The 138,675-nt window shown below is 37.3% G+C and overlaps 4 protein-coding genes across 11 annotated transcripts; 3 read left to right on the top strand and 1 right to left on the bottom strand.

Moving 5' to 3' along the window:
* Nucleotides 1-28,809: 28,809 nt before the first annotated feature.
* On the top strand, nucleotides 28,810-51,263 carry LOC127635984 (arfaptin-2-like). 4 transcript variants are annotated; one of them, XM_052116316.1, is made up of 10 exons: nucleotides 28,810-29,048; nucleotides 34,991-35,101; nucleotides 37,380-37,412; nucleotides 41,822-41,930; nucleotides 42,667-42,729; nucleotides 44,387-44,502; nucleotides 44,691-44,912; nucleotides 45,230-45,387; nucleotides 48,183-48,357; nucleotides 48,695-51,262. In XM_052116316.1, the coding sequence occupies exons 2-10, from the start codon at nucleotides 35,003-35,005 to the stop codon at nucleotides 48,848-48,850; spliced, it is 1,131 nt and encodes a 376-aa protein (XP_051972276.1). In that variant the 5' UTR covers nucleotides 28,810-29,048; nucleotides 34,991-35,002; the 3' UTR covers nucleotides 48,851-51,262. The 4 variants fall into 4 exon arrangements, with proteins under 4 accessions (XP_051972276.1, XP_051972277.1, XP_051972278.1 ...); XM_052116317.1 differs by lacking the exon at nucleotides 37,380-37,412 and having other exon boundaries at nucleotides 48,695-51,263; XM_052116318.1 differs by lacking the exon at nucleotides 42,667-42,729 and having other exon boundaries at nucleotides 48,695-51,227.
* Nucleotides 51,264-52,517: 1,254 nt separating this feature from the next.
* Nucleotides 52,518-63,171, top strand: LOC127636179 (FH2 domain-containing protein 1-like). The gene is made up of 13 exons (XM_052116602.1): nucleotides 52,518-52,630; nucleotides 54,181-54,683; nucleotides 56,958-57,019; nucleotides 57,869-57,968; nucleotides 58,064-58,149; nucleotides 58,596-58,696; nucleotides 58,886-58,956; nucleotides 59,055-59,162; nucleotides 59,250-59,320; nucleotides 59,421-59,538; nucleotides 60,028-60,192; nucleotides 61,760-62,669; nucleotides 62,727-63,171. The coding sequence occupies exons 2-13, from the start codon at nucleotides 54,204-54,206 to the stop codon at nucleotides 62,966-62,968; spliced, it is 2,514 nt and encodes an 837-aa protein (XP_051972562.1). The 5' UTR covers nucleotides 52,518-52,630; nucleotides 54,181-54,203; the 3' UTR covers nucleotides 62,969-63,171.
* A 1,722-nt stretch (nucleotides 63,172-64,893) lies between these two features.
* Nucleotides 64,894-111,453, top strand: LOC127635913 (tripartite motif-containing protein 3-like). 5 transcript variants are annotated; one of them, XM_052116207.1, is made up of 14 exons: nucleotides 64,894-64,923; nucleotides 65,755-65,825; nucleotides 91,281-91,462; nucleotides 93,367-93,607; nucleotides 95,579-95,730; nucleotides 97,327-97,507; nucleotides 98,724-99,456; nucleotides 100,688-100,791; nucleotides 100,999-101,166; nucleotides 102,180-102,348; nucleotides 105,002-105,061; nucleotides 105,460-105,530; nucleotides 106,542-106,682; nucleotides 106,826-111,453. In XM_052116207.1, exons 3-14 carry the CDS (start codon nucleotides 91,317-91,319, stop codon nucleotides 106,976-106,978), a joined length of 2,319 nt encoding a protein of 772 aa, XP_051972167.1. In that variant the 5' UTR covers nucleotides 64,894-64,923; nucleotides 65,755-65,825; nucleotides 91,281-91,316; the 3' UTR covers nucleotides 106,979-111,453. The 5 variants fall into 5 exon arrangements, with proteins under 5 accessions (XP_051972167.1, XP_051972166.1, XP_051972165.1 ...); XM_052116206.1 differs by lacking the exons at nucleotides 64,894-64,923; nucleotides 65,755-65,825 and adding an exon at nucleotides 85,140-85,295; XM_052116205.1 differs by lacking the exons at nucleotides 64,894-64,923; nucleotides 65,755-65,825 and adding an exon at nucleotides 85,140-85,307.
* Nucleotides 111,454-116,279: 4,826 nt separating this feature from the next.
* On the bottom strand, nucleotides 116,280-129,022 carry LOC127635992 (nuclear factor 7, ovary-like). Its single transcript, XM_052116336.1, has 8 exons — nucleotides 128,806-129,022; nucleotides 126,925-127,142; nucleotides 126,599-126,644; nucleotides 125,266-125,361; nucleotides 124,898-125,122; nucleotides 122,893-122,915; nucleotides 122,668-122,783; nucleotides 116,280-118,289 (listed from the first exon to the last, which is right to left on the bottom strand). The coding sequence occupies exons 1-8, from the start codon at nucleotides 128,989-128,991 to the stop codon at nucleotides 117,760-117,762; spliced, it is 1,440 nt and encodes a 479-aa protein (XP_051972296.1). The 5' UTR covers nucleotides 128,992-129,022; the 3' UTR covers nucleotides 116,280-117,759.
* Between the last annotated feature and the right edge of the window lie 9,653 nt (nucleotides 129,023-138,675).

The raw sequence follows: 138,675 nt of genomic DNA, 5'->3' as shown, positions 1-138,675 counted from the left end.
AAATCTGTAGTTTTCAAGTTATGGCTATCATTTGGATCAAACTGGATGAAACTGCACTCAGTTGCAATTGCATGCACTCAAGCATGGTATCGACAATTTTATATTGATTTTTTCAGATGTGTCCTTTGACCGATGACGTGTTGGAAGCTATATATAGCCCAGCTCACATCACGTGTCTTTGTCATTCTCACCTGAAAGAGATCTCAACTCAAGCCTGCACAGGTTTTTTTGGCTGACAACAGCTCCACATAATAGCCGTCTTGAAAACATTGCATTATATTGTGTTATATCACATTGCATAACATCGTAGAATATTTTTGGAAATGGTAGCAGCATGTAGCAACAAGCTCCATGGGGCTTCAGCAGTGTTGTAATTTGACGCAGACAAGAACCCATCGGTTAACCAGGAAGCTCTTCCTTGCAAGGTCAGACCCTGGCTTTCAGTCCGCCTCACCATCATCTGGAGCCCTAGCTCAGGCATGCAGTGGCAATCGCCCAGCAGTTAAACACAGAAGGGACTCCAATGAAAAAACTGGGATATGCATGCATTTTCCATCCATGGGTACACTTAACAAAGGTAGTGAAGTTAAGTCCAGAATGTCAGTTCTATATGTGAAGCTAAGGAACATTTAGAATTTGTTGATGTGTTTAATAGACAATGTCTTGGAGATATACATTCTGTTAATTAATTTTTATTATACAAAAAAAATAAATAAATAATAATAATATATATATATATATATATATATATATATATATATATATATATATATATATATATATATATATATATATATATTCATGTTGGCAAATCAGTAGCAAAATTGTTACTATGTGGTTACTGTGGATATGCAGTTGTATTCATGGACATTTGTCAATTAATGAACTGTTGCAATGAAGCCGGTTACCTTCATCCATAAGAACTGCACATGGGTGCTTGCTTTGGTGTTGCCACCCATCATGGTCTGCATGCCACCCCCTTGCCACCCTGTAAAAAAAATTCTAGATCTGCCCCTGGCAAGAAGGATGGATGATTCAGACCCATCCTCTACCTCAGTCGCCTAAACAGGCACCTCAAGTGACTACCCTTTCACATGCTGATAGTCAGTGTGCTACGTGCTGTCGAGCTCGTCGCTTTGTTCACCTCTATATACAATATCTAAAAGATGCCTACTTTCACATCCTCATAGCACCTCATCACAGGCATTCGGTTCATGCCAGCAACACACAGTGACTCTTGGAGCATGAGGCAGACTTGGGGCAGAGGGTCAATCTGGGGAAGAGTTGTCTTGTTCCTCAGCAGGTTGTGCGTTTTCTGGGGATGTACCTGGACTCCAGGTCAATGAGGGCTAGTCTTACATTGGAAAGGATGCTGACTATATGGAACGCAGTAGCAAAGATCCAAGTCCGAGCACAGTGTTCAGATGGGACTTCATCAACCTTTTACGTGTGGCTGAGTTACTTACTTACTGCAGCCATGACAGAAATTTATCTGGGTCTTCTTCACTTACGGCCATTCCAGCATGGGCTAATAGCAAGACATTTGTCAGCAACCAGTTCACAGCCAGTTGTCTGCTTCATTAGCACTCTGGTGACAGGAGCAGTTTCTCCAGCACAGTGCTGATAGTCAATGTGCTACGTGCTGTCGAGACTGTCGCTTTGTTCACCTCTATATACAGTATCTAAAAGATGCCTACTTTCACATCCTCATAGCACCTCATCACAGGCATTCGGTTCACATTCCAAGACAATACATTTCAGTACTGTGATCTACCATTCAGGCTGTCCCTTGCCCCAAGAAAATTCACAAGGTGCATCCAAATAGCGCTGGATCCACTGCAGCTGGAGGGCGTCCAGCCAACTGGACAATTGGCTGCTGTGTGCCATTTCACTTTAGCAGGCTGCCAGCAACAAACATTGACTCTTGGAGCATGAGGCAGACTTGGGGCAGAGGGTCAATCTGGGGAAGAGTTGTCTTGTTCCTCAGCAGGTTGTGCGTTTTCTTGGGATGGACCTGGACTCCAGGTCAATGAGGGCTATTCTCACATTGGAAAGGATGTTGACTATATGGAACGCAGTAGCAAAGATCCAAGTCTGACACGTTGTACCTTACATCAACCTTTTACGTGTGGCTGGGTTACTTACTTACTGCAACCATGACAGTAATTTATCTGGGCCTTCTTCACCTATGGCCATTCCAGCATGGGCTAATAGCAAGACATTTGTCAGCAACCAGTTCATAGCCAGTTGTCTGCTTCATTAGCACTCTGGTGACAGGAGCAGTTTCTCCAGCACAGTGTTCAGATGGGACCAACTCCTGCATGCATAGACGTGATAAACACAGATGCCTCCCTCATGGGCTGGGGAGGCGTATGGCAACATCAAGGCATTCACGGCAGATGGAGTCTACAGCTAAGAAGTTGTTACATCAAACTTCTGGAGCTGTGGGCAGTGTTCCTTACACTGAAGCACTTCAAACAGGAATTGTCAGGGAAACACATATTGGTACGATAACACCTAAGTGGTGTTCTTCATCAATCACCAAGGGGTAACAAGATATCTGCCCTGCTTACAGATAACATGGTCTTAACTGCTGTGCACAGACAGACACCTTCTATCAATCAAAACAGCACACATTCCTTTTCACAGTGTGGCAGATTCACTTTCCCGCTGCAGTCTAAGACTAAGAGATTGTTCAAACATCACATTGTTCAATATGTTTTGCAGCCCTGGAATAACAGGGAGCACTAGGTCATGATTCCCTGACCCACGAGAGGCCAGATCTCCTGCTTTATGCTTTTCCTCCCCTTCCACTTCTCTTTCATTCTAAGGCATGTGCAGGAGAGGGGTCATCACCTGATCCTAATAGCCCCCACTGGCCAATAATACCTTGGTTCATTCTTATGTCTCACCACACCAACTAACATTTGAGAAGGACCTGTGGTCTCAGATGGACAGAGCACTATGGCACCCATTCCCAGTGAGGCTGAAACTGTACATCTTGCCCCTGGGGTTGAACAGAATCTCACACAATGTTCATCAGGAGTCTTAAATGACAGAGTCCCTTCAACACTACATATGCTAATAAATGGAAACTGTTTGCTTTATGGTGTGCAGACCAGTCTTGTGATCCATTTCAATGTCCTATCAGTTCAGTGTTGGAATTTCTGCAGCATTTACTGATCACTGGGCATTCCCCAGCAACGTTATGAGTGTTCATTGCAGCTATAGCAGCCAATTGAGACCCTGTGGGCAATGTCTCAACAGGTGTCAACAGACTGGTAGTGGCATTTCTTAAGTGTGCTGCACACCTTAATCCACCTGTACCCATGACACGCACTCAGTGGGACCTGCATGTAGTGCTCAATAGCCTGTGTTCAGCACCTTATGAACCTCTTGAGCAAACTGATATTAAAAGTCTCTCACTGAAGACCACATTTCTATAGGCCATAACATCAACTAGAAGGGTCAGTGAATTGCATGCCCTCTCTATAAGCTCACAATGCCTCCGATGGGGGGCTGAGGACAACCAGGTTACTCTTTGGCCAAATCCGGCCTTCCTACCAAAGGTGATGTCAGCACAGCTTACCAACCCCTCCATTCATCTGGCTGCATTTCGCCCTGAGTATGATCATACTGCCCAGTGCACAGTACGTCTTGGCACTCCACTGATCGGTTACTCATTTTTCCAAGCAACGCCTGGCTCGTTGAGTGGCAGATGTCATTTCCGATGCACACTGTTCAACAGGCCATCTAGTCCCAACATCAGTGAGGTGTGATACAACTCATACAGTTGCCACTTCATGGGCAGCACTTTGTGGTGTGTCTCTTGCTGAAATATGTGCAGCAGCTAGATGGACATCACCCTGCACATTTAAAAGATTGTACAGACTAAATGTGGAACATATTCTTCCAGTTTTCTCTGCTGTGCTCCCGGCTAATGTTTAGATTGCAGAGTGTCCTCGTGACATTGTCGTATATGTCTTCCACTATGTTTACACCATCTCTGGTGGTCTGGAACAATAAAATAGAATGTTGGTTACTGGTGTAACCATGGTTCTACAAATAGTGAAAGACCGGCAGAGTTTCTGGTCACTCTGACTAATGAGAATAACCATAGAGACAGAGCATGACCTTGTGCTTCCGAGCTTCTGACACATCATTGGTCACATTTGACAAAATTAATACTTGATTAATTTGATTCTTGATACCACTTACAATGTAAGACATATATAAATATATATATTATATATATATATTTATAAACAATATGCATTTCAACATGATTTTAGTGTGATAAAATCACTGACTGACCTTTTGTTTAAAGTTAAACACACATTTTCAACGTTGTTGCCATACCAACATTATGATCTACAACTAGTAATCCTGCAAAATGACAATTTAAACAAATTTACAGCTCAAATAATGTAAACAAGAGGAATTCATGTAAGTGCTTTTATAAACTGCTAATCTTCATTTGGAAGTTTCTTAAAAAAGGGCCCCCTTTCACTTCAATTGTAAGTGCCTCAGTGTGACCTTGATTTTTGGTTCTTCTTTTTTAAAAAAATGAGGGACGATTCTAAAAAAATTTTTGTTGTAATCAAAATTATGCCACAAATGTTGTCGATTGAGCTTAACTTGTATTGATCCCAGAATATTCCTATAAACTCATGGTGGTTTGATCAATTCAACTTGCAATCGACTGAAATTTCTAAACTCTTGAATATCCCAAGTATGCCCTGAACTGCATGCATCCCAGGTCAAGTTATAACATTCAGACAAGACACTATAGGGTAATAGGGTAGTTCAAACTGGTTGAACTCTGAGGCTTAATTCAGTCAAAGAGCTTCTGCTACTACAGTCAATAACCTATACAAAGAATGACAGTGGGCTTTAAAATTATGTTTCTGATGATGTATGTTGGCTGAGTGTGGGAGCAGACAAAAATGATCGGGACAAAAATTTTCACATCTGCGTATGAGCCCGAGTGTGTGCATTTGAATATCAAAAGAAATCTATGTACTATATAACAACTGCATGTATGGTAGACATTGAGTCATGATGTATGGTGTTTGGCTTCAAACTGTCAAAGGGGACATGTTAAATTATTAGTTGGACAGATCTATTATACTAGTCTTAACGAATTGTCTTTTAGTTTCCAGCTTAAAATGTGTTTTGTAGTACTTTCCACTTCACATTAACTTTCTCTGTCCATCTATCACACCAAACCTATTTTTTATTTCAGCAGGTCTTTCTATAAACATATAACATTGCACTTTTGTTGTTTGGAAAGGACCTCAGGAAAGAAAAGATGTACCTTAAATATCACTTAGGCCTACCAGTAGATTATTAAATATTATCTTGGACATAACATTCTCAGACAGGAGCAGTGCTCAAGTTTAACTTTGCAGAAAACATCACTGTTTCCTCTCTCAGCACTGGAGGACTTTTTTGGCAAGACACGCAGATTGTCAGCAATATCTTTATGGCAATATCACACTCCCACTTTAGTCACAGCCCATGTAAATTTTGTGTCTGAGAAAAATATCTCCTTGGTCAGTGCAAGTTAAACTGGAATGTTGCTCTGATAGAATCATGCCAACAGAAGTATGTAAAAACAAAACTACTTGCTCAGGAGGTTTTAACCATAAAAGAGATAAATTAATTGGATCCAGAGACTTGACAGCTACTTAAAGGCGAGTGTTTGAGGTGTAGTGTTTAGAGTTAAATCTTGAAGGTGTGTCCAGCATATTGAGATGACAGCAATAATTGTCAAAAAATAAAATCAAGGGGTACAAAAATGTTGAAAAAATTATAAGTAATGAGACTTTGCTTTCTAGAAGTCCACAGTGCTCAAAGTGTCAGAAGTTAAAGAAACAATAAATACTATAAAATAAAATTACTAAAATACATTATACTATTCAGTGTAAAATGCTGTATAAATTTCAGTGTTTTCCTAATTGTACTATAGTGTTCACGCATATCTCATTTTGACAATTCTTTAAACGCATGTTAATGGGGGTGTGTGTAGCTCAGCGTGTATTGACGCCAACTAACACCCCTGAGGTTGCATCCAGGGTGTGCTTAGTGACACCAGCCAGGTCTCCTAAGCAACTAAATTGTGTCTGTAGCTAGGGAGGGTAGAGTCACATGAGGTAACCTCCTCGTGGTCACGATTAGTGGTTCTCGCTCTCATTGGGGCATGTGGTAATTTGTGCCTGGATCGCAGAGAGTAGCATGAGCCTCCACATGTGTAGACTCCGTGGTGTCAGATACAACGAGCCACGTGATAAGATGCGCAGATTGACTGTCTCAGAAGCGGAGGTAACTGTGACTTGTCCTCCGCCACCCAGATTGAGGTGAGTAACCATGACACCATGAGGACCTACCAAGTAGTGGGAATTGGGCATTCCAAACTGGGAGAAAGGGGGATACAAATAAAAACATTGACCGTCTGAAAACAAAAAATGACAGTTCCTTTTTCTAACAGTGATAGTGTACAGAGCAGCAGTACTTCTGTGAATTTATACTGTAGATATAAAGCCAGAGAATACAGCCAGAACTTACTGGACATTGCCAGAGATTTTAGCTTAATGCACACACTGACACGAAGCTTTGAGTGCATTCCAGTGTTGCTTTTTAACGTTCCTCTCTAAACCCTCAAAAAGTAACAGCAGATATATCCAAAAGAGTCTTTTTTTTTTTTTTTTTTTGCTAGAACTCTCATGAGTAAAGTGTGCCTTTTCAATTTCAATCTGACTGTGTGGTTTTACTGTCCCATAACTTATTATTAACTTTATGCTGTATGTGGGACTGGAGATTAATGTTGCATTACTGCTTTTATAAAATAATTTTATCATTAATGAATTTATAATAATTATGCTTGAGGATTTTGTGACCAAATATTAATTTAGATACTACATGGAATATTTGTACTATTATAAAATTATTTGTCACATTGTAGCATTTAAAATGAACTGGTGAAAGCAGAAATGTGATTAAAATGGTGAAAAACATAAAAAATGGTGATAATTTACAGAAATGTAAATATCGGTTTAACCTAAAAGATGTTGAGAAAAAGCGCATGGAAATATTATTCAACTACTGTATATTAAAAGCCTAGATATTCATTTCATGCACAGGTCTGGATGCAGGCACCAAAATCTGACTTCCAAAATGTGGGTTGAAGAGCTCTGAAGCCGACCAGAGTAGAGCAAACAAGAGCAGAGCCCTTTAAGTGAAAAGTATTCCAGACTATAGTACCATCTGCTTTCACTTTAGAGTCTGATTCCACACCTAAATAAAGATCCCTCCTGTACACTTTTATTGCTCTCCAACCCCCTCTTGTTCGGTTTTTCTTTATTCTATTCTTTCTTTTTCCTCCTTTATCCCGGCTATGTTATAGCAGACGGACTGTGATATGAGAGCTCACCTCTGTCTCTCACTGACATGAATAAAACTGTCCTGTGTCGAGCTAGTGGATCCTCATCACTCTTGTGAAACATTAAGGTGTGTTTTTTTATTGGTGTGTGAATCATTTGAATTGATTTTCTTTCCCCCCTCATTCACACATATTTGTTTATAGTTGATATAACTCCATGTACATTAACTCTGTGACTGTGCTTTTTTCAGCCTGATCACATGAATATTAAGTTACTATGGCAACATTTTTATATTTTATATTTTTACATAAAATAATGGCTATAACCATATAGCTATACCTCTCTGTGTCAGTAAAGACCTTGATTCACATTACAACCATCTTGTCTTCTTGACCCTGTTTACACCTGGTATTAAGATGCATGTTGGGTGATCCAATTACGTGTAGTCAGGTGAGACACATCGCTGTTCACACCTGGTCACTTATATGTGTCTTCTGTGTTCACTTATGTTCAGTTTTCGAGGGGAGGGTCTCTATATCATGACAACACACATCAATCACTATGTCAGTGTGTTACTGTATGACATTAAAGTGCAACAAAGTCAGAAAAGACAAAGAAAGCATGAAAAAAATGGCACTCTGTTTCTCCCAGATGCATCTGAAATTTAATCTAACCACAAAATCAACATTTCAAGCAGAATTTGCTATTATTATAGTGGATTACCAGTAGTAACCTGAGCTGCAGATGTTTGTGCTTCCACCTGTTTCCCTGCACATTTATATCAGACAGTTTTTATGCTTGTGTATGTATCCGCTTTTTTATTTCCTTTTAAAGCCCATCATAACTGGCAAAGTCTGTAATACTCTTGTTTTAGGGCAGCGACTGATTGACAGGTGAGGGGTGGAGCTTCTCCGCTGTCCGGGATGCATAGAGGATGGATTAGCCTTAGCACCTCAAATGCGATGTGGTCACATGCGGTGTTGATCACATTCATATGTGGTTTTTGTGAACCAATCACAAAACATTTTAGACCCCGTTTAGTCCTGTATTTATCGCTGACCACATGTTGTCCGATCACCTGAGACGCATATTAATACAAGGTGTAAACGGGGTCCTTGTCATAAGTTATTGCATCTCTCTGTCAGGGTGTTCTGCCCAGGCTGCTAGCATCCAGTGCTCCCATATGTTCTTACTTGTTCCCAGCCTTTCAATTCCCATTATTCTAAGAACTCATGATTTGACTGCATTGTCGCCCATGGCCTGAGATTCACATAGAAGGGAAAAGGATGTAACATATGTTGAAAATATGTCACCAAACTGACCAAATCTTGTTAAATCAGAATAGCTGTGGTGGATGATTGAAATTGAAAAGTATTTTCAATTTTGATTATTGTGAATAGGCAAAATCAACTGAAAATAAAATCCTGATGCACTTGTCGACACAACACGCTTGACACTGTAAATGATTATTGCAGTGCTTGCAAGGCAGTACTCTAGGGTTTTGTACCCTGGGTGATTCAAGAAAAGATGTCAAGAAAATGTCCTGGTCATTTTTAACACCAAATCAATAAAATAAAAAAATAAAAATGAAATTATGCTTAGCATAAAGAAAATGAAGCTTATATTTAGGACTATTAAGACTTCTGTGCATTGTGACATTATTTTCAGGACTCTATTTCCGCACATTTTACCCTCCAATTCTCAATATTTGTACTATTCCCATTCCTTTTGAAGAATTTTTGAATGTCATGTTGTGGTACAGTTATTTACCTTTTTTATTAAAATCAGTGAAAATAAAAGCCAGTACCAAGAGAGTACTACCATGATGTATAAATACTTTACAATTTTAATCAAATAAAAAATGAACTAATTATTATTTCATGGTAATTAGAATATCATAATGACAATATTTTTTGTTTTGTTGTGTTGGGAATTGGGGTGGGGGGTAACTGTCATGATTCTGATTATTTTCTGGAGTAAAATAGGACCAACATATTGACAGATTTCATGAGAATCATGTCCCAAAGCGTTAAACCCCAATAACCAGAATGTACAGTGTCCAATCAGCTTTGTTTTGTAGATCTTTTCAGCCATAGTGCTATCTATTTATTTATTTATTTTTTTATGAACAGTTTTATTTTTAAGAAAATTAAGATTAAAGTTTGAAAATCTCTCATTGACTTACATTGATAGAATGTTCAGCATTCAAAATGTATCCGACATTGATGACATCATTGTATCATTAGCACACTCAAGTGATTTGCATACTCAGTTGAGTTAGTCTTCTTTCTTACATCTATTTGCGTACTGAACTGCATGCACTTCCTTGCAAATATTTAATCACTTATAGCTGCCTTTACACTTTGCAATGACCATGAGATGATACTTGTGTGCAGCTGACTGAAAACAAGAAGTGTGCTGAATGTCATGACAGCGGAAAAACGACTCTGATGTAGCATTCCATTTACACAGATCCAAATCTTAATACCTAAGCTTACCTAGAACTTTAACACTTCTATTTTCCTGCCTTTCAAGCAATAGTAAATCCTTCAAGAAATGAAAATCTAGTTAAGATTATGAAGGCATGGTTTTGATGCTTCATTCTATCACAGGAACCCTTGCCCTGGTCTACCTCTCCCTCCCAAAGCAGCCATATTTATGGTCCACCCTTTTTATTCAGCGCTGAGAGATGAAGTGGCCTCAACATGAATAAGGGATGGGCTTAAGACCTCTCCTTTTTCCAATGTGATTCTTGCTTTCCCTCCTCATGGCTCCAATGGCTCTCCTCTTAAGAAGTGGATGATTTGTTTAACCATCGACATGTTTATTTGTCCATTTGGACCCTTCGTGAAATTGATTCCCCCCAGGAGAGTGCTGCATTCGACCTATCAAGTGCTTCCAGAAATCCTCCTCTGCGCTATCACTAGCATATCAGGTTCCTGGAGAGATCAGACCAGACATTGTGCTCGTGAGTCACAAGAGGCCTTGTCCAAAGCCCTGCCAACCTGACACCAGCCATTTCTTCCAAGCTCCTGCCAACCTGATCAGCCGCAAATCTGATAAACCTTAGAGAGGGGAAGGAATGACTCAGTGTTGTGTTCTTTATGGCTGGATAGGGAGTTCAACACTTTCCCTAAATCTATTAATTAATCTTAAGTCTGCAAGTTGTTTATAGAGTGGGGGTGATGGGGCTTAGGACTGAGCGGTACTGGCTCTTGCTCAGAAAACTGCACTTAAAGGTTGAATTAGGAGTTTGCTATAAACGTTGCTGGGAAAAGTAAAGAGATGTGTTATGCCACTGAACCTCTCACTTTTGCCATCTTGTACTAATTTGGGCCAGTTTTGTAATTTCTATTTGTAACAGTAGAAGTCAAATTTATTTAAAGACTTAAAACTCTGTAATCTTCAAGTGCGAGTCACGCACCTTGGCGGTTTCATACGCTAATATTCATTGATGCAAAAGGTATGATTCAGCACCAGGGAAATAAAGTCCATCTGTATGGTTACTAGGGATCAGAGATGATGGGTTGAATCACAGAAAGGTGCATGCTTTAATTTCGCTTTCTCATGCCACTGCGTGCAAAACAGCCCCTTATTTTTCAGCTGACACACAGGAAAGGGTTACTGACTTCCCAAAAATGATGAGATTCTAGTCTGGATTCTAGAATAGCAAAAAAAATTGCTTGTACAAGGACAATAACAACGTTTTGTTCAAAACAATGTGTTATGATCTCAATCAGTTTTGCAAATAAAGGCTTTTGGCTAAAATCTTCTGGTACATGTTTGTTATAGTAAAATCTCCTCTTTGATTTACAGTTAATATTGAACATTAATAATAAAAGAAGAGTTTTAAAAAAAGCATTCAGAACATCTTCTGAAAGTTAGGCCAAAATATAAAAAAATCTAGATGAAAGCTCTGCTTGCTTTTTCCAGCTGATTCATCACATTAAAAAATAATAGAGAGAAAGGAGGAGAAAGAATAAAGAAATGTTTGACTAATATTGGAATCTTTAGTATTGATCTTTTATGTACATTCCCAAGTAATAAATAAATAAAATGAAAGAAAAAGTGAAATAAAAAGCACCAATGTAGTCTCATGACAACCCGTAATAATTCGTAAAATATCGTACGACTTGACTCGTACAAATAGGTAAGACTTTTATTCCCATTTAGACCAACCAATCAACAAACAGAATTTAAAATTGTTACAATACAGGCATTAAAATTTAGCAAGTCTCCAATCCATCACTTTTTAGACTTAGTAGTTATGTTTAGGTTAGGGGTTAAACTTAGGGGGAAAAATGTAAGAGCATCATTAGTTGGTTCGTTTATTATTTTCTATGGGCGTAAAAGTTGTATATGTTTTTACAAGACAACTTTTGCGATTTCGCCATCTCATTATGCCAGGTTGAAAAAGATTTGATTTATTTTGACAATTGTAATTTTAACAGAGAAAGCTGAAAGTGACAGTAAACAAAAGTGGAAGAGGGGGAATGTACACGTCCCTAATAATATAAAGTATGTACAATGCTCACAAAGCCCCAACATGAAAGTGTTTTTTTATTTTTATTTTTTTAAAGGTGGGTTTACAAAAATAAAAATCTATGTAAAAGAGAAGGAATATCCCATATTGGGTTGCTGATGTGTACCAAACCATGTGGCTCAGAGCCTCCGAAAACAAACATGATTAAAAATCATAAAACACAGAAAACAAAATAGCTGTGTCTGTTTATGAGATCGAGGGTGGACCTATTATCATAACGGCAGGGGTTGATTATCAATGATCATTAATATCAAGCAGAGGAAGGGGAAATTGCTTCTTTGATTTAAGGCATCATTTAACTTTGAGAGGTTGGCTTGGTAAGTGTTATTACACAGATGTCTAAAATACTGCATTCTGATTAATCAATTGAGGGACTCTGCGGTCATATATTTGTATACAAAGACCACAATAAACTTTATATTTGATCGTTGTCCCTGTCAACAAATCTCCTACACTGTGTTATAATTATGTCTCTCTTATAGCAGTCTGTGGTGTCTTTACTAAATTCAGTCAACACAGATCAATATTTTATGTCCATTTATTTACTTGTTTGGTAAGTAGTTGTGTATGAAGTGGTACAGTGTACAGCCATTCAGTCATTATCGCAAAATAAACCACTTCAGGCTGATTCAAGACCTCTGCACTTCAGGTTGGGGCCCTGACATTATCTTACGAAAATAACCAGCTGATCTGTGAGAGACTACCAGTCTGTAACTTAAAGCAATTTGTAACGTATTAAGGGTAAAACTTGAATGACAAGGGGAAAGTTAATATAAATAAGTTTTTGCTTTTAAGAATGCAGTTTTTAGCTTTAATCAGACAGGTTATTTTTAAATGTGTCATACATGCATTGGTACTGGCTGACCCAATAGACTCTGTCTCTCTCTTTCTACCAATCTCTTGTCCAATCCAGTACACTGTATATCCCTTCTTTGAGGAGGTATTACTAGCTGGCAGGAGAGGAGAGAGAAAGAGATGGAATGCATTAAGAACATGGATGCAGTGTCCGGGAGAACAGTATAAACCCAAAACACGCAATATCCTTCTAAGGGCATCATCATTGTGATTATAGCTTTGCTGACACATTTGCTCAAGATATGAACTGAGCTGGGTTTTCTCAGGATGGATTCCTCATGTGGAGCCCTGCATAATGACAGAGTGTGTCTTGACGGTTTATCCAAAGTGAACGCTAGAACGTTCTGGTGGTTTATAGTTTGGGAACAGTCACAGCTTACACATGAGAGGTATTTCTGCATGTGCTTGGCATGTGTGTAGAGACTATGACTGTCTATTAAAGCTACAACACCATGTCTTTTTAGAGTAATGTTCAAATTAAAGTGTGTAATTGAAAAATGTTCAATGTTAAAATATTTTATTCTATGCCCAGTTTATTAGGCAGAGGCTATTTTAAATAAATGATTTGTGCATTGTGGCGCTATCAAAACGTCACTTCATTTGTTTTAGCCTCCCAACACAGCAAGATTGGCTCATCCAATGGCGTTAGATTAGGGTGGGACTGATCTGTTTGCCCAACCAATGGAAGATGAGGGGAGTGTTTTGGGAAACCTGAAAACAATCATTAATTTCTCAGTTCTGTTCGGTGACGCTATAGTGGTGCAGAAATTACACACTTCAGTTTTAACGTAAATTAGTATTCCAGGTTCAATAGAAGTTAAGCTAAATCAACAGTATTTGTGACATAATGTTTATTACCACACAAATGTATTTCAACTTGATTCTCCTTTTCATAAAATAATAATAACAATAATCTTGGATTAATTGAGGCCAATCCATAAATATTAAAATTACTCACTGTTTCAAAGATATAGTCACAAGATATAAACACAAAAGTTTTAAGCGAATACTTAATGTAAGTGCTTTTATTAAATTATAAGATTTACATTTATGCTTTTCAACCCTTAAAAAACTGTCCCGTTCACTTGCATTATAAGTGCCTAAGAAAAGGAGGGACGGTGATCAACATTATGCCACAGATGCTGTTGATTGAGCACAACTTGTTTTGAACCCTGAAATATTCCTTTAATAAATGTGGTTGTTTCACTTTTTTTAAAGAGACAAAAATGTTATTTGTCAATCGTGATGCTGAGATGCCAAATAAAATAATGATAAGAGACGTACTGTATCTGTCTTAGTGAATACGACAGAACAAAAGCTTACACAGGCGTATATACCCCATTCCCTCATGTTTTCAATGGCAAGACACTGTTTGTAGCAATAGGTGCAGTAGACCAAACACTGTATTCTCAGCATTCAAAGTTAAACAATATGAAATAGATCCATCAAAATCTACTCTACATGCTGTTTCAAAGGCCTGTGAATAAACATAAATGATCTATAATAAATGATCACTCAACAAACTTGTGTTTGGCCCATTAAACTTAGGTTCACACAACAGTGGCCATTTTTCCCAGAATGTGCCCTTTTTATGATTGTGCATAAAGAGCAGGTGGGTTTAGGCATTGAGTGAATGCTGATTGGATGGGAAATATCTAAGTCTAGATGACTAATATACTCCATGTTTAGGCGAATAGCTGTGGGTGCAAACAACCAAAGGTGTTCACACATTATAAGAGAGGAACTTTGACTGACCTTATGGAGGCACTCAGGGCAGCAAGCTGTGCCTCCCTTCCAAACCCAAATCACTGAGGGTCACTGTAACTATTTTACTCCCTCAAAGGTCAAAGGTTATCCCCTTGCATTTATTTATCCGTACATCTTTCAGAGTGCAATTCCGGATCAGATGGCATCGGAAAGGAGTGCTCTGGAAAAGTTATTTGCTTTTGTGTGAGTGTGTGTTTTATTTAGAGAAAGAGGTTTGTCGTTTTTAGAGGGGCTAAGGGAATGTTTGCTCACCCTCTTAATGACTTTGTTAAGGAACACCATCCAAAGAAACGACAATAAAAACCACTTGACTTGACTCTCTATACTTTTGCTGGCGATTTGAAGCTCCTGCCCCTTATTGGAGCACTGCACTGCATATTATTATTTATAAGTTTTAAAGGCTTTTATTGGCAAAAACATTCAATATATACCCTTGTTCTTCATAACATCTGCAATTCACTCTGGCATATTGGATATCAACTTCTTGGCCAAATCCTGACTGATTATTTTTATTGCTCGGAGTTGATCACAATTTGTGGGCTTCTGCTTGTCCACTCACCTTTTTAGGATTGACCAGAGGTTCTCTATGGGATTAAGATACGGGGAGTTGCCTGGCCATGAATCAAAAATGTAAATGTAATGATCTCCGAGCCACTTCATTATCACTCTTGCCTTGTGACATGGTGCTCTATCATGCTAGAAAATGCACGGATCATCACCAAATTGCTCCTGGATGACTGGAAGAAGTTGCTGTTAGAGGAAGTTTTGATACCATTCTTTATTCAGGGCAGTGTTTTTGGGCAGAATTGTGAGAGATCCCACTTCCTTGGATGAAAAGCAACCCAACACATGGATGGTCTCAGGATGCTTCACTCTTGTCACGACACAGGACTCTGGTCTCTGAAGGCCCGAGAGTACCACTGAGAGATCCCAGGAGGGGAACAGGCTTGGCCGGGTGGATTCAGCCTCCAGGCTCCTCTAAGGAACCTGATAATGAAGTCGTGCTTACCCAAGGACTTGCCGTCCACTGCGTCGTGGTGGGCCATGATAGCGGCTACATACACCTTAAAGGTGGAGGGGGACAGCCTCCCCTCCTACCTCTCTTGCAAGGAATGAAAGCACTGACCGAACTGCGCATCTCTGCGGGTCTTCAGACCGGGAAGAACACCAATTTGCGAACAAGCACCACTTTAGGGCGTAAAGCTGCCAGGTAGAGGGAGCTCTGGCTTGGTTGATCGTGTCTACGACGGCAGGTGGTAGGTCACTCAGATCTTCTGCGTCCCGTCCTGGGGCCAGACGAGGAGGTTCCAGAGGTCTGGGCACGGATGCCAGAGGGTGCCTCGTCCTTGGGAAAGAAGGTCCTTCCTCAGGGGAATTTGCCAGGGATGTGCTGTCGTGAGGAGTGTGAGATCTGAGAAGCAAGTCCGACTGGGCCAGTAAGGAGCCACTAAGGTGACTTGTTCCTCATCCTCCCTGACCTTGCACAGCACCAGTGCAAGAAGGCTCACTGGGGGAAATGCATACTTGCGCAGCCCCCGGTGCCAGCTGTGTGCCAGTGCATCTGTCCCAAGAGGGGCCTCTGTTAGGGAGTACCAGAGCGGGCAGTGGGAATTGTCTTGGGAGGCAAAGAGATCTACCTGCTCCATGCCGAACCGACACCAAATCAGCTGGACCACCTGGGGGTGGAGACCTGTCGCGACAGCGCGTCCACTGTCATGTTGAGGTTGCCAGGGATATGAATGGCAAGCTGTGCCCTATCCACCAGGGGGACCTCCGTACACCTGTGGGCCGCCCCACCATCAGGGGTAGTGAGAGTGGACGAGCAAGGAGGTCGGATCTGGGTAGTGAAATGTGCCCTCCATGACCTCGTCAGCTCGTCATGCACTTCCGGGAAGAAAGGAACCGGGGGGGGCGTGTCTATGAGCTGTGCCACACTCACGGCAGCCCAGGAAAGCATAGCGGACATCCGCGTGTCAGCCTCAGATGGCAACCCAGATGAGTCATCAGCACCAGATGCCGTTGTGATGTCCTCCGATGCAGCGGCACAATCATCATCCTGCTCACGGGGTCCGAATGAGACAACGGACTGGCCGTGAGGTGAACCAGTCTTGCATCGGACCTGGAACGGAAGCAAATGAGTGTGCTGGGGGGCGGGTGGTTCGTGGGGATTTACCCGGCAAAACCGAGACATTGCTCTCCCCAAATCGCCTTAATCGCCGGGTGCGCCGGCCTTAATCACGTAGGAAGAAGGTGCGGCACGGGGGGCGGCTGAAGTGGCTTTCCCCCGCAATGAAAGCCGCGATTGCAATGTTGCCATGACTATGTTCTCGCAATGAGAACATAAACCATTCATAAATGCTGCCTCCATGTGATTGCAGCCCAAACACTCGAGGCAGCGCTTATGACCATCAGGTGCGGAGAGAAAACAGTCACATCCAGGAACTACACAGAGGCAGAAAGGTATCTTTAAAAAGAGGCGTCCTAAAAAGGACGTTCAATGCCTGCTATGTATTGCTCTATTTTGTGAATGAAAATACTCTCTTTTAGAGGGGAAAATACTTCTCTTTTAGAGGTATACACTCTTTTACAGAGGCACCGTCGAAGCACCCAGGGTTGTGGACTGCACAGCGTGCAGAGAGGGAGAAAGCCTCTGGTAAAACTCCGTAGATCTAACAGCAATGCTCTGATAGTGAGAATCAGCTTGCTGCTGCACAACAGCTCGGCTCCGAAGAAAAAATCTGACTGACAGATGCACGTCCACTTCCCTTTATATAGCATTTTTTCTCAATATCACTGTACATGGCTGGGAGCACTCTCCTTTTCAGTGTTAGGTGTTAGGTGCTTATCAAAGCATTAGCTGCTTAGAAAGAAATTGCATGCAAAGAAAACAACAAACAAAACAGCAAAACAACGTTCAGAAATGAAGAGAAATGTAAAGATAAAGCTCTCTTGCTCCTTCACACACTGTCCATGCGCAAAGAGAGATGCAACGTAAAGCTGTTATGTATAGCTAGAAGAAGAACAGAAGTGCTAGGTTTAAATGACTTTTAATGGCAAATATGCAGAGAATGTATAACTACTCTAAAGAGCACATCTGTATGAAAACTAAGCCAAATGAATCCCAGACTTTTTAAGGCAATTTAGAGATCTCGGCCATATGCTCCATCAGAAGTCAGAAAAAGAAGGACCAGTTCAGGAAAAGATGACACTTTTGTGGCTGTATTTGTGAGTTGTGTTACCCCACATGCAGGGTATGAAATAAACTTTTTTGCCCACCAACCACAGTGGCAGGGGGTAAATGCCCAATGTTACCAGACAGAGCAGAAATAGTGAGAATTATATGCGCATGTTCAGTGAAACACTGCGCGTGTGAGCACCAAAGCTCCAATAAATCTCTGACCACAGGGCGAGTCAGACACGCACATTGATGGCTTTTCTTTTGTCTGTTCTTGAATACATAATCAAGTGTGCGTCTTTGTGTCTAATGGCATTTCTTGTCATTTGTCACTCCGAGACATCTTACAGGTAGCCCGCTACAGTTGCATGTGGATGAGCAAAATGAAACATCTAACAGACTCCCACGTAAAAAAATATATAATAATAAAAGTATAATAATAATAATAAAATAAATTAAGTGAGGCAAAATGTGGATAAATTATCTTGGTGCTGAGCGGATCCGTTACAGGCATGACTGAAGCATTGCACAAACCAGAAAACATGAGCCGCTTGATGAGAAATGCGCCATGCCCCATTTCAGTTCATAACCATATCAAAGTTTTCTTATTTGAAATAAAAACACATTTTTATAATTATATTTATAACAGAAATATTATGATTATCTAGCATGAGAGCTATTTTGAGTGTGACAAAATGCAGTTTCTATTTGCAAACTGATAGTATATTTCGTCAGTTTTGACTGGGTGGACCAGCCGTCAACCTGGGTGGACCAGTGCCACCCTGGCCCTTATGTGGCCTCGCCCCTGCTTGCTTTCACTCAACCTTTTCATGCTTAAGTGTTGAGAGACAATTTACTGATGAATCTCACAGGAAACTCCTGTATTCACAGCTGTAAATCTGCTCTCTCTCTCTCTCACACACACACACACACACACACACACACACACCAACATTCACCTACTATGTGAATTCTTCCTTGTAGAATGCATGCGTGTTGTAAAAAAAATTATTACAGATCTCTGATGGTAAAGACTGATGTGAATTAAGTCACTTGGACTTGATTTTGGTCTTCGGATATGGTATATGGTGATTTAGGGGAAACAATTAGATTTCTTGGTCAGGAGAAACTCCATGGAGAAAACAAACAGGCTCGCTGCAGCTGGCCGCTGTGTTGCGTGTGAACACTCTGTCACTAAGAAATCTCTTACAAACACACACATGCATATATACACTACTTCTCCAGCTACGCTCACAGTGAGGAGCTCCAAACTGAGGAGGGCAAAGCCACAGATACTTTTACCCCATGGTGGTTGGAACAAAGCGAGAGTTCAGGGCTTCTAAAATACAACTGTTCTGTTACTGATTTAGCTTTGTGGGTTGAATGACTTGGCAGTATATTTGTGGCCTTTTTAACAAATTTTGGCATCAGCAACCAAGTCCCGTTAAATGGGTGAAAGTGAAAACTTTTCAAGCCATCCTCATCACATTTGACACCAAACAGGAAATTGTAGGAAGGTGTGATTGCTCAATCACCTCTGATCACACTGTGAATTCAATGACAAGATTGTGCTTACCAAAATTCAAACCACTGCACCCCAGTCAGGGCCGTAACCAGGGTTTGAAATTTAGTGATGTCCACAGTGAGGTGTCCAGACTTTTACCAAAATTACACCTACAAATGCAACATATTCTATATATAAAAATTAAATATAAAAATTAAAGGACTGAAAACAATAATAATACTGAAATCTTTTTTTTTATCGCAAATGCAGTTAACAATATTAATACAGAATTTTTGTCACATTACTAAGCAACATGTACTCAAATTAACTACAGAAAAATCTGCAAAAGTTAATTAACAACTGATTTATCTAGGGCTATGTTAACTCTGTTACATATCAATATTATCCAAAACAATCAATTGCTGTCCTTTGCCAGACTCTTAATTATTTAAAGGTGCACTCTGTGATTTTCCCCCCTATAAAAAGGTTTACTCCTACAGAAATTAATTGTAATTTTGCAGCATATGTATAAAATCATGAGTACTCACATGAGATGAGGACTCTAGTTATATCTGTAACCTTATAAAAGCTGTTTTATTCTAAATGGGGCAGGGGTGCCCTCATGGGGGCTGCCATTTTAAAATCACATGACCAGCTGAATACTACTCACTTAATCTCACTAGCCATAATGTCATTGGACAAGTTCACTCTTGGATTAAATTAATCATTGCTGATTATGAAAAGTGAATTTCTACAATTGCAACTGTAACTGAAAACTACTGATTTTGAATGATGCTGCACACCACTAAGTGTCACTGTAAGTTCAAGATGACACGAAAAATTAATGAGTGTACCTTTAATTCACCTTTTTCAATTAAAGTCCATTAGAACTGAACATATTTACAAAGGAGAAAAATTAATAACTTCATACTTAATTCATGAGTGTCCACGCTTTAAAGCTTTTTTGTTAAATTCGGCTTTGTAGTTGCCTTTATTACAAATTACCATTGTTTGTACATAGTATCCAGAGTTTAACTATGGTATTAGTAAGATTATGATAATCACAGGTAAATGGGATTGCCTGGCAAATGCACTGCGCAGCTTCAGGTAGCGCCATTTCATCACACTCTTGTAGTATATGTGGACACTAAAGAATCCAGCTAACTATCTAAACTAAATTATACATGCATGCAGACACTCAAAGGAGGTTTCAACCGCTTGTTTTTGTTTTTTTTATTCAGTTGTACATGCATACAAATTTATTTTTGCATATTAAATATTTACCAAAACATTTACTGAATATGAAATATTGACCTCATAGCTGGTTACGCCCATGCCCCCAGTGGCTGTAGCTGGAATTACTGTTGACCAGTTTCCAGGTGCAATGTCCACAGGGTGGCACCAAAAGCAAACTGTATTTTCAGCTGCAAATTATGTTATACAAACAGAAATTCAAATTTGAATAATCCTACACCCTAACCCTAAACCTAATCATCAGTGGAGTACATTTTTATTTTAGAGCGAAAATACAACTTTGGTATTGCGTTCATGAATTAAAAAAAAAAAAAACGTGATTACTTCTTGCTTTCCACATGAACAAAACCCTTGTCTTGCCAGTAATTCAGCTGAATGGGGTCGATTTCAGGGTAAACGAAAATTCAGATGCAACATGTTGATTTACTGTGTGATCACGTTGCAGATGTTAGATGCTGTATATCAAATCTCAGGGTTTAGAGATGAAGTACATTTGATAATATTAATAATATACAGTATCTACTAATCAATATTTTTCAGAACTGATTCATAATCAGCATATTAGCAGCTCAGAACTTTTCGACATAATGTGGGCCAGATAAATTAACCACAGGAGACTCATTGACAGCCGGCTCTGACTTATATAGACAAACTGTTGTTGAGCCTCTCAGGGGAGCTGGTTTGGATCAGTCAGCAGCCTCTGATGAACCATGTCTCTGTGCTCTCTGGAGGCTGATTTGGGCCGAGAGCTGTGGGCTGAGAGTATAGAGCTCATGCAGCTGCTTTTAGTTGTTTCTTTGTGTACATATCTACACATGTGTTCATGCACATACTGTATGTACATAGCTTCTCTAAATTGCATCTGGTTCCTGGTGAAATATATGGAGGTGGGATGTTGGGGTCATCCATTGCGCTAGAAGTGCAGTTTGGTACTTAATCTCATAAACATGACTCTGGATTCTTCATGAGTGATGGCAGCATTCCAGAGCTGATCCCATAGGCTTCTGTAGTGCTCGGCATCCAGGAATCAGTCATCTGTCTTTTGGTCCAGACCCAAGTAACAATAACCATTAGACACTAAAGATGTTTCCAGCACATCCAAAAGGTTGCTTGTATTCTCTTGTGCTTTGCCCCTGTCTTTGTGCTGAACTGATACAAGTTTGTGCATGTAACAACAGTGTTTTCCTATTACATATACAAATAAAATGCTATTTATTCTCTGATAAACAAGATACTGTTCTGAAAAACAGTTGATGTCAACACAAAATCTTTTTATGCTGGCAAGCCAGTTGTACATCTCACGCAACAGTCCATTGCAGACAGTTAGACAGGGCCAGAATTAGAATCAGGGGCCGTACTAATTTATTTAAAGGGATAGTTCATACAAAAATGAAAATTCTGTCATCATTTACGTAGCTTCGTGTTGTTCCAAACAGATTTGACATTCTTTCTTAAGTTCGACAAGTTCAAGTTTAGATTCGAAATTATTCTGAGTTAGAACGTTTCTGTAATACAGACTCAGGATCTCATCAGTGACCTTACTTTAAAACTGTTTTTGCCTAGTGCATTGATGAGAGAGTTAGTCCGAACCAGAGAGTTAATCAAAACCAGAGTATGGACGGTTCTATGTTGAAGCAATGGCTCTATCAGGATCTCATTAGAGAGCTTACATTAAAGCTGTTTTATTCAGAGTGTAATGATGAGAGACGTTAAGAATTTGGCAGTGTGAGAAGTACAAATCATGTAGTGCTTATGTGTAAGGGCTATTGTAAGGGCCATTACGTGAAAAGGGCATTGTAAGCGCTTTGTGTGGGAACTGAAATAGACAGCTTTTGCCTGCTATGACATTCATACATTCAAAAATGTGCAAACAAAAGTCAAACTCATGGACATGTCACCCCTCAAGACAAATGTAACCACTTAAAAGTGAAAAGAATTACAGAGTGGTGGTGTCCAGTTTTCCCTGTTACAGCTTTCAAAACAGCACAGCGCCCACATTACCATGCAATCGTAAAGACTCATCTATGAAGGTAACAGCTCCATCAAGTGGTGCAGGTCTGAATAATGACAAATAAGGATGCCTGGAAAAAAAAAAAAAGTTTTACTGGAGTTATACCAGTTGACTTGACAACTTGAACTAAACTATCTCATAAATGGTCAAATTATCTGATAATTGTAATATGTCAGATGTCCACTGTGATAGTATATTTTGTATGTTTTGACCATGGGCATGGCAGTTTGCATATGAGCAATGTTTATTACACCACTGCATGTTCATACAGCTTGTTAAAGGGATAGTTCACCCAAAAAAATAATTCTCGTATCATTTACTCACCCTCATGCCATTCCAGATGTGTATTACATTCTTTCTTCTGCAGAACACATTTGAAGATTTTTAGAAGAATATCTCAGCTCTGTAGGCTCTCAAAATGCAAGTGAATGATGATCAGACAAAAATCACATAAAGGAAACAGAAAAGTTATCCATATGACTCCAGTTGTCTTCCAAAGCAATATGTTAGGTGTGGGTGTGAAACAGAACAATATTAAATTTTTTCTTAAAGTTTTTTTAAAATGTTCTCTAAATCTCCACTTTAACTTTCACTTTCAGATGTGAAAGTGAAACTAAACAGGCACCACGTGTGACTTTCAGATGTAAAAGTGAAAGTGGAGATTTATTGTATAAAAAAAAAAACATTTTGATCTGTTTCTCACCCACACATATCATGTCACTTCTGAAGATGTGGATTTAACCACTGGAGTCATATGGATGTACGTTTCCTATATGCTGTTTTTGGAGCTACAAAGGTTTGATCTCCATTATCTTGCATTGTATTGACCTACAGAGCTGAAATATTCTTCTAAAAAATTTGTGAAATATTCTTCTAAAAAATAAGTTTGTATTCTGCAGAAGAAAGAAAGTCATACACATCATGGATGGCATGAAGTTGAGTAAACGATGAGAGAATTTTCATTTTTGGCAGAACTATCCCTTTAAGCACAAAGTCATACATGCAAGCTCTACATTACAGAGCTGTTTCACCCCTTTTAAACTGCACTGCTACATAAACCAACAAAATATTGAACTAAAAATAGTTCAAGCTCAAAACTGGCAGCTGAGGGAATCTTCCAAAACCCCTTGAAAGAATGGCAAGTTGTCCTGTTAACAGCCTTCACCTGCCAACTTAGTTAGCTGCTTTTAAAAACACAATAGGAAATGCTTTACATGTTGTTGTTGAGGCCAACAACTGTATATTACATTAATAACCATAAATATCCCTTTATGTTGTGGATGGCTGTTTCTAATTTGATTCAATCTGTGAAGTTAATATAAAATGCAGAGCTCCCCTGCTGAGATACTGAGGCAGCTGCAGACCACCACGAGGCTGCTAGCCTGAGGTTTGGTGACAAAATGTCATCATCAGGTCTGTTCCACAGAGGTTCTCACAGCACTTTGAGTGAGAAGCTGTAAGAAAGAGTGTGCGAATGAGTGAGCATGTGTAGGGGTGAGATAATTGGAATGAGAAATAAGTGGGCATAATAGGACCATTTTAACATGCTGAGTGAAAGACTAAGTTAGAGCAAAATCAAATCTATATCTCATCAAAGATACAACACATAGCCATTCTAAAAGACGTGATTGAAATGTTTTATTTTTTTTTCATCAGTTAAACAGAAAGTGGGTGCAGAGGTCAGAAGGAGGCAAGATACATGCATAAGTGGAGGAAGTGAGGTTAATTGAAGACTATGTGAGGGGTGTCACAGCCAGAGAAAACTGTCTGCTTTTTCCAGAAAATCAAATAACAGACCCTGGCACCTTGTACCAGGGTAATTATGACTGTCCCAAAGTAGCCAGCTTTGTTTCATTGCTTCTGTGGGTGATGATAGTTGAAGCCAACAAAAACTGTTTAAAAAGTCCTATAAATTCTCTCAAAAGAAAATAATTTGGTGAATTCTTTTTACGTATCATTGTATTATATTATCAGTACTGAAAAAGTAACAGACTCGCTGTGCTTTATTAACCTATAAAGCCTTTTTATCTAAACATCTTTGATATTAGGAATGTATCTATTTTGCTGGTGCATTATGGTTTTAGATTACCACAGACAGTGCAGTTTATTTCAGATTGAATATTAAGAGCAGAAAATCTAAATGAATGCCAGTGTCCTCATGACCACTCTTATAACAAACAAATTTGTTTAGTTTGAAAATAGAATACAAAATAATTTAAAAAAACTGAAACAAGTAAAGTTCAGACAGCGAAGCCTAAAATTTGTTTTCTGACCGTCAAAAGTCAGAATTTCAAAATTATTGAGATGAGAGTATAGGGACCATATGTGTCAGGCATCTTTGACTGGTTTTCTTGACTCTTAGTCTTCGCCCATTTTTTTATACTGTATGACTTGAGTTTATGAAATTTGCTTATAACCAAGTGGGCCTCATCTTAAAAGGATATATATTGCAAACTAAATAAACTGTGAATGTGACTGTGCTTAAAAATATGTCTGAGTCAGTAAGTTAGTCTGAGACAAAGTACGTTTAGTGGTCTGTGAGTAATTATAAAGATCAAAGGTGTCAGTTTGTTTTAGTCTTATGAACATTGTGTTTTTCTTCATTCTTACTGCTTATTTTTATAGGAAGAAATGAGTCAAGAAACATTAACAGACTTTTACTCTACTTTTGTTGTTGTGCTATAAAAAAAGGTCCTGAATCATTACATTTTGGATCAATAAGGTGTGTAATGTAGCTGGCTGATTTTGGGTATGAGTAGAAAAAGTAAGGCTTTTCTTATATCATACTGCCACCCTCTGATCAACAGAGGGATTTGCAGTCCAAACCCTTAAAGGAATAGTTCACCAAACATTTTTTAATTCTCTCTTTTTTTACTCATTCTCATGCCATCCCAGATGTGTATGGCTTTCTTCAAACAAACATATTTACAAGAATATCTCAGCTCTGTAGGTCCATACTATGTAAGTGAATGTTGTCCAAAAGAGTGAGGCCAGAAAAGATCAGTGGTTAAGTATTTACACCTGTGCTAACAGCTTTTTGTATTTTCAGTGAGCTGTGGCAGAGTTAAAAGTGGAGGAGACTGCAACCACATGTGCGTGCGTGCGTGCGTGCGCGCGCGCATGTTTTGAGTGTTTGCTGCAAAGCAACAAACATTTTGTAAATAAAGACTCATTCATTGTCAAGGAGTACGCCATCTCCCGCTTCCTCATTCCCTGGAACGAAGGAATTTGCTACAGTGGTGCCGAAACCCAGGAATTGAGCGCTGTGTCCTCGCTGCTGGCCAAAATCGTCAAGACTCTCACTGGTATCCACCAAATGCAACACCAGTCCCTCCTGGAGCTGTGGTCGGAACAGGAGCAACAGTTCCAGGTCAAGATGCAAGCCCAGGTGGAGGAGCAGGTGATCCGGAGCATGCTGCCATGGTCGGGTTCTCCAGCAGCGGCTGGACATTTCCCAGCAGGTTTGTGAATCCGGGGCCACAGGAGTGAGGTCTGGGCTGGTGCCCAGGTGCTGTGGGGAACCGGGACACATCCAGGATAAATGCCCGGTGATGTATGTGGGGGCTTGGGTCCATGTTCCCGAGGCGTCCCAAGCTGCCCCAGATCAAGCAGGGACATACCGTATACCAGTGATTATCCAAGGGGGTACATACCAAGCCTTGGTGGATTCAGGTTGTAATCAAACTTTGATTCACCAAACTTGGTTCAAGGTGAGCCTTTGGGTACAGCTCGCCGGGTGAAGGTGAGATGTGTGCATGGAGATATACATGAATAACCTTTAGTGCCTGTTACCAGTAGCGGTTCTAGTTTGTTTGGTTCCCTGGGTGAAACTCGCTTCAACAAGCCCCCAGAGTTATTGACCAAGGTGGGGGGTATTGGATTGTAAATGAGAACACCCACAAGGTTGTTGAGGCCTCATGGGATAAGTGGCTAGAATCCTGTTAATTGCAGTGCTAGAGGTCCCGCAAGCCTCCACAGGGTATTCCCCCTTTTAAGTACTTTATGACCATAACTTTGGGGCATCTTAGATGTTCTGAGGGAAAATTGGAATGATATTATCATTTATAGCAATGATTGGCAGAGGCATATCCAGCACCTGAGGGTTTTCCTGAGATTGCTGAGACGGGCTAGACTCACAGCGAATCTAACGACGTGTGCAATTGGATGGGTGAAATTATGGTATCTGGGTTTCCACTTGGGTCATGGACAAGTGCATCACCAAATTGATATCACCGAGACCCAAGACCAAAAAGGATTTGAGACAGTTCCTGGAGCTGGCTGGCTATTATCGTTGGTTTGTACCTATCTATACAGACGGCACCAGCCCGCTGACTGATCTCACTAAAAAGGAACACCAGATCCGGTCCACTGGACAAAGCCATGCCAACAGGTGTTTACACAAGTGAAAGCTGCACTCTGTGGTGGGCATTCTCCTGACTATTCTCTCCATTTTGTGTTAGAGACAGAAGCTTCGGACAGGGTGTTGGGGTCCGTATTGTCCCAGGTAGTGGAGGGGGAAGAGCACCCTGTACTGTACATCAGTCGTTAGCTCTTGGTGCAAGAGACAAAGTACAGCACGATAGAGAAGGAGTGCCTGGCCATCAAATGGGCAGTCCTCACCATCCGGTACTACCTGCTTGGGCGCGCCTTCACCTCATGAAGGATACCAAGGCACGGATCACTCTTTGGTATCTGGAATTTCAGCCCTTTAAGTTTGAGGTGGTCCACAGGCTGGGGAAGCAGATGGCTGTGTCCGATTTTCTCTCTCGGAATGGAGGGAGGGGGAAGTTGGTGGCAGGCCAGACAGCTCGTCGAGTGCCGATCTGTGGAGAGTGAGGCTGTAAAAGCTGAGTGGTTAAGGATTTACACCTGTGCTAACAGCTGTTGGTATTTTCAGTGAGCTGTGGCAGACTTAAAAGGTGAGGAGACGGCGACAGATGAGAGAGAGTTGCGCTTCATCCACCTGTGTGTGTGTGTGTGTGTGTGTGTGTGTGTGTGTGTGTGTGTGTGTGTCATCTGTCCCATGACCTCCTGCCAGCGGGCGTTCGACACTTCACGTGGCCTAAACGTGCACATAGCCTGGCACAAGTGTCGTGGTGAAGTCACCACTAAAGCAGCAGTGGTGGTTGTTGTTGTTGTTGTTGTGTGTGTGTGTTTTGAGTATTTGCTGAAAAGCAATAAGCATTTTGTAAAAGGTTTATTCATTGTCAAGGATTACGCCGTCTCCCGCTTCCGCATTCCCTGGAATGAAGGGATTTGCTAAAATTATCAATACAAAAATATTATTGATTGCTATTATTGTTGCTTTTTTGGCTTAATTTGGTTCTACTGTAAATACATTTGTTTATTTTATTAAACAAATTTTAGTATTTTTTCCTCTCTCATTTTAACAAGTAGGGGATTACACTGCATACCAAAATTATTAAAGTAGCAGACAATATAACAGAACTGTATATAAAAAGAAGAAATAATGTCCAAAACATACTCCGTAGTTGACCTCAACTCTCCTGCCTACAATATGTGTATGATTGTCAGTGCCAAGGGAAAGAGAGGGAGATGGAGAAGAAGAAAGGGAAAGGGAGAGCATGCAGCAAGAACCAGGTTAGGAAACAACAACAATAAATTGACATATAGTGAATAGTGGCAAGCAAAACAGTAACTACTCATACTCCAATACTAACTTATTGGCATTAAGTAGCCTATATTACATTTAGTTTTTGTAATATTATTTTACACCACATTTTTTCATAATAAAGGAGGAGGAAAACAACAGGGAGAGTCCATAAGTGATGAGAGGGAATTGACTAGTGAAAGAAATGAAGAGTGTGATTTTGGAGTTAGTTGAACCAATGTTAAAATGATAAAGTTATTTTTCAATAGACATATTTTTTGTTTTTGTGTGAAAAGAGGGTGGGTGGTGGCAGTGGGGCTCATTGGGTGCTCAGCACCCCTAAAGCTCTGACCCTAGAATCGCCCCTGGTGTTTGCAACACTAAAAGCTTGGTTTGTTTCCCAGGAAACATATAAGCTCATTTTAAAAAAAATATTATGGGTGCTCTGTACATCGCATTACCAAATGTAATTTTGCCAGAATTTTTTTACCTCTTTATATTACTAATTACTATTATTATTATTATTGCCTTCTCTGTATTTTTATTTTTATTTATTGGGTCGTCTTCACATAGCTGATCGTACAGTGACAGGCGCATATCGGCTTCAGTTTTCCCTTCTCATCATGGCTTCTTCCCTGCTCCAACTGTGTATTCCACGTTGATCAGAGGAAGGTCGGCGCTTGTCGTCAGATCCGCACAGCATTTTGGTCTACATGAGGCTGATTCGCCCAATAATACAAACAAGCCGCCGCTGGACATAGTGGCATTGGCTGACCACGCGAAAAGCCGCTTTTTAATACATTATCATAAATTCAGTCTCCATGTATGCATTCTTTTTTATTTCCCCCAATCGTTTCGAAGTGTCAATGTTTGAATTCGCATGAACTGGAATACAATAGCCAGCACGCTTGTCAAAAAGCTAATCCTAGAATAGGAAACGGCACAGGTAAGATCAACATTTCAAATTCTTGATCTTTATTTATATGCAATCCGTCTCGCTCTTAGCAAACGTTGAAATAAGCGTTTATAAAGTGCATAATGGTAAATACAAAACGGTAAAAAGTACTCTTTTGCGTTTACTAGCGAGCATACTGGCCAAGTGAGTTGTGTAGCCTACGTCCCGATGCACGAAAAGCGATTTCTTTTTTTTAATGAAAGGCCCTTGGGTGAAATCGACCGTCACTTGGACCTTTAATGCTCGATCCGACCGACTGTACATTATGACTGTAAACATTGTGAAGTTTCAAGGTTGAATGAGAATAATGTCAGTAATGTGACATGATCAGAAGTAAATATTAAGTAAATATCTTGTGCTTGTTAGGTAGTTTTTATTTCCCCGAGGTTGCACAATAAAATGTGTTGTAGGTAAAATGGCACGTACCCACAGTCACCTGCCGCATCTGTTATGTTGCGACACCACAGTCCGCCGGTGCACAAATATTACAAATACTCTAAATTCTGAATAGGCTTTTGGTGGCTGTTTTGTTACAAACAGCTTCTTGTTTCCATGACTATCCCTTGAGACTTTTCTAGCATGATGTGGCAACATCACCTCAGCCACCTTTTGTAACTCGTGACGTGTACTTTTGACTGGTTGTCATAGATGCAGCCTTGGAAAAATGGCATGTGGTCTCCTCAAATCCAGGCAAATATCAGGAAATAAATTATGTCATTGACGCACGTTGTGGCTAACAAATTAGTAGCATTTTCCTTCAGATGACTTCTTAAAACCATTTGTAAAATCACATCTACTGCAAGGATATGGATTAAAGGAATATTCTGGGTTCATTGCTAGTTAAATTCAATTGTCTGCTTTTTTGACATAATTTTGATAACCATAAAAATCTGTCTCTCATTGTTCCTCCTTTTCTTTATAGAAAAGTTTATAAACAAATAATAATAATTTACTCACCCTCATGCCATCCCAGATGCATATGACTGACTTCTGCTGAACACAAATCATTTTGAAGTATATTTCAGCTCTGAAGGTCCATAAAAGCCAAGTGAAGCATAAAAGTAATCCATTAAATCCATGTCTTCAGAAGTGATGTGATAGTAGTGGGTGAGAAACAGATCAATATTTAAGTCCCTTTTTACAATAAATCTCCACTTTCGCATTCTTCTTTTGTTGTTCACATTCTTCATGCATATTGCCACCTACTGGGCAGAAAGGTGAAACTTTAGTAAAGAAGGACTTAAATATTGCTCTGTTTCTCACCCACATCTAACATATTGCTTCAGAAAACATGGATTTAACAACTGGAGTCATATGAGTAACTTTTATGCTGCCTTTATGTGCTTTTTTGAGCTTCATAATTTTGTTATCCATTAATTTGCATTAAGTGGACCAACAGTGTTTGTGTACAGCAGAAGAATGAAAGTCATACACATCTGGGATAGTATGAGGGTGAGTAAATGAAAGAAATTTCATTTTGGAGTTCATTTTTAACTTTTCCTTAAAAAAAAAGTAGATGGGACCAATTTTTAGATGGTTCAATGGCATTTACAATGCCTTTGTAGCTTACAGTTTTGCATTATTTCTTCTGTTAAAACTATATATTGTTTGAATTAAGTTGTTTAAATCTATGTTTTTGCAGCAGACAAATGACAGTGAACACTTAAAATTAGATAGGAATTTAGAAAAAGCTAGTAAGGGATGTAATTACAACAGAATCATGTTAACACGCGCATATCGTTTAAGTCTATTAGCTATACCTGTGAAACAGTGAGAATTTAAACTTAAAGTAATGGCCCCATTCACATCCATTGTAAGTGCCTCACTGTACCCCAGATTTTTGCTTTTTTTTTTTTTTTTAAGAAAAGGAATTTTTTTAGAAGTTGTGTTGTCTGTCCATCTATCCAATCAAAAGATGGGATATAACCAAGGATTGGCCTACAGGGTGCCAATTGATCAAATTAATAAAAAAAAAACAGAATCCTTCTGAATTTATGCATTTTGTGGATCATTCCTTCTTCACAACCCTACATTGCTTGCATGCATCTTATTGTAGATGCTGTTTTGTAGATATTGTCCACCACATTCTTCACACACAAAGTAATAAATCCAGTATGTCATTCACATCAACAGGTGGCCAATAAATTAAAGGTGATGATGCCGGCCAACACCCGCCATTGTGAATTGCCTTGAAGAAACACTGTTTGCTCTCAAGGAGTTTGCCACAGTGTAGTTAAGCAATGTACATACTGTTCGTTTTAGTTTTAATGCCTTCAAAGAGGTTACAGCATCCCATAAGCAGTGACCCATCCCCCTTTATTCCATTATTACAGCAAAGGAGCACTTGCACTGGCTCGCCACTATCACCACAACTTACAGAATGCAAATTTATCAATGCTGGTTTTTCCATTACTGTTTCATTCACAGATAAGACCTGAACCATAAGCTTATATCCTGCCTAAATGTCATGCTCTAGCACACAGAAGAATTAATGGACTCTTTTGTGAATACAGGCTATGATGCCGCTCCAGTCAGATCAGTCCTCTGAGCAAGGAGCCTCCCTCTATGAGCGCCTGTCTAGCTGAAGCTTATACCCACATGCATGAGTCACATGATTGTTGCATACAGTAGTTCTCAGCATTCCTATATTTTCTTTGCCCATTAAAAAGGCTGAGCCAGGGAGCTTTATGAGAGCTAACAATGAAAGCCCACTTCAGTGCAAGTTACACACTAATGTATGTGAAGTCCCTCCCGCAGGTATGAGAGGATTTGGCCCTGTAGAGGTAAACAAAGCACATGGTCCTCGATGAGCTTGGATCCCTGAATGTTTCTGTTCAGAAATATCAATAGTAATGTCTAGAAACTCCGGGTTTAGGAGGGGTTCCTAACTAGGTTAATTGGTTTGGAGTGAAAGATCGTCTCCTTGAACTCTGTGTCCATATCTTTCGTGGTAATAACAGGGTTAGGCATGCTCTGATCTGATAACAACTGCTTTTGAACTATATTCCAGAGTAAACTATTTTAGACCTACAGTTTCTGGCAATTTAATGAGAAGTATAGAACAGCTTCTATGTTTTGAATGGACTTGTCTCTAAAGTCATGTAAAGATTGTAGGGCTGAAACTACTAATCGATAAAATCGATAATTATCGATAATGGAAATCATCAACAACGAGTTTCATTATCGATTAGTTGGATATTTGCAGTAACCATGGAGAAGCACCATCATTGACGACACTTCACAACCAAGTGATAAATGTGTTGCATTTTGAAACTATTTTGGAAAAACAACGGAGACAATTTGAAGCGTACAAAACATGACCCAAGTTGTCCAGCGCACAAGAGCACTTTATAACACTTCAAAGAAGATCATAATAAGCATACAGTTTTATGTGGAGCAGTTGCTACATCAGGTGCGTTGACAGAGTGCTTGTTCTGATTGATGCTCGAGTTGTTTCTCCAGCGCATCACTTACATTTTACTGCTTTTTTTCTATGTTTTATTATGTAAACATTTTATGTATTCAATGCAGCCACGTATTTCACAAAACATTTTGTTCTTACCACAAGCGAGTCTCAAACTGCATATCCGCCCGCATCAATCAAACCTATCACAATGGAAAAAGGGAGCGCAATCACTTTGATTAAACTGTCCGATTTCAGTTTCAATGTAATCAATTGTGCATCTTTAATGGATATCAGACTTAATTCTCAGCAGTCAAGATGTGCCAGTTTTTAAAGTGTTTTTCCTTCTCATGTAAACACATGTAATACAGTAAGCACCGGGATGAGTCATTTAAGATTAAGATTAAGATTCAACTTTATTGTCATTGTGCAGAGTACAGGTACAGAGCCAATGAAATGCAGTTGTTTTCGCATATCCCAACTAAGCTGGGGTCAGCCATGAAACAGCACCCCTGGAGCAGATAGGGTCAAGGGCCTTGCTCAAGGGCCCAACAGTGGTATCTTGGCGGTTCTGGGGCTTAAGCCCCCGACCTTTCGGTCAGTAACCCAGAGCCTTAACCGCAGAGCCACCACCTTTTCAGCGTGAGAGTGAATTTGCACAAGTTTTACAGATGATTGTACTATATTAAACTGAATGTAATGCTGAATATAATGTGTAATAATCCTCTTGATAATGCCACATGTAATGTCTGATTTCACTAGTAAATTTATACTATGGCAAACAGTATTTTACCGGATAAACATACACAATGTTTTGTGTATGTTTACACATATTTTAGAATCATGTAATCAGTGAAAATACTATTTCAAAAACTATAATATTAAAATATTTACATGTATGTAATCAGTATTTAACCAGGTTTGTCTCATTGAGATATAAAATCTCTTTTTCAAGAGAGACCTGGCCAAGATAGCAGAACAAATTAGATCACAATATCACAAAACAAACACAAAAGAGGCAAAGACAACTCAAGTGCAATTCAATTAAATAAAAGTGCCATTAATTAAAACATTTGCATGTGTGGATGGACTCATGTTCTATAGTTTGAACAGAACCTTTAAAATCATTTAAGGAAATTAGACACTGTAGTTTAAGTGTTTTCTGTAGGTCATTCCAAGTAGAAGGTGCAACAAACATGAAAGCCTTTTTGAACAACTCTGTCCGGGCTTGAGGTACATTCAATTAAATAGTTTTCTGGGACCGTAAAACATAACTGTGTAAAAGAAAGAAATTCAGATATGTAACATGGAAGCCTGCCTATAATGCCCTTATATATAAAGATATAAAGGTGAGTAAGCCGGCGAATTGATAGAGAAGGCAAATTCACTGTGGAGTAAAGTGTACAGTGATGAGTGAGGGGTCTGCAATTTGAAATAAATCTTAAAGCTCCATGAAACACCGCATCCAACCTCTGAAGACACTTAGATGGGGCATTCATATACATCAGATCACCATAATCAATAATAGAGAGAAATGTGGCATCAACTATCTTTTTTCAGGCAGAAAAAGTAAAACAAGATTTGTTACTAAATAAAAAAACCTAGCTTCAATTTCAACTTTTTGACTAGATTCTGAATATGAAGCTTAAAAGAAAGGTGATCATCAATTAAAAATCCTAAATATTTATAAGATGAAACTACCTCAATTGTTTTACCCTGATCAGTAACAATATTCAGGTCTAACTCATTTTTCCTTGAGTTTGAAAAAACATGACTTTGGTCTTCTCTGCATTAAGCACAAGCTTTAATTGATAAAGCTGTGCTTGCACTATATCGAAAGCAGTTTGCAAGCAATCATACGCCTTCCTAATGGTAGCTGCACAACAATAAATAACCGTATCATCTGCATAAAAATGGAAAAATGCATGTTGGACATTTTCCCCCAGACAGTTTATATAAATAGTGAATAAAAGTGCAGGGCTGATAATTAACAATGAAGGCTCCAGACCACGAGACCATGATTATTACTGGCTGATATGTAATATTATCAAGGCAAAGAAAGCTATCTAACAAAGCTCTGGCCTTGAACATTTTATGAGTTTTTTTTCAACGTTGCAATCTTTTAGTGCTGCAACTAATGATTATTTTGATAATCGATTAATCGGATAAAAAATGATTTTTTTCCCCGGGAAAAATAAGATTTTTCAAAAACTGACATGATAAAGGGTGTAAGGATTTAGTTTGATTAACAGTACTGAATTCACAATTCTATACTCTCACAAAACTTTGAACAAAGCCTGAATCATGAAAAGTTTTAATGTATTATTATTATTATTACTAGGACATATGTGAAACCCAGCTGAAAAATACATAATTATGTTAGAGACATATCCTTAAACATATATGTGAATACATTATGCGATAATGTCACAAACCCAACAACCTTTTGTAATATTAGAAGCACTTTGTTGTTCTCTCTTTTTTAGTTTTCTTTGCTTTTATCTTTTTGAAATCTCATTCTCTCTTTCAGTAACACTCCAGTATGGCGGACAGTATGATGTGTAAAGCAGCCACAGTTGAGATCCCCATTAACAGTAATGGGGACTCTAGGACCATGGCAGAAGATGATGGCTTGGAGCAGGTGAGAGATATATGCAATGTAGGTTTGGTTGTAATTCAGGTTCATTGAGCAACTTTTTGACACTGAGCATGTATATACATGCATGGTCTTACACCGATTATGCGTTGGGAGGGTTATGTATTCCACTACAGATTACAGAATACATGCTGTAAAATGTCATTTGTAACGTATTCCGTTAGATTACTCAAGGTCAGTAATGTATTCTAAATACTTTGGATTACTTCTTCAGCAATGGTAGATTTTTTTCACTTGTTTTGATTCTAAAAACTCTATACATATAAAAGCCAGTACAGTGAGACAAAATACACATGTTAAAAATACTTTCTCTGAAAAAACTAAATATCTTATGCAGTGTTGTTTCTAAAACAAGATAAATCAAATTGATATTGTTTTAAGGATTGTTAAATATTTTTACAGGAAAACAATACAAAAATTATTATCAAGAATACTGTTTTTGCCATAATATCAAAGGTCTTACTAGAAAAAAAAAAGTTATGATCCTACGTGAATTTTCTCGATAAAAAATATTATTGTGCCTGGTAACGTGCATGTGAAATGGCTAGAAATAGCATTTTATCTTAGCGTAAAGCTGACAATTTACACAAGGTTTATTTCTATTTCTATTCTACTGTAGTGGAATACAGTTGCTTATATATTGTATTTTAAATATGTATTCCCGTTAAATGTATTTCGTTACTCCCCAACCCTGCCGACAACGTGTAAGGTCATGTAAAACACCTTGAGCGCTTTATCGGTGTCAAGTCATGAACGGTTTACAAAAACCAATCAGCACTTAGAATTAAGCCCATTATCCCGATTTTGCATGCCTCTTTACGCTTTGATGTCAAAAGCAAACAATAACCAGATGACTTGAAGTCTCATGTAAAAGCTGTTTCCTTGCATTGACCAATTTTTCTAATAATGAGATTTTTGGTAGTTTTCAGCATATTGGTGTACATCTAATTCACTAATTAAGAGGAGTGTCAAAAAGTGGCCCAGTTTACCTGAATTTGCCATACTGTATTTGACAGTTTTTGTTTTGATATTTTGTTACTTTAAGTATCAAAATGTGGCAAGTTGTAGGTTTGCTGCAAAGTTTAAGAGTTCAGTTTTAGTTCATGCGTCAAAGTCTTAATTCTAGGATGTCACCCACTCTGTTTAGTGTTGTCACCTGAAGAGTTTCACAATATCACCCATAAGAAAATAAATCAAGGGAACAGTTGGTGCAGGCAGTTATCCTGTTGAAATATGCATGAGAACTGTTAGGCTTGTTACATATTTCAGAAGTAAGGAATTTAAGTGCTCCATTAGAAATTTGTCAAGCAAGTTAATAAGTAATCCTAATATTGTTTGACTAGTTAAATGTTTGTTTCATAGGAATGGCTTATGGCGATACTTCAGTGGAAATCTTGCATGTGTCTTGATTGCAAGGTCTTTCTGGTTTCTGAAGTCACTGGCTAATTCACTCAAACAAAATGTGTTCAGATCTTTCGCCATTGTTGAAACCATTGTATGTAATAGTTTAAATGGTAATGTTGTCATAAGCAACACCTCTTTAAGATAACTAAACTGTGGCACTGGATCCGGGAGAAGACAGTTTGAGCAAACACAAGTGAGATATTTGCGAACCAGAGAAACGTAGGTAATTCCTACAAGGAACTAAAGGTTCTTTGTTCTATTTTATTATTCAGATTGGTCCTTTTTTTTTGTGTCATTCTCATGTTATGTCCATTTAAAAAGCTCATCCATGAGCGGTCCAAATGATAATGTTCACAGATGCAGTAATGGCTCAGCTGAAGGCAGATAACGCTATATCTTTAAATAGATGGGAAGCATGCGAGCCAGAATGTGAGAATAGACTTGTAATGTATTCTAGGTGTTCTTATCTTTCTTTACTGAGAAAACAAAGTTTCTCTGTTCACTCTTGAGTGGTGTTTGGAGTGACAGGATATTTTATGACTCATACAATTCATAAAGGAGGCTTATTGGTTGCTTAATGATGGCTAAAATTAAACAGATTATTGTAGTTCAGATGCATTTCCTTATTATCTTAAATTGAAGTTTTAGTTGCAAAAACTTTTTTTTTTAGCTTGTTTTATGCACCATCCAAGGGTTCGAAACCTTATGTATGTGATAATATGCGCTAAAGTATGGATTTCCATAGCATTTGAAGACTACACCATCATCATTTTCATGTCTGATTCTTTTTGACATTGTGCTGCTTCATTTTTTTGTTATTATCTTTTTGTTGCCATGTTCTTCCTTGATGTCATTTCAGGCTGCAAAGAATCAGTGGAGCTTAAAAGAGAAGGTAGGGAGTCCTTCGGGCCACAGGGTGAAAAGGGGACAGGGGTGTGTGCGTGTTTGTCTTTCCTGCAGAAAAGGATTTTAGTTCTCTCCATAACATTGTCACAATGGACAGGATGTTTTTCTCTGTCACTGCTCATTACAAAATCAGTGTTTGAGGACTGAAACAAATCCAGTTGATTCAAAATTCAATGTTTGTTTACTTTGAAAAACATCCTGTTTTTATTTTAATCCCTCTGTGCTATTAACCATTGCATAGAGACTGTTGTAGCACCCATTATCTCCATATCTCTAATGTATTAACCTTAATAATAATTTACTCTGTTATTTAAAGGGAGTACTGCATACAGAACACTTCATATGTATCTCATGAGCCTTTTTTCGTTCTGGCTTATAACAGCACAAAATGCATTCTCTAATAGGTTCTACATGACAGTGAATAAATGTGAGAGAATTATGATCCGTACAAGTGGTCGACCGATATGGTTTTTTAATTGACGATGCAGATATCCAGAGATCAGGGTGGCCGATACAAATATCACACAATTTAATATAGTAAATAATAAACATAAAATTGCTTAAAAAATGTATAGCACTTTAGCGCTATTTTTACTCAATTTCACACAAAACCAAAAAATAATATTGTATTTTAAATGATAAAAAGCAGTTTCTTCAGATTTCTGTTTAGTCATAAAATGTTTGTAATTTATTTGCAGACAAAGAAATTGTTAATATATTAGGAAGAAGGAAATAACAGTACACACAGTAGTCCAGCAACCACGGATGGCATGTCCACATTAGCGATCACATTTACTTAAAAAACAAATATCGAATCAAAACCATTGTACATACAGTGCATTGTGAAGAAGACATTTATTTATAGCACATGTTAAGCACTTTTACCTTGGGCTGCATCTGAAAATGTAGGCAGCTGACTTGCTACCTTGCTGCCTAATCAGTTAATGGCTTAACTGACATCTGTTTTGAATGAATGGGACTCTTAAAGCTACACTATGTAACTTTTGGTCATCTAGCGGTTAAAAGATATCAACAAAATATCTTGCATGTTGAGGAAGAAAAAGCCATCTCTGAGTCTCTTTTAAATCCTTTCAGATCTCTTCAGTTGTCGCCACCTCTGAAAAGCTAAGCTGAAAAAAAAAAGTTACATAGTGTAGCGTTAAGGAAACTGGTCTCCAAACAGTTTGAAAAGCACCTTATTTTCATCGTACATTTATTGTCCAGGAGGCAGCATTTTCATGGTTTCGGACGCAGCCTTGAAAATGCATTCATGCGGATCCAGCACGAGCAATAATCTCCTGATATTTTAAACGATCTGGATCACCTACTTTGTGTGACACGGGCTGACCGTCATGAATTGTGAACTTTGATCCTGATACCGATGTTAGGTTGATAGAATACGTGCTTCAGAGGAAGCTGAACACTCGATGGGAAGAAAACGCTGGATTTCCGCGAGGTTCGTGAATGACATTTTTTTAACTAGATATGCAGATGGTATATAATAGAAGTTTTATTGATATTTGCCTTTTATCATTAGAAACGTTACAGGAAACTGTTGAGGAGAGACTGTTAGAATACGTGCTTCAGAGGAAGATGTATGAGCGTTCCACAGGATGCTGGATCTGCTGAATTTGTGTGAGGTTGGTTTATTACATCTGTTTAAACGAGATATGCGCATATTTGCAGACATTATATGATATTAGTTTTATTGATATTTAACAGTTTTGACAGTTAAAAGTTACAGGGAATTGTTGAGGAGAGAGGGATAATGAAACCGACGAGTACTTTAACATTATGTGCTCAAACGCGTCTGCCGCAGCTCTGATAAACAGACAGTCTAAATGACACTGTGTTGCACACCAGTCTATTATTGTTGTAACATGATGGCATGTAACAACAAAACAAACCGTGACTGGTCAGTTACATGTGTCAGATTCTTCACATGAGAGCAGGCAATTTTTGGCACCCTCAAGAAAATAAAAAAAACGGCCAAATGGGAAAATGTATCGACCGATGCCAATAATGAAAAAAGTCAGAAAATCGTCCATTTTATCAGCCTGTGCAATATATCGGTCGACCACTAATCTGTACATCTGTTTAGTATGATCAAGCCATTTACTTTGTTTACAGGCTTTGTTTGTTTTTTTTGTATGGGTGGGTGTATATCTTGCCATTTTTACTTGTGTGGTCTTGGATAGCATTTACAGCTGTGATGATGACCGTTTGTTTAGTCACTAATGTGGCTTATGTTAGGTAACAAACTATTTGTTTCAGCTGTAACTGCCTGGTAAGCTTTGGTGTCAAATTCCTTTACACTTCCAAGGAAACTTTCCAGAAATAAACCTCGACAGATTGATCAGGTACCCAACATGAAGCAGAGGCTTATTACATGGCTACTAACCAAATAAATAAATAAATAAATACGTGGACATAAAATGTTGATTTGTGTTGAAATTATGGAATTATGTGACAAAAAAAATCGCTGAACAGCTCAATCCACCCTTTATTTTTTGAAAATGACCATCTGACTCATTATCTTGGGCCGGATTCACAAAACGTTCTTAAGAAGAAATTTCTTCTTAACTATCATTTTCTTAATTTGTAACTTAAAAAAAAAAAGTTATGAATATTTTGTATTCCCAAAAAGTTCTTGGGGGCCTGGGTGGCTCAGTGAGTAAAGACGCTGGCCACTACCCCTGGAGTTCGCTAGTTCGAATCCCAGGGCTGAGTGACTCCGGCCAGGTCTAAGAAAAAACTTAAGAAGCATTATAATTCTCTAAGAAAATGTTCCTAAATATCATCATAAATAATATCTTAAAGTTTGGATAACCTCACCGTTGTCTTAAATTCTAAAAGGTAATATGTTTAATGAATTTACTGGGTTTTTCTTGTTGAGTCTGAAGTCGCAGTGGGCTGTTTACATATAAATGTTATTTTAGACCAAAAAAAAAACATTTTGACTGTTTTGTGTTTAATTATATCTTTATTATCAGCTTGAAAACCATATAAATCATTATAAGTTATCAATAAATGTTGTTTTGAAACTTCTTAATGTGGAGATCCATCATCCTAAAAGATGCGTTGCATACAGCACTCTCGCTTTGTGATATTTTGAGTTCATAGAAACATAATAATTATAACATTAGAAAGCTGAGACTTTCCCCATCCCTATCGGAGTTGGGCACAGCAGAGACAGCCTCCACCACCCTTTCCCGTTTACCCGCCTCATAATTTCCGACGTGATATTATCAAGTTTCCCAAGGAGAACTTTTTCCTTGTAGTAGTTTCCTCAATGAGAACATCCAGCTCTTGTCTCCTGAAGTTTTTGTTTCTTTTCCTCCATGTCAAATTAAAAGTTAGCTAATGGTTAGCAGCAAGTAAATTCTCTTTTGACAGTTAATGTCTTTAAACGAACACATCTCATGCACTTTACATTAAAAAAAAATATCGTGATGTGCTTGCTACTTTAAAAAAAAAAAAATAGATACATTTATTGTTACAATTTACCAGTGATGAAGTATTGAATTTGAGGTAGGCTATTAGACAAGGCAAGCCCATGAGCAGGCTGATCAGACAATATCAAAGCATGTCTTTGTATTCTTAAGAAATAAATGTATGTTCTTAAGAAAATATTTGAGAAATTCTTAAGAATTCTTTCAAGAGAATTATTATAATTAATATTTTTTCTTAATTTTATTCTCAAGAACATTTTTGTGAATCCGGCTCCTGGCCTATTTCAAGACTACTTGCTAAGTAAAAAAAATTATGTGCATAATGTCATTATGTGAGAAGAAAGAAATCGCTGAACAGCCAGATTCCATCTCCGGTTTGTGCAAGAGTTCTGTTGGTGATTATTTTATAATTAATGAATGTCTAACTGCTAACTTGCCAAATTAATAAATAAATGGTCATAAAACATTGATTTGAGTTGAAAATATTTAACTTACTTGTAGCTTTCGCACAGTGATCCAAGAAGTAGTAAAGATGGCTTGCAATAACTGGATAAGCAGTCTGATACGTGGATGTGCAGTTGTTACTCGGAAATATCAGACCGCTAGATGGCGCCATTAACCAATCAAAATTGAGTATTTCATTGAGCCATGTAATAAATGTAAATTATTTAAGGCTTTATCACTTGACAGCATGTTTCAATTTTCACAAATATCGAAATGTTTGCACTATTCTGAAAGTTAAATTACATGTGTTACAAGGCTAACATATTTAGATTGTTTAATTCTGGGTCTAACATGATACTAACCCTAAACATCTTTCTCTAACAATGTATGACTTTTGCAGATATGTGAATGTGTGTAGGACTTTCAGAATTAACTGACTACATGAATAATGATGTCCATGTTGTAAGACCCTTTCCTCTTTCCCATTCTGTGTCTGTAGGACTTGCAGCAGGTCATGGTGTCCGGGCCCAACCTAAATGAAACCAGCATTGTATCAGGGGGTTATGGAGGCACAACAGAAGGCATGATTCCAACCAGCTCCATCAAAGGTACTGTCACCTGCTGCCATCCTGCCCACTCTTTATTTCAAGGACAGCATTTGGGATTTTAAAATATTACTCATTAGTATCTTTTTGAAATATCTTCAAATCTTTAACCACATGCTTGTTCCTTATTCTTTACCTATTTTAAACACATTGCCCACATACTTTTCATTCTATTGACGTTATTTCCCATGATGGAACATATTTGGATGACTTGGTTTGGTGTCTGGTAAAGTAGGGGAATGCCTGGGAAATAGGACACACAGAAACAAACCAACCTGATTTTTTGGAGATGAAGTTTGAATTGTCCCGATTGCATAATTTCCTAAGTGACTTTAGTTTTAGTTTTTTTTCTTTTCTCTCACTACTTCCCCTTCATATGGTGATATACAAATGAGAGCCAGGGCCCCCAGAGGAATTCTGCACTGTGTATCGGTAGTGTGTGAGTCATACTTAATGACTTTAAAGTTTGACATTAAGCAAAGTGAATAGGGGCATAGAATGCATTTCGGGGCTTTTTTTGAATATCCCCTGTAATTAAACTCTAAATAAAAAAACAAATATGAGTTTTGCAACGTAATCCAACCATAATTGACCCTGCTTTTGATGTAAATGTATTTCAATACTGTATATCTAAGATCTAAATCTGAAGTGTAATCTGATCTGAATGGAAGCGTAAATATATTCCATTCCTCCTCTGCTGGCTGATTCATTGAGGGCTTTCTCTCTCTTTACTCCTCAGGCCCTGCCATACATCTTAACACTAACTTTCTGAACAGCAGACGCATTCCAAACGAAGGACAAGGTCATTCATCCCTCATTCACGCCCCATTGCTGCTCTTTGTCTTTCTTCACTTTCCTATGGTGCCTTGAATTATTGTCTTTTCAAAGTCGTTTTCTTCTTTCCCAGGGCAAGGGATGCCATTCTACGGGAATAAATTTAATCACATCTCCATCTCTGTTTTCCTGGCTTTCATTTTCTCTTGTAGCAGATTGTAAAGGGTTGCATTTCTCTTTCTCCTTCTCTTCTTTCTAGCAGGGTTGAGGTTTGCTTTTCTAAATGCTGCCTGTGATGAGGAGCCTTTTGTTTCAGAAATCAATTTGAAACTTGAATCTGCTATTAAACTTGCTTGCTTTGTTTAGGAAATGTTTGGAGAAATCTATTGAAGAATGGCTGGGCATATGCATGTCTGGCCATCAAAGATCAGATCAGGACGAGAAACTGATTTTCTTATTTTAGTCCACTACTGTCTGATACTGTACTCCCAGTCACTGTTTCTGTGGAAATGACTTATAGTTGTAAAAATAAATGATTGCACTTATTAGGGCTTAGAATAACTTTTATGTGATCTTAAAGGGTTCACCCAAAAATGAAAATTCTCATCATTCACTCACTCTCATGCCATCCCAGATGTGTATTAATCTTTTTTTTCTCTGCAGAACACAAATGTAGATTTTTAGAAGCATATCTCAGCTCTTTCAAAGTCAATACAATGGAAGTGAATGGAGGCCAGAACTTTGAAGCTAAAAAAAGAACATAAAGGCAGCATAAAAATTGTCTGTACAACTCCAGTGGTTTAATCCATGTATTCAGTAGTGATATGATAGTTATGGGTGAGAAACATATAAATATTTAAGCCCTTTAACTATAAATGTCCACTTTGACTTTTCACGTTCACATTCTTCTCCTTTTGTTTATTCGCATTCTCCGTACATATCGCCACCTACTGGTCGGGGCTGGTCAAAGATGGAGATTTAGTTGGAGATTTTTGGGTGAACTTTCCCTTTAAGTGAACTTTAAAGTGTGTCTTCATCTGTTTGTCATCAGGCAGCAGATTTAACAAAATATCCATCATATGCTCATGTTTTTCATTTGATCTCACTACATTATCACATTCTCTCTTTTACCATCCCTTTTCCCCATCCCTTTTCCCCTTTCCCTATCCTCTCCCTCTGCCCTCCCTGCTATTCCTATAATATCTTCACAAACAAACGCACTTTCACTGCCATTTTAACATACATTTAACCTCTCGTGTTGTACAACACACTTGTTTTTCACCACTAACATATCCACTATCTACTCCACAATCCCCAAACATCTCCTACTATCCCTGGCCATGACCCCCTCCAGACCTTTGTATGAAGTCCAGGGGTGTTAGCTTTGCCCCAAGCCAGACTGCATCCTGCCGAATAGCCAGCCAATCAAATGATGCCCCAGGTATCCCAAAGAGTGATGAAAGATCCCTTCATTTAAGTGCTCTTTGAAAACTTTCCTCTTCTCATTAACACTTATTCATTTATTCACTCATTCACAATGATCTCCTGTCTCACATACAGCTGATGGCCACAATAAGCTGAAAATGTGTAGGTTCTTGTGGATGAACATTTGTATTCTTAAAATATGTATTTGTCTGTTGGAGACTGTACTTGGAGACTTACAGTGAGCGGTTTCTGTGTATCAGGATCCAACATGCATCACACCAGTAGCAGTTCCTCCATGACAGCAGATGAGGCATCAAGAGGTGTTGCTGTAGAAAAGTTTGACATAATGAAGAAGTGGGGTCTGAACACTTACATGGTATGTCTTTTAAAACTAAATCTGTACCATATTTTTTGCATTTTATCCTACTTAAATTTTAATGTGGAGCATTGTGCATCGTTTGACTGCTTGCGTTACTTATAAAGTTATTATTTTTTAATTCGAGGTTATGTGCTGTTATCTGCTATTTTTAAGCCATTTGTGTTTGTTACCTATCTCTCTTTTAGTGTACCAAACAGATGATCTCTGAGAGGTTTGGCCGTGGCTCACGTACTGTGGACTTGGAGCTGGAGGCTCAGATCGAGGTTCTACGGGAAACCAAACGGAAGTATGAGAATGTGCTGCGTTTAGCGCGAGCGCTAACCAGCCACTTTTACAGCATGGTGCAGACGCAGAACGCCCTCGGGGACACTTTTGCCGACCTCAGTCAGAAGTCTCCAGAGCTTCGGGTGAGATGCCACAGCCATTGTAAGATTGAAGATGACATTTGTAGGAAAATGAAAAGGAGTCGTTTTGGCAGCTGCTCTTTTTGCAGCTTGGAGGAAGTTTTGCGTTCTGAAACTTACAGTATGTTTTAATAGTACAATGAACTCTTACATGTCAAAAGATCAAGGAAAATTCAATTCCTCATGTCATGACCCCTTTAAAGCTGATTGTTATAATGTAGAGTTAGATTAAGAAACAAACAGATCTTTTGCTGGCATTTTATACTTATACGTAAGATTGTACAATATTTATCAGTGTTTTTGGTAATGTGTACAAACAGGATGAGTTTGGCTACAATGCAGAAACACAGAAGCTGTTGTGCAAGAATGGAGAGACTCTGCTGGGTGCCATCAACTTCTTTGTGTCCAGCATCAACACACTGGTGAACAAGACAATGGAAGACACACTGATGACCATCAAGATGTATGAGAATGCCAGGTAAAAGCTGAAGCCTGTTGCTTTACACTTTTGGACTAAAAGTACGAACACATTCATCACAGACAACGGCAAAAAACTGGAGAGGTGGCATATGCTATGTTTGTTGCAGCTAGGGTTTACAGCTGTCCCGTTTTAGCCAGGACATCCCGTAAATTGGCCGAAATTACTATGTCCCATACGGAACGCCTAATTTCCTACATTTTAGTGGGCAGCGAAACATCCCATATTGAAGGCTTTGTGTCCCATATTGAAGGATAAAATGGATGGAAAGTGTGACCCTTGAAAAGGACCCCATCCTGTATTGAAGCGCTCAAAATGCTCAATCATCCCTTACTCGCATGAGAATTTCAGCCTTATCGTGTTGTGGTGAGTAAAGTCATAATTTTAAAAGAGGTTTGCACTGCTTTGGCTATCCTGTAACATACATGACACATGGGTACATTCCAGGCAGGTCTCGTCTGTAGGGGCAGGTTGGGTAGAGCCCCACCTAAATATTCATTCACTTCTAAACATAGATCCATACCTTAAACTGCTAATAATGTAATTTGCTAACCAGTAAATATGTTCAAAATGTTGACATATGGATTTAAAAGTAAGCATAGTATAGGTTGTTCGAACTCCACAGCACCCCTCTTTTTTTCCAATGGAAATCTGTGGTTAAATATTGTACTGCAACGAACCCTTATTGAAATCTATTGGGGCAGGAATTAATCTGCCCATAAACGTAGAGCCAAACCAAAGGTAACTTTATTATTAGTGTGCGCCAGCAGTGTGACAGATTGCGGATGTGTGTGTAACCGCATGCAGTTTCTATTGCAAATTCAGACAAATTGGCCATCAAACAACGACAAGCCAGACATAAAAATAGTTTGGAAATCAAAAGACATGGGTAGGTGATACAAAATTGTCTGTATTGTATGATGAAAAATTGTCAAAATGCCTTGGCTCTGTGTACACTGAATAAAATTGTATGTTACCCATATTTACTTTTTCGTTCTTATTTTGTAAGGGGGACCGTATCGTAGATGTTTAACAGTGGTTATAGATTACCTATAGTGCTCATTGCAAGATTTGCCCTGCCTATATCTGCGGTCACGAGCCGCTACTGGTCCGTTATATTCAGAAGTGATCGTCCGTTGCCCCTGTTGCCCTCAAAGACTTTACCTTCTGTTGAAGGGCTGAAAGGTATAATAAAACAGTTACTGAACTCACTTTTTATGTGAAAAAAAAAAATATATTTATGACATTTTGTTTGTAACAATCCTACAATGTGGCCATTACTATTGCTTTCCCTTTGAAGACTCCTGTGAACTGATCATTTATTCCATTTGGAAAGCAGTACATGTCTTGTCGCTACACCTGACGTAACCTGCCGCATGGTGAAAAAAAAAGACACTTGAAATCTGATCTGACCGTTCCGACTAAGATGTATTAACAAAAAAATATTTTTATCCGATTCCAAACCACATCCGAATATGGTTTGAATCAGGCTTATAAAAATCAGATTTTATGTGCTTTTGTCCTGTTTAGACTACTAAAACCTAAACAGATTTAAGTCAGATGGGCCAAAGACTGTGTGAACAGCCCAAGTGTTCTACTTCTCTAACATATAAACAGGCTCTGACCCCAGCTTTCTGTCAGGACTGGAAATTCAAGACCTTGAATTGTTCTAGGTTAAATAGCCTTTAATACTACTGGATGTTTGAGAGGGTCATTGTACATTACAGTTGTCTGGCTGAGTATCGAATATTGCTGCAGGTGCAGACGAGATGGTATTGAATCACCAACAGGTCGAATTGGCACTGACTGCATTGAAGGACTCTTGCTCAGTCCTTAGATGGAAAAGAAAAAAAGAAAGGCTGCAGCATATCCTCTATTACAATTCATTAATTCATGAGATCCAGTATATGCAGAGTGGGTTAGTCCCTTTTGTGCTGTGTTATCCTTGTATCCTGAATTTTTATTCATCCCCAAATATCTAGGTAGCCTTATTTGTAACGTTTACCATATATCCTTCAATGTTCAGCCATCTTTAGTAGAGGTAGACTGATATATCTGTTTTACCAATTAATCTGTGCCAATTTGTTGCTTTTTGGCACTATCGGTAGGCCTACTCTGCAGAAATCTATGCCGATAGCTGCAATTTTTTATTTCCACTTTTTTTTTTTTATTCCTTCTCAATAACCTCATCTGGTGTAATATACACATTCAAATCTCTTCATCTGATGAATATATAGGCTATAAAGGGCTTAATTTGATCAATATTTACGTATAAACATTGTAACAAAGCCAATTCTCTTTATTTCAAAATAAGAGTCCTGTGTGTATTCTGGGCTTGTTTATAGGTAAAAGTCCTGCGTTATGCACCAAATAATTATTTTTCTGGATATTATTGGGATTTTGGCTGCACAATAAACCTGCTTTTCGGATTTTATACATGTTTGACTCATGTAGCCTCTCTGTGCCCGTCATAGTAAGGAAAGCGCAAGAGTTTTTTAACATTTCTATTAATGTTTTTTTTTGTTTTTTTACTATCTGCCGATTAATCGGTTATCTGCCTTTTCCACCACTTTAGTAGTCTGTATCGCAAAATCCACTATCAGTCAACCTCTAATCTTTAGTGTGTCAAATTTCGCCAAAAATAACTTGTTTATATAATTTTGTCCATATCATTCTATAAAAAGTTAATGCTAGCATTTCGCCTTGATCAGTGTCAGTCATTGCTGTGGATATTTTATGGGAATACAGGGAAGAATTTAATGCAGATGATTTTTTTTCCCCCTGATGTTCTGTAGGCTAGAGTTTGATGCGTACAGGGCAGATCTGGAGGAGTTGAACTTGGGCCCGCGGGATGCTGTGACTATCGCTCGTATTGAGGCTGCTCAGCAGCAGTACCAAATCCACAAGGACAAATATGAACGTCTCCGCAGTGATGTCACCATCAAGCTCAAGTTCCTGGATGAAAATAAGGTGCTCGAACTACCCTCATTTCCTTTGTTAGTCAAAGTTATTTAATTGATCATTCTGCTGATAAGATTGTTCAACAAAAGGAATAGCTCCTAACTTGCTATTTTCAATATCTATTTTAGAAACATGATTTTTATTGTTTTTAATTAGCATACAATATTGCTGAGCATTGGTTTTAATAAGTGTTAGTTTTTTTTTTTTTTATTTTTTTATTAGATTTGTATCTTGTTTTATTGGAGAGGACCGTGAAAATGTTGTTTATCAATGTTGTTCTGTGTCTTTAGCTTGTCTGTGTTAGCTCAGTGGCACATCTTACACTGTGTGCATCTCTTTCTCACAGGTCAAAGTGATGCACAAACAACTTCTGCTGTTCCATAATGCCATCTCTGCCTACTTTGCTGGAAACCAGCAGCAGCTGGAACAGACCCTCAAGCAGTTCAACATTAAACTCAAACCACCTGGAGCTGACCAGCCTTCTTGGCTGGAGGAGCAGTGAAAATCCCAACCCCTGATTTCCAGTTATTTGTCTTTAGCCACACAGAGAAACCAGAGATCTGAGATGCTAGCAGAGATGGACTCTTTCTCAATAACTCTCTCTAGCTCTACCTTAACCCATACTTCCTTGATTTTCCTCCTATTTTTGCTCCGAGTCTGTTTTCAAGTGTCGCCTCTGGTGTGTAACCAGTCCCAAAAGCTTCACCCCTATGAACATCATTAAAACAACTGAAATAATCCTTTCTGATATGTGAGTCAGAACAGATGTTTTTTTCCAGACTATTCTCTCTGTCAGTCTTTCACACACACTCTCTCAGTGATCACATTATGAGGATCTTTTTTCCTCTGTTTTCCCATGAAAATTGATTTATATTATTATTATTATTATTTGGTGAAAAACGAGCATTCCAATCATGCTTAGTTGGTGTTTCTGTTTATCTGATATTGCAGATATTGGTATTGCATCTTTAAACCTTAACCAGACCATCAATGTATTGTTCAACAGTTTCATGAGTCTCTCATTTTTAAGTTTTTATCATCAAATTAGTAATGCTGGAATGGATTGATGCTGTGGTTGTGAATTTCACCAGGCATGAATGCATGGTTGTCCGTGGAAATTCCTAGACCTCATTCTCTAGCCCAAAATCACTGTCTCAGTCGGTTTTCAGGAGTTTGCATTTCAGCCTTGAACACATAAAATATTGTGATTGTTTTCTCTAATGGAGAAGTGTGTAATTTGGACAGTTGTTATTTCCTGTAGTATTATGTACTAACACATATAACTGTAGGATGTGGATGTATAAATTCTATTTTTGATTGTTTTTCTGAACACAGGCCAGTGATTAATGCCACCATAATCTGCCTCTTTATCTACCAAAACATGCACTAGAAGTTATGTACTGGCTTGCTTTGTTATCAGCAGTGTCCTAAATACCTTCCATTCTCCATTCAAAAGCCACTTCTGCCATGTGTTGCACTGTGCGTCCTGCAATTTAACTGTTTATGAAGAGGAAGTGCTAAAATATTAAATGTATGTATATTCAAATTGGTTTAATCAAATGAGTCTTACTGAGTATATACCATAAATATTCTGTCACATAAAATGTCAAATATTTATATTCACTGCGGTAACTTTTCCACAAGTTATTTCACATTTTTATTTTTAAAGTGGGCTCCAAATACAAATGGACATTTGTTGCTTTTGCTGTAAATACAGACTTGAAATGATACAGTGATTTTGGGGTTAAAGTGCAGATTGTCAGATTCATCACGTCGATCTTGATAAGAAAATAAATATCTTTTATCACATTATGTTGGACCAAAATTATGACTCTAATGTTCCAACATTTTTGGATCATTGCACTAAATCTTTCTACGTTTAAAATGAAGCAATACTGAAGATGTTACTTTGAAAGTGTATTTTCATGTATGGCTGTATTGGCTGTTCCCTTGTGTGTTTTTGCATGGCAGGTCTGATGACACTAGTTGTACTTTTCCATGCATTGTGATTAAATCCTGTTCAGTGCTTCAGTAAAACACAAAATGGGTTGGAATGTTTCTGGAAAGAAAAAGGGTTTCTTTTGAATGTCATAGGATGCTTGAAACCTCTAGCTTTGGCTTGAATGTCACCTGTTGAAAAGTAAGAAGTGTAATGGCATGCTATCTGGAAGCCTTTTTTTTTTGTTTCTTTTTATTTTATTTTTTTTATATTATTATTTTGGAGTCATTTACCATAGTAAAGGGATTCAAAGAAAGAAAACGATGGGACTTTGTCAGATTTTTATACCAAGTATTTTGTTTTTACCTTCTTACAGCAGAGACTGTGATCTGTGGTGTGTGTTATTATTTTAATGGAGAAAGCGGTTGGAGAAATGGATATGTCCATCTTGCAATGCAGAGACTTGAAACATTCCATATAGTGATGGACTTTTGTGCTAGACCTCCTTAACAATGAATCCAAAAACAGAAACATTTCCCCAATGATTTCTATTTTCTGCATCCATAAAGATATTTTAGTTTTTACCGGTATATTATTTTGATAGCTGTTAACAGAAATGTTGGTATTGACATGCTTACTCCACCAGTAGTCCTAGTTTTAGAGCTTAGCAGAATGAAAGGGTTAAAGGGTAATTTTTATGTACAATCAATATTTGTGGCATTGTTGTGTATGAATGACTTTATGTATGTATGTATGTAAAGATAATTTGTATATGTATGTATGTATGTATGTAAAGATAAGACAGGTTTTCAAACTGCAAACCCATAATGCTTTACTTTGGTCCTGGCTTTGACCAAAACCTTCTGGACTACAACAATGACGTACAAGAATCCACATGATAAATTTTAGAAGTTTGCAAAAAATATGGTCTTCCTTTCATTTGTTCTTAGTTCATGTTTTTGCTTTGCTACTTTGACCCTCTATGTCCAAACAAGCTTCCAACAGAGAAACTAGAGTTAGGCTTACAAAGTTAATACTGACCACTAGATGGCAATGTTGAAAGATTATTCTATATACTCTTAGAGTATGTTCGGGCCAGTGGGAAAACTGGGGGACTGTTTATCTTTGTTTGTCGGATTGGGCCATCAGGGTGCTTCTCCTTGAAAATTTCTCTTGGGTTTGTCCCATAAGTTATAATTATGTCATTAAAAAAAATACAGAATGCTACATGTTATAAGAAAGCTATGACTTGCCTGAACACAGTGTAGCTGTAGCTTTTGTCAGTTAGGACCAATACCATTTTAAAGGAATAGTTTACAAAAAAATAAAAATTATCTCATTTACTCATCTTCATGCCAACCCAGATGTTTATGACTTTCTTCTGAAGAAAACAAACCAACATTTCTAGAAGAAAATATCAGCTATGTTGGTCCATCCAATGCAAGTGAATGGTGACCAAAACTTTGAAGGCCCAAAAAGAACAGGCAGCATAAAAGTAATCTGTATGACTAGTGGTTTAATCCATGTCTTCAAAAGCGATATGGTGTGGGGGAGAAACAGATCCATGTTTAAATCCATTTTTACTATAAATAATTTTATTCACTTCCATATTCTTATCTTTTTGGGCAATTCACCTTTTTGTGCTTATTGGGGAAGGTCATAGGTGGAGATTTATAGTACAAAAATAACTAAATATTGATCTGTTCCTCACCTACACCTATCACAGAGCTTCAGAAGACATTCATTTAACCACTGGAATCTTATGGATTACTTTTATGCTGCCTGTATGTGCTTTTTGGAGCTTCAAAGTTCTGGGCACCATTCACGTATTGTTCGGACCTACAGAGCTTAGATATTCTTCTAAAAATCTTCGTTTGTTTTCTGCAGAAGAAAAAGTCATACACCCCTGGGATGGCATGAGGGTGAGTAAATGATGAGAGAATTTTCATTTTTGGGTGAAATATCACTTTAACTGTTGTCGCGAGGCCTTATTGACCCAACTTGCTGGGTACTTATTACTAAAATGAACTAAAATAATAATGAATAAATATGTGAAACCTAGGGGCTTTGCTTTCTTGTTAATTTATGTAAATGTTCTTTCTAAAGAAGCAATAGTATTTTAAAGCCGTAGCCGAGAGGGGCAGGTGAGAGTTTCTTCGGTGGGAGGATGCGCATCCTGGGCTCGTGTGTGGGGGTGTGTCTTCTCTCATCCATTAATTAAAGCGCTCGTGCTAGGAGTTGATGGCGTTGCGTTTGACATGTAGGTTGTCTGATAACTTTCTCTAGCAATGTACGTCAGTTAACTGAGTTCCTGAGAAACAACTTGGACTTATCTTGTTACTGGTACGTACACCCAAAAAAAGAGCTTTTTTTTTAAGTCAATATTGTTTTATAGTTTATGTAGCACCCCGATATTCGCTCTTCGTCTGATTTTAGTAACTCGGTTACTATAAGGTTTGATATCATCTTTGGAACTCGATATATAGTTACCATAAACTGAGCAATTTAGAAGTCAATAAAAGTAAAACACGAACGTTGATGTGATCTCTGTTATTGCTGAATGTTTTCACAGTCGCTTTTGTAAACATACTTGTAGAGCAGTTGTGGACACAGGCCCATGCAATGCAATTTCAGATAGAATAACATTTTCATAAAATGATGTTACAAAAATGTTAGTATCTTTGAATATGTTGTTAAGAAAATAGTCAACAAAATAGTGTTTTGTTTATCTTTGGAGGCGTTTCTGATATGGATATTGCTTTTATATATTGTTAATAATTACCACATCAAAAGCTTTGCTTTGTATTTTTAAATGTAACCAATCTTAACATTTAAAGTAAATTGAGTAGCATGTAAAGTCGTTCTGTTCATGAAGAGAGAGACCAAAGTATGCATGAAATGCAAAGTAGCCTTTATACATGCTAATCTTATTTAAGTCGTTTGTTTGACTTTACCTGTTGAAGTGTCAGTGCAAACTGGTATTGTAAAGCATTATCTGCAATTATCACATGGCTATCAACCCTTAGTATAATTGCAAGGATGTTGTAAGGTTGGGAAGGGGGTTTCCCCCCTTTTACAACTGGGCCCTGGACCTTTAGTTGTTTTTCATGTCACTTTTTGATAGCTGATGAGCAGAAAATGTTCCCCAACATTGACACCAAACTCAGTTGGCTTAAAAGTCCCATATCTGGACCTATGAAGCCCACATTGTACATTTTAAAGGAATGGGTCACCCAAAAATTAAAAAACATTTTCCACCTCATTTACTCACCCTCATTCCATCCAAGATGTGTATGACTTTGGTCTTCAGAAATCAAATGCTTTTTAGTAGAATATCTCCGCTCTGTAGGTTCATTCAATGCAAGTGAATGGTGACTAAAATTTTAAGCACCAAGAAGTACATAAAAGTAATCCAGACTCTAGTGCATGCACTAGATGGTGCTAGGAAGTGTAATCGAGCTTGAAATCATGATCACCAAAAAAAACTGCTTATGTCAAGATTTATGGTGAAATATTTTGGCCTGTTTTCACCCAAAACTGATTGGATTGCTTCTGAAGACATGGATTAAACCACTGGAGTCTTACAGATTACTTTTATGATGCCTTTTATGTACTTTTTGGAGCTTCAAAGATTTGGTACCCATTCTCTTGCATTGTGTGGACTTGCAGAGCGCAGAAATTGTTTTAAAAATCTTAATTTGTGTTTGCAGAAGAAAATAAGTCACATACATCTGGGATGGATTGAGGGTGAGTAAATTAGAGAATTTTCATTTTTTTGGTGAATTATTCCTTTAAATATTCTTGCTTGTTTACAAATGCCAAGATCGTGTAATATGGACTTTAGACACCCACTACTTTTTTTTTTTTTTTTTTTTTTCCATCCCTCCAACCAGTGAACTGGATTTGAGGCCACTGAATGCCCACTCTGCATCTGCCAATGGATGGAGCTTCAGTTGTAACAAGAGCACCTCTACCTCCTGTTCTTCCTGATCCATCCAGCTGCTTTCAAAATGATACCTCGCCTTTTAGACGTACTGTACAACCCCTACTCCTTGCCCCTCTCCCACCACCACCACCACCACCTCCTCCACCACCTCCACCAGTCCTACCACCTCCACCACCCCTACCACCTTCACATATGGGGGACCCCTTCACACGGACTGTCCACCAGCGCTCCAAAATGCGTAACTTCAACTGGGACGCCATCCCCAGGCACAGCGTGTTGGGCAAGCGCAATGTGTGGACGTCCCAGCTCAACCTTGAGAACTTTGAGCTGGACACTAAGCACATGGAGGAGCTTTTCAGCCACAACGAGCACCACGGTTTGGTCCGGAAGGGTGGGACAGTCAGAAAAAGTGTGTGGGGAATTTCGCAAACTGTCACCGATTCAGAGAATGTAAGTGGTATTGCTTAAAAGAAAGGAGTATATTATGAATTAAATTATTATCCATAATTATGAAGATTGTCAATTTTTACTCATCCTCATATTTTTCCAAACCCATTTGATTTTCTCTCTCCTGTAGACCACTAAATTAAAGTGAGGCAGTTTGTACACTCTGCTCTTTTACAATGAAAGTGAGTGGTGAACAGGGGCTAGCAAGCACCAAAAACTACCCATCGTGACACCATATTTAAATGTACACAAATGTGAATGAGAAGATTCTTTGTGAAAAATGACTTAAAGTTTTAGTCTTGACTCACACAAAAGTATCACATGACTTCAGATTAAATGGAATATAGCACACAAGGATCAAGCTAGTTTTTTTTTGTGACATTTTTTGGATCTTGAAAGTTCTTGGTCACCATTCACTTTTCTCAGCATAAGAAAACGAGCTGCATCAACATTATGCTAAACAACTTCTTTTGTGCTCCATGGATTAAAGAAAATGATGCAGGTTTTTGAAGACATGAGGGTGAGTAAATGAAGACAGAACTTTCATTTTTGGGTGAACAATTTCTTTAAAAGTTGATCTAAGCTTAACTGTGTTGTGAAGCAGAAGGAATTGTCTTGGAAAAACATAGTCATGTATACCTAGAACTGTACTTTCCAGTGAGGTCCTTTAGCCGGGACGGTACAATCCTTCAGCATTGGAAGGCAGCACAGATGTCAACTCTTGTGTATTAAGATTCAAAGTGCAGGACCGGAGTAAGTGGGTGTATTAAACATGATATCTCATACTCATTATTGGCCAACATCAACCCAATCTACAGTATAGCTCAATTGAATTGCATCATTTAAACGTTCAGGTTAATGAACTTGAGAGGTGACTCCTTTACTGATCCTCTGATAAAGCTTCAGCATCGAACATACGGAATCTGAGACCATCAGAGAAGAAAAGTACAACTACATTAATCTTGTCTTAAAAGATCTCTAGCTTTTCTTGTTTTCCATTGTGTTCATGTTTGCAAGGAAAAGCGGAGCATTCAAAAGTATTTGGGTATCATATTTTATAGAAGTAAATGTTGTATGATTGATCCTTTAGGGCAGGTGTTCCCAACCTTTTTTTTTCAGCTGAACCCCTTTCAACTTAATGATTTACTTGAAGTGCCACCTGATTTTTAAGTAATGTTAACTGTTCGAAGAAATAATTCATTTTTCTTAATTTGACTTCAAACGCATAAATATGATAACAATTATTTAATTTCAGTTCAGCTTTGGCATTTCTATCCCAATCAGAGATGTCACTGTGGCAGATTATAGGTAGTGCAATTTACGACAAAAAACTTAGACTATTTTTATCTGTCATTTCTGATTTGATCTTCCTGGTAATTGTATGTTTGTATGTCATTCCATTTGTGTACGTACATTTGATATCTTGATTTGTTTTAGCCACAATTTACATTTTCAGTTATTAAAACGACTTCTCATATGAGTAATAAAGCCAGGGCTGAAATCTTTTATTTTTTAAGGAACTTTTACATTGTATTTAGAGTTTCGGCAGCCTTGCAAAGAAATGGTAGCCGTCCACCTAAACAACACATAACACCAATCAGAAGTCATTCGGCAGTGAACTGAACCAAAGCACAAGCGGTTTAAAGTAGCTACAGGCCAAAGATGCAGCCATCACCTAGCTTTTCAGAATGATGGAGCAAATAAAATCAGGTTAATGACTCTTGGGTTTCTTTTAAAACATGATTGCAATGCTGATTATGAAAGTAATTATAACTTTGGATGAAGAATAGCATGTATGGTATACTTCTGCTTTAAAAAGTGCCATTTTCACACAATCATATATTTTTGCTGCACAATCTCTTCACTCCCTTATGAGCCCCATTTGGGAAAACTTGTGTTAGAGTATGATCGGTTTTATTTTCTGTCAAGCCCAATATTTTGCAGAGAGAGAGTTTGTACATATTTAAAGTCTATGAAATACTTCAGATCTACTTTATATTTGACTATTTACAGATATGAACTTGCTGTAGGTTTGACACTAGGTCTGCTCTATTCTTGCAGATCTATTATTCTGATATAATTAAAGGAAGTTAATGTTGAACTATTCAAAACGATGTACCTCTACATTGGTTGTAATGTGCTCATTATCCCCTTTTGATACCACTTCCATCTTCTCTCATGCAATGATTGAAGCATGTTCAACTTTGTGATTCATAGATTTAATTTTGTTGGTGTTTTTCACTGAATATAAATATGCTATCTATTTATGTCTTTCAGGTCTCAATCCTCAACTCAAAGAAAAGTATGAATATTGGGATTCTGCTAAAGCAGTTTAAAAGGTAAGGCCACAAAGTAGAAATTAAATTACAATGAGGTTATCTTCTTAGCAGTCAAGAACCCGGATGATTACAGTACAGCAAATGAACAGTTTGTCACCTAACCCTTGTGAGGTGTGATAAATCAAATAATAATAAAAAAATGGATCCGCAGTATTACAAGAAAAATGGCAGACAGATGATAAGATTTCTCTGGTAGTTTCCATGGTCTTTTACATGTTACCAAACTATTCACATGCTCATTAGGACATTTCTCAAAAATTCTCTAAAATTAATGTTTCACAATAATTTGTTTAAAAAGCCTGTCCTGTACTCTGTTTCCTATTACTAACCACTTTTTTATTAATTAAAAACATTTAAGAATGCTTTTTGAAAATATAAATTCTTTGTAGGCAGGCCTGATTCAGTTTAAGAATTTTTAATGGAAAAATATCTTTCTCTTATGTATTTTATTATTACTTGTTTTTCACCATTTAAAATAGCCATGGAAGCTGGAATGGCATAAAATCCCTAACTAATCCCCCTAGCTAACAATCAAACCAAGATTCTTTGCTGGCTCTTTCGTTTGCAAAGGCTTTTGAAATAAAAACATGCCCTGAGCACAAAATATTATGCATAGTGCTATCTATGAAAAGAGAAAGTCGTTTTGTCAGTGCTTGAGGTTATGAACTGCCATAGAAGTTATGTCATGAATACGTCAAGGTCTTCGTTTTCTTCAAGAGTTTCTAGAAGAACATTACACTAGAGTTACATCCCTTTTACATCATTTGGCTAATTACTGTAAGCTCACGAAATATATCTTCAAGTGGGGACTTGAAAAACATCTTGTATGTGATTTGGTGCACTTTTCAGGTCGACAAAGGATATTGTGGAAGCTGTCAGGCACGGTAGCCTGTGCTTTGCCTCTGGGAAACTGAGGGAGCTCAGTAAACTGCTGCCCGATGACATGGAGGTAAACTGATTCTCTCTATGGCCATGTTTGCTGTATTATCATCAACTGATCAGCAGTGCTGTCCTCAATGTTGCTCTTCTATTGACACTTTCCAGTCAAAGAAGCTGATGTCATTCAATGGGGATTTATCTCAGTTAAATGAGGCTGACCGTTTCATGGTGATGCTAGTTCAAGTGCCAGGGTGAGTTTTTCAAACTGTAAGCAAAAAAAAAAAATTACATTTAAAGGTTTTAGGAAGACTTCTTGATGGTTGTTTTCAGCTGAATATTATATCAGTCAGCTCAACATATGTATTAAAAATGTAAACATTCTGTCATCATTTACTTGCCCTCATGTTGTTCCATATCCGTATGACTTCTTTCCTCTTTGAATCTTGAAAAGAGAGTTTTGCCATCAAAGTGAACAGTGACTGAGGCTAATGTGCCTTACATCTCCTTTTGTGTTCTTTGAAATAAAGTCATTAAGGTTTGGAACAATACGAGGGTGAGGAAATTATTAAATCATTTTTATTTAAATAATTTTTAATAATAATAGCTGAACTATTACTTAAAATGACCTACTGAAACTTCTGAAAATGTAAAAAAAGCTGAAACGGCTAAATGTAATGTTGATGTTTTTTTTTTTCAGGTATAAATTAAGATTAAAGGGCCTGCTTCTCAGAGAGGAATTTTTCCCATTTATAGAGGAAATCAAACACTCCATTGCTATCATGACAACAGCTGCTAATGGTACTTTTCTCCATATAGCAGTCTGTCTATTTGTACAGTACTTTATACTGTATGAATTGTGAAGCTGATTTTTATATATATATATATATATATATATATACTTCTGCTAAACTTTATGAAACTCTATTGTCACACAACCAGGGCCTTAAGAAATGTATTAACATTAATGTAATATTTATCTCCTAACAGAATTGCTGGCATGTGATGACTTGCATTCAATCATCAGACTGGTGCTGAAGGCTGGTAACTACATGAATGCTGTGAGTGTCAACTGTTTCGGTCACTATAAATACAATATTCCTGAGTGTGAACTACAGCTTGAGCAGATAAATAGTGATTGTGGCTGAATCTTGTGCAGGGTGGCTACGCAGGAAGTGCTATCGGCTTCAGGATGACGTCGTTACTCAAATTGGTGGACACCAAAGCAAATAAACCTGGAATGAACCTCATGCACTATGTAGCTATGGTGAGCTAAGCTATCAGAAGGTCTTCACATTTATCTTATTTCTGGACAAACTACCTTAAGTCTAATACAATTTCCTATCATTCACAGCAAGCCCAACAGATTGATGAAGCTTTGCTGCGGTTCCCAGAACAGCTTCAACACATTGGGATTGCTGCAAGGTAGATCTAGTACATGCCTGACTCATTCAATAGATTCATTCATTTTTGAATACTCTGATTCAAGAGATAAAATTCCACTCTGTTCATAAATGCATCACAGGATCCAAAAACAGGAGGTGGAGGTGGACTTTCAAAGGGAATTTGACAAAATCAGGGAAGCAAAGATGAATGCTAGTAAACAGCCAGATCTACAACATCAGATGGAAGCATTTCTTCTTGTGAGACATTTTCGTTTAACATGTATACTGCAATGACAAGGGTGTGTCCAAAATCTGCCTCTAGGCAGTTTATTGAAGGTGGATGGCATCAAGGTATGTCCAAATCCAATATTTGCGTATTATCTAGTTTACTGAGATGCCTTCATGTGCTTGTTCTCTAAAGGCAGAACAGATGTGTCAATCATCAGAGGAAGTGTCTGAAGAAGCATTTTGTAATGTAAGACTAAATTTCTACCAAGAAATAAGCATTGGTTACTACGTTTTTGCTTTGCTATCTCCGTTCCTTAACTCTGTACTTTCATACGCAAAATGCTTCCTGAGATATCGTTGATTTGACCATCCGATGAGGCAGTAAGGAAGCTGCCTTAGCTTTCAGACACCGCTGTACTGTCAGATAAATGTATTGTTTTTTTTTTGTTTTTATTCCATATTGGACTATATCTTTAAATACAAAGATTTTGGGAATAATAGATGTCTATTTTTGCACAGATGGCAGACATTCGGCTTGCAGATGTGGAAGCCTCCCTTCGTGAACTTTACATCATTGGTATCTCTGTGGCAGAGTACTTCTGTGAAGACCCAGCCACATTTAAACTAGAGGAGTGCTGCTCAATCTTTCATTCCTTCTGTGAGAGGTTTGAGAGGGCTATACAGGTAAATGTCAAGAAATTGAAACCTTATGAAGCTTAACAAGACATTTTTTCACACAGTGGTCTCGGTTGTTGTGCTGTTGTATAAAGCCAAGTGCACACTACAACCACTACACCGTGGGCACCCTGCACACACTTGAGGATTCTTTTTGTTTTTGGTCATGTTGGTGTGTACACAGATCGCAGACTGGACGTGTCCACTAAAAAAAACATTCATCATGACAAGCTGCGATCCCGGAATTAATTCTCGTACAAACTCACTCACCTGGCAACGGGAGAGTTTATTCATGATGACATGTCAACAAACATGAAAGAAGGGCTTGTGGCCATTTTTGCACTGATTTGCACAGAACTGATAATATCTAAGAAAAATAAATATTGTTATTACAGCAAGTTGGTAGAGGTGGGCAGCAGTTTTTGTTTTCTTTTTTTTTTTTTGGCTCCTGCTTACCAATGCATTGCTCTTCTCTAGTGCTATATTTATGGGTGCATCTCAATCAGCTCCCTATGTTGTTAATCAGTATATCGGAACACAAATTCGCGCATTGGCCAGGGTGTTCATCCACTGAACAATGGGCCACTCATGACTCGATCTCCTCCGACATGATAACGAGTTCCTGCATTGAAGCGCAGCTTTTATTAACTGGCACCATCGCTGTATGAATGGACACTTTTTCATTGAAGATATTTAAATGTACAGTGTTGTTATTACTGAAATGACAAACAAAGATTGTTTAACTTTAATTGTACTTCTGGATGAAAGGCATTAAAAGCAACATCTCTTTTAAAGAGAAACTAAGGCTTTGACTTCATATGTTTACACTTTTGCTTGTCTTCTAACGGCTTGAGATACTTCAAAAGACATGACGTATCTGATAAGGAAACATGGTGAGCTACGATACTCCCTGGTTTTCACTGTGCATTGTGGGATTTTTTTATTTTTTTTTGTGAGCAAACGTTTCAGTGCACTGAACGATTTTGTGATTAATATAGGGTGCATCTCACATTGGCTGTTTCTCATCGCCAGTCTCGCTCATCAGGACAGTTTGCACATCTGAAAATCGTTTGAAATCCATTGTAGCATCTGCAACTAGTCGGAGCAAGTCTTAGAAGTGCGCAATTTACACAACCGTCAGCGACAGGCACCTACTATGATCTGAGATTTCTAGTTGCAGACTAATCACTGACTGAAACCGTACCTCCGCTCCCTATTTGCATATTATGCAGTCTGCGTAGGGCACCAACTCCCTAGGGTTGCACTATCATACCTGGCTGCCCTTACTCACATTTTCTACGTTATTGAAGCACCTGATAGCACTCGTGGAACAGTCGCTCACCTCGCGCTCGCACCTTCTCACCGGTCCATCGCACCATGCGCCACACCCCCGTCCAACGATCACGGAGCTCTGCGTAGGGCAGTGGACTGAACTGAAAATCTAAAAAACAATGGGCTTGTGTCATGTGCACTCGGATTCATACAACTTGTATAGTTAGTATAACATCTGCTTGTTATTGTGTTACTGTAGACACATTAATGTGTTATTGTAGACACATTTGTTCTGTGCCTGCAGGAGAACCGGGAGCGAGAGGCTGCTGAGAATCGCAAGCGACTACAAAGAGACAGGGAGAAGCTTACCAAATCAGTCAAGCGTCGATCCACCGGCTCTTGCTCTGGCCAGGATTTGACTGTGGATGCTTCGGCACTAGAATCTGCCCTGACAAGCTTCCTCAGCCGTCGTCCACGCAGGAGGCCCGGTGGGTTCACGCCTGTTGTGGACCCCTTTGAGTTTGGGGAGTGTCAGGGCAGGGGAGATCAGGACAGCCCTGCAGAAACCAATGAGGAGCAAACCATCTGTGACCCTGGAAGCTCAAGGTTTCGAGAACCAGAGGATAGCTGCAAAACAGAGGACATGTCACCCTGTGACGTCAGTGATGTTCAGCAGCCACATGCTGCATCTAAGAGAGGACAGTGCATTGTTGACAATCTTATTCTTGAAAGCAGTGACTGCAACCAAGTTATGTGCACTGACACCTCAACCAGACAAGATTTTGTGACTTCTGAGGTCAAGGGAGAGGTGAAGGACATGTATAAAGGAGAGATGAAGAAAGAAAGGGATGAGGAAGAAGTTGAGAAAAAAGAGGGAGCAGACAAAATGCCTGAGTTCTCTAGGAAGGTCTTCCACTTCGAGGATTGCAGTGGAGGCCTAAATGAAAATGCTACACCTGATCGTTCCAAAGCTTCTGGTGTGTGCACCTCCACCCCTCGACAAAGGGATGTAAGAGAGGTGGATCTGGCCTTGCAGAATGGGCTTGGAGGTCTGGGATCACCATGGACCATTCTCAGCCCTCGAATCTCTCCTCGCAATACGCCCCACCGCAGGCACTCCTTCTCTATCTCTAGGATGGATATACTTGATGATGGGGTTTGGGCTTTACCTGACACTCCTGTTCGCAGCAAAACCCAACACTTGGCACATATTGGCAAGATAAACACTTCAGAAAACCAGTCTGCTTCTCTGGTAAACCAGAATGCAGGAGTGGGGACTTCTTCCTCGCTACCAGACTGTCCTTCAAAGCGAACCCTAGCACAGCGAAGTATTGGGAGGTCTGTCTCACTTCCTGATGAAAATGAACCAATGCCCAACTTCAAGTTGGGGCAGTTCTTGCTGAGACGCAAAGGACAGGACCTTCCTTCTGATAAACGACCTCTAGAAACCTCTGCACTTGTGACTTTCTTTCGACGCTTCGGAGATCGAAACAGGGCTGGAACTGTCGGTTAAGAAGTGGCATTTCCTTTTAAGGGAATTCATTTGGTTCATATTTTAACAGATTGAAATAATGCTCTTATTTTAAACTCTTCTCTGCCATTGCAAAGAACTTTGTTTCCCTCACACAAGATATGAAGAATGTTGACAAATGGGAACTTGTCTCGTAACACTCTTGATATAATTTGGGTTGCTATCAAAGTTGCATCATAATTGCATGCAGAGGTCATCTAATTTTTTTTTTTAATTTGAAGACTTTTTTTTTTTAGTAGATTTTATTGTTTTACAATATTTACATTCAGGACTGAAACACATTTTTTTTTGTTAGTTGTCTTTTAAAGTCTGTCTTGAATTTGTATGTAATAAAGTGTGGATTCCACCTTAACTTATCTTTTTTGTCTTTGACCCCTCAGCTGCATACTTCTATTTGCTGTATCTGCTACCAAGTATTCTAACCAAACTTGAAAACCTTTTTGTTTTTGTTCCATTTATTATTTTCCACCTGATGCAATGATTGAGTAAGCAATGCAATGTCTCCTATGTAAAGGTATGGTTCATCCAAAAAATTAAAATTCTCTCATCAGTTACTCATGCCATCCCAGTTTATGACTTTTTCATCTGCAGAACACAAATGAGGATTTCTAGAAGAAATCTCAACTCTTTAGGTCCATACAATGCAAGTGAATGGTCACCAAAATATTGAAGCTCCAAAAAGCACCTAAAGGCAGCCTAAAAATAATCTGTGACTCCAGTGGTTAAACCCATATATTCTGAAGCAATATGATAGGTACAGGTCTTCCCTGCCCAGTACATGGCGATATGCACGAAAAATGTGAATTGGCAAAAACAAAAAAAAAGAATGTGAAAGTGGAGATTGAGAGGGGGAAAAAAAGAAAAGGGACTTCGATGTTGATCTGTTTCTTACCCACACCCATCATATTGCTCCTGAAGACATGGATTTAACTTAAGTCTTAAGGATAACTTTTATGCTGCCTTTGTGTGCTTTTGGTCACCATTCATTAACGTTCAATGGACCTACAGAGCTGAAATATTCTTCTAAAAATCTTCACTTGTGTTCTGTAGAAGAAAATTCATTCACATTTGGGATTGCAGGAGGGTGAGTAAATGGGAGCATTTTCATTTTTACATTAACCATTCCTGGCCAAGCTGTGGATAACAAAGATGCCTCTGACAGAATGCTGTTGATGTCACCATTCAGCAATGTCTTGTATATTTTGCATGCTTTCCTTCTACATGCTTGTGCTGAAGTCAAAACGTTCTTACTCTTTTTCTGCTCTTAATAATCGAGGTAAGGGATACTGAAATAGTTGAATTTACACATTGTCTAGGTGATGGTGTTTGTTTACAGTCTGATGTTCTTTTGGCTGGTGTCACAGTGAAATAATACCCCCTGGAAAAAGAAAAAAAAACAGCAGAGTACAGACTCTTCTTTCATACTGTACCAGAGGCACCCCTTCTGTCTCACAATGAAGGCGAATTTTGTTTCTGAAAAAGAAACCAAGACAGAACTTTATTTGTAAAGTTTTGTAGACTTATGACTCTGCTGAAGCCCTAATTATATTCCCATCTCACCATTTAGACAACATGAACTTAAAATGTGGGGTGGTTTACGTGTGAGGACATTTTTTTAGGTTACAAACTGTTAATTAGGGGGTATTATTCTATAAATGTTTCATGATGACATTTATAGTGTCCACATAATTCAAATCGCTTATTAAACATACTGAACGATGATTATTTTTTTAAATGCAGAACGTTTTTTGTGAGGTTTAGTGTTAGGGGATAGAATCATTATTTGTGTGTGTGTGTGTGTGTGTGTCAGAGAGGGAGAAATTCGAGCTGAAAAGAAGGAAAGGAGGACCGCAGGATCACTTGTTGTCAGAGGGACTTGAGAACAGAGAATTCTATCACTAAACGCTTGCAGACTGAACAGTACAAGCTCTTTTGGGGTATGCTATTCATCAATCTACCACTTTTTCAAATAAAAACGTATTTTGCATGATTCCAGTAAATAGAAACATTCCGCCGGTTAAATTAAGATTTTACTCATTTGTTTGCGCGTGCGGTGTAAATATCGTTGGGATTGGGGAGGACTGCGAGTTTACTACAGCATTTTAAAATAGATATATTGATAACTGTCAGATTATTTAGAATTAGCTATGATATACTGACTTAATGATATATATATATATATATATATATATATATATATATATATATATATATATATATATATATATCATTTAGTTTTAACAAGGTATTCATATGCCTGTTGTTTGCATATTTCAAGCACCTCTCTTTCATATGCTTCTAAAGCTGTGGAGCGAGTTATACAGGGAATTACAGTGAATTGTCTGTGTTGTTGTTTAACAATTAAATTGTATATTACTTCTATTTACGTTTGAAATTAAATGTTGGCCTAGTTAACTGGGCTTTTCCCATTCAAGTGTGTAACAAAAGTGTCCACTAGATGTCACTATATTTTAGTAATAGACGCTGGCAGTGTTCTAGGTATGGGAAATTTCGAAAATAATTATGAAAATTATGTAACAATGTAAAAATAATAATGAAAAAAAAAAAAGTTTTCATTTTCTTTTTGTAATGTGTAAAATAGGACAAGGACATTTGACAGGTTGAGTGGGAATCACCCTACATGTACATATTTAGATGGAAGATTGTATGCACTTTATTTGTGCTCCCTTTTGAAACCCTGGTGAAGTGTCAATATGCTGTCTAAGGACTCAATTTCTAAGAGCTAAATTTCCTCTTTTTCTCTATAGATCACACCGAGATTGGAGAATGTCTCAATCCAATTCAGCATGATTTATGAAATCATCCACAAAATGTTACGGTAAGTTGTTAACTCTATTATGAAGTCATTATAATCACTCCCAAGATGTAGACTTAAACAGCTAAACCCTGAAGTGATAAATTATAAAAGAGTTTATTTTTGCATAATATTTTGCATTGTAGTGATACAAATCTGTAATCGTGATGCATAATAATGAATCACTAACTTAATCAGTATCGTTTTCTAAATTGCTCTTAAATATTGAATGACTCCGCATACATTAGCTTGTCCAAAAGACATGCATGAGAGGAAGCTGGGTTAGTTGATTAGCAGGACAATAGCATTTGATAGCAGGACAATAGTAGATATGTGTTTGGCCACAGAGAACCGAGTCATTTTACTGGTTCACATTTGGCTGGAAAGTGTGACGAGTCTATGTAACCCTTTGAAGCCAGACATATTACATCAGTCGTTTCTCAGCAAAGTCACGTGTAACACCGGATATCACCTGTATTCAACCTCCTTGACAGTTGAATACAGAGACTTACTCATTCTTTAACTAACAATTGTGACTGACTGAATCACATTACTTGCTTTTATCCTGTTTAATAAAGAACAGGTATTGTATGCACTTTGAATGCCCGTTTGTTTTTTTGTCCCAAATTCCTTCTGCACATACTGTACTGACATTAGTTTTGCTCTATACATAGTAACAAACACATAACTGAGTAAGAAAAGATTGTAGTGCAGTTGTTCTGTTGTAGGTGAACTTTGTTCCTTAGTTGACTAAGAAGGACTGAGCTTTAAAATGGTTTAAATCCCTCCGGTTCTTTCCTAATACAATACTCTCTTTAGTGCAGACACTAGCAGCAGGGAGTTAAACCTCTTTAACTCAAGTGAATATTTAAACTGAAATTAAACTTTCAGACCAGGCAGTTATTAGGTAATTAAGCACAGGCATTCCCTGTTTGCATATATTAGGATATTGAATATAATAAAGGATCTACGGCTAAATGCTGATGCAGAACATCATCTCAGCACCTTATTGCATTTTATGGCCATTTTGTGGAACTACACTTGCTTTACCCAGACATGAAAGAAGTTGTTTGTTGATAATTAGGTGAGATAATCAACCAGGAAAAGAAAGTCCTATTCCTACAATTATTTTTGCCTGGAAAAATATCTAGAAATTCTTAAACAAGATCAATTTCCACCTTAAAGCAATGCTGCATAAGCTATTTAGACTTGTTTTCAGAAAATGTATCTTTAATTATATATATATATATATATATATATATATATATATATATATATATATATATATATATATAGAATCTGCCAGCATACATGTATATATAGACATATATATATATATTTGCCTGCTTCAGTTTTTTTAATTTCCTTTTTTTTTTTTTTTTACTAAATAATGCTTTCAAATGGATCAAAATAAATTTTGCAGTGTATGTTGACTAATTGATTGTAACATTAATATACAATAAGGGGCAGTAAGTGTGCACATTGATATTTGGACACATTGGAGAAAGAATTGCCATTGGCTAGTAAAGTTTTGTTCTTATTTGCTGGACTTTTGCATAGGGGTGCGGTTTGACGAAGGAGCGTTTTTATTCAATTGTACTTGTCATTATTATCTTTGCTAAAATATTAATATTTAGAGACTCCTCCAAAGTCTATTTTTTATTTCTTCAAATCGAGCACTGTTTGAGACTCATCCAATTCGAAACTCGGTCAAGTGTAAATGCATCTGGCTGTTTAAGCCACATATGTAAACTTTACTCCGCCCAAACAGTGCCACATCAGCACTGGGAAAATATGCATCAAAAAAGAAGAAGAAAAAAAAAAACAACCTGGGCTTAGGTTACATTCACTAGTTCCAAAACTTAAGTGTGGATAAGAAATAAATGCGTAATGCATTGTGTTGAACGGAAGAATGCACAACTGTAAGAATATTCAAAATCTTTTCCGAGCATTATTTATTTTTATGGAGTACAAGGAGGTTTGGTTCATAATACAAAAAGAAAAACAATAATGTTGCTATAACGTTAATTGCTGAACCAATTTGAACAAATTATAATAATATGTCTGACTTTATTCAAACTAAACTTGATCATGCTGGTTGTGCATAACCTATTTGCATATGATCATGAGAACATTTACTGAACCAGTAATTGAAATTTAAATCTTCCAACTATACTGGTAGATAAGACTGATCTTTTAAACCAATCAGTCTCACGGAAATAAATACTTAAGTTTCTTAAGGTAAGATGACATCATCATAGCTTGTAATGTAAAATAATGAGATTTTTATAATGACAGAGCAGGCTGCATATATGACAATTCACAGAAATATTAGTTCACACTTTAAATATATCTTGTAAAAAGTATATGTCAGAATTTTCAAAGCTGTTCTTAATTTTTTTTATAGTGGGCATGAATGGAATGATGATTGAGAGATATACCTCAAAAGCCTTTTGCATCATATTTGATACATGTCATTTCAACATGCTTTCAATAAAATAATATACAAACTTTTAACCAAGCATAAGTTGCTTATATTCCGCAAATACTAATTTTACAATATCAGTAGCAATATAATCATTACTGTCACTTTTATTTTATTAAAATAAGCTGTCATTTATCCCAACATAAGAGTAATTTTTTGCGGAAGTCCACCACCATATTAAATAGATCGATATAAACATTGAAACCACTTTTTTCACAAATAACCACAAGATGGTGCCATAAACATGTGAAACTTACATACTATATGTTTTTTGCTTTTCAGCTTGAACAGAGCGTGAGACAGGAGCCGCCAAATGTTGTGTATCATATTTGATACATATGGCGTTATAGGGTTAATTTAAAGTGCACATTTTTTTCCTCAGTCACGTTAAATTTGTTGCCCTGCATTAGCATTGTGAAATCTGTTTTATTCTTTATAGCATGGTGTAAGAAAAATAAAACACAAAAAAGGATGTAACGGATGTCTTGGTCTTTGGCTGAAGATGCTGAAGTCTTTATTGCAGTGTAGCAGTAAAAAAGTACTTGAAGCACCTTGGATTCAGACTGAACAACTAATATTGCAAACTCAAACCTTTTAACTAGTTTGTGAAATAGTTTAATGCCCACATTGTATATGAAGTTGTGATCTTCGTGTAAATTAAAATCCCTAAAAGATATGGTCTGTATGTTAATTAAGCTTTGGCACCCCATGTCTGAGATGGTTCTCCATGGCCCATTCCCTCGCCCATTCTACAATTGATGATGACCATTTGGTCAGTTGTGTGGTGTGTCTGTGGTGTGACAGCACCAAGTTGGAAAAATGTCTTTGTTTTCATAATAAACAAGCCATTTAGATGGTGTAGCCATTCTAAGATCAGGTCAAATGGAACTCATAATTTAGGGCAGAATACTGTAATTGCTTACAACGTGAATTGAAGATCAGATTTATATCCATTTGGCAGAGACACTGATGTGGCAAAGTGTAAATCAAATGTACTTAAGTAAAAATGCATGAAGTGACCAAGTGTGACCATGCATGAATATGACAACATGCTAATTCGTAGTGTGTGAAAGTGTATATAAATAATTTTTCATCATTTAAATCACATTTTAGCTGCTTTAATTCCATTCTTTCAAATTGTATGATGGCATGAAATTGCATATATAATTATTATACGAGCTGTCACTGTTTGAGATTTCATGTCAACTGAACAGTTTTAACAAAAAAGTTTCCCATGGTTGGAACCTAAAAATGAAAATGGAATTCCACATCTAACATTTACATTAAGTGCTGCTATGTTAAAAGTACTATGCATAAAAAAAAAGGTTTATTGAGCAAGTTTCACCAAACCCCTGCATAGATGTGGTAGGAGCCTATTTGTATGTTCTTCAATAATACAGTGTTTTTTTTTTAAAGTTAAATGTTTCATAATGTATGGTTTTCCCTTTACATATTTATATATTTACATATATATTAAAACATTTTGTTACATGTTTGTTGTTTATATGCATGGTTTGTACTATTCACAAGTATTTACATTGAGCTTATTGATTACAAATACTCTCTAAAATGATACTGTCTCTTCAAGAAACGTGTGTGTGTGGTTGGAATACATTTTTCTTTTTACTTTTTGATCAACAATTGACTATAAAGAACTTAAGGGGTATTAAAATAGATATTCAATGAAAATGGGTTGCATGGATCACATCTTTGGATGCATATTGGGCTACATGGAACAAGTCAAACCATAATGTGTATTCTCATAATTTGTATACATTTTTCTGTATTAATATTTATCGTACAAGTTCTCAAATTCATATTCTGCAAGCTCTCAACTGGTTTGTAAATCCATGCAGCTAAACGGAGAATGTTGTGAGAACAGTCAAAATCAGTGTTGACCTCTTTAAATCAAATGTAAATAAATATAGGATATCATGGCTCTACTAAAGCGATGGTGACATCCGTGACAACTCTGGACCCACTGACAAATAAGGTCAATTTCCTTTAAAAGAGCTAATGCAACATAACATGCAGTGAAAGGATCTCCATGCTAAACTTCTTCACTACTTCACAACTCAATCACTGGCATATATCATCTGAACATTTTCTAACTAGTGGCTAGTAACAGGCATTTTGTAATCAACTTTTGCAAAATTTGGTTGCATATTTTAGAGATTTATTGCATTGTAGAGGGTTTAATATTATGTCAGGCTGTAGTGTTAAGCATAGAGTTTGTTTAGTCACTTTGGAGAGATCTGTATACAAGAACATGACGTGGGAAATTGCAGCATCACATGTGATTGCATCACCACCCTAAGGCTTACTGGAGAGGTCTGCATTCATATCAACAATTAAACACAAACACACTATGCTGATGCTGACTGCTTGCTTTTGTGTTCCAGTCACATGCAATTTGCAATATGGATCCTGCAGGTCTGTGCTCTTTCTGTATGAGCCCACTCTAGGCTGCTGAGAGAGCGAGCGAGCAGAGAGAGAGAGAGAGAGAGAGAGAGAGAGGAGAGCAGCCTCTGGGTTCTGCTGCACTGGATGCAGTCTCCATGGCAACATTGCTCTCTCGTGCAATCCAATCAAGGGATGATATTGGGCCCTGCCCACCCCCCCTCAGTGTGTGTGCAGTTGATGCTTTCATCAGCTAAACCTAACCCCTTTAAATAGACCCTTCCCCCTGCTCTCCGCCCATTCTGACCCATGGGTAAAATAAATTAGTCATGGATTGAACCCAATGAACCCATGGATTAAAACTTTAGTCATGGATTGAACCCAATTTGCGAGTCTTAGGTTGGGGTGACTTGTTTGTAGTTTTTCCACTTCACTTAGCAGAACCAAGACAAGCTAAAAATAGCTTGTCTTGGTTCTGTCAAGTGAAGGGAAAACAATGCAAGAAGGCTGATGTAATTCAAGTGAGCCCTGCTGCCCAGCTCCTGCAAGATGGATTATTGTTTAATTCTGCTCTGTTTGGTCTTGTGATAAGTTTTTTTTGTGCTTCCACAGTTGTGGCTGGTCTCTGTCTTTATGCCACCTTATTCATTTATCTTCATTAGCTCTCATGCAATTACTTACTCATTACCTCGTTTCCCCATGATCTTTCTCCTATTATGGTGTTTCCTCCTATCACTTCTTCCTGTAATCTATTTCTCCTCATTTTGAATGCAAGCAAGCAGTCCCCTTCCAGCGCCCTGAGAAACCAAACAAAAGAGCTTTTCAGAGTGTGCCCACCGTAAAGATGCCATCAACCATTTTGAACACACATGACATAGGGCTGTGCCTCATAATGCTCAAAAATACTTTCTAGGTAGTGTAGCTCACTAGGATTGGAGACCCAGCTGAAGAGCAGTCATTTATTTACTTGCAGATTCAACGCTCAGCAGGGTTAGACTAATCTCACAGTGAATTCAGAAACAGGAGGTGGACTTTTCTTGAGCTGAACTCTGTCTGTGCTTACCTAAATTCAAAGAAGTGCCTTCAGTGGCCGAAGTGGGAATTGTTTTTTAATAGAAGGGCACATGTGAGCTCTGGTTTCAGTGTGAAATGCCCACAGAGGGGTACCAAAAGTGAGTTGATTTTAGCTGTAATTGATGAAATACAGTGAAGAGAAATACATATTTTATTAACTCTATACCCCCATCCCTAATCCTCACCATCAATGGCTGCAAATTTTTTTATGATACCAGAGTTGCTAAGATGCTTGTACAGTTGCTAAGAGCAGAGTACAGTTTCTGTAGTGAATTACTATTTTTTAAATAGAGCTAATTGTTAGGGCTTGCCGTTTTGGTCATATTAATTTGAGTTGTGCATTTTTACGTCATGAAAATAGCTTGTATTTAACCAGAATTCCATTATCGTCAGCAAGCTAACTGAGTGATGTATTATGGTGTCAAAATTAAAGTTCCTCAACCATTATGAATGAATGAATCTGGCGTCGTCCATGTGTCCTTTTCTTTCCGACAACATAGCACATGAACACAACGTACTCGTAATTACCACTTCAGAAGTGGGAAGTAGGAAAATTCCATTAGCACATGAAGACAGCACTGAGTTTGGAATTACATACTACCATACTACTCCTACTTCTGACATATGTGTCTATGGCAAAAATAGTATAAGTAGTAGTATGGGTATTATGCCATTCCGAACTCCGCCTGTGTTGGCTCAGGTGGTAGAGCGGGTTGTCAACTAATCGCAGGGTTGGCGGTTCAATTCCTGGCCCACGTGACTCCACATGCCGAAGTGTCCTTTGGCAAGACACTGAACCCCATGTTGTTCCCAATGGCAGGCTCTGCCATCATTGGTGTGTGAATGTGTGTGTCTGAATGGGTGAATGACATGCAGTGTAAAGTGCTTTAAATACCGCTAGGGTTAAAAATGCGCTATATAAGTGTAGACCATTTACCATCTCCCATGCGGCTGACGCAACATGCTTCAGGTTACACCACAGGAGCAGGTTAAAATGCTTGAACCGATGCAAAAATGTCTGATAAGAGATGCTGCTCATCAGTAACTCGTCATGATGAGGCCGATGTCAGGGTACTGGAACATTCAGAAGCAACATTCTGACTTTCTGGGTAATCATGATGACCCGGCTTCCACAGTGACATGACTGAAAAGGTTGTTAATAACACAGAATTTTATAATTATTGGAAAAGTCATGGGAATTAATACAATCATAAAAATTCATTTTTATAAATATTATAGTATATATAAATTCAACTCTTAAACATTGAATCGGCTCTAAACTGCTCTTTGTTTGTGCAATCTAATAATAATAATAAATAATTAAAAATTATTCAAAAAGAATCCTTATACAATAAGTACAAACAGTTGGAAAAATCATTGCTCTTTTCTGATGGAAATTCATCAGTTTAAAGTTGTGGGAACCAATCCGATGTCATAAAAATAGTAAGCGGTGGTGAAATCATTACAAATCAAATGAGTTTGCTCGTACAAAAGCATATCAATTTTACTCCTACAGAGATAAATAAATGAACCAAATAACAATATTATGTTTTTCGAAATGTAACCCTTACCCAAACCCTAAACCTAACCATAATTGTAATAGGAAAATCAATTTTGTACAACTGAAACAAGAAAACATCATTGTTTAGAAAGGGATGAGGGAAGGATTATTGACACACATCAGTCATTTGTATTGCCTTAATAAATATGGAATGAAGAACTAAATGTGTTCCCAGATGCTTTCTTTCTTAAAATAAGGTGTTGGATAGGAGGCCAGCTAAATGTAATGCCTGTATCAAATCAATATGAATTTCAGTTTGTTTATTGGATTACCCTACTGTAATAAAAGTCAGTAAGCCAAGTCTTACGATATCTTGTGATTTCACCATCTCGTATGAATTATTACGAGTTGTCACGAGACAATGTTGTTGGAAACCCTGTCTCTGGATATTCTCAAAAGACAGTCCCAGAGTATAGCAAAAGGAAGCATTGCTCCTAGTGTTTAAAAATGGTATTCTTCCTTTTGCCTTATTTTTTCTTTGTAAGGGCATACACAGGCTATTTTTCAATGCCAGCCCTTAGAGAGTGAAAAATAGAGATTCCTCTGTATCTATAATGGATGTGTCCTCTCACTCTCTCTTCCATTTTCCTGTTGCCTTGCATCTTCACTGAGAGCATTGGCTAAACTCATCCCCACCTCTTTTTCTTTCAGCCAATACCTTCCACTATCTCCCCTTCCCCTCCCTTATATTAGTCTCTCTGCCTCTCTCTCACACACACGCATTTTATGCCCTCGCTTGCTCATGCCTACCTTCTCTGCTTTCTTTCCTGCTTTCTGGATTGCAAGTTTTAACTCTCTGTATCTTCCTCTTTGGGATGAGGGGCTGTAAAGTTGGATGTGCTTCAATACATCACTGAGACCTGTCTTTCTCTTTTTCTATCCTTTTTATCCCTCTCTTTCTGTCAGCTGCAAGAACTCGCGTGAGTACGGCAACAGGGAGCTCCCCCCTTTATTCTCCTTTACTGGTGTCTGCATCCTCCTTTTCATTAACTTCTCCATCTATCCATCCATCCATCTTTCTTGCTTTCTGTTGGGGATTTTATCATGCACTTATTTCAGGTTTGAGAAAGACTGTGATGAATAATTTACTGCAGTGTCTGGCCTCTCCCTTTCAGTCAGCTGGGCTTCTATGATACACACATACGCATGCAGAAACACACATGAGTGAAACGGACGCCTTGTAGATACAGAATCACAAATATCTCATCACCCTGCGTGCAATTCTTCACTTGTGTGAAACGACAGTGTGTGTAGAGAAATGATGTGTATCGGGGTGGATGTGCACATAGGTGAGTGTGTGTGTAAACAAAAGTATGTAAATTCAAAGGCATGTGGGATCAGTGTTTTTCTGTCTCTCCTTGATGCTGTAATTGGTAATAATCTATGCAATGCAGGAAAATACTACATTTTGATGGTGTAAATAAAAGCGAATTGTATCTACTGGAATATTTGCATGTGAATCATTGTACCTGGAGTGTATTTGCCAAACAAGAACTAATACATTAAATGGAGATTAAGATTCTCTAAAGTGTCTTCCAGTTGTTATCTTGATAAAACAGTATGCATTTATGAAAAGTGTGTTCAGAGAAAGTGCTGTTAATTGCTGGGTTTTGTTTTATCTGATATCATAGTGGCTTCCTGTCTCTTTGCAATGGTATGAACTGTCTATAGACAGAAGATGTGAGATACATCTTAATGATGCAGCATCTGATCACAGTGAGTTCTGTGAAATCTATTAGAAACACCTTTCTAATCTAAGGGATGCATTCAAGAACAAAATATTGTTCGATTTTTATAAATTGCACCCCCTGTTATGGCAAAATGTTGTTATGTGTACAACCTTTAGCACGCAATTTTTCTTTAAAGTTACTAAAATACAGTTATTGTTTGACTATATTTATATACAGTATACAAACAAATTTGTGTGTGATTGATTGGGCATATTGATCCCCAGAGGAAAATTGGTTGCACTTTTATAACTCTAGAGACTTAATGGAGTTATCAGATGTCTTTCATTTACCACCTTTGTCTCTGAGGTTTCTCTTAAAGGGGTAGTTCACCCCAAAAAATGAGAATTCTCTTATCATTTACTCACCCTCACGCCATCTCAGATGTGTGTCTTTTTTTCTTCTGAAGAACACAAACAAATATAATTAGAAGAATATCTCAGCTATGTAGGTCCATACAATGCAAGTGAATGGTGATCAGATCTTTTGAAGCTTCAAAAATCACATTAAGGATACAGAAGTAATCCATAAGTCTCCAGTGGTTAAATCCATATCTTCAGACACAATATAATAGATGTACATGAGAAACAGATAACAATTTTTTTTTTTTTTATCTAAATCTGTACTTTCACTTTTATATCTGAAAGTGAAAGTGAAGATTTAGAGTAAAAAAAATGACTTATTTTGACAAATATTGATCTGTTCCTCACCCACACCTATTATATTGTGCCTGAAGATATAGACTTAACCACTAGAGACTTATGGATTACATCTAATGGATTAAATGGATTCAGAAGACATGGATTTAAACACTGGAGTCATATGGATTACTTTTATGTTTCCTTTATGTGATTTATGTTGCTAAAAATGTCTGATCACCATTCACAAATTTTTCTAAAACATCTTTGTTGTGTTCTGCTGAAGAAACAAAGTCATACACATCTTAGATGACATGAGGGTAAAATCATTTTCATTTTGGGTGAACTATCCCTTTAAACTTCCTTAAGAGAAGTAAAAAAAAATCACACAACTTTTGACATAAATTAGAGTATAGAGCTATAAAATTATTGGGGATATTATAAGTCACATAATTTACTGTATTTGATGGGGTAATTAGTAAGTTCATATTGAAACTATATTCATAAATTACTTTCATATTGAATTGACTTTTTGTTGCAGAATTTGATGACTTGGCAAATCTGAGCACAGTTTGTGACATTGTCGAGATCTCTTCTGAAACTCTTGAGGAGGAGGTGTTTTGTTTTGATTTGATAACACTTTAAAAAAAATAGTATTTGTTAACATTAGGTAATTCATTAGATATCATTAACTAAAAGTAAACAATATTTTTACAGAATGAATTAATCTTGATAAATGTACATTTTTGAAAACTCATTGTTCATTGTTAGTTCATGTTCATAATGCATTAACTTAAAAAATATATATATTTGTTTGTGTTGGAATTAACATTTACCAAGATTAATAAGTGCTGTAAAAGCATTGTTCATTGCTAGTTAATGTAAACTAATGTAGTGAACTACTGTTAACGAATACAACCTTATTGTAAAGTGTTACAGAGATATTTTATTTACAGGTTGACTCAAAAGATTTCATGGTCACAAATTTCATTTGATGTCCTTCTTTTGATGTTGGAGTTTAACAGAAATTATGATGTATGGAGTGGCATTGAGATGGTACTCAGCTGACAGATGTATCTGCTTTAGTGTAGTGACGTGAATTGCTGTCTATAGGCATTGTTCATGTATTTGTGTACTCTTGCTCAACCCCCTTAAGGATTACATTAAAGGCCATTGGCAGTGACATACAGCCCTTACTGTGATAGTTATGGCTGCCTTGGTGAGCATTATTTTGTTTAACATTCCTCTCCAGCTTATCCTTTATGTATTTTTGTTTGGTTGTGTGCATTAATTGTGCAAGTCATGTTTGATAAGCATTGTAACTGATGTCACAGTTACTACAGTCAATAGAACCAGTTTAACCCATTTCACCCCATTTATGTAGATGCAAGCAGTCATTCAAGTTTAAGTCTTTCAAGCACACATAACCACACCTACTCACAAACAAACATGAAATTATATGACATTTGTTATCGTAATTTAAACACCATAACCATTTTCTGTTTAAAAGCCTTTGGAGGTTGTTGCCTCTACTTGCAGCTTTATAAACCCCTCAATCTATACTGCTCACAAAGCGCAATCTTTGTTCTTATGCAAAGAGAGATCAATTGCAGATCCAGTGGTGCATTGACACAATCCTTTGTCCACTGTCACACTATTGTTACGAGTGTCTATCACCCAGCTGACAACAGTAAAATAAAGATTGTTTGTGCATTCCAGACTATAACGAAACATTGGTGATATGCCTTATGGCTGTTTGATCACAATGGCTTTGAAAAGAAATGTGTAACACGTTTTAGTTAGTTTAGTGAGCAGAAGTTGTCCTCAGAGCAAGCAGTTTGATTGACTGTCTGAACATGTTAGCTATAAATCGGACATCTTTATCTTAAAGATGTATACCTGCTGTTTCAAATAGACCTATTCAATACTGTGGGGTTCTGTTAGTTTTGCATGTCTCTTGCACAAAACTCATTTTATCATTTTGCCAACACAGTTAAAAATTTGCCTCCAATTTGTAAGGGAAATGAAACAAAGGCAGTTTGTGAGTAGATGACTATTAAATACTTATTACCAGAACAGTTACATGTAAAATGTTGAACTTATAGACATATCTAACTGTTAGTATAGCTACTTTCTAAGGCCACATCCACACTAATCTGTTTTTAGTTTCCTAACATAGTTTTTCAAAATATGCGGTAATGGAGAGCATTATTTTCAGTGGAGGTAAACGCTGTTCTACTGTTGATGAGAGGCGTGAACATTGTGAAATCACTGTTTTTCAACGAAAAAAGTATTATTGTGCAGTGTGTGCTAAAGCAGTGGTTGTTAAATGTTTTGCTTCAGGACATTTGCATTTGGATAACAAGTAGTAACTCAACAGAGTACCACATTTGTTTAACCCACAAAAGTAACAAATATTTCCTTAAAACTCATCATTTGAATTTATTAATATATTCATTAATGGTAGTTTATTAATATGTCTATGAAAATATTTTAACAGGCTAGTCTTTTATAGTTTGAGGGTTTGGTTTCTAAATACATTGTCTCTTGAATTTTGATGACCTCATGCAGCCAATAATTCACCACAAATGCATGTTGAGTTTGATCATTACACTTGTAATTTTCTTGCAAAAACCATGATTGTTTCCAAACTGGTTTCCCAAACATTTCAACAGTCCCTTCCACCTGCCGCCATCTTTCATTGCTCAGCCAATCAGGTAGTCCTGCCCAGGCGCATGCTAATGTTTGAGTCAGAAGTTGACAAGGCACTACAGTGTGTAAACTCATAGTTGTCTTTCCACATTAAGCTGGGACGGGAGTTAGTATTTTAACATCAAAATAATTACACACTCCATTTTAATTCTTATTATACAAAGATTAATATAACTTAAAGCCCAATGAAAGCATAATGTTAGCCATCTAATATGACTTGTAATGCCATTGGGTATCTTTTAGTATTCTGTGTTTGCTCTGGTTATTTTTGAGAGATGTGTTATAGGCCTCCAGAAACACAACCCCTCTGATCTCACAAGGGTCTTGTCCTCTGCTCACTATTCAGAAAACTTGCTCGGTCCTGAATCGCAGAATCAGGACACCTCTGCATAATTTATATTTCTAAACTGATAAACATACTGAGTTTGAAAGAGTTTTTTCCTCTGAAACACCAGAGGCTGATCAGCCATCTGCGGAGTGACTCAACAAGCCCATGTGTGAAAAGCACATGTGTTTTACCTTACCTTACCTTATTTAACACAGTGGGGTTCAAAAGCCTGGGACTAATAGTGGAATTTTTTTTTTTTGCATTTTTCAAATTTAATACATTATTTTCCATTACAAATTATATTGTCAGCATAACAATTTGAGTAAGAAGTTACATTGAAACAATAAATTTCAGAATTTATTAGTATGTCCCACTTTTGCTTTGACAACTTGCATTCGAAGTTTGTGCAAAACCTTATGATCCATGTTATCTCAGCATGATTTAAGAATGTTCCAAAGTCCATCTTCAAGGGAACCAAGGAAATCTGACCTAGAAATAGTGCAGAGTCTTAAAAAGTTATTTTACATTTTTCAAAAGCCTTATTTTTTTATTTTATTTTATGGTTTAAATTAGAGTTGGTATTCTGAGTTGGCATTCTTTGCTGTCAAAACACACATAAATTAGTTAGTTGAAGGTTCAGATTATCTCTGGACTGTCTTATTTACCCAGCAATGCATGCATTCCCTCCAGAAATATTCCCATTGTGGAGAAAGAGAGAGAGAGAAAGAAATGATTATGACATGCGGATAAGCCACACTTTCCGCTGATTGAATCAGGCCCAATAAGGAGCCCCACTTACACACTAGAGTCACTTGCACTTTGTGTCCCACTATTTCACTAGCTAACACCCCACCCCCGTCAACTCTTATCTTAAGTTTTCATTGATTTTGGACAGTGATGCTCACTGTTGTGGAATTTCAATACCCCACCTTCCTTGCAGAAGTAGTTCTGGACTGATGCTGTTTGTAGAGCAAAAATATAAATGGACACTCAACATTATATTTTCAGGATATTATGTTTCATTTTAATTGCATTTTTAAAGATTACAGACCCCTCAGTTAAACAGTGTAGCAGTGACACGATCTTGATGTATATCCTTGCAAAGGATCCTAATGTTAGGACACAGTGACTGAAGTTTACTTCTAACAATGTCCCTGATCATTTCAGTGTGACCCTAATAGTATGAACGTGGCGTAACCTGTCCCAGTATAATGCAGGCGATGCAAAGATGCTTTTATCCACCTTATTTATAAATCATGTTCCATGATTTATAACGGAAACCTTTTTTCAGTTTCCGGTCTCCAGTGATTTCACTCTCATCGGCATTTGATCTTAGTGGATAATGTGATATTTAGCATATTAAATCTTTTAAAATTGTAAAAAAAAAAAAAAAATCATGTGACTCTATAGTGCCGATACTATAGAAATTTGCGATGAACGTTTTTTGACAGTGCCTCACCCGTCAATTTTTAAGGAGAGGGTAGATGATATGATTTGATGGCCTGAGGTGAGTTACCTTGATTTCATGAACCATTTTGAGTTGTTACAACAACCAATGACTCCATAAGTTGAGCCTGAACTAATTTTTAATGCACTTTTATACACAAATCACATACACGTTATGCACATTTCACAATGTTTGAAATGGGTAGTTTTTGCCTTGCTTCTTAGAGACCAGAGCCAAAGTCAGGAAACATTTTTATTGAAGCATGGAACAGAACAAACTATTTTGGATGCAACAGGAAACCGGCAAGTATATGTACACAATATGTGTTCTTACTCATTTTGCATGCAACAAGGGCGTTTAGAATGAAGTCTTAAAGGAATATTCAGGGTTCAATACAAGTGTAAAGGGGTTTATGGAAATGAGGAGGCAAGAACCTGCTTGACAATATAAATAATATTTTAATTATAAACTTAACCAAAAGGACAAACACACACACACAGGTGTCGGACAGCTGTTCGTAAATCTCTCTCTCTGTCCCACCACAGTCTCCAGTTGGCCTTTATCCCCATAGACATAATAAATACATAGACGCCCTATTGGCCGCTTTGGAACGTTGCTGCGATACGTCAACGCGTCCGCCATTTTGCGGAGGGCAAGACTGCGCTGTAATCAAATGCAAGTAAATGGGTGAGTTGCGGTTTTTCTGGATAAAAACTAAAATAACGTTTACATTTATCAACCGATTTCAGTGGTTCGTACATGGTGTAACGAGTACTTGTCATAAAAGTCGGTTTTAAGAAAATATTTAGATTTTCAGGAAATTTACTTTATAATATAAAATATAAGATAAAACTATACTATAAATCATGTCAACTCATGTCTCAACTTTCACAGCTCGCAAGCAAGCTATTTTAGTCTGACTAACTCCGGTGGCCAACTAACGTTACTATTACTAATTATATAACGACCAAATACAACCAAAAACAAATGTTCAGTCTTACTTGTGAAAAGTAATTCCCGAGACCTGTTTTCAATAGTGCAGCGATTTGTACAGCCCCAAGCAGCACATGAGGCAGGCATTTTTCCTCAACTCCCGTTATGAGAGAAATGGGAATGTTGCCCTCCGCAATATGGCGACCCGTTGACGTACGCTCCAGCGGCCAATGGGGCGTCTATGTATTTATTATGTCTATGTTTATCCCTCTCTGAGGCTTGATTAGCCTGATTAGGGGCCGGGTGTGTGGAATCACGACCCAGCCCCGTCCTCCGCCCTGCCACAACAAGTTAAGCTCAATCGACAGGATTTGTGGTATAATGTTGATTACCACAAAAATGGATTTCAACTTGTCCCTCCTATTCTTTAAAAACAAAAGTAAAAATCGAAGTTACAGTGAGGCGCTTAAATGGATGTGAATGTGGCCAATTTTTGGGCAGAAATGTGAAGCTTATATTTCATTAAATTCATTCTTCTGTTAAAACTTGTGAATTATTTGAGCTGGAAGTTGTGTACTGTCATTTTATGATGTCGTTTTAGGGTTTGTTGGCATTATATCGTCATGGCAATGAAGTTAAAATTGGCTATAACTTTACACAGAAAAGGCTAGTGATTTTATCTCTAGCCGTTTGAGTGGTGGTGGCGTAGTGGTTAAAGCACAGGTCTGTTAATCGGCAAGGTTAATCAGCAAGGTCGCTGGTTCGAACCCCACGGGCACCACCATTGTGTCCTTGAGCAAGGCACTTAACTCCAGGTTGCTTCGGGGGGATTGTCCCTGTAATAATTGCACTGTAAGTCGCTTTGGATAAAAGCATCTGCCAAATGCATAAATGTAATGTAAATGTAAATCTCACTAAAATCATGTTAACACGCATGTTGTTTGTTTTGTGGCTATACATTTAAAATAGTGAGTATTTTAATGTTTTAAAAATTGGCCCCATTCACGTCCATAGTAAGTCTGTAACATCGATTTTTGCTTTTTTTTAAAGAATTGGAGGGGGAAGTGAAAACTAATTTTTGTGGTAATCAATATTATGCCACGAATGCTGTCGACTGAGCTTAACTTGTTTTGAACCCGGAACGTTCCTTTAAAGGCACAACAGATATGATGCTAAGGGTTAGATTGAGGGTGGAAAATGGTCATGAAAAACAACATTTTGTCAATTTTTTAAATTTTAAGAAACCTGACATTATAAGCTGACCACAAGAAAAAGTTTTTTATATGAGGCTATGAACATGGTAGAGGTGGAGACCTTTAACACTGCACAACTCTGTAATGACCTGTACAAGACCGTGAACTATCTAGAGCAAAATCTCACTCACTCTACACATCTTTTTCCCATCATCCTATTGCTCTCTCCAATCCTTCTCTCTCCCATACCCTGCGGTATCCTGAGAGCATTCCATTGAGTCATGCTGCAAGAGTACCTCTCCCCCTCTGCGATTGCAGTGACATGCTTTATTACATAACTGGACACAGTAAGAGGACAATGCCTGGGGACTCCATCTGAGCAGAATGGACCAGACATACCATTTTTTTCCCCTTAATGTAAAGATTAATTAATGCAGGCATCAGGAAACCTTAATTACACCACTGTTTGTGTTGCATTTTAAAATCGAGCATTAATTATTGTCTTGTACAGCTCTGACTTGCTGCACTACCAAAAGCAAGTACATTCTGAATGTGTGTGACTAGAAGGTTGTTTCATGTACATTTTGGTATACAAATTTTTTTTTTAAATCATAGTGTCCAAAAAAGACTCCACTCTATTCCACAAAAAAAAAATTCCACTCTTCCCAAATATATTTTGCATTGTAAGGTCAAAAGATTTCTTGAACGACTGACATTCCAGAATGGCATCAATCCTGCTTTGGGACAGCGCTGTCGCTTTCCCACAGCACTATCTTCTATTTGCTTGCTGTTTGAGCAAGTACAGCCAGTAACTGATCTACAAGCTTTGAATTAGATATGGACATCATTGCAAAACTCCAGACAGCTGGAATTAAGCCTGCTTAGTAGGTCAGATTTTGAATTTGTTTTTAATATTATTTCTAGTATTTTCATTTTAGGGATTTACAGTCCCCTGTTGCAACTGGATCCTGCATGCCTCTACTTCAGAGCAAATTGGCATTTTTTGTATTGTTAGCCCACATCTGTAACCACAAAGCTCACTAATAAACAGACTATTTTCCTCTAATTGTGCAAAATAATCTATGATGTGCTTGTCTGTGGATATCTGTCTGGTGTATCTTTGTGAGTTTGGGGCTGTGGCATCAGTGAAAATTGTGGGTGTTATCTGAAAGCTGAATGCAAATCAGTGTCAATCCTTCTAGATTAATGGCAGACTGATGTTTTCTGTCCAATCTCTAACAGCTCAACTGATGGATTAAAAATGTTGTCCTCTTAGGACTTCTTTAAATCGATAAAAATAAGTGAATGCACACATATACAAGCATGTGTGTCTGTATATTTTGAAACATACATGAAAATATGGCTCATCCATTTGTATATAGATTATAATTTTTGTCTGAAAACAGAATTCATAATCACCCAAAAGTGATGATATCATCTGTTATATAACCATCATACTAAGCAATTGTTTAAATTTATATGTCACTCAATTCACAAGAAAGCAAAAGCAAAAGGTACATTTCCGGAACTAAACTCAAATTAACATTAATTGATTGTCAGTGTTGGGTATGTTACTCTATAAAAAAAAAATTAAAAAAAAAGGTCATTAATTACTAACATCTTCTACAGTGTAATTAGATTACTAATTACTCTGTCTCAAAAGTAATTGCATTACTTATTACTAATTACTTTCTTAAAGGCTTATCATCCTCGACCAGATAAAAAATACAAGGATAGACAGGAAACCATTCTTTTAACGCTTTCAAATAAATCATATAAAATCAAATAAATGATTCATGAACTAGCCAAAGAATTTAAGGGGGCAGCATTAAATTAGAAAACATATATTTTAACATTAGACATTACATTTCTATTTACATTTTTTTTAAAGTATTTAACACAATTACATCAGAAGTAACTAACTAAATTACTGAAAACTTAAGAGTAATCACTTACATTACTAATAAGTATATTTAATTACAGTAAGTAATTACTTAGTAATGCATTACACTGGACACTGCTGATGGTAAATGTCAGTTTAATAATGTTAAAATATTTTAAAAATAAAGGGCACGCTAATGATCTTGCCTGGATATTACACAACAGCCTCGTTATGACAGAAAATAAATACTAAACTCACACTTAAAATTCTTCATTTTGTTTAAAAAGTGCATTTTATAAGTATTACATTAATTTACTTAGGTACTTTTATTTAGGTGCAAAGTCTACTATCTAAGGTAGGGCAAGTGTATTGGATTGGGCAACTGGCACACTGGTATTTGCAGTGAATAGTGCACACTCTTTTAAGTCTATTATTAAGATTTACACATTATAATTGTATGACAAATTTCCATCAATAAAAATGTAAGTAATTAAACTTAAATACTTCACATGTATGCTCAATTTATAATAATAATAATAATAATAATAATGTGGGTTATTTAAAGATTACTGAGAGCTAAACATATCTTTGTGGCATATTGCAATTCTGTGATGTTTTCTTGTCAAACTAGAGCCATTTTATATTACGATTATTGTTTATTGTGCTTGATAAACCCTAAAACACACACTATAGAGCAGATTTAAAAAGCTGGCATACAACTCAAATCCTTCCTCTCTTTTCCCTGTCCTAACTCCCAACCCACCCAATCTGTCAATAGGAATTGTTCCTCTCTGGCAACCCATGCCTTTGGAAAGGTACATGCAACAGCCTATCCCAGCAGAGGTTGTGGGAGGAGTTTAGTGGGGGCATTCAGCACCAACCAATCGCATATTGACGTGGGCGTGGTTGGGCGTTTGTGCTCCGCCTATTTGTGACATCATAGCTGTTGCTCTGGAAGGAGAGTGTGCTAGGCGTTGGGACCACTAGTAGTGCGTTTATCTGGGGAGGGGGGCAAGAGACAGTGGAAAAGGTTATATGTTGGTCTTTTCAGCCATTAGGCCCAGCTGAAATTACAAAAGCAACGATGGAGCCTGCATGAGAAACTACACTTTGCGTGCGTGTGTGTGTAAGTGTGTTCCCTCCCTTTGCCGTCTCGTGCGCACGTGAATGAGCATGTTTGCCTGTTATTGCGTGTTCACTAGAGCATTGAAGAGCTGCGACTTAAGAATAGAGGAATGCTTTTGTTGCTGTCTGCTTTTTCTTTCCAACGACAGCTGCTCAGAAGAGGTATAGGAGTGATTGGAGCCTGATTTACCAACAGAGTTTGAGAACTGCGTGTATGTAGTAATGTAAAGTTTGTTTACCTTTTTGAGAAATTGCGTTATCATTCTGGGTGTTTTAGAGTTTAGGTTTTCATGTAAGGTTTTGAGGATGTCTAAAGCAGTTCTATGTGCTTTGAGTGTGCATTTAATGGTATTTCTACAGTATGTGTATATACATGTGTCATTCACACAGTGACGGGTGGGAGTGTATTGTGGGTTAATGTTGTAAGAGCCTGCATGAAACAATTGCTGATTGTTGTTGGGTTCTCTTATTTTTTAACAATGACACAGTGTTTGATTTCTCAATTGTGACTATCTGGGTCAGGGTTGCTGACCGGTGGCGTGACCTGTAAGTTATTGCAATGCTTTAAAAAAAGTGGAACAGGTGGATTCAGGTAAATTTTACACCTTTAGACCAGATCATGTAATTTTTACTGTTCGTTGGCATTGCATGCATATCAGGCTTCCCACTGTCATGGAAAACATATCAGGGAATTCCATATCAGGGAATTTAAAAATAAGAGTTCCAGGTCTGGTAAAGATCTTTTATTAAAAAAAAAAATGGAAACAGCAGAAATTTCCATAACAAATATTAATTTTCTTGTTATGTTATGCTCTAAAATATTTATTGACTAGATTTTGCTGTGTGTAGCCGGCTAAATTATTATTTATTCTTTTATTTATTGTCATTGAATGTGACCAAACATGCACTTATATACAGTACACCGATCAGCCACAACATTAAAACCACCTGCCTAATATTCTGTAGGTCCCCTTTGTGTCTATGCTATTCTTCTCACTACAATTGCACAGAGCGGTTATCTGAGTTACTGTAGACTTTGTCAGTTCAAACCAGTCTGGCCATTCTCTGTTGACCTCTCTCATCAACAAGGCATGTCTGTCAGCAGAACTGCCCCTCACTGGATGTTTTTTGTTTTTGGCACCATTCTGAGTAAATTATAGAGACTGTTGTGTGTGTGAAAATCACAGGAGATCAGCAGTTACAGAAATACTCAAACTAGCCCGTCTGGCACCAACAATCATCCATGTGATTATCTAATCAGCCAATCATGTGGCTGCAGTGCATACAATCATACAGATACGGGTCATGAGCTTCAGTTAATGTTCACCTCAACCATCAGAATGGGGGAAAAATATGATCTCAATGATTTGGACCTCGGCATGTTTGTTGGTGCCAGATGTCGCGGTTTCGATTTCATTTCGATTAATTGTGCAGCCCTAGTACTAAATATATAATGTGAAAGTTCTGTCGAAAAACCTTCAATTGCTTCTGCATTCAGTAAAACCTGGGTCATTGACAAATAAGGTTGTTCAAAGGTGATACAAATTAGAAATCTTTTAAAAATCAAGTTTAAAGCACACGTGTCATGTTCGTAGAAATGTAATCTTTGTTTAATTTGTTTTCATTTATTTTCTACAAAAATAATAATATTAATTACTTCTAAAATGTAATGTGACGTAGTCATCAAGTAAAAGATAAAGTACTTTCCTTGCACCTTGAATACTGCGCATGAGTGTAAAAAATGTAATTCTAAATTTCAAACATATTTTTCAAGGTAAAATTTTTTTTTTACAAATATCATGAATGTTTGAGTCAACAATTTCAAGAAGTTTTCATTGGATTACTCCATTTGACCTTAACAAAATTTGCCTTTTCATATAAATATCAAAGTAGCTTTATTTTATTTTTTTGTAAACTTAACACAGTCTTTAGGGTTTAAAGTGGTTCCCTGTTTTGTTTTTTGTCATCAGATACAACATAATGTCTACCTACATGTTGTTACTGAACCTGACTTTGATTTGGTGGACAAAGATTTTTCAAATAAAGCTTTTTAATTAGACACTACATGACAAATTTTGACTCTAAGCCCCAGGGAAAAAAATCTAAATGATCTCCGTAATTGAAAGCATGTTCAGAATAGAAGAGGTGTTTTCAAGTAATTATTTTGCGTGAATTGCATTTATGTATTTTTGAATAACTTAATAGATCCGTAAAAATATATAAGCGTCGTGTCATTGACCCACTTGCTTGCAAGCATTGTTCTTTTGAATCCGTTCTTGTTAATAAATCTGTTCTGTATGATTCATTTGCAAATCGTTCTGAATTTAAAAGATTTTATTCAGTAATCACAAACTGCTGGATAGGTCATCAAAAACTGTGGGAACCCTGGTGCATGTATGCAACAACTGCAGAAAATGGTTGTGCACTTATTTTCAGATGTGTTTCTCGTTTCAGACCAGTTAATCCTCCTGTTTATATGCAGTATATATGTTTAGAAAATACTTTGTTGCATGTGCATAAATTCGACATGTCAGCGTGTACTGTAGTATTTGAGATACAGTCTAATCCAGATGCTTACTCTCACCACGACTGACCGCTCATTCTGTGTTGTGCCACAAAAACCTTAGGCATTCATTGCTGGACGTGACCCCTTATTAAGCCTACTACCCTAGTGAGACATAAGTTTAAAAATAGACTGCAAACATCAACACATCAAATCAGTGAGGGTGAGGGGGGTTTGGGTGAGAGCGTGAGAGAAGAGGATTAGAGAGAGTGGGTGAAGGCAAGTGATATCAGCCCTGTTTGAAGCTCCCGTGTTTCCATCACTCAGATGTCCATGAGAGCGCATGCAGGTCCTGCAGAAGTATTGGGGCTCACATTAGCTGCTATTAAAACAGCACTGAGACTAGAAGCAGTAGAGTAAACAGAGAGGGTGAGACATTCACTGTCAAAATATGGCAAAAAGGAGCAAGTGAAATAGTGAGAGACTGAATCTTCATGAAAGTTACTGTTTAGTTACATTTTGTTGATTCAGTTGAGAGATTCAGAGGGAAAACTGTGTAATTCAGGCAGGCAAATCCATAAAGGAAAATTAATTTGCGATCTCGAGTATGTATTTATTTATGTATCGAACTATACATATGCTGTTGTATCGAGAGCGTCGTATCGTACAATATGCAATTTTTTTTTTTACATCCCTAGTTACTCACCATCATGTCGTTCAGAGAGGGAGGGAGGGAGAGAGAGAGAGTGTGAGTGTACATTAGGCAGTATGACACATTTACTTTTATTACACTGTGTAACAAATGTTATAATTTTTTTGTTTTCTGGGTATTAAGTGTCGTTTCCTAATTGCTTATGCCTCAAAAGTATAGAAAATGGCTATTATTCCCACAAACATTGCTTTTGAGACCAGGACAGTGATATTTTGAAATGAACATTCCAGATAGATTCAGTGCTGAGTAAACTTGGAGTAACTTCTAGAAATTCACAGTAATATAAATAGTTGTATAAATACAGGGGCCTTAAGCCCACCAGTTCAGTTTAGTTTGAGCTGCCTAAGTGGATACATATCAAGATCTTGCTGGACGCCTTGAAGTATGATAAGTACAGCTGGGAGGTCATGGGAGACTAAAATGGTGGTATTCCTGATGGGTTTCCAAGGCAGTTTTACCTGGGTTTCCTGCTATCTTTGCCTTTGGGACAGCAAGGACACCAAGGTGTACTACCACAAGCGGGATTGGCCATAGTGGACTGAGTTCTCTGTGGGGAGGAACAACGTCAAGTGGGAGCCACTGTTGGACCCCCGGAAGGTGCTGATGCTACCACTGCACATCAAATTGGGCCTTCGGAAACAATTGGTCAGAGCTCTAGATAAGGAGACTTCATGTACCTTCAAGACTTCTTCCCTAAGCTGTCTGATGCAAAGGTCAAAGGGGGTGTCTTCGTCGTACCACAGAGAAAGAAGATCCTGGAGTGCAATGAATTCCACAAGAAGCTCACTAGTAAGGAGAAAGCAGCTTGGAACAGCTTTGGTTCGGGGCTCCCTGGACAATCACAAGGCCAAAAACTATGTGGAGCTTGGTTAGAATCTGGTGAAGAACTACGGCACAATCGGCTATAGGATGTCCCTATAGGAGTCCATATCCTTGATGCTCATCTTGATGAATTCAAGGTGAACATGGGAGCGTACTCGGAGGAGGCGAAAGCTTCCACCAGGATATTCTGGATTTGAACGCCGCTACAAAGGACCGTATAACAGGAATGTGATGGGAGACTACATTTGGGGGCTGATTAGTGAAAGTGATTTACTTGAAAAATTATTCGCTTCTAAATCTTTGTAGTAATTTTTGTATTACTTTAGTATAAATACATGTTAATTTGGATTCATATGTTGTTTTTTCTGACTTTATGAGAACGAAAAGACACATTCACCCATTTTCTCATTGGAAATTGGTATATTTGAAAATATCACTGTCCTGGTCACAAAAGCAACATTTGTGGGGAATAATAGCCATTTTCTATATGTTTGATGCATAAGCAATTAGGAAATAACACTTACTACCAAGGAACAAAAGTTGAGTTACATAGCGTAAAATGGATTGAGACTGAGGCTAACATTCTGCTCCACAGAAGAAGAAAATGTATACGGGTTTGAGAACAATATGAGGGAATGGCCTTATTTGCACATTTTGTGGCCGATGCAGGTCTGTTTGAGTGTTTATATTAGGAAGGAATGTTAAATCTTGTTATGTAAATGCTTACATTATAGGACCTTGCAATTGCCCCAGCAGTTTCTCATTTTTCTTGTATCGTTACATATCAGTCTCTCCGCTGTTGTTGGATCTCATCTGGAGAAGTGGCATGAAAATTATTTTTTTGCCTTCACAACTGCACTCAACAATCCAATTTTTTGTGCACCAATCATATTATGAAATATTATGTCACTTATCTTATTATGCGCACTGCAGAATAACCATTATTTTCCTGTTAATGTTTCTGGTTTTGTAGCTGCTCAGAAGACACCTGCTGCCTCACACTCACCATCATATTCTCTTGTTTATATGTGAGGAGGTAGTCTTTCATCCAACCCTAATAGTGTTAAATGTGCCTGAAGGGAGAGGGAGGGACCCTTTAAGGGGGGCTGGTGAATCTTAAGTCCAAACTACAGGAATGTTTATGAGCGCATGTATGTATGGCAACATTTTGTAATATATCAAAGATAACTGTGGTCAGATTTTTTTGGAATGTTGTTCTTTTTTGGTAGCATTAAACCATATTCTGTAGGATTCAGCTTTGCTGTTTGTTAGTATAGGCTGCAAGGAAAAGGAGAAGTACATGGAAGAATTTAGTGGGAGTACCTTGTGATTTTGTTCTGATTTAGATGGTTGTGCCATCTAAGCCCAAATCTGTTCTCTGTTTAAAAGTATAGTTCACACAAAAATAGAAATTCCCTTATTTACTTACCCTCATGTTGTTCCAAACCCCAATGACTTTCTTTTGTAGAAAACAAAACTGAATGTTATTCTGTCTGAATGTCTAACCTCAGTCACCATTCATTTTCACTGTATGGAGAAAAAAAAAGATGCAATAGAAGTGAATGAAGACTCCTTTTGTGTTCCACAGAAGAAAGTATGTCATACTGGTTTGAAAATTTTTATATAAAAAAATGACAATTTTCATTTTTGGATGAACTATCTAAATATTTACTATATAAGTTTATGTGCTGCTTTTGTGTTTATTGAAGAACAAAATCCCTGAGCATAATTTATAAGTGGCACCAAATGAAGAATGGAATTTTACTGGGGGAAAAACAACTTGAGCATAAAGAGGCCAAAGAAATGTTTACCTACACAACATAATCTCATTCTCTCTTAAAGACAAACAACACCTTCATTTCAAAGCTCAAACAATGAAATATTGCACTGTTTTTGACTAGAAGACTTTCAATGACTTGGCCATTTCTTTATTTCAGGATAAGGTGTGTCCTGGCCCCCGGCCCCCTCTGTGGATGTCTGTTACCATGGCAAAGTTTGAGACAGGCCGCACAAGCCCAGTGGTCCGGCAAATAGACAAGCAGTTCCTGGTGTGCAGCATCTGTCTGGACCACTACCACAACCCCAAAGTCCTGCCCTGCCTACACACCTTCTGTGAAAGGTCTGTACTGAAGTATTCTGAATGTTTTTGACAGCTATTCGTAGTTAAATAGACCAAGGACAGGAATTGATGGGAAGGGAATGATATCTGCATAAGGAAATGGTGTAAGCCAGACTCAAACTCCCCTTGCTCAAATGACCACCACAGTTCAATGTTTTGGAAAATGTGAGCTAACCACTATGCCAAAGCTCTGATCATGCATGTTATATTTGTTGTTCAGTGTTTTAATAACATGCTCAGTGATTGATACATGCCATAGTTTAAAACATTTTTATTGTGAACAGTGAACTTTGACTTATCGCTAACAGTGATTGGCATGGATGGTCTTTCTTTTTGCCAGAAGCTGACAGCATGAGTGCAATATGGCAATGAGACTCTCTTGATGTCCCTTTGAATATGTTGTACCCTGTTTTTGTTGTAAGCAGTGAGCACAATGATTGTTCATGTTATGACTACAATTTTAGCAACACTTGCCCTCTTGGTCCTTCCTCTCTCTCTGATTTTCCCACTCTGAAGAGTGTACCATTTATTAAATTTGAGGCTGATATGCTAACAATTGCCAGTATTTCTTTGATGTATTATATTTATTTTCATTATTTATTTATTTTTTATTTTTTTGGTTGTGTATGTATGGTGCCATGCAATTCTTGTATGTGCATCAATGTAAAAATAAATTGCCTCTGATATTCTAAGGAATGTTTCAGTGCAATACAATTAAGCTTGTTTATTTAAAGTAAAAGCAAAAATAGTGGTTACAGTGAAGAGAATGGGTCCAGCCCTCCCATGTGTTAACATGATTTCAGTTACATCTTCAATGTCAATGAAGTTATAATATTGGACATGATTTTACAACACTAAAATCATGTTAACACACATATTGTTTATGTCTTGTGTCTATACTTTTGAAACAGTATTTTAACATTTACAGATTAGCTCTTCCATTGTAAGTGCCTCACTGTAACCCAGGTTTTTTATTTTTTATTATTATTAATGAGGGACGAGTCCAAGTAAAGACACTGACTACCACACCTGGAGTCACAAGTTTGAATCCAGGGCTTGCTTATTGACTCCAGCCAGGTCTCCTAAGCAACCACGTTGGCCCGGTTGCTAGGGAGGGTAGTCACGTTGGGTTAACTCCCTCGTGGTCTGTATAATGTGGTTCTCGCTCGGTGGGGTCCATAGTGAGTTGTGCATGGATTTCGTCGAGAATAGGGTGGGCCTCCACATGCGCTACGTCTCCATGGTAATGCGCTTGTAATGGATTGACTGTCTCAGGCACGGAGATTCCTCCTCCGCCGGCCGGATTGAGGCGAATCACTACGCCACCACGAGGACCTAGAGTGCATTGGGATTGGGACATTCCAAATTGGGGAGAAAAGGGGAGAGACAAAAATAAATACAAAATATATATAAAATGAATGAGGGACGAGTCCAAATATTTTTTGTGGTAATCAACATTATGCCACAAATGCTGTTAATTGAGCTTAACTTGTATTAAACAACACGTTTGTTTAAAGCTACTGTAAGTGATTTCTGCAACAGTAGCAGCACCAGACGGAATAGAAAAAATAATGTAAGTGTCCAAACAGGTTTCCAAAACATTTCCCCCATGTGCCATTGTTTAGAAAACAGGTAGCCCCGCCACAAACTCACACTAAGGGCTGTCACAGGGACAATTGTTTTTTTCTCTGGACATCCATTTCAGTGACATCTGTCACTTGGTTGGTACATATTATGCATTTTTATTTAACCCTTTCAGCATCTTTAAAGCATACTTGATCTATCTTTAGTCAAAAGTTTAAGACAAATATGCCTACTTTCTCTCTCCATTTTACTTGTGCTCACTCTTTTTTTTTTTTTCTCTTTTAATCATATCTCTCCTTCTTTTTCTCTCTATCTCACAGGTGCTTACAGAACTACATTCCTTCTCAGTCCCTAACGCTGTCCTGCCCGGTGTGCAGACAGACCTCCATCTTGCCGGAAAAAGGTGTGGCGGCACTGCAGAACAACTTCTTCATCACAAACCTTATGGAGGTGCTGCAGAGAGATCCAGAATGTTCTCGGCCAGAGGCCTGCAGCGTGTTGGAGTCTGTCAGTGCTGCGGCCGCTGGGATACCGCTCTCCTGCCCAAATCACGAGGGCAAGGTAAGCCTCTTACCACCTGATGATGAATACCACATTTGGCAACATTTGGTTTGAACACGAGGGAGAAAATATTAAATGCAAAACCGCTTTGCCGTTGGTGCCTATGTGGTATTTGCATCAATTCTCAGAAGTATGATTAAAGGGATAGTTCACCAAAAAATGAAATTTGTCATGTTGTTCCAGACCCGCATGACTTTATGTAGAACACAAAAGAAGATGATTTTAATGAATGTTGCAGTCCATCTTGCCAGTACAATGGCAGTTGATAGTGACTCACTTTAGAGCTTAAAAAGGACCTAAAATAATAAAGTATTCCATGCAGCTTGTGTTCCAAGTCTTCTGAAGACAGATGATAAGGTTTGATGTGAAACAACCTAAAATTGAAGTCATTTTTTTATTGTGATGGTTGATCTTGACGTCCATTGCGCATTCATGAGTACATGAGTGAAGTTTGTTCACAAATACTTGCGTTATTTATGAGGTCACTGACAGGAAGATTTCCACTGAAAAATTATCATCAAATTTGTAAGGTGTCAGAAGATTTGGAATATGATGGAGTCGCTAGGACTACTTTTATGATACTTTTGGGTGCTTTTTTTAAAGGAAAAAGTTAAGCTCAATCGACAGCATTTGTAACAATGTTAGTTACCACAAAAAAATAAATAAATTAAATTTGGGTTCCAGTGAGGCCAATTTTTGTATATTAAAATACTCTGTTTCAAAAGTATAGCCACGTGACATAATGTGACGTATGTGTAAACATGATTTTAGTGGGATAAAATCGCTTACCAACCTATTCTGTGTAAAGCTATATACAATTTTACAACTTCATTACCATGTCAATGTAATGTCAACAAACCCTAAAATGACGATATAAAAAAATGTACAGCTCAAATAATACACATGGTTTAACAGAAGAATCAATGCTAGTGTTTATAAATTAGAAGCTTCATTTCTGTTTTAACCCCAAAATTGACCACATTCACACTTCCATTGTAAGAACCTCACTGCAACCTAGATTTTAGCTTTTTTTAAAGAAAAAGAGGGACGAGTCAAATTATTTTTGTAGTGATCAACATTGTCACAAATGCTGTTGATTGAGCTCAACTTGTATTGAACTCGCAATATTCCTTTAAGATTTAAAGTGAGTCACTTTCAAATTCCATTGTTTTGAGAAGCCTGAGGGTGATCTTCATTAGAACATCTCCTTTTCTGTTCCACATAAGAGAAAGTTTTATGGGTGTGGAACGACATGAAAGTAAATTAAGATGGAATTTTAATTTTTAATTGAACTGTTCCTTTTAATTGCACAAATGGTGTCGGATTTCTAAGGTAAATACAGAGCGGGGGGGTATTTTCCTATTAAATGCCATTTGAGTAATTACAAAATTAGTTGCAGGCTAATTGTTTACAATTTCTGATTGTTGGTTGAAGTTAACGCACGCTTTGTGCTCGAGCACCATGAAAAAAAAAATTAAAAGGTCTTTCTTTTATACAATATTTTTTGTTGTTATTATTTAAAATCATTTTTAAGCATAATTAAAATATATATCTTTTTAACTTAATTGAATCAAGGCCATTTTTTTGGCTTTTCAAATGATTTCCCGAATGGCCACGCAGATCTTATATGGCCCTAAGGCCTGACATTCCCCACCCTTGGTATAGTGTCTTTCATCCACATACTGTACATATTAACCTTATCGGCACAAGAATGAGACTTCTACCCTTAACACCTGATACCAGGACTCGTAAAACCACCAAATTCAGCATGTATTGCAAAATCACTTCAGGATATCATAATTTCATGAAAGCTTGTTATTAAGCTTGCCAAAGATGTTAGATATGGGCATTAAAGACGAAAAGCAAATGTTAAAAAGCTGCCAGATGATTTATTTTATGTGTTTTTAAAGTAAAAAAGTATTTTATCAGTTCAGGCCTTACTGGTGAGTTGCTTACTGGTGCCCTCTGTAGGTGATGGAGTTTTACTGCGAGTCGTGTGAGACAGCCATGTGCCTGGACTGCACAGAGGGGGAACACCGGGAGCATGTGACCGTTCCACTGCTGGATGTTCTGGAACAGCACAAAGCAGCGCTGAAGAACCAGCTGGATGCCATACGTAACAGGTTCACATGCTCAGTGCATAACAATCAACTGCTATACAGTTCATTATTGATGTAATAACATATTGCTTGGGGGGGGACCCCTCTGTGGCTAAAAAAAAAGTACACATTAATCTCCTTTGTTGTAACTACATTCAGAACATGACTTAACTATTTTATGAACTTTTGTGTGTCTTATTTTTAAAGGTGATGTGTGTAATTTTCCACTGTTAAAATACTTTATACTTGTCTCTGCATAATAAACTGGAATAGTAGAAGTAAGCCATTCATTGGCTGATTTCTTTGAAAAGTGTAAACACTGTTTCTCTGTGACACTATCAAAACATTACTCTGTTTGTTTGTGCATCACCGACCAGACAGACACAGCCACACTGGCTCAACCAAAGGCTTGAGTTTGGGGTGGGACTATCTGTTTCCCGAACAAAGGTGTACGGGGAAAGTGATCGGGAAAAACTCAAATTTTTACATTTACATTTAGATTTATGCATTTGGCAGATGCTTTTATCCAAAGCGACTTACAGTGCAATTATTACAGGGACAATCCCCCCAGAGCAACCTGGAGTTAAGTGCCTTACTCAAGGACACAATGGTGGTGGCCGTGGGGTTCGAATCTGTGACCTTCTGATTAACAGCCCTGTGCTTTAGCCACTACGCCACCACCACTCCCTTTTTTTTTACATTTGGTTATGCTGTGGTGCTACAATTACACACTTTATCTTTAAAGGTGCTTGATAGCACAATATCATTTAGAATGTGTATAAAAGAATAATATACCTGACTACAATTTTATATATATATATATATATAAAAAAATAAAAATAAAAAAAAATATCTTAGTAATGTAGCTTTTTATCAGCAATAATTATTGAAGGGATCGTACACCCAAAAATTTAATTTCTCTCATTTACTCACCCTTATGCCATTCATGTATGACTTTCTTTCTTCAGCAGAACACAAATTAAGATTTTTAGAAGAATTTCTCTGCTCTTTTGGTCCATACCATACGATACAAGTGAATGGGTGCCAAAATTCTGAAGCTCCAAAAATCTCACAAGTCAACATAAAAAGTAATCCTTATGACTCCAGTGGTTAAATCAGTGTCTTCAGATGTGATTTGATAGGTGTGGGTGAGAAGAGATCAATATTTTAAGTCCATTTTTACTATAAATTCTCCTCCCTGCTTAGTCAGCTTCCATTTTAACTTCCACATTCTTCTTGTGTTTTTGATGATTCACATTCTTCATGCATATCACCCTCTACTGGGCATTAAATATTTAAATTAAAAATATTTTGGTTCTATATATACTGTTTCTCACCCACTCCTATCAGATCACTTCTTAAGACGTTGATTTAGCCAATGGAGTCAATTGGATTTTTGGAGCTTAAATGTTTTTGCACCTATTCATTTGTATTGTATGGACCAAAAGAGCTGAGAAATTCTTCTAAAATTACAACAAAAAATGTTGTTATGCAGAAGTCATACACATCTGGGATTGAGTGAGTAAATAATGAGAGAATTTTCTTTTTTGGCTGAACTATTCCTTTAAAGATAAATGGGACCAACATTAAAACCTGCATTTATGCTCTTTCTTCGATCAGGCTGCCCCAGCTAACAGCAGCCATTCAGCTGGTGAATGAGATCTCTAAACAGCTGATAGAGAGGAAGAACGATGCCGTCAATGAGATCAATGTGACATTTGAGGAGCTGGAGAGAGCACTACATCAACGCAAAGCTGCACTTATCACAGACCTGGAGAACATATGCAGTACCAAGCAGAAGGTCAGAAATCACTTGATAGGATGCATTTAAGGCTGTCAGTCTAATTTGTTATATTAGTTAATGGTACAAAAAATTTGGAAGTTTGTAAACAATGTAAGTTGATAGTGACTCACTTTAAATCTTAAAGGAATATTCTCTGTTCAATACAAGTTAAGATCAATTTACCGCATTTGTTGCATAATGTTGATTACCACAAACATTTTCTTAAAAAAAAGATAAATTAAAACATTCAAGCTTTAAGTACCACCTAAATCATGTTTTGATTTTTGTGAGTCCACAGGCAGCCTTGCTACTACAGTCAACAATTATGCCAAACCACACTTACACCAAATTTATACAATGCAAGAAACCAAACTTTTATTGTCTCCTGAATTAACTAAAGCAAACCTAGGCGAATGAAGCCTGCATTTATACTTCATACGCCATCATTTTAAAATTATTTGTTAAGAAAAATAAAGAACGTCACGTCCAAACCACACCCACGATTTGTTTTAACAATCATCAACGCTTCGACTAGCCTGGTTCTCCAAGGTCAAGAATTTCAAGAATGTATGTAAACGTGAGAATATCACCAAATGAACACCTTCGCTGAACAAAAAAACATTGCATTTTGTCATGATATTTAGGCGAATTAAAAGCCTGTTCGCCCAGTAAGTTTAAATGAACTTTACAGAGAGCATGGCACCACACTTAGAGCAAGAAACCGTTCACACAGGACACATACTTGCATTCAAAAACAGCTGGATTAATCACAAGAAGTCTCAATTTGTTGAGTTGAACTGTTGTAAAACTGCGACTAATTGCGCAATACACATTTGTGCTACTACACACTTGTACAGACCAGCAAATTGGGGGAAAAAAGAAGAAAAAAAACGGTGCAGACAAAACGCAAGGATGTGCCTTGTGTTTGAACGCCCCTTGGACAAATAACCGGATGTAGACAGATTACTCGAATGCAAAATGGATTGCTGTGAGCTGTAGGCCATTCATAGGATTGTTTAATTATATGAAAACAATATACTGACTTCTAAAGCCACTTTTTTAATGTTCGTTTAGCCCCTACTCTTCATTTGGGTGCAATGTTGATAGGCGATTCATTTTGATAAATTAATCAGCATGTGAAGCATTTAATTTGATAAAATGTTTTAATCCACTAACAGCCCTAATAAATTCACATATTGTCCTCCCACTGGCTTTTCTGTTTTGTTCTCTGCAGGTTTTGCAGGCGCAGTTATCCTCCCTTCTGCAGGGAAAAGAGCACATCCAGAGCAGCTGCAGTTTCACCGAGCAAGCCATGAACCATGGCAGCGCCACCGAAGTCCTGCTGGTCCAAAAACAGATGAGTGAGCGTGTTGGTGCCCTCGCCTGCCACGACTTCCCTGAATGGCCTCACGAGAATGCCCACTTGGACTGCCAGATAGAAACGGAAGGTCTACGACGCTCCATTCAGAACCTGGGCGTGCTGCTGACGACGGGTGCTGTGGGACACACGAGTGTAGCCACGGGCGAAGGGCTCAGACATGCCCTGGTCGGTCAACATATCACCATAACTGTTACCACGAAGGATAAGGACAGCGAACTTGTGCGAAATGGTAATGCGGTGCTCCGATCAGAAATAACGGGGCAGGACGGAGTGCGGGCGACGGAAGTGGAGGTTGTGGACAATAAAAATGGAACTTATGAGGTAGGGTACACACTTAAAAGTGAAGGAGAGTTCTTGTTTTCTCTGATGCTCTATGGACAGCCCGTGAAGGGCAGTCCATTCAGGCTGCGGGTAATAAAGCCGTCCGATGTGCCTCATTCTCCGGATGATGTGAAGAGGAGGGTAAAATCACCCAGTGGGACAGGAGGGCACATCAGGCAGAAAGCAGTGCGGAGACCCAACAGCATGTACAGCACCACTAAGAAGAAGGAAAATCCTATTGAAGATGAGCTGATTTACAGAGTAGGTATGTAAATGCATAGCCAAGATGAAGATATCTTATGCCGGGTTCACACATCCTCCTTGAGCGGGCTGTGAGCGGTGCCTTTTCATTTCAGCGCCCATATTAACAGATTACACTGTTCCCACTTCAAGCATGAGTGAGGTGACTCGTTCCAGACGCAGCAGTGAGTGGACAGTTTATTCGTTGAACCTATGTTTGCCACTCGGATCACGCTGAGCTCAGCGGCTCTGGGTAATCAGGAGAATATAGAAAAGACACAAAAGCAAATCAAAAATATTCAAACCGAACCTATAGTTCACTACAATTTATGTCTGCATGCAAGTAAACTCAATAAAATAATTTAATAAAGGAAAGAATTAATAAACTGCTGGACATTTTGCCATTTTGTCATTCTGTGTACATAGGTGTACAGTATAGACACAACATTAACCAATCACAACCAAGTGTGCTGATAAAGATGAAGTGCATGTGACTGCCCGCTGTTGTTATTATGACCTTATTTAAGCCTAAATTTGGCATAGGACCCCAAAGATAACTTTAATTTCTGTGCAGAGGCGCTGCTGTTTTTTGCGTAAGAGAAGCGGATGTGAACGTCCAACTCGAGAGCCCCGCTCATAGAGGATGTGTGAAGGCGGCATAAGTTTGACAAAACAAAACGCTCATCACACTTAATTCAGATCGAGTGTGATCCGTGTGCGGTTGCTCACTCACTTCTTTTGGGGTTGTTTACAAATTTTGATTGAATGATTGATTAATATGAATGAAAGTGTACACTGTCATCTGTGCCATGCCCTAGCTGTTATTATACAACAGTTAGTTCTGGTCTTCTAATCTGATTTGACATTGATCTACATTGAAAAATAAACCAAAAAGAGAAAACTGGCCATATTATGTCTAAAATGTAAGTTGCTCAATATTAACTTCTTGTTTTTTTTTTTTATGACAGATGTTTAAAAAACGTTGTTATATTGAGCTATATTATAATATTGAGCAATGGTTCTCGTCGGAAATGTGGGTTCGAATCAAGCTTGCATCTTGTCCTGATCCTGTTACCTTTCCTACTTCCCATCATGTCTGGTTATCTCTCCACTTTGACTATTTGTGAAAAAATGGCAAGAAAACCTGATACAAATACACTTGTAGGCTGCGGCAAATCACAGGAGCTATTCTCTGGCCTTATTGTAAGTTTTATTCTAGTAGTAGATTTCCTTTAAATCTTTGTCTGGCCTCTCAGGCTCTCGGGGTAGGGAGAAGGGAGAGTTCACTAATCTACAAGGCATCTCTGCCTCCACCAGCGGGAGGGTTATTGTAGCAGACAGCAACAACCAGTGTATACAGGTTAGTCATCTGGTGATGCATGTCAATATTGTATATATTTTATATATAAAATTGGTATAGTCAAAATATTTTGGCTATACCAATTTAGCGACATCAAAGTAATGAACCAATACGTCAGTCACTTTAATTTGTCTTGCATTAATACAGAAATATAGAAAGAACTTTGTAAAGATTGAGTGTAAAATCTGATCATCTGTTTTTATGAAGGTGTTTACAAATGATGGCCTGTTCAAAGCACGCTTTGGGGTCAGAGGTCGCTCACCGGGTCAGCTGCAGAGGCCGACAGGAGTGGCAGTTGACACAAATGGAGACATTATAGTAGCTGATTATGATAACAGATGGATCAGCATCTTCTCTCCTGATGGGAAATTCAAGGTGATGTTTTAAGTCCTTAAAGTCCATTTACCATTTATACTGTAAATGTGTCTTCAGTGAATTAAGGTTGTCTGAGGTGATTAAAATGAGAAAATCTAGTTTAAAACATGTCAAGTTTGGAGAAATTTTATTTTTGTGTTCATGTTGGTTTCGTAAATTATTTTAAAAAACAACGATATCTTAAACATGTATCACTTTAAAAATGTAAAGTGGTGTAACCATCAAGTAAAAGGTATTATAATTAGGGATGTGAATAAAACGCATTAATTCAGTGGGATTTATTTTATAAAATATTATGTGTTTAAAAAAAATCTATGTAATTAATCATGTACCCAGACTAAATACTTATTGTCTCCGGACAATTACACCACTTACAATTATTTTTACTTTAAGCCCAAGAAAAATATCTAAATAACTTTTGAACTCAGAAAACCTATGTTACAACATAGCAGGTGTTTCCTGTTCTTAGCTGACAGTAGTGGTACCTGGAGAGGTCTTCTGCTGCAGCCCATCCACCTCAATGTTCGACATGTTGTACGTTCAGAAATGCTTTTCTGCATAGCACTGTTGTAACGCACGTTTATTTGGGTTACTGTCACCTTCCAGTCAGCTAGAACCAGTCTGTCCATTCTCCTCTGACCTCTGTCATTAACAAGCCATTTTTGCACACAGAACTGCTGCTCGCTGGATGTCTTTTGTTTTTCGCACCTTTCTCTTTACACTCAAGAGAATGTTGTGCGTGAAAATCGCTGGAGATCAGCAGTTACAGAAATACTCAAACCAGCCCATCTGGCACCAACAATCATCCACAGTCTAAATCACTGAGATCACATTTTTCCCCATTCTGATGGTTGATGTGAACATTAACTGAAAATATCTGCATGATTTTATATATTACATTGCTGCCACACAATAGGAGATGTACAGGTGTACCTAATAAAGTTTGTGTGTGTTATACTGTGTGTATATATATGGTCTTCTCATCTTTATTTTTTTGTTGTTGTCCCATGCAGAATAAGATTGGGGCTGGCCGTTTGATGGGACCTAAGGGTGTTGCTGTGGACAGAAATGGTCACATCATTGCAGTAGATAACAAAGCCTGCTGTGTTTTCATCTTTCAATCCAATGGCAAACTAGTGACCAAGTTCGGAGCCAGAGGCACTGCAGACCGACAGTTTGCAGGTGAAATCGCCATTAAAATGTCAATAGATATGGCGCTTTTTTTGTTGTGTAGTTCTCAAATTGTTTATAACTTGTTTGGGTTATAAATGTGGATGATTTTTGATGCACAGCTGCATACGTTTTGACACTTAACCACGAGTGAAGCCTTTTCCAACTCAATCACCCCATTTTATGCGTTTTGACTACTTGACCACCTCCTGATACTTAACATACCTTATTTAAAGTGTTTGTTCAGTTCAGGAACTCTGGTATGGGGGTGGGTTCCTGGGCCGGTGCGGATGCTTGAACTGTTCCACTGCAGAAAAGCCCATTCCTGGGCCGAAAACCGGCCCCAAAAGCTTGCTGTTCTCCACGCAGGAACCGATTACGTCAGGGGGTGGAGGGCGGGATAGTGTTTCGTCAACAAATTTTCACAAACAACAAAAGTAGCTACTGTCTGCAGCAAAGAGTACTTCTTCATTCAATTAAAAAAACTCAAATTATCACACATAAAAAATGTTCAGGTAACGCAGATGAAACGAGCATTCTACTTGCGCTATGGTCTTTTCCGAGATCTGAGATTAACTATAGAGATTGCAAAGGGGACAAAAATTAGTCTACGAGAATTTCCAGCACAAAATGATGCATGCTAGCTTGAATCAGACAATTGACCAAATAATAAACAGATTGAAAAACACTTAAGAGACTGCAGGGACCATGAGAAGGACCTAAACAAAAGCAACAGTGGATGGAGCAACAAAGTTTTGGACTCTGCCTGCTATCTAACCGGGACATTAAATTCTACACCGAATCGATGGTGTCCTTTGCTGCTGATCTCAGTAAGTTATTATATTTGTCAACATTGTTAGCTTTCCTTACACTGTTGTCTTATTTTGTGCGTTGATTTGTTCAGTAAGGGCATTTTTGACTAGCTACTCTAACTTCGGAAGATTGCAGATATCTGTCAAGTAAACTTAGGGATTCTCAACCAAGACTTAAACATAAACTATAGCAACATATGCTATAGCAGAACTCCAAATATATTTTTACTTGTTGCCGAAATGTTGATAATAAAATAAACTTGTTAGAGAGTGTGCAGTTATATTTTTCTTTTGAAAGTTTTTGTCCTAACTTGCACCTCCGAACTTAAGCTTTGCATTTGCATATTGACACTGACTACCAACCCTGGAGTCGCAGGTTCGAATCCAGGGTGTGCTGAGTGACTCCAGCCAGGTCTTCTAAAGCAACCAAATTGGCCTGTTTGCTGTGGGGTTAGAGTCACATGGGGTAACCTCCTCGCGGTCACTATTTAATGGTTCTCACTCTCAATGGGGCGTGTGGAATGTTGTGTGTGGATCGTGGAGAGTAGCATGAACCTCCACATACTGTGAGTCTCTGTGGCGTCGTGCACAACGAGACACATGATAAGATGCACAGATTGACTCTCTCAGAAGAGGAGGCAACAGAGACTTGTCCTCCACCACCTGGATTGAGGTGAGTAACTGCACCACCACGAGGACCTATTAAGTAGTGGGAATTGGGCATTCCAAATTGGGCGAAAAAAAAAAAAAGGTGTACGTTTGTTCCAGTGCCCCTCTAAAACTCAAAATATAACCATCTGCTACACCAATGCTAATAATGAATCCATTGTTACAGTTTACCGGATTTATCAAGTTAAGACATAGTTCATACAAAATAATGTAATTGTCATCTCTGACAATCTTGTGAAGCAATGTAATAATGTTGGATTGCATTACTCCGTATATTTAAATATGTCCTCAAAAACAAGTGTAAAATCTGTACACAAACACTGTTGTGACGTGCCATGTTTATATATGGGCAGGTTAAGTAGTCACGTAACCCATTGCGTTACCATTTGGTCCTGAAGTCAGTGGAAAAGCGTGGCAGGCTTACTAAAGGCTGCAGATTGCCCCGGCCTTGAACCAGTGGAGCACATGCTCTGCACAAGAACCATCGCCATTTCGGTGAAAAGGGCTATGGTTGTGGCATAAAATGTCAGCATTTAACAAAGAGCGTGAAACCAGATAGAGTTTTCCACTACACAGACAGAAATTATTGCTGTTTGCAACTGAGAACCATTCTGGGGAAACAAACATGCTGTCTACAGGCTGGAGTGTTTTAGAATGCAAAAATGGCCAGATTTACCCATGCTTCGGTTCCAGTGTTTAAAGAGATGTAAACTCGTATATCTCCCCTGCCTCAGTTCTGTTCCTGTGTTTTCTGCTTAGCTTTAATTTTCAGTTGCATTATATGTCTTTTATGATAAATAATGAAAGCCGATGCATGTACTGTATGTATGATCCGTTATGTTCTTTTGGAGACTGACAGAAAAAGATTTCTGATAGATGCATGCATTATTCATGCTTTTATCATTTATCCATCACTTGATCCTCTCCTGCTTATTTAAACTGTTTTTGAATATGGCAACCAACTTTTACTAACTCCTATTTTTTTTTGCATGCGATCTTAGTAAGTTATGTCTTACTAAGTGAGTATGGAGTGAGATGTGATGTCTTAACGTCTCATGTCCCTGCATCACCTGAAAGTTTTTTTTTAAATAGCTTCTGCTGCTTTTATTTGTGTAAACCCCATCTGCTCTATCATTTATTTGTTTCAGCTTACCATTGTTTGTGTTTTTCCCATTCCTTTGTAGAAAAAAGTGGTGCAAAGTTTGCACTGGAGCAAAAGTTTAGTAAATCTGGTCGTGTTTTCAGTAAGTATTGAGTGAGTTCTCATCCCAGAAATCTGGTGTATTGTCTAATTGATATTCTTGATACCTAAATTGATAGCCATTTATTTTATTAATCTAGGAGAAAATACTGAATTTACAATGATTAAACTCGAACGGGAGTTTATCTTGACTAATCATGTTTAATTCCATAATGAAATTTAAAAGAAAAAAAATCTAATCTGAATGTAGACTTAAAAAAAATCAAATCACTCAGCAAGCAGTCCAATGAGAATTGATGGATGAAGGCTTCCATACACATTTTATCACCTGTGGGATCTTCTATCTATATCACAAGACATCCTTTTGCTCTTCTCCTTCCTCTATCATCTCTCAACTCGCCATTTCTCTTCTCCTTGATCTCTTTGTTTTCTCACAATCAGGTCCACACTTTGTTGCTGTCAACAACAAGAATGAAATAGTGGTGACGGACTTCCATAACCACTCTGTTAAGGTGAGTGTCTCTCATTAATATAGATAAATGTACAATGTTATTGTAAAAAAAAAAAATATATATATATATATATATAATTATTATAAGTCATTGAATATGTCATAATATTAAAAATCCAGTTAGTAGTTAAAGGTGAAGCACTGTATTTTCTTAAAATAAAGTCACACCTAAATAGTCACCACTGGTCAAAATTGCATTGAGAGGGAGGGAGGGGGGAGACATAGGTAAGTCGGTCTGATAGAGGTTGTATACTGCAGGCACTAGGATTGCAGCAACCGAACTTCCCTTCAGCTACTCGACATGTCAGATGCACTCTGAAGATTTCTTCATCGTGTCATGCAGAATTCGGCCTCGTCTTAATTGAGTGCATTTGCTTCAAGTAATCGTGTGTAACCAGTTTATCATATTCAGTTTATATTTAATGAAAAAACACATCTGTTTATAATATATGTAACTATGCTATATACAAATAACCACTGCATTTTTAGACCGTGTCACATTAAAAATAACTTTATAAATTACTATTTATAAACTTAGACACCTGTGTTCTGTTTCACCATTCATTGCGCTGCATCTAGCTTGTTTAGTGTAGGTGTCACCAAGACAACATTCTGAAGAAGATTACGTTGCAAAGAGGACTTCATGTGACTGTTGCACATGATTCCACATTGCTATTCACTTGGCAAAGTTTCAGAGCTTAATAAATAGTAAGCCTATGTTTTTCCCTACAAGACAATCATTTTACAAGCTCAAAAATAAAAAATGAAAGCATCCCCAAGAGGCTAATAAACTGCAGCAGTGTAACTCCATGCACGACAATACTAGCGTTCACCACCACACGGAAATGTGAACCTGCCCGGGCAGACCAAACATCAGATATAGCACTTAAATTACGTATTTTCCATTGGTAAAAAATACTTTTGCAGACAGTACCAGTTTGATTATTTTTGCTGTGTGTAGGATCTTTTCTTGTTTCTTAAATGTAGGTGGTTCAAATTGATATCTTCTTAGGTCTACAGTGCAGATGGGGAGTTTTTGTTTAAATTTGGCTCCCATGGAGAGGGAAATGGCCAGTTTAATGCTCCCACAGGGGTAGCTGTTGATGTTAATGGCAACATCATCGTAGCAGACTGGGGCAACAGCAGAATACAGGTAGGGAATTCTCTAAACACATTTCTCTCCAAAACCATCATTTTATAAGCAGATGTTATAGAGGATAATCTTAATAATCTTTTAAAAGAACATTTTCTTTCTGTAGCACTAAAACTGTTTGCCTAAACCCCCCCCCCCCCCAGGTGTTTGACAGCTCAGGCTCATTTCTCTCCTACATCAACACAAGTGCTGATCCCCTGTATGGCCCGCAGGGTCTTGCATTAACCTCTGATGGGCATGTTGTGGTGGCTGACTCTGGTAACCATTGCTTCAAAGTCTATCGGTACCTGCAGTAATGCACAGGTTCTCCTCCACCTCAAGTCCTTCCACAGGGTGCCACAGCATCTCCAGTGATTTCAACAATGTTTGGAAACTTTTATCAAAAGTCCTCAACCAAACAAGAGGATGAATCAAATGAACGAATGCACTTTTCTTTTCTCTTCTGTTAATTTTCATGTTCCAAAAAGGACTACTGCTCTACTAAACCAGGAATGTAGATTGTAAATAACAGAAACCATATCAATAAGCACAGATTATTACTGAACATCAATATGTAATTACAAGTTGTGTATAAATAAAAATATAGCAAAACATTTTATCCACATTCTTTAACCCTTCCAGAAAAGTCAGGAAACTTTATTTTCAAGATTATGAAATTGGAGCCAAAACCATCAAATCAGTTACTCCTCAGTAATGCGGAGTACAAAAAAATTTAATACAAAATGTAATCGGAATATTTGTCTTGTTTTCCATTAAACAATATCTAAAAATCCTAAGACTAGTTTTCTAACAATTATACACCGATCAGCCACAACATTAAAACCACCTGCCTAATATTGTGTAGATCCCCCTCGTGCCTCCTAAACAGTGCCAACTAGGGATGGGAAGATCGATCCTAAAGGATTGATACATCCGATACTGATTTTGTATCAAAAATATCGATCCTCACACAAAATATTGATTCTAAAACAAGTGATATTATTATTTGACCATGTCCATGAACAATAATCGGAAGCGTTAAAGTGAAATAAAAAGATTTAGGGTATATTAGCATATACTTGTGACAGTTTCTTCTGCTCGTATTAACGTACATGCTGAAATAAACAAGCAGACAAAAGCTTGTGCCGTTGCAACGCTCGTTCAAACAAGAGGGATCAGTGCTGTGCAAAGGTAATGATAGAAAATCTGAGAAACTGCTTCATTTATTATGAGTTTGTGTGACGTTTATTTAAATTATCTAAACAAGTTGTTAGAACATTGATAATGTTCTGTAATTGTTGTTGGTTAATTAAAACAAATATAATTAACCATGGTTTTACTAAAGATATATTGTAGTAACCCTAGCTGTATGTATGTTTGTTTTTCTTCTTCTTAATTTATTTTAGATTTTTTTTGCTGGGCGGGATGTAGGCATGGGCAAATGGGAGTCTTGCCCACCCAATCCAATATTTAGGAAAAATGGTTTTAAATGTATTTATATAATATATATCTTTTTTTTTTTTTTTGCACTAATTAAAAGCAATATGGGGGTAAAATGTGTGTTGCAAACATTAAGGGTTGGCTGTAGACTGCCCAACCAATCACAAAACAGCCCCAGAAATGTGTCCAGTGACCATGTGGCTGCTGTTAATGTATCACAGTCATTTGTTCCTCCCGTTCCCGTGCACACCTCATCCTGCGCCGCACTCTGTTGCACCATGTCCCATTGATTCCACGGCCAATATGACTGTATGTACTGATAGTACTGTACGTGATCATTACTCACAGCTGGATACAGTGTTTTGTGGGATGTGTGCTTCTGTTTCCTGTTTTTAATTCCGTGTTGATGAGAGATTCTGTCTCCTCATGTCTTGCATCTCTTTTGTATACACATTTTTACAATGCTGTGATTACTTTGTTGTTTATTGTTTGTCATTGCGCTTTAAACTAATCTGTTTGCCAGGAAAATAACCTTTGGTGCTTACATGGCATTAGTTTCCATCCATCCAAATTCCTGTATTCCCAAAATTACTTTACACACAGTTTCACTGGTAAAAATATCAATACCCTTTGCTACCCTACAAAGGCCATACTCATTAACTAACACTGAAACTGAGGAAAAATTGCTTGAATTATTTTGATGTGGATTTTGTTGTTGCTGCATTTCACACAATGGTTTCTCTGAATTACAACATATGAGACAAACTCATCTGTCACTGGACAAATCATGAGACCCGTTTCAGTCAGAACTCAATTTTGTGTTTCGCTTTTTGTAGGGCAGTATCATAGCTTATTACATTTCTGTCAAACAGAAAGAATCGTCATTGGTTTATATTATATAATTACTTCTTTAAACGGTTCCCATCTGTGCCAAATGAGAGGTTCTTAATCATGATCTCTCCATTTAATATGTTTCCATTCACACTTTATCTGCACTCCATCCTTGTATTCGTGGGGGCTCTTTGTCTTTGTAATTTGCTTTAAGGCTGTAATTCTAATTACTCCGAAAGTGTAAAGTTGTTAGGGCCAACCTCAGTCTTATGATTATATACAATGTTTATCAGTTTATTTATTTCAATATATTTTTTTAATATGGGGAATAATTGTAAAATATAGTTATATTGGGCCTTATGATCTTGACAATTACGACATGTTTTGCCAATTAAATACATTAAATTAGTAGTCTGAGTAAAGTAGTCAGTTCGAACCATTCTTTGTTGACCTTTCTCATCAACAAGGTGTTTCCATCCACAGAACTGCCCCTCACTGGATGTTTGTTGTTTTTGGCATCATTCTGAGTAAACGATAGAGACTGTTGTGCATGAAAATCACAGGAGATCAGCAGTTACAGAAATACTCAAACCAGCCCATCTGGTACCAACAATCATCCATTTGATTATCTTATCAGCCAATCGTGTGGCTGCAGTGCACAAAATCATGCAGTTAGGGGTCAGGAGCTTCAGTTAATGTTCACATCAACCATCAGAATTGGGAAATAATGTGATTCATTGATTTGGAGTGTGGCATGTTTTTAGTATTTCTGTAACTGCTGATCTCCTGGGATTTTCACGCACAACAGTCTCTACAATTTACTAAGAATGGTTCCAAAAACATCCAGTGAGCAACAGTTCTGCAGACAGACATGCCTTGTTGATGAGAGAGTTCGATCAGAGAATAGCCAGACTGGTTCGAACTGACAAAGTCTACAGTAACTCTGATAACCGCTCTGTACAATTGTGGTGAGAAGAAAAGCATCTATTCTGAGACGCGGGTTGGCGCTGTTTTGGCAGCACTAGGGGGACCTACACTATAGTGTGTGTGTAATCTATATTATAAATATAACATATTTAAAATGAGTTTCTTAAAGTTAATTATTATTCTTAAATTGCAGGGAAAAGTCTTGTTGGCATAAACCTCACTAAATTTAGGTCGATTTATGCTTTACAGTGAGGTAAAGCCAAAAATAAAAGGTAAGTCATGGTAGCTTATACAGTTTTGCTTTTACTGGACAACTAGACAAAAACTGACACGATTTAAAAATATTTTTTCTGTGAATACCCCATGACTGCAAAAGCAATTGTGAATTTTGTTATTGCTGTATGTTTTGCATTTACAAATACTAATTTGTGGACATATGAACATATTTGTTGTATGTAACCTGTAAATGATACTGGTTTATTGTATTGTCCTAACTATGACAGCATTTACCACTAAGATTTCATTATGCCTGAGATGATTCGAGTGAGCATCCATACTTTGTGCTCTTAAAATTATCAACCCAATAAACGGAGTCAAAATGGACATATTTATTTTTTCTTTTCCATTCCAAAATATTTATTTTCCTAAAGCACAAGGTTACTTTGAGTTAAACAAAAACGGAATAGGCAAACCAACTATTTAATGTATATTGCCTCTGATTTTCATGTGCTATAAGCTGATTACCTACATGGAATTTGATATCTCTGTATATAATCCTTCAGATGCATTTATCATTCTGTTCTCAGTGTAGCAAACAAATGTTGTCTTTAGTCCATATTACAGTTTTTAATTTTTATTTTATATATATATATAATTTTTTGGGGAATGTCATACCCCACACCTTCATCACCAGCCAAAGATATCAAAATTTCACCTTTTTAATTTTGTGAACATTTCCTTTGTCTGTGTGAATATTGTGACGCTACGTCTCCTTAAAGGAATAGGTCACCTAAAAATGTAAATACTATCACTCACCATCATGTCACTTTCTTGATGACTCACTTGGGAACTTGCAATATTTAGTGCTAAAAATATACAAGTTCTCAGGTGAGCACGCTTGTCATTGTGAACGAGCAATGGACAGGAAGAATTTGACTGTAAAATCACTTTCATTTTGTGTTGTTTCTCACCAAAAGTCATTATATGGCTTCAGAAGACTTGGAATATGATGTATGAGTTGCATTAACTTCTTTTATGGTACTTTTGGGAACTTTTTATAAGCTTTAAGTGAGTCACTATCCACTGCCATTGTATTGAAAAGCCTGACTAGGAAAGTAATTTAAAAAAAATCCTTTTGTGGTCCACATAAGGGATTGGGAGAATATAAGGGCAAATAAATGACATTTTCATTTTTTGGTGAACTATTCCTTTAATAATCTATTTTCTATGTGTTGCTGTACAAGGTTTATGAAAGGTGGATCACAGTTGAAACAGTGAACATATCTTTTTGCATGTTAACAATGATTTTACCAGCAGTCTAAATATGGTTTCTGCAGCAGTGAAATGCCTATTTACTATTGCCAGGTTGGAATTAAAAAATAAATGCATTTATAAACAAATATATATATATATATATTGATACATAAAATATGTGAGTTGCAAGTTATATAATTAGCTGCTTCCATTTTTGCAGGTTCTCTTGAAAGAAACTCTATCCAATGCATGATCTTGTGCTTGGACAGAAGATTTAGAAACTGTGCTTCATGGGTAACTGCGTATAATGAAGATCTTGTATAACGTGTACAATCAAGTGTGTTCAATTTACTGGTCACTTTCTGCAGTTTGAAATGAAACTGTAAATACAAGTCACTCAAAACATTGTCTTTTTAAAAAGAAAACGAAGGATTAAAATTGTTCACGTAGACACACAAACTACACACCATGTTATGCAGAAAATATTTGGAACATGTAATCACACTATGCATCTCTTTCCGTATCATCTGGATATGGAACGGATTAGCGAAGGTAATGTTTTCAATGTTAAAATACTTTTTCATCTCCCAGCTCCATATGCAGATAAATGCAGGGAAGCTATCCATAGGATATTTTCTCCAGAAAGTTTAAATAGTGGCACTATTAAAACATTCCTGTTTGTTTAGTCAATGAAATGGAAATTGTGACTGACTTACACATTGATGCATTTCTGAGTGAGACACTCAGAACAAGGAAAAAAATATATCCACAATATTCATGATTCCCATTATGCATTGCGAGAGATGTGGGCGGAACTTCTGGTTAAGCGTGAACATCGCTATGTTCAGGAGATGTCTAGACAGCAGGATGCTAGTGTATTACTGGACTCAGGCGATGATACTGACCTCCTGCCGTTTTTCTGATAAAATACAATTATTTTGTTGGAGATAATGGTGTAGTAAGCTCAATCTAGCTTTTATAATTGTTAGTTTACATACATAATATCCATATATAAATGCTATAACCTACATGAAATGTTTTAGTGTTCACTGAACAACTGGTAGACTTTTGTGTTCTTGGTAGGAAATAAAGATGTATTAGCAGCCACACAATAAAATGTACCTACATGCAATACAAATTAACATATTTATTTGGACATACATTATAAACATTTTACACAAGTCAATGTTCTCTGTAAAGTAACTATAGGCTAAAACCGTATGTATTATTAAATGCACTAGCTGTACAAATCACATCGTCATTTGTTATGTCAATAGCGCCTTTCACAACACACCTGGTTTCAAAACAGTTTTACAGAAAATCATGCATTAACAGAAAATGAAACTGTAATATCTATAATGTCTTCGAGTCATTATTGTGTAGTTTGCTAAAATACAATTGTGAATTGTGTTTAAAAATAAGAAATTAAATAATAATTGTATTTAGAAACCCAGTGAGCAAGCCAAAGGTGACTGTGGCAAGGAACACAAAACTCCATATGATGTTGGTTAATGGAGAAAAATAACCTTGGGAGAAACCAGACTCACTGTGGGGGCCAGTTCCCCTCTGACTAACATCATGAATATAATGTAAATATTACTTAATTGTGTATAGTGCAAGTCGTGGTTTAAAACGATTAAACTAAGTAAGTGTTAAGGGCCAGTGTTTAAACAAATATTTTGTATGAACTGTAAGATTAATGACAAATTTCTTTGAAGTTCTTCCTGGATTAACTGCAGAAGTTCACATTGATGCATTGGCCTTTGTCAGTTAGCTGATAGTCTATGTATTCCATTAAAAGAGTGTAGTTCATCATTAGACCCAGAGGTGATGCAGGCAGAGATCGGTGAGGTGCATCGCAGTTCAACCGGCCGGTAACTTCAGTGAGTCTATTCTATGTAAGTCCAAGGTTGAAGCAATGGCATACAATGTATCCCATGTCTTATATTTAGAGTTGGCATCAGTTCATCCTCTGAAGTCTATCATAATATACTGAAGTGATGTTTGGCTGGCACTGGCTACTATTAGTCATCATCACTCAGGGACACGTAGCAGTGGAGTCCAACACGAAACAGGAATGGAGCTGGATCCAGCCAGTTCTGGTGACTTCAGGATAGGAGTCCCGAGGTTGAGACGGATACAAATAGAATAATATTAGCATAGATGCCATTCAATTTATTGCAAAGTTATAGATCATGACCAATCTTTCTGGTTTCAGCAGACCTAACTGAAGCAGCTGAATTGTGAGTTGAAGGATAAATTAGGTGTATGCCTGGCTAAATAGAGGAGTCTTTAGTCTAGACTTAAACTAAGTTAGTGCGTCTGTATCTCGAAAAGTGTTAAGGAGACTATTCCATAGTTTAGGAGCAAAATATGTAAAGGATCTACATCCTTTTATTATTGACAGGCCAGAATTTTGCGATCGTAATGAACATGGTGGAACATAGCGTGGTAGGTCACTGAAGTACTACAGAGCTAGACCATTCAAAGCTTTGTATTTAGTTAACAGAATTTTTTAATTAATACGAAATTTAACAGGTAGCCAATGTAACAACGATAAAATGGGGCTAATGTGATCATATTTCTAGGTTCTAGTCAGCACTCTGGCAGCTGCATTTTGAACCAATTTAAGTTTATTTATTGATCTTGCTGGACATCATCCCAGTAATGCAATACAATAATCTTGTCTTGAGGTCATGAATGCATTAATTTGTTTTTTGGCATCAGCAACAGAGCATGTGTCGTAATTTTGCAATATTTCTTAGATGGAAGAATTCTATTCTACAAACATTGGTAATTTCATTTTCAAAGGACTGATTGGTGTCAAATTTAACACCTAATTTCTTTGCTGTTGAAGACGATGTAGCAGTACATCCACTGAGAGTCAAATTATATTTTAGCAGCTTGTTTTTAGAGGTTTTTGTCCCAATAATATTTTTTTCGGAATTGAGTAGAAGGAAATTTCTGGCCAGCCAATCTTTGATTTCATTGATACACTCTGCTAATTTGGAGAATTGTGAAATTTCATCAGATCTTGTAGAAATATAAAGTTGGGTATCGTCTGCATAACAGTGGAAACTTATTCCACGATTACTGATAATATCTCCAAGGGGAAGCATATACAAAGAGAAAAGCAGAGGCCCTAAAACTGATTCCTGTGGCACTCAATACTTAACTTTTATTTGGTTTGACAATTCCTCATTTACATAAACGAGGATGGTCTGCTAAATAGGACATAAACCATGCTAATGCAAGACCACAAATGCCAACATACTTCTCTAGCCTTTTCAAGAGAATGTCGTGATCTATCATGTCGAAGACAGCACTAAGATCTAAAAGCTCTAGAAGTGACATGCAGCTGCAATCAGATGATAAGAGCAAGTTATTTTTAACTATGGTAAGTCCAGTCTCTGTACTGTGATGGGGCCAAAATCCTGACTGAAATTGTTCATATATATCTATATTTTCGACATAAATGGGAGATTTGAAATTGGTCTATAATTAGCAAGTTCTCCAGGATTAAGTTGTGGCTTCTTAAGAAGCAGTTTGATAACTGCCATTTTAAAGTTTCTTGGGACATGTCCTAAGGATAGCAAGGAGTTAATAATATTAAGAAGAGATTCTGAGATTACAGTGAATACCTCTTTTAAGAGCGTAGTTGGTATTTGATCTAACATATATGTTGTGGCTTTTGATGCTTCGTTAAGTTTTGTTTGCTCTTCAAGTCCTATGTCAGAGAAGGATTGAAGTTGTATGTGAGAAAATTTACGAGACACTGTTTTCTGAGGTGCTGTGACAGATGATTGCATAATTCCATTATAACTTTTATTTCTGATTATTTCAATTTTATCAGCAAAAAGATCATGAAGTCATTACTATTGAGCTGCAACAGAATATCCGGTTCAGTTGAGGCTTTATTCCTAACCATTTTAGCCACAGTACTGAATAAACACCTTTGTTGTGGTTATTTTCTATGAGTGATTTAAGCGTGATTTAATCATTAAGTTAATTAAGGGAGCAAGATGATTAAACCCACCTCGGCTGGCTACAGTCCCAAATTGGGACTTAACTTTAGTCCTAAAAGCTCTTGCAGGGCCCCCTTTCGAGCCTTTGGACTCTGTTGATTTGCACCTGCTCTCCATTAAGACAGGGCTACTGCTGGCTCTGGCCTCAGAAAAACGGGTAGGCGACCTGCATGCACAATCAATCGATAATTAATGTCTGGACTTTGGCCCTGGTCTTTCAAGATCCACTTTTAAATGTTTTTATAGTGGATAGTTTCACAGAAAAACAGGTGGGGCTCAAAAACCAGTCAATATTAGAATATTGCCGTTATTGTAGAGGTTTCAACTAGTGTAAGAAGGCAGTCCCCATAGGAGTTAATAAATGCAATGTCTCGTTCCCTTCGTCTCAGGGAACCGATGTTATACGAGACGTTTTCTGGAAACTTTGCATAATTGCATTGGGTGATGAGTGTTGTATAAATTACACACTCCAACTTTTAATGCTATTGCAATATGTTTAAGTGCACTAGGTAACAGTAGCCCATTATTTTTGTGATTCTGTTTGGCAACACTAGTTGCACACGTTTCTGCTTTATTTAGCAGCTTAAATCTAGCACTTTCTATTTGAAATTTTTAAATTTAATGTCAATTTATAACATTCTACTTTGTATTATTTATCCCTCAAATTAGTAAAAAAACAAATTACATTTAGGTTTCTAATACAGCTGTGAGTGATTGTAAATTTACACCCTAATTATAATTATTGTTCACCCTGTAATCATTTACTTCCGAGTTACAAAACCCAGAAGTGAGAAATGGTTCCATTCTGCACACGAGTTGCATCTTTTAAACTACAAATAATATGCTTCCTGGTTGTTACACATTCAATATTTCAAAAGATATCCATATTTAAATATTTCATATTTTATTTTCCAAATGTCTGTATTACTGCAGAGAAAAGACATTCAATACATATTGCAGTGGTTAATTCACACAAAAATAAATCCAGCTGTTAGGCTCAATAGTGATGTAACAGTTCTTACATCAGTAATTAAAAGGAATAGAAATAAAATCAGATAATACCTACAGAGATTACACTCAATGTCTTCAATCTGAACTCATTTGAAAGTAGACAATGATTAATAAAGTACTCTAAATGTTAACACTTAGATCATTTAGATCACTTTGTCCCAGATTTGGACAAAAGAAAGCAAACAGCACCAATTGTATTGTGAGTGTATCAGAGCTGGAAAACTGATCGTTGTTAAGCAAATGGTTATAACGTACAAAATATTGTTAGATCTAGAAATTATCACTTTAGGTGTTCTCATTAACGTTTTGGTCCATCAGCACTCTGTATTTTGTACTTATAATTATGACACTAGTTCTTTAAACATTACCTTGCCAAGAACAACAACCCCCCATCTGAGCTCCAGTCAAAAGATGAGAATTGAGACTGATTCTTTGTGCTCATTCCAGTATGAAGTGTTTGACCAAACCAGTATCTATCCTGCTCAGTCAGGATTTTATTTTTGTAGTAGTGGAGAATAAAACTGTTAATATGTAATACAAGACCTTGAAATTTGTTTAAAAAAATGGCAATGTAACAAGAATGGCACACAGCTTTAGGACTCAATTCTAAAAATGAATCTCTACGTAATTAAATGAACACAGGGATACTCCTCACAGGATATCTGACCTACTTTTTTGTCGAAAACTCTCCACACATACTCAAAAGTTGCATAGCACCTATTACAGTCTGAGCTATTAAGATATTAGGATGCGTTCATACAACGTAAAACCTTTTATGTAACTCATTACATACAATGTGAAGGGGTAATTTGTCTAACAAATATATCTCTTGCAAATGAAGACAAAATAATTCAGTTAAAAAAAAATGTCTGAATATATGCCATATAATGGGATACAGAGTGATCAGAAAAAAAGTTGTCTATGGTAAAAAAAAGCAAAAGTTATTACTTGCTGATTCTCTCTGTTGATTTAAATGTAGTTCATATCAACCATCAATAAAGGTTTGACCTGACAGACATTGGGTTCAAGTTCTTATTTTCACCTGTACATTGAAGCACAATAGACAACACTGAGGTCAAAGACTAGAGACTACATGGAGCAGATAAAGTTGACATAAAATGTGAAAACCTGCAATGCCTCTCTACCTGAATTTCAGTGGGGCTACATCATAATTCAACAAAGAGAAATTCAATTCACTCCTTCGTCTTATGGTGCATCAAAGCTCTACACTGGTTCTTAATTCAGATCAACTGAATCCAAAGAGCTTAAGAAGCTTGAACAATCCACTCCCTCCCTACGTTCAGGAGGAAAATGCCTTGAAATGTTTCCTTAGCATAGAAGCAACAACAGGAGCATTTGTTTGTTTTTATCCTTGCTGCTTCGTGTGATTTTCAGTAGAAATGGCATATCTGTAGTCGGCTGCCTGGGTCGTTTTTCCCAGGGCTAAAGAAGGGCGACACAGGCTCATCAAAGTATGTGACAAAGTTATAGATGCGTTTCATAGTGACAGCATCGAAGAAAGTAACATGACCCCTGTCGTAATCCAGGAACACTCCGACACGCGGGGAGTTCCAATAGTCTGCTACGGGCACGCGGGAGTCCTCCTCATTGGCGTACAGTCGGTCTTGGAGACACAAGCTCCAGTAGCCAGCAGACGGTGAAAGATTAACGAAACCTTTGCGGTTGCTGTACTCAGTAGTGACACCCAGATACCAGACCCCCTTGTCCCTTACGTCCACCTCCCAATAGTGCTGCCCGCTGGAATACTGGGCAGTGGCGAGCACCCCAAAGAAACGCGTGAAACGCTGTGGCATGTCGGGCTCTTGGGACCGAACTCGGCCCTCCTCTACTTTTGTGTCAAAGTCACTGATGTTCAAGGAGGGGTGGGCAGTGTCTAAATCTAGAGTCAGATTCTGAGGCACTGGATGACAGGGGAAAAATTGGTTAGATAAATGCATCTCCTTATATTTATAAGCATCTTTGACAATATCTGAGGTAATAAAAATCCACAACCCAACCCCGAAAAAGTTGGGACAGTGGGGAAAAGGCTAATATAAAAAAAAAGGAGTGATTTGTAAATTATAATTCACCCTGTGACATATTGAAAACACTTATTTAATGTTTTACCTTGTGAATTTAATAGTTTTCTCATTATACACAAAACCACAAACTGCCCAGATAACAAGTGCATGGCTGTGTAAGCAGAGAGTGCGGGTGCTAGATTGGCCTGCCTGCAGTCCTGAACGGTCACCAATTGAGAATGTGTAGTGCATTATGAAGTGAAAAATACGACAACGAAGGCTCTGTACAATTGTGCAACTGAAGACCTGCATAATGGATGATGGGAGATAATTCTTCTTGCTAAAATTAACAAACTTGTCTTCAGTGCCCAAATGCTTAAGTGTTATTAGAAGAAATGGTGATGCTATACAGTGGTAACAACTTTATTGGAGCGTGCTGCAGTCATCTGATTTGAAATGTGTGGATTATTTTAAGAAATGAAAAAAAGGTAAAATATCAAATAATGTGTTGTTGTCATGCTTTTAACGTAACAGGGTGAATAGAATTTACAAATCACTCCTTTTTGTTTTTATGACCAATAAAATTGTTTTCATACTGTCCCAATTTTTCCATAATGCAAGTAGTTTAAAACACGTGTCAAGTTCATATTATACAAATGAAATCTGTGTCTAATTTGGTTTAGTTCATTTTGGAAAAACATTTACAGCATTTTCATCAAAAAAAGGATTTAATAAATGATATGTCAAGTAGTGTAATTATCAAGTAAAAGTTCATTTGTTTTAAATATCATGATTTTATTTTTTATTACATTTTCTGATCAAGTTTTATAATAAGTGGGGGTTCAACTATTTGACCTGAAACATTTTCAGAATTTTTTTAAAATAAAAAACAAAAATGGCAAAGTATTTTATATTCTTAAAACTTCACAAGTCATAAGGGTCTTATGTTTCTTTTTTGTTGTAACATGACAATAGATTCCTGCATGATTGTTACACCACCTGACTTGGTGGATAACAATGTTTAATTTAATAATACATACGCTTATTTTTAAAATCACTGATTATTTTTAAGAAGTGATAAAAGATTTTACAAACTACTTATGCCAACTAGGGATGCACCGATACCACTTTTTCTCTTCCGATCTGATATCGGAAATCTCATTATCGGCCGATACCGATCCCTAGCCGATACCAGTGTTTTTTTTTTTTTTTTTCATAATTGGTTTCGAATATCTTTACATTATTGTGTGGAACTAATTGGGTGTGCTCTATAATATGTAAAGAAACACAAACCTCTAACTACACATTATTTCAATATTAATGCTATATGCAATAGCTTCATTATTAACTAGTATACTGGATAATGTAGCAGCAAAATTAACAGTAATTCCAGTTACTGAATTACTCCAGTTCCAGTCATCAGTAAAGCAGTTTATTTTTTTGTTGCAAAATTCTTTCAACTTGTATCTGGACTTCACATGTCTTTTTTGTTCATTTTAGTTATAAGATATCAGCTCACTTTTCATTCAGTTATTTTTTGGGACCAATTCAAATTAAATATGGTTATAAATTCTAAACAAATGAGAATAATAATAATAATAGTAATATATCTCAATAGTGCACTTTTAACTTTTAAACCCTCATGCTTTTATTTTGACATTCTGAACTCTCCAGGAAGTCCTGTGCTACCGCAGGTCTTCAAGTGGCTTTGAATAAAATGCAAGAGTCACATGAACACTTAACTGTGTTTTTATTGACCTTTTGTGTCATTTTTTGAGCTTGACAGTAACGAACATGACTAACACACAGTATCGCATTTGGATTGGGCTCGGACCAATACATGATCCATTTAAAAACGTATCCAGGTATCCTTAATGTCAAACATTTCAGGTTTTAATGAAACTTTTAGTATTATTATTTGATAATTTCCAGACAATTAAATCAAAATGGCTTTGAACTCATAAACTGAAATCATCATCGAGAAAACAAGTAACTTCCTTGTCTGTAACGCATTTCTGTGTGCATTTCTGAATAACTGATTATTCATGATTATTAATTTTTATTTAAAATCATAATTTAAACTTTAAATCGTAATTATATTAATTGGTGTGTATATATATATATATATATATATATATATATATATATATATATATATATATATATATATATATATATATATATATATATACACACACACACACCTTCAATTAAACAAAAACAGCAATATCTAGCCAATGAAGACAGAACAAGACTAGAAAAGGTATACTCGCACTCACTGTAGAAATTTCCATGATTTTTGTATGATTAAGATTAGCGCAGGGACGATTCATCGATGTTATCGATTACAGAAATACGTCGATTTGCATAACATGTGTCTGAATGGAATAATTAAAATGGCATCACTCGGTTTAAGCATCAATTCCCCGAAGAACAAACTGCAGCTAAAAAAAACTTGCCCGACGTGATCTAAAGCGTGGGAGTATTTTAGCCGGAGACAAATTGGAAATGGCTTATCACAGCCGTAGAACCGCCATGAACGAACACTTGAAGTGAAAGCATCCCGGTTCGCCTGTCAAGACGACAGCACCGTAAGTCCTGTTTACTTTTTGTCCCCACCCAAACATGATATAGTATTACAACATGAGTTTCTGTTAGTAGTAGTCACTTAAAATATATTTTCTAAATGTTTCCTCATCGCCCCCATGATAAAAGTAATTTCTGCAGCGCTGCTAACGTAACTTTACACCATGCGTCATCTAATTTTGTTATTTGGCCATTTTATATTTTCTGTTTACTTTAATGGCCATGCAGCCAAAAACGTCTGTTAATAGCCACTGGCAAGTAAAATATTACATTTCACTCGCCAGTGAGCGCGAAGGAAAAAGCACTTGTGTCTCATTCACTTGAACTCCAAACATCTCAGGGAAAGTGTGTGAAGATGAACCACTTCTGAAGCGCTCCGATGTGCACGCCGTCTACAGAGGCGTGCGCAACACTCCCGCGAAAACATAAACAAGGTATAAACAGATTTGTTTTGTGAACGCAAAGTGCTGCAGTTTCACTTTACGGCCATGTAATGTCAAATATCCGTGGTCATTATGGGTTTATTCACGCAGTGTTATAACACACAGAGTGAGACAGAGGAGATGCTCCATTTCTGTGGAGATGATCAAATGCAAGAAACACAATCTCAAAGTCTTCCTTCATGAGAAATAAGGGCTTGTGAGTTAACCAGAGAGTCTTAAAATAATGTGTGAAAGTGAAGAATTTAAGGCAGAAATATTTTACTATTGCATAATATAATATAATAGCTATACAGGTTAGCTGGGTTACAAAAGAAGCAAAAGAAAACAAAACATTGAAAGTCCAATGGATCAAAAGTAAATCGGACAAATAGAGATATATTTTAGTTATTTAGACTAAATTTGTATAAATGACTTTGTTGTGTGCATGACGCACACATAGTGAGTTTGTATGATAATTAATCATCATATTCGTGAAACACCTAAAATAGACAATTAATCATCATAGTCCTAAAACAGTAATCATAAAATCACAATTATTTGATTGAAAATTAATTGTCAGCCAAATTTCACAATCGTGACCCCTAATTTTCATTATTAGGTTCTTCCCTTGTGAATTTTGTTACAAATATTTATTTTACTGAGAGTTGATTAAAAATGCTAGTTTTTAATGCTAATAAGTTTTAGTTATTCCTGTCAGGAAAACATTTAAGTGCAAATTGCTCTAATTTTACTGTAAAATAATTTTATGTTGGACTGCTAAACTCGAGGTTGCACAATGTTTCTTGTACATTTGTGTTGAAGAGAAGATCATTTATTAAAATATTAATGAGAAGTTTTTTTTATATTCATTTTGGTTTAATTAATCGTTATATTAATCAAGAAATAATAAAAAAAAAATCTTTAGATCGGCAAATTAGTCATTAGATTAATCGACTAATCAGAAAAATAATTGTTAGATTAATCTATAAAAATTACTTGTTGTTAGGTGCAGTCCTAATTAAGATTTGATTAATTTTCATGACTTTTCCCAGACTGGAAATCACAATTCCAGGTCATCCATAAGCGTGATAACCCTGCTACATTCTAGTGCATTTTCACTTAAATCACATGACTACGCACCAGATATCTGAATCATGTGAGCCAATCATGTCCTTATCATTTAGGTCATTAGGGACAACAGCAGTCACACCACCAAACAAAAACACACACATTACAGCTGAAGTATGAGCAATGAGTTAATAGCACTCACTTGTGTGTAACACATGCATCATTTTCTTCCACATGATGAGCTGAAAGGGACCTGTGAACTCTGAGAAATCTGGAGGGCTGTTAGACACTTGAACACTGAGGTTGATATGGCATTGGCTATGAGGAAAAACACATTATGAGAAACAAAATACCCCAAATTCCCAGAACAGGGAATGATAGGTTAAGGAATTAATTTTATTTGTTAATATAATACAGATCCACATACCTAGAGTATGAATTTCTAATACTCTGGAAAAAGAACACAACAATGTTCAGTTCAACAGGATTACCAAATAAGAAAATAACATTCAGCAGCATGTTTTGTTTCAGTGTCTAATGGTGCGTTCACATACAACGCGAATAGTGCGTTTCATGTGCTGCGATCACATATAAAGTTAATGCAAAGACGTGAATAGACGCGAATTCACGGCGGGCGGCGCCAATGAAGCGAAGCAAAAACACGAAATTGCTTCATTCCAGCGAAATATCCGCATGACGCGCTGTCACGAAAGCCTATCAGCATTGAGATTGTCTGGATGTCACTGATGTACTAGCAGAAGAAATCAGGATTGTATGACACAACATCAATGTATCTGGGACTTCCACAACTGATACGGAGCAGCAATCGTTGTGATATCGGCCATGCTTGATGGCGGAAAGACAAGTTGTCGTAGAAGCCTCTCCTCCTGTCCTTTTCCAGAAGAGAAGGGGGAATACTCTAAGGTTCGCGTTACTCGAGCAAACGCAAATTTAATCCAGCAGTCAAATTCGCATGAGCAATGCGAGGCAAATACATTTTTCACGTTGTATGTGAACGCACCATAAAGGATAATGTTCAAGCCCAAACACATGCACACTCATCATTTACTCAGCCTCATGTCATTCCAGATGTGTAGGACTTACTTTCATCTGCTAAACACAAAATAATAATAACTCGGCTTTGTTGGTCCTCACAATGCAAGTGAATGGTGACCAAAGCTTTTATGCTGCCTTTCATGAATCAAATAATCCATACAACTCCAGGAGACAAATTCCTGGGTTCGAGTGAGAAACCGACAAATATTTTAGTATTTTACTATAATTTTTCATACCTGCCCAGTAGATGGTGATATGCACGAAGAATGCAAATCTAAAAATAAAATAAATAACTCTTAGGAGAGAAGACAACACTAAAGAGGGCTGGTGAAAGTGGATATTAGGGATGCACCGATACCACCTTTTCTCTTCCGATCCGATATCGGAAATCTCATTATCGGCCGATACCGGTTAACGGTTTTTTCCGTTAACCGGTAATATTATTGACTTTATTTTAAATACAACAGTAATACGTTTAAATCGTGCACTTTTATTTTGACATGCTGAACTCTCCAGGAAGTCCTGTAAGTGTGTCTGTTTGTAGGCAAGTTCACATTAGTTTAATTCACTTCTTATTCAAATTCTGGTCAAATGCACCTCCGGTGCCGTTCTAAATGCATATTATAAGTGAACCAACTATTGGAGCATCTACATCGGAATTGTTGTTCGTGAGTAGCGCACAAATATTGTGCACGGCATGAAGGCTAAAAATAGACGTGAGTGCATCACCAGCATGTGCTTGTATCAACAGAGCAGCACCATTCAATAACACGCTGGTGCTGCGCATACTATACATTTACTTATTAAACACAGACTTTTGTGTTTCACAGGGCTATCACACATCTTCAAGTGGGTTTGACTAAAATGCACGAGTCATATGAACTGCTTTAATGGTGCGTTTATGGTTCTTTAGTGTCATTATTGGAGATTGACAGTAACGAACATGACTAACACACAGTATCATATTTGGATCGGGCTCGTCGGACAGATAACCGATCCATGCAAAACTCAGTATAGTAGTAGATACCGATTCAGGTATCGAAGCATCCCTAGTGAATATGTATTGTAAAAAAAAAATTATCACATTTATCAGTTTCTCACCCACACTTATAATCAATTCTGGAGACATGGATTAAACCTCTGGAGTCATATGTATTTTATGCTGCCTTTGAGCTTTATTTGAGCTTCAAAATTCTGGCCACTATTCACTTGCATTGTATGGACCTACAAAGCAGAGATATCCTTCTAATCTCTGTGTTCAGCAGAAGAAAGTAAAACACATATGGGATGGCATGAGGGTGAGTGAATGATGAGAATTTTCATTTTTGTGTGAACTATCCCTTTGACTAAAGAAAGATTTCAGCAGAGTTCTTCACCTCAAAGTTAGTGCTGTCACTCAGCTGGTTCTGAATTTCAGTGATGGCTTTGTCCACTTTGGCTGCCTCGCTCTCCACACACTTCAGGTTCTCATCGATGAGCCCAATAGTGGCCACCGCTTCAAACTCCAACCTTTCCAAGAGATCATCCTTCTCATCCAACAGAAACTGAACCAGGGAACCAACATCTTCCTCAATCTTCTCCTTCAGGGCTTGTTTCTTGAGCTATTGATAAGTCAATTTTAAAAATATGTTTATTTCAGCATTAGACGCTCTTCTTGGATCATAAAATTCTAATTGTACATCCAGCTATATATTTTCATTTGTATGCATGCAAAGTCGGTGTGAGAACTCGGAGTCTGTTATACCTTAATGTCGGCTTTGACCTGCTCATCTGTGCCCTTTACTCTGGCACACATGGACTTCTGCCAGTTGAGCTTGATCAACCTTAGCTTGAGCTCACTCTGCATATGAAAATAAGCCATTAAATAATAAATATTATAGTATCTATCTATTTTGCTGTCTGTCTATTCATCCATATTTCAAAAATACAATCTGATGATAACATAAGATTTAAACAAATTTGCGGAGTATGAAAATGCATTATCCATTGATAAGACAGCTGTTAGAACTGACATTTGGAGCAATGACAGCTTGTGTTAATCGGTATATTATTTAAAATATTTTACCTCCCCAGTTTTGAATTACATATGCTCATGGACTACTTTATTAGGTACACCTACTTATTTATTAAATTATCTAATCAGCCAATCATGTGGCAGCAGTCCATAAAATCATGCAGATATGGGTCAGAAGCATCAGTTAATGTTCACATGAACCATCAGAATAGGGAAAAAAAAAACATGATGGTGCCAGATGGCTGGTTTGAGTATTTTTGAAATGGCTGAACTCATGGGATTCTCACACACACACACACACACACACACACACACACACACACACACACACACACACACACACACACACTTCTCTAGAGGTTAACCAGAGTGGTGCCAAAAACAAAAAACATCCAGTTCTGTGGACAGAAATGCCTGGTTGATGTGAGAGGACAACAGAGATTGGCCAGACTGGTTCGAGCTGACAAAGTCTTCAATAACTCAGATAACCCCTCTGTCGAAGTGAAGTGAGCAGAATAGCATCTCAGAATGCACAACATGTCAGATCTTGAGACAGATGGGCTACAACACTGGCAGGCACTTAACCAAATTGCTTGGTGAGTCTATATACAGTAAAATGGTATATATGTTAGACAAAATACTTAAATCTTAACTTTGCCATTTTTTATTTCAAAGTACAATCAGTAATAGATATAGGCAGAAGTAACAGTATAGGTCAACAGTACCCAAATGAAACCGGACACTAGACTATGTGGGAGTATAGGATTGCAGGTTTTAATAGCCTTAGGAATGTGTAGGAGAGCTGCTTTACCTTATATTAGATTGTTTAGATTTACCATAACATTTTCAGACACAACGACACGTTGCAAACAAGAGCATTTCTTCTCCTGATATGCTCTCCTGTTGCTTTGCGCTTGCATAAGAACCACCTTGGGATTTGAACTAGTATCACTATGAGCTAGAAGAATAGATACTCTATGTGTATGAAAGATGTCACACTTTCGAGAAAACCTAGAATTAGTCATCACAATTGAAAAAAAAAAAAAAGCAATCAGGAACTAACCTTCATGTCTTCAACAACCTCTGGAACAGGAGCAACATCATGGTGTCTAAAGAAAAAAAAAGAAAAAATATAATAATTCCTAATTTTTAAAACAATTTCAATATATTGCCACAATAGTGTAGATTTGGTCTTATAGACAGTGCACGTGCCACAAAACCCAGACAGTCACCTACCTAGACTGGGTTTTGGGCATCATAGCTTTTCCATGCATAAAATGCATCTGTGTAGGTAGGCAGTACACCAGACTTTGAGACATTTTTAAAATGATCATGATGGAAATATGACATTAGGGAATGTGTTAAAAGCACAGTGTCATTCAGTCACACCTATGGGCTCTAGATTCCCGGCACACCACGCAGATGGGCTTTCTGTCTGTGTGGCAGTACAGTTTGAGCTCCTCGTGGTGTCGCTCACATTTCCCATCCATTTTCACTGGTTTGACGGGTGCAGAGGGCCTACATGTCTTCAGATAATCGAAGTCGCTAAGTTTATCCACCAAGTTCTTCACCAGGTAATTCTTGGTAAAACTCATTTTGGCAAACACCTGCAAAAAAAGGAGCATTGCTGCATGCATAATGCTGCAAAGTACTCTTTCTGTAGGGTCATTACAACAATTTGGTGCCTTTTAAGTCTCAAGCATAAGTAATGGTATTTATTATGTTTAATTTCAACCAATAACTCTTAATATTCTTGTTAAAAATAATAGACTGTTTATATAATCTTAAAACACTGCTGTGGACCTAAGCCACATTTTATATAATTGCAATCATTTCAATTGATCTTACTAGTTTCATTTCCTCATGTCACTAGAGCTGCATGTCAAAAATAAGTGCTAGGCTAAATAATTGGATTTCTAAACACATATACATACACACACACATATATACACATATATATATATATATATATATATATATATATATGCATCAGGTTTAGTAATACATTCTCTCAATAACTTTTATTCATTTGGTAAATGTGTAACTTTAACACTGATGACATTTAATTGCTGATCAATGTTACTAATAAACTTAAAATGTTGAAGTTATTTTTAGTGCTTGATGCTTGTAATTTATTTATTTTTCCCCTTATTTTGTGACGTTATTTATATGAGGTCAGCATAACATCCATTCTGTTATGGGAAGATATGGGGAAAATTAAAGCTTTTTTTTTATTATTATTATTTCAATCCATTACTGTCAAAAGAAATACAGTCATCTTACAAATATGTTAGCTATATATCATTCACAGACTATGTAATGGCTTATTTTACCCACTGAATGTCCACCCTCATCCCGCCAACTTATCAGGATGGACATCTGAACATTTTAAATTAGTTTAAACATTTTATATAATTTTTTAAACATTCTGGGTAAAAAAAAATCTTTTTTTCGATCGATAGCATTTGTGACATATTGCTGATTAACACAAAACATTTCTCAACTCCTTCAATAAAAAAAGTAAACATCGAGGTTACAGTTATTTAAACTGTAAAGTTGTTTTTACCAACAACAACAAAAACTCAGCCCCTGGGGTTTACGGCGAAGCGTCGTCATGGCAACGAAGTTGTTAAATTGCATATAACTTTATACAGAAAAGTTTAGTAAGCGATGTAGTCACATAAAAATAATGTTAATACGCATATTGTTCATATCTCATGGCAATACTTTTGAAACGTTTACCGACTGGCCCCATTCACTTCCATTAGAAGTGCCTCTCTATAACATAGATTTTTGTATTTTTTAAAAGGAGAGAAAAATCTAGATTATTATTATAATTTTTGTGGTAATCAACATTATGCCACGAATACTTGACTTGTTTTGAATCCGGAATATTCCTTTAAGTCATTTATCTTGGCCTGTTTAAAAACAACATTTTACCGTTAACCACAAAGATACGTATAATAGAAGTATAGCAATGTTTCGAATTTCCAAGCCGAAAAGGCCAGAATATGAATGAACCGTTACCGACTAAAGGCCCCCACGGCTTTTAGTAAGCGTGGTCGCAGGAATCAGTCGATGCTGTCTCGTCCCGACTGCACAAGGTCTCATATGCTCAACAATATAGTCAAATCTGATGACTATTAGACTGTTAAGAATAGTTAGCACTGAGTAGATACAAAATGCTCATAATGTCGTTATTTGCGTTCAAACAGCTATGCAACTACCTAACCCTGCATCTAGCAACGTAAATAAAAACAAGCCACACACCATCCTGCACTCCGGACACCGGTAACCAACATCGTCGTCTCCATTTTCCTCCCAGTGCATCAAAATGCACATGCGGCAGAAATTGTGGCCGCATTTTAAAATCACAGGGTCGTCGAAATAATCGAGGCAAATGGCGCACACTAATTCCTTCTGCAGTTCGACCCTTGAGTCTCCGGCGGTGGCCATGTTTCACAGAGCAACTGTGCGACAAACTGTTTCAACGGGGCCAAAGAGATTTTCGATGGTAGGGAGAGAAGCCACTCTGCTGTTACTTTCTTCTCCGGTCATGTGGTGCTCACAGTGGCGAATCAGATTGATATGTTTGATCCAGGCTTTCCAGATGTATTTTTTTATTTTTTTTGCCTCCCTGTCCTTCAGTTTTAATTAAGTTATTTATTGGACTGGACGCCCACTATTTGTACAACAATCTGACAAAAGATAGTAATGTCTCTACAGCCAAGGTTTTTAGCCAGGGTTCTGTGTCCTCCAAGACTTGTACAATACACGCCCACTACAAGTTCTGCCCTTCTTCAAATAAACCGCGAAATGCTCAAGTCTTTAGCATTTTGATGTCACTCATACACTGTGTTTGTTGTGTTTATTTGGATTCCCTTAGCAACCCTACATCTATACCTACCCCTAAACCTAACCCTACCATAAAGAAAAAAAACAAAAATGAAAGTTTGTAAAAACTATTAATCACACCACAATTTAAAGGGACAGTTCACCCAAAAATGGAACATTCTCTAATCCAGGGTTGTTAAACTCGGTTCCAGGAGGGCCACAGCCCAGCAGAGTTTAGCTCCAACTCTAATTAAACACACCTGAAGCAACTTATTAAGGTCTTTGGGAGTGTTCAAAGATTACAAGGAGGCATTTTGGAGCAGGGCTGGAACTACACTCTGCAGGGCTGCGGCCCTCCAGGAACTGAATTTGACACCCCTGCTCTAATTATTTACTCACCCTCATGCCATCCCAGGAGCGTTTAACTTTCTTTCTTCAGAAGAACACAGACCTTTGATGGTCCAAAAGGAACAGACAGTCAGCATAAAAGTCATCCATACCGACTCCAGCGGTTATATTAATGTCTTTTAAAGTGATACGATCGCTTTTAGCGGGGAAAAGATAATATTTTAGTACTTTTTAACAATAAACATTTGCTTCCGGATAGCAACAGTATACGCATTCACAAGACACTGAGTGCACGTGGTCTCTCATGTGACGAATTCACATTGGCATGTTATGGACTTAATCTCACATTATTTTCTCGGTTGAGACATCCAGAATAAGCACACAAATGCACCATTGTGAGTAAATAAACATAAAAAAAAATAAATAAACCAAAACAACTAAGCTTCTGTACAGTGTTCCTCCTCCTCACTTGTAAACAGGGCTGATCTTCCGGGTGTTTCACACGTGCATCAGTTCTCCTGTGAACATGCCAATGCGATTATGTCACACATACTGCTGTTAAATGGAAGCAATGGTATCACTTTAGAAGACATTAATTTAACTGCTGGAGTCGTATGGATGACGTTTATGCTGACTGATTTTTGGAGCTTCAAAAGTCTGGTCACCATCCACTTGCATTTTCAGGACCTACTGAGACAAAATATTTTCTTCAAATATGTTCTGCAGAAGAAAGAAATGTACACATATCTGGGATGGCATGAGAGAAATTTCATTTTTGGGAGAACTAGCCCTTTAAAAGTTCTATCGAATAGAATCAATAGTAGAGCTACCAAACATCCTGTATAATACAGAATCACCTTGTATTTTAAGACCATCTCACTAGCTGATTTTTCCAATGATTTTCAGTTGTTAACTTCATTAACATAATCACTGGACAGGCAGAGGAAGACAGAGCGTGCATTAGCACCTCTCAGCGGGAGGTGTTAATAAAGTTTTTCTAACAATTCAGTCCACTGTCGACCGTCTTTAGAACACTCTCAGGAGGCTATTTCTAATCATGGCAGTGCAGCTCTTATCCACTTGAATGGAGAAAGACCAAAATCTCAAAAATGGTTGGTCAATATTACGACAAAAGAACATATTTCAAATCAGCAGTAAAATCGGACAATATTGGTATCATAAATTGTGATTCTTTACCTCATATTATGCTATAAATACGCAATATTCCCGGCCTGTATAGCGTGCACGTTCTATAGTTGATTGACAGGTGATGTCTGTATCTTAAAGATGATTGGCTCTTTTAACTGTAAGGCGGATCTTCCTTTCTACATCCGTAACCGTTGGGCGCTCAGAGCTCCTTAGTTGAGCGTTCCAATTTCTCGCATTCATTTTAATAGGAGTGGCCCATCCCTGCTAAATGATCTCTGCCATTAATCACTTGACTGCCGGGACTCCCTGCTGAGTTAATGGCTTTAAAAAAAGAAAAAAAGAAACATACATTTTGTTTGAAAAAAAAAAAAAAAACAATCTGTCACTGTCTTGTAGTCTCGTCAAGTGACCAATTAGCTTGTTTTATTAAAGAACGAACAAGACGTCAAGCTGATATGAATGTTTTCATCGCACTCCGATTCTGTCAGGATGAGTCACAACAGTATGTTTCTATTGGATGCATTTATTTACTCACTGAAAACTGCACGTGGACGTGCGTTCTACGACAAGACTCGATTTAATAAATAAACAGTCACGCACTTTCACAAGGAGAAGTTACTCCATCTTCATCAACAATTTTGGAGGAAGAGAAACAGAGAGCTACGTTACTGTGAGAAAAATTACTTTTCAGTGCAGAAATAATGCAAAAGCAACTAGCCTAATGACAGATAAAATTAACCCCAACATACATTTTACAGTTTTGGTCCGTTTTAAAATAATCTTGCGAAACTCGAACCTTATTGCTCTTTGGAGCCAACAAGTATGCTTGTATGACATATCTAATATGTCATATCATGACAGACTATTATAAGAAAAACATTTCTGCTGCCCTGATCTTTGCACAACGTGACTATAAATGTGTGAATGAATAGGATGCCATTTCTTTTTGCTACGCGTTCTCACAAACAACCAAACATAGCAGATGCTGCAGACTCTTGGAGTAATATTGAAAAATACCTGTGTATTCAAAACATTCAGGCTGATTGGCTGTGAAAATAGGAAGTGACAGTGAAGCGATGAGAGAAGTCAAAGGCAGTCGTTAAGTGTGACACCGTTCGCTTGAGTTGTGTGAGATATCAGCTATTGCTTGACGCGGTTGCTACACAGAAGCGGCCAGTGGACAGATCAACTCAACGATAGTCAGTGCACATCTTCTGTCGTTATACCATTTTAAAGCAGGAGAATTTAGTGCATGATAATTGTTTCTCATCGTTGTGATTCCACAATACCCTGCACCTAATTACATTGCATTGCAAATGTCAATGCTCATTCTCGGATGAGACTCAGATAAATGACAGTGAGAAAAATGACAGCACTTTTATACAAAAGTACATTATGTTGAGTTAAAACGCTTCATGTGATTTTCTTACATTTCCTTTGTCATAAATGCTATACTGCAAAAACTACTACACTGTGATCTAAGGATTCAACTGTTAAAAATGCATACAGTTCCATATTTCGGTTGTAGAAAGTTGACAACCCTAAACACTAGGTGGGTACAGTGTGGAGAAATGTGATGAAAATGAAGAGCTAATAGGCTAATAGGCTAACAGGTTAGCTTGTGAGCTAACTGGAGTAAAAAACCCTGGAGAAATGTGTAATTTCAACATTTATTTCTTTGGTTTAATAATATGTTATGTCACATATATACTAAAAGTTAAAAACTACATGAATCATACAGCGATTGCTTAGGATTTTATTTAGTTCTTTTAGCCAATAAAATCGCTTTTTGATCTAAGGGGGGCTTTTCTTGGAGTGGGCGTGTCGTGTAGTGGATTTTCCTTGTCGTCTTGTGGTACGCAGACAGATACAGTTGTTCCGTGGTGTCAGCAGCATTGCAGTCCTGGGTTTGTGTACTGTGTTGAAACCAGGATGTTGTCACGTTCGCATAATCACTGACAAATGCCATTTTGAGGTTCCTTTTCCCATCTTAAAGACACCGTCACAATTAACTTTGCATGGCGAAATTCTGCGGGTGATGTGGGTGTGGGCAGACATTGAGCACGTGTGATACCAGTAAAAACTAATTGTCATCCAGCCTCTTTTAAGTGCTGCACTTTGTACACTGGGAGAGTGAAGTTAAAAAGAAACTCACTGCTAAACTAAAGTCTATGCCCATTGTGAATATTCAGTGTTGCTGTGTATGAAGCACCACCCACACATAGATCACTGCCAAACCAAGCAACTTCCTATTGGTCACGCAGCAATTTTGAGGGTAATTTTGAGGGTAACAAAGTGGAGGGTAATTTTTCACCAAAGGAAGTCCATTGTGCAAAATTCACATTGAGATGTCTGTATGTCGCCTGTGGAATTTTGCAGTGCAAAGATAAATGTGACTGCCTGTTAAGATTAAATTTTTACTCCACTGACCATTATTTGTAGGTTTTGGGGGTAAAGTTAATTAAATATGCATACCTCTACAGTGTATTATATATAATGACAACAACAACAATAAAAAAAAAAAAAAAAAAAGTTGCTTTGGTCACCCCTCTGTAGACATTTCAACTAGAATCTGGAGCTCACTACATTCAAAAACATTTTCTGCTTCGGCCACTGGAGGCCAATTTCGGTGAGCACAGACCAATTTTTAGCTGAAGAACTTTCAACCCACAATTGCCTAATTCACAGTCCTTTTGTCCGAAATCACATACTGTCAGAATTTGTACTTATTTGATGAAGGACGCACTTCTCGGCTGGTAAAACAGTACTTTTTTTTTAGGTATGCATACAAGTAATATAAATAGATTCCAGGACATACTTCACCCGTGACCTGAATAAATGACATATGCGTAACAACTGCGAAAATAATCTACTTTTTTATGGACGTTTAAGGACAAGGAACACATTTCTGAATATATATATATATCATTTAAATCCAGCATTTTGAATGTGATGTCTCCTCAGCCATCAAAGGATAATGGAATCTTATAGTGTCGAGTCGATCCGCACTTCAAAATCTCGCTGGAAATTGTTGTTTATCCTTGTATGTCTTGCTTATTGTTTTATGAATACTGAGAATTTGGACATACTGTAAGGCGGGTGCCAGTGAGTCTGGGCTACTCCTCGAGAAAATAAAAGGCTCTCATGAGAATTAACATCTGAACTCTCTCGCAGATGTAACAGCAACATCCGAGATGCAACATACTGTGCAGCTAACACCTCCCTTCTAAAGTATCTTCATCTTACTCCTCCTCCTCACTTAAAGCTCACTAAAAACCTATGCAATGTGAAGTGTGTACAAAAAGTAACTATAACATGTTTGGTATCATTTAAAGTCTCTCAGTGCGCCTGGTAAACTGGTCTCATCCTCCCAGCCATAATGAAAAGCTAAAAGAAGTTATAAAATATGTGAAATTTGGTGTGCCCCTTAAAGGTGTGCCCTCCCCCAGATCCTCCATACCTCCTGTATGTTAATCTACAGGAACCCCCTCAACAGGGGACCAAAATCTAATTATAATGACAGACACCACCATTTGGTAAGCATGTTGAATTATCTGGGTATTTAAGGAGAGGCAACACATTGCTCAGGGCTCTCTGTAATCAGACGATCCCAAACAGTTTACTGTTTGTAGTTTATTTCAGGTGATTGCAATTCGTATTTCTTATGTTTTGATAAAATGTCTAACTTTGACTTATCAATGTCTAATTGGAATTGATGAATTGATTATGTTACCTGGTCAATAAATTGTCAACATTTGATTTTATTCTGACTGATTCTGATATCGTGTTTCCCAAACAGATTAAACGATTCGTATGTTACCGCAAGTCTGCGTCAGATTAGTGACGACTAATATTTGGCATCGATTCAAGTGTACTTGGTTTGCAAAGACAAAAAGGGAATTTCCGTTTAGAACAGCAAACGCTGCTTGACCAATCTAAATCTGGGTGTCTTACCTCTGTTTTAATTTGATGTTTCTCCAGATAAGTGTACGTGGGAAACCACGCATGGCCAATCCAAAGCTATTATAAGAGAAGTTATGTTGGTCAACTTACATCTGTAATAGTGGCCGTGACCTCTACTGAAGAAAACGTTAAGTTACATTCAAGTGTATGCAATTCCATGGGGCTATACTGAAGTATCTTTGATTGTGTGAACGTGAACGTGACCGATCTCAGGTATATAGCAATTACCTCTGTTTGATGATCCAATACTGGCCGCTTGTGATCGTGAGACCCGCGGTGTAGAGAAAACACGCGAGGACCTCAAAGCGACATAGTTTCTTAATCGAAACGGGTAAAGTACAATTAAAGGAGTTAAAGGAATAATCAAACATTCGCTCACTTTTAATGATACTCAGATATCATTAAAAACCTTTTTCATTTATGGAGTCAGATGAAATAACGAGATAATACATAAGAGAAAATGTATTTCATTTAATATTGTTGTGTTGCGTACAAGAAAGACTGTAACGCGCAGAGACCTTCACCTATGGCAAGCCGATTTAACTTTTATTCATTTCCAGGATATGAATTCTTGATATCAACAATTCAATTTTCACTAGTTAAAATGATAGTTATTGATATCAGGAATTCGATATCTACTAGTAACAATGGAAATTTTTGATATCAGATATTAAATTTCCACTAGTAACAATGCTAATTCTTGATATCAACAATTACATTTGTACTAGTTAAATCCTTATTCTAGATATCAAGAATTGTATTTCAACTAGTAAAATCTATAATTCTTGATATCTGTAATTGTATTTTCACTAGTGAAATGTCACCATAGGCTGCCATTCAAAATAAATTGTTGATATCAAGAATTGATTTCTTACTAGTTATAATTCGAATACACATATCAGCTTTGTATTTATATCATTTTTGATATCAATAATTACATTGTTACTAGTAAAAATGTGAATTCTTGATATCAAGAATTACGTGGTTACTAGTAAACATTTATATTCTACATATCAACAATTGAATTGCTACTAGTAAAAATGTTAATTTTTGATATCTGAAAATGTATTTATGATATCAACATAATTTCAGATATCTAAAATGAGCTTTCTTACTAGTAACAATCACATTCATGATATCAGAAATGAACATTGTCACTAGTGAAAATGGAATTATTGAGATCAAAATGAACATTGTTACTAGTAGCAATTCAATTGTTGATATCAAGAATAGACATTTCAACTAGTGACAATTGAATTCTTGATATCAAAAATAAAGGTTTTTACTAGTACGAATTGTATTTCTGATATGTGAAATTGGAATTTCAACAAGTAAGAAATCAATTCTTGATATCAACAATTGATTTTGAATGGCAGCCTATGGTGACATTTCACTAGTGAAAATACAATTACAGATATCAAGAATTATAATTTTTACTAGTTGAAATACAATTCTTGATATCTAGAATGAGCATTTAACTAGTAAAAATGTAATTGTTGATATCAAGAATTAGCATTGTTACTAGTGGAAATTTAATTTCTGATATCAAAAACTGCCATTGTTACTAGTAGATCTCGAATTCTTGATATCAATAATTATCATTTTAACTAGTGAAAATTGAATTGTTGATATCAAGAATTCATATCCTGGAAATGAATAAAAGTTAAAACGGCTTGCCATATTCACCCGTATTATTGGAGACCGTCATTGGACCAATACACGGGCTTACAATACTATTCCTTTGGCATAATATTATTTATAGTAGGGGAGATTGGTTATTCCTACACAGCAATTGAGGTTAGTCTGTTCCAACTGGTTACATCTTTTTTAAAGAAAATCCTCTACATCATGATACACCTCTACATGTGTTTAATTATTCCAGCTTTTCAGAGTACTAAACTGTGAGGTAGCCATCCAAAACATCCTGTAGTGTTCTCTAACCTGATCTTGTAATGCTCCCGGTCTCCCCAGCTGACTCCCCCAATTAATCTCAGCCATTTCCACCATTGATAAGTAGGCTACACATTATATTTGATACGTTTTTAGAAAATGTTAATTAATATTTATATATGACAATGATATTTACATGTGAGGCTTGTTTTTGTCTTTATTAAAGAAATACTTAAAAGGAAATTTACAAGACACTTTTACTTGAATACACCTATTCAGTGATGAACATGTTTTCACTTTGAGTTCAATGTCATTTAGATTTTTTTCTTTTTCTTTTCTGGGACACAGTCAAATATGTTGAAGGGATGTAATCATCCAGATAAATAAATAAAATACACTTCCATTGTAAGTGTTTCACTGTAAAATGTATTTTTGCATCTTTTTTTTAAGAAAAGTTAAAAAATTTAAAAAATTAAAATTCATTTTTGTGGTAATCAACATTATGCCACAAATCATGTCGATTAATATTCCTTTAAACAACAGTCAGTCTGTAATGACAAAGAGAAAGACAGGGGGAGCTCTAATAACAAAAGCAAGACAGCCCTTTTCAAATATGCTGCTGAATCCCACCTTCAGACTTTTTGAGACAAGAGTTTTTATCATGCAAGCGGGATTCTCATCCATTATGTTACAAAGCTTTGTGGTGATCTACCTCCTACCAAGGGGGATGTTTATTGTTATTCTATTTTCAAATGAAGGCTATTTTATGCAGTATACCCCACAGTTTTAAAATTGCTGCATTTGCTCCAAAGGTAATTCAATTAGATTGCTTATGCGTGAACTACAACTGCAGAGAACACATTTGCAATGCAAAAATAAGCCTTTCAAAATGCTTGAGTCTCAAGAATTACTGTAGTTTATTTTGTGCTTCAAGGCCCGTTACATAAAAAATGCATTTAGCATTGAAAATATTAAGCAGTGAACCATGTACAAAAGCACAACATCTCACCATAAATACCATTTCAAACATAAAAAAGAATATTTCACTGTGCCCAAAGTGTCATACTTATTTCTGTTAACCAGCCTCAAAATCCTCAACAAATTCTGCATGGGAAAGTATTCACAGATTTTGTTGCATAGCAGATTTCTTTTTATCAACAGCCCGATGAGGAACATCTTAACAGGATTTTCTAAGTGAGACAAAAATTGTGAAGTTCTTAACCAATGTCTTGTTTGGATGCATACACAAACACTTGAATATATGCCTGTCAATAACACTGAAGACACCAAAAATGAATCAGTTAATACAAACATATCAGAGATTAGTGCTACAGCTAAGAGAAAAGTGTTTATGAGGGAAAGTGACAACAGAGTGAATGAGACGATTTGGAAATCTAAGTGATTTCCTGAGTCAGTTTTCCCCTTGGTTTGTAACACACAACTGAATCCTCTCTGAGCGCAAAATTGCAATATTTAAGATTTAATGCTTGAGTATGCAAGCAGTTCTCATGAATACTAATGAATAAATGAAACTTTTTTTTTTTATAAATTATTAATACACAACAGCAGCAACAATTCATAAATGTGATAACATCTGACTTAAATGTAAACTTATGTATGACTGCATTTGTTTCTGTAGTAGAAGTATTAATGTAACGTGAAAAACAATATCAGTACCAGTGTCAGTGATAGTCATCATTCATACCTTGAAGTAATAAGCTCAATCGAAAGCATTTGTGGCATAATGTTGATTACCACCACCACCAAATTTCAGCTAGTCCCTCCTTTTCTTTAAAAAAAGCATTTACAGTGAGGCACTTACAATGGAAGTCAATGGGGCCAATTTGTAAACATTAAAATACTGACTGTTTCAAAAGTATAGCTATAAGACGTAACATTTTATTGTGATTAAATTGCTAACTAGCCCTATCTGTGTAGTTATATCCTACAGTATTT

Source organism: Xyrauchen texanus, chromosome 43 (assembly GCF_025860055.1).
Source record: "Xyrauchen texanus isolate HMW12.3.18 chromosome 43, RBS_HiC_50CHRs, whole genome shotgun sequence".
NCBI lineage: Eukaryota > Metazoa > Chordata > Actinopteri > Cypriniformes > Catostomidae > Xyrauchen > Xyrauchen texanus.
The sequence above is the reverse complement of the archived record's forward strand: the minus strand, read 5'-3'. Positions and strand labels throughout refer to the sequence as shown.

Bases quoted from the DNA above. Each gene is read 5' to 3' on its own strand.
- LOC127635992 (XM_052116336.1), bottom strand. From the start codon at position 128,991: ATGGCCACCGCCGGAGACTCAAGGGTCGAACTGCAGAAGGAATTAGTG. The intron at 125,362-126,598 runs GTTAGTTCCTGA...TTTCATATGCAG, and splicing joins AGGTTGTTGAAGACATGAAG to AGTGAGCTCAAGCTAAGGTT. The intron at 125,123-125,265 runs GTATAACAGACT...ACTTATCAATAG, and splicing joins AGGTCAAAGCCGACATTAAG to CTCAAGAAACAAGCCCTGAA.
- LOC127636179 (XM_052116602.1), top strand. From the start codon at position 54,204: ATGCCCACTCTGCATCTGCCAATGGATGGAGCTTCAGTTGTAACAAGA. The intron at 58,697-58,885 runs GTACTTTTCTCC...ATCTCCTAACAG, and splicing joins CATGACAACAGCTGCTAATG to AATTGCTGGCATGTGATGAC. The intron at 59,321-59,420 runs GTAGATCTAGTA...AATGCATCACAG, and splicing joins CACATTGGGATTGCTGCAAG to GATCCAAAAACAGGAGGTGG.
- LOC127635913 (XM_052116207.1), top strand. From the start codon at position 91,317: ATGTCTGTTACCATGGCAAAGTTTGAGACAGGCCGCACAAGCCCAGTG. The intron at 97,508-98,723 runs GTCAGAAATCAC...TGTTCTCTGCAG, and splicing joins TATGCAGTACCAAGCAGAAG to GTTTTGCAGGCGCAGTTATC. The intron at 102,349-105,001 runs GTGAAATCGCCA...ATTCCTTTGTAG, and splicing joins TGCAGACCGACAGTTTGCAG to AAAAAAGTGGTGCAAAGTTT.
- LOC127635984 (XM_052116316.1), top strand. From the start codon at position 35,003: ATGGCGGACAGTATGATGTGTAAAGCAGCCACAGTTGAGATCCCCATT. The intron at 37,413-41,821 runs GTAGGGAGTCCT...CTGTGTCTGTAG, and splicing joins AGTGGAGCTTAAAAGAGAAG to GACTTGCAGCAGGTCATGGT. The intron at 48,358-48,694 runs GTGCTCGAACTA...TCTTTCTCACAG, and splicing joins AGTTCCTGGATGAAAATAAG to GTCAAAGTGATGCACAAACA.